This window comes from Nelumbo lutea, chromosome 7 (assembly GCF_056320005.1).
Source record: "Nelumbo lutea isolate HS-2025 chromosome 7, American lotus-T2T, whole genome shotgun sequence".
Classification (NCBI taxonomy): Eukaryota; Viridiplantae; Streptophyta; class Magnoliopsida; order Proteales; family Nelumbonaceae; genus Nelumbo; species Nelumbo lutea.
The window spans coordinates 33,297,290-33,441,468 of record NC_142690.1 but is presented as its reverse complement, the minus strand read 5'-3'; the positions used below and the strand labels follow the sequence as shown (position 1 = coordinate 33,441,468).

Below are 144,179 nucleotides of genomic sequence, written 5' to 3'. Positions count from 1 at the left end.
GTCAGTTTTGTATACCCTTAGGTTCAATCAAAATGATGTATTTTTTGAGTTTATTGTAAATGAATAAAAGTACATATTTGATTCGTATTCCCTTGGTATGTTTCTGTGTAATACCCTTAAACTGGACACTTAATGAGACTCGTGTTAGTTTAGAATGTTCACAGCCAGTGGGTCGGTCTGGGAAGACCTATCCTGATAAGGCTGACACTGTGGTGCCACCAAGTCGGTTGGGGTGGCCTGTCTCAGCTGCCAGGGTGAGACCCTAGGCACATACAGTGTAGGATTAATTGAATCTATGAACTCGACCAGATTTCCAGTATTGCCATGGACCTTGGAGATTGATGGGCAAAACCTAGAAAGTTACACCCGACCCTTATACTCGATTATGATACTGCACTAGGTGTCGGATTGGGCTGTCTTTGATGTTCCAATCAGTGAGATCCTTAGTAGGGGTCAAAACTTGGGTATGTTGGGACAGTCTGAGAATTCATCTGAGTGGGTGATCATAGTGACAGGATTAGCCCCTTTGTCGGACAAAGGTAATGATCGGGGATCTCACTGATGGAAACCAAGACTGCTGGCAGCTGATTTCAATCGCTGAGATTTTTTTTGCAAAGCATATTTTATATGAGATATAAAAGTATATATGTTATGGTTTCTAAAATGTTTGCAAGAAGGTTTTAATTCTCGGGATCCATACAAGTAGAGAGTGCAACGCTGTTCCTTGTCGGGCAGTGTATGATCATTATGGGCTGAGTGGTTATGTGTAAGACCATTGAGGGTAATGCCTGATGGGCTAATCTTGCATTTGCCAACAGTCCCTGGATGTTACAAGGTGGCTTGGCCCAGGGACCATTTAGGGTAAGTGTTGGGTCCATAGAGCCCATTTGATGGGTTTCAGGGGGTGCACTGTCCATAACAGTGTATTCGGCTGGGATTGTAACTAATGCTAGGCCAAACCCATGTGGCTAATGTGTAGATCAATGCTTTGGTCCCACGCCATACAAGGAAGCCCAACTGGGCAGTAGTTAGGAATGTTAAGTGAGCATATAAGCTTAATGGGCCTAAAGCATATTTCGAACTAGCCTATTTAATTAGTTAATTATGGGGCGAATTCTGAGATGGATTAGTAGATAGGATAGGGTCTTGACCCTATCCACTCAGATAGTCCAAATCTGAATGTGATTCAGATCTACAAACCTCCTAATGAGATTAGGAGAAAGCTAATCTAATCTGCAGATAAGATAAGGGTTTATCCTTATCACGTAAAGAGAGGGCTGATCGAAATATGATTTGGATAAGCAGCTCCTAATTGGATTAGGAGATGATCCTTTAGGTTTACAAAAGAAGGAGAGGGCGATAGCCTTTAGAAGACACACTTAATCAGATCCTCTTGAGAGCTGAAATCACAGAAGAAAGAATTAAGCAACCCTGTTGAATTCATTCTTGTCGCCTCCTTGTTCTTGTCGCCCTGTTTGCCAGTTCGATCTCCAGTTGTGGGAGAAGTCAATATTTGATCTTGACATCTGTTCTTTGAGAAAGAATTGATAGGAAGTTGTGCTCATGTGCCATCCTACTGTTTCTTGCAAAGGACAGAGTTCTTGGATAAGAACACTGCTGATTTTGCTCCATCCCACACTGCACCATCTTCAGTGGGAGCAGTCTTTGGATCCTTGTTTGGGCATGAACACTTTCGTTGGGGGATACTGTTTCTCCATATTAGGTATAATTCTCTCCTACTCCTTTTGGTTTAGATCTGGTTCAGTTTATGGTTCAAGAATGATCATTGAAAATATGATTTTCTAAATAGGGAATGTGATTCCCAGTTGGAGGAAGAGAAACATTTGTGCAATTCGCCCCTTTATTCCGCAAGATTTGGGCTTCTATACAATGGATCTCTCAACCCTTCAGTGGTGTCAGAGCCAGGTTCAAATCTTGAACCAATTCGTTTTAGATCTGAACCTGTGCAAATGGACAGAAGGTGTTCTACCCGATTTGCGCAAATATGGGTTTTGGGAAATTTGTTCCCAAAATTAATGGGTGAATAATCTGAAATTAATTTTATATAAATCTGATTATTATTTAGAATTGTTCTTTATGATTTTCTTGATTTATGGGTTGTTCGTACAAGAAGAGATCGAAATCTTGATTTGCGCAGGGAACCTGCGATTTTGTAGTTTTTGGATTGCTTTTGGTCTGTAAAATAATTTTTTTATTTTATTTTTGGCTGAATGTATATGTATTCAATTTGATGTAATTATTAATAGAAATTAGGATTTCTATTTATTTTATTTTTGGATCGAAGATGGCGACGTAGAAAAGAAGATTTCATAGAGAAGGAGATTTCGAGATGGAAGAATTGCAATCTGCGATTTGTAGTTTATGAAACTGCAAACTGTGATCTAACCTCTGTTTTACAGGATGGATTGTGCGAACAGCCCTGTTTGACTGATTCTTGATTTTCTTTTATCAGTATTTAATTTCATATTATTTTCTTGAATTAAAAATTTAATTAAAGATCAAACCCTAGACCCATTCGAACCAAGATTGGTTCAAATTGTTTAGACTGAATCTAGGGTTTAATCAAGACTAAAAGTCAGCCCTAATTTTCCCTCTAATGGGCCTGAGGATTGATGTTTAATTAAATGGTTAATTCGGCCCAACCTGTAAAGGCCCAGTTTTAAATAGTTAAAACTGCTAAAAACCCACTTAACACATAAAGCTATATGGGTTGAACCATTTGGCCCATATACCTAGATAATATTAATGGTTAATATTATGGATTTCAAAATGGGCTTCAAATGGGCTTTATAGATAATTAATTGATAGGATCAATTTATCCTTACATGTGATGTTTGGATGTGTGATGTGCTACGTACATGGGCAATAAATGCATGGCCCATGCTCAATCGACAGTGGCTCTTGCGCACACCATGGCTGAATGCACATCATTGCCATGGTGTCCCTTTTGGTCATTGGATGACCTCCCTCAATGGTGGAACCCACACCTCATGGAGAGGTTACGTGTGGGACCCTAGCCCATTTGAGCCCACCGAAATCTGGCTTTATGAAAATCAGTGGGAGCCACTTTGGTTTGACCTAAATCAAACTAGGGCGTAATTTACTATTCCCTCCAGCTAATATGAGTGCATGTGATAGGGAGATTCATATGATGAACTCTCTAAAGGCCTCCCATCATTAGCATGAGGATGAGTCCTTCAGTAATGAGGAAACGCACCAAAAACTGGGCTATCCATTTGTTGTTGGGCTTGTGTGAGTGTTTCATGAGATGATAGGGGTGCCATAGACTGATGTGGGAGGGGCTTCACCAGAAAATGGAAACTCTCTCACGGTACTTTGGTGTTCACGAATATGATGGGTGAGCACTCACTGGATAGAAAGGTTTACCTAAAAACAGCTTTGAACCTTGTCTGACAGAGGCCAAAGGGAAAACTCATATGATGAGTGGATATGATCTTTCACAGAAAGGTGGTGGGATTATGCAGCTGAAACATTTGGCTCCATGCACCCTATGTGATTTCCCACATTTCCAGAGACAACCCGTAGTCTCCGTCACTGAGAAATGAGGGAAATCTCAAAGATGAATAAATGGAAATGGAACGTATACTAAAATCCATATCTATGAAATGAACATGAATCAAATTAGGCTGTGGACTGATGTTTTCTCTTTTATCAGAAAATGGCAAACGGATCATTTGCAAAATTGCTTGATGACAACAAGTTGAAGGGCCCAAACTATGCCGGCTGGTAAAGGAACCTTATGCTGGTCCTAACTTCTGAAAAGTTAGATAAAGTGGCAAAGAATCTTGTCTCGGAGCGTCCGGGTGATAGGGCTTCTGAGGCCCAAAGGAGAGACTATCAGGAATGGGAGGAGAAAAACCCCCTTGCATAGTGTTACATCATTGCCTCCTTGGACAACCCAATACAGAGGCAGTTCGATCAGATCGAACTTGCCAATGACATATTGGACAGTCTCAGGATGATGTATGAATAGCAGAATCGTTCTACTCAACAAAAGGTCTTGAAACAGTTCATGGCCGCACAAATGTCCAAGGGCCAACAAGTTCATGACCATTGTCTTCGGATGATGGGATACATCAACGAACTAGAGGCTCTTGGATCTGGGCTGGACCTTGCAACCTAGATGGATTCCATCACTAATTCTTTGCCTCCTTCCTTTAATCCGTTTATCATGAACTATAACATGAACAAGCTGAATGTTAGCCTGCAAGAGCTCAGCAATATGTTGCAAAGAGCTGAAGAACTGATTAAAAAGGATGAGCTCATAGCTATGCTTGTTGAAGCTAGCAAGATGGGTAAGAGAAAGACGAAGGCAAAGAAGCCTCAGAAGAAAGCCGCTAAGGCCAAGAAGCAGAAGAAAGACAAAGCATTGGATGCCTGTCACTTCTGCAAGAAGACCGGCCACTGGAAAAGAAACTGTCCTGCCTACCTGGAATCCAAGAAAGGTAATTTCAAAACTTGTGTTATAGAAACCAATCTGTTGGTAGCTTCTGCGTCTTGGTGTATTGACTCCAGGGCTTCAACTCATGCGTATAATTCACTGCAGGGGTTCAAGGTAAGCATAAGGCTAAGTGAAGAAGAAGTCACACTCTACTTGGGGACTTATACAACTGTTGCAGGTGGGGCCATAGGAACCGTGGAGTTATTTTTTAGAGAATGAACGATTGTACTGAAAGATTGTTTTTATGTACAAAAATTAAGGAAAAATTTGATTTCTATCTCGAAACTATGTGCAGATGGTTATTTTGTCTTCTTTAGTAATACGATTACTATTAAAAGAAACAACAGATTCATCGCATACTGGGAACTGGAGAACGGTCTCTATGTTCTACATCCTTCTCTAGAAACTAACATAACTGAAACTATGTCGGCTGAAATCCCCAAGAAGAGAGCTTGTGATACAGTTAATCCCACGTGTCTGTGGCATTACCAACTTGGCCACAACGGTGTTGACCGAATCACATGGTTGGTAAAGGATGGTCCTTTAGATTTTCTAACTGTAGAAGATCTTCCCGCCTATGAGCCTTGCCTACAAGGCAAGATGACGAAACGCCATTTAACGGTAAGCTTGAAAGATGTACAGGCACACTTGACCTAATACATACTGATGTATGTGGTCCCCTGAGTGTTAGGACATGGAATCAACATGTGAATTTCATCACCTTCACAGATGATTTTTCACGATATGGTTATGTGTACCTAATGAGACACAAGTCTAAATCCTTTGAAAAGTTCAAAGAGTTTAGACAAGAGGTCGAAAAACAGTTAGGGAGAGAAATTAAAGCCTTTCGATCAGATCGAGGTGATGAGTATCTCTTTGACGAATTCAGGGACTACTTAAAAAATGGGATAGTATCACAATTAGCTCCTCCTGCTACACCACAACTTAATGGTGTTTCAGAGAGGAGGAATAGGACCTTATTGGATATGGTCCGATCACTTCTCATACACTCAGAGTTACCCACATCCTTTTGGGGTTACGCATTACAAATTGCGATTTACGTGTTGAATCGGGTTCCAACAAAATCGATTTCGAATGCTCCATATGAACTTTGGACCGGAAAGAAATGAAGTGTCAGACACTTGAAAATTTGGGGTTGTCCAGCACACATTAAAAGAATGAGTGCAGACAAGTTGGAATCCAAGACCATCCATTGCCTATTTGTAGACTACCCAAAAGGCTCTATAGGTTACCTATTCTATGACCCAAGTGAACAGAAAGTGTTCTACAGTCAAAATGCGCAATTCTTGGAAACCAACAATATCCTGGACACCCATCGTCAAGAAGTTGTTCTTGATGAGGAGAGCTCAGGAGCAGTGGGAGATGTCCCACAAGTTCCAGGTAGTGACCAACCTAGAAGATGCACTCGGGTATCCAGGCCACTAGTCCGTTATGGTTATGACCAGGATAGTTACCTGGTGGAAACCTTGACTAGTGAGGAGAACCCCGTGACTTACGTGGAATCTATGTTGGACATAGATTCCCAGAAGTGGGTGGAGGCCATGAGAGCAGAGATGGACTCAATGGAGACCAATGGAGTCTGGATTCTAGTAGATTCACCCTCCAGGGTAGAAGCAATCGGTTGCAAATGGATTTACAAGAGGAAGAAGGGCCCCGATGGTAGGATTGAGACCTTCAAAACTCGTCTGGTGGCAAAAGGGTACACTTAGAAAGAGGGCATTGATTATGAGGAAACTTTTTCGCCTGTGGCCATGCTTAAATCCATTAGGATCCTACTACCTGTAGCAGCATACCATGATAATGAGATTTGGCAGATGGATGTCAAAACTGCATTCCTGAATGGAGATCTTACTGAAGATATCTATATGCAGCAGTCGCAAGGCTTCATTGCTGCAGGTCAAGCAAACATGGTATGTAAACTTAATAGATCCATTTATGGACTTAAGCAAGCTTATAGAAGTTGGAACATCCATTTTGACTTTGCTGTCAAATCGTTAGACTTCGAGCAGAATTCGGATGAACCCTCTGTCTATAGGAAGTACAGTGGAGATAAGGTTACCTTCTTGGTTCTGTATGTAGATGACATTCTACTCATTGGAAATGATGTAGGAATGTTAACTACAGTAAAAGTATGGCTTTCACAGCAACTCTCCATTAAAGATCTTGGAGAAGCCTCCTATATACTGGGTCTTCGACTCTATAGAGATAGATCGAAGCGGATAATAGGATTATCCCAATCTGCTTACATTGACAAAATAGTCAAAAGATACAGCATGGAAAACTCCAAGAAAGGAAATGTTCTTTTCAGGCACGGAGTCACTCTTTCCAAGAAGATGTCTCCCAAGACTTCTAAGGAGATTTATGGCATGAAAGGCGTTCCCTATGCCTCTGCCGTAGGGAGCATCATGTATGCCATGCTGTGCACTCGTCCTGACATTGCTCAGGCAGTGAGTGTAATAAGCAGATTTTATGCCAACCCAGGGCAGGAGCACTGGACTGCTGTGAAAAATATACTTAAGTACTTTCGAATGACAAAAGAGTTTTGTCTAGTTTTCGACGATAGCTCACTACAGATCCAAGGGTATACAGATGTCAATTTCCAATTGGATCTAGATGATAGAAAGTTTACATCAAGCAGCAAATAGGGGTCCACTACAGACTCCACGGCCGAGGCCAAGTACATTGCCGCAAGTGAGGCTGCCAAGGAAGCCGTGTGGATGAAGAAGTTCATTCACAAGTTGGGAGTAGTTTCATCCAGCACATCACCCATCCCATTGTTGTGTGACAACATTGGAGCCATTACTCAGGCTAAGGAGCCATGAGCCCACTCGAAGTTGAAGCACATCGAGAGGAAGTACCACGTACTACAGGAGATTGTTGGTAAAGGGGACGTCCTGATTCAGAAGGTAGCATCAGCAGAAGATGTAGTAGACCTATTGACAAAGCCACTATCACAAAAAGTGTTTTAGAAGCACGTGAAAAGCATGACACTCCAGCTTGTACCTGATTGGACCTAAGTGCGAGTGGGAGCTGTTAGACAGTTTTGTATGCCCTTAGCTTCAATCAAAATGATGTACTTTATGAGTTTATTGTAAATGAATAAAAGTGCAAATTTGATTCATATTCCCTTGGTATGTTTCTGTGTAATACCCTTAAACTGGACATTTAATGAGACTTGTGTTAGTTTAGAATGTTCACAGCCAGTGGGTTGGTCTGGGGAGATCTATTCTGATAAGGCTGACACTGTATGCCACCAAGTCAGTTGGGGTGGCCTGTCTCAGCTGCCAGGGTGAGACCTTAAGCACATACAGTGTAGGACTAATTGAATCTATGAACTGGACCAGATTTCCAGTATTGCCCTAGACCTTGGAGATTGATGGGCAAAACTGGAAAGTTATACCCGACCCCTAGACTCGATTATGATACTGCACTAGGTGTCGGATTAGGCTGTCTTTGATGTACCAATCGGTGAGATCCTTAGCGGGGGTCAAAACCTGGGTATGTTGGGACAGTCTAAGAATTCATCTGAGTGGGTGATCATAGTGACAGGATCAGCCCCTTTGTTGGACAAAGGTAATGATCGGGGATGTACTCTCACTGATGGAAACCAAAACTGTCGGTAGCCGATTTCAATCATTGAGATTTGTTTTGCAAAGTATATTTTATATGAGATATAAAAGTATATATATTATGGATTCTAAAATGTTTGCAAGAAGGTTTTAATTCTTGGGATCCATACAAGTAGAGAGTGCAACGCTGTTCCTTGCAACCAAGGGAGAGGTCTTTTCTTGTCAGGCAGTGTATGATCATTATGGGCTGAGAGTTTATGTGTAAGACCATTGAGGGTAATGCCTAATGGGCTAATCTTGCATTTGCCCACTGTCCATAACAGTGTATTTGGCCAGGCCTTGTAACAAATGTTGGGCCGAACCCATGTGGTTGATGTGTAGATCAATGCTTAGGTCCCACGCCATATAAGGAAGCCCAACTGGACAGCAGTTAGGAAGGTTAAGTGAGCACATAAGTTTAATGGGCCTAAAGCCCTTTTCAAACTAGGCTATTTAATTAGTTAATTATGGGGCAAATTTTGAGATGGATTAGCAGATAGGATAGGGTCTTGACCCTATCAACTCAGATAGTCCAAATCTGAATGTGATTCAGATCTAAAACCTTCTAATGAGATTATGAGAAAGCTAATCTAATCTATAGATATGATAAGGGTTTATCCTTATCACCTAAAGAGAGGGCTGATCGAAATATGATTTGGATAAGCAGCTCCTAATTGCATTAGGAGCTGATCCTTTAGGTTTACAAAAGAAGGAGAGGGCAACAGCCTTTAGAAGACACACATAATCAGATCTTCTTGATAGCTAAAATCACAAAAGAAAGAATTAAGCAACCCTACTGAATTCTTTCTTGCCGCCTCCTTGTTTTTGCCGCCTCCTTGTTTTTGCCGCCTCCTTGTTCTTGCCGTCCTGTTTGCCAGTTCGATCTCCAATTGTGGGAGAAGTCAAGATTCGATCTTGACATCAGTTCTTTGAGAAAGAATTGATAGGAAGTTGTGCTCACATGCCATCTTGTTGTTTCTTACAAAGGACAGAGTTCTTGGAGAAGAACACTATTGATTCTACTCCATCCTGCACCGCTCCATCTTCAGTGGGAGCAGTCTTTGGATCCTTCCTTGGGCGTGAACACCTTCGTTGGGGGATACTATTTCTTCGTATCAGGTATAATCTTCTCCTGCTCCTTTTGGTTCAGATCTGGTTCAGTTTATGGTTCAAGAATGATCCTTGAAAATATGATTTTATAAATAGGGAATGTGATTCCCAGTTGAAGGGAGTGAAAAAATTTTGAAATTCGCCCCTTTATTCCGCAAGATTTTGATGTCCTTATGATGGATCTCTCATCCCTTCAGTCACCTCCTTCCTGCCACCGCCTCACCTGCCAGTTCGATCTCCAGTTCAGTAGGAGAAATCAAGATTGGATCTTGATATTAGTTCCTTCTGGAGGGACTAATAGGAAGTTGTGCTCATGTGCTGTCCTACTAATTTTTGCGAAGGATTAGGTTCTTGGGAAGAACACTATTGATTCTGCTCCATCTTGCACTGCGCCATCTTCAGTGGGAGCAGTCTTTAGATTATTCCTTGGACGTGAGCACCTTCATTGGGAGATATTATTTCTCTGTATCAGGTATATCCCTCTCTTACTGCTTTTGTTCAGATCTGGTTCGGTTTATGGTTCAAGATTGAACATTGAAAAATATGATTTTTCTAAAATAGGGAATACGATTCCCAATAGGATGGAAAAATTTTTTTTGAAATTCGCCCATTCTATTCCGCAAGATTCGGGTGTCCATACGATGGATATCTCATCCCTTCATCCTCTACAAAGATGACCCCTTCGTGGCTCTCGTGGGAGTTGGCGGCCAATCAAACTACATGGACACCCTTGCTGGTCAAGCCTTCCAAGGCTCCCGTATGTGCTGGCGACCTAAAGTTAGTAGTGCTGCCCCCGAAGGTCGAGGTCCTAATAGCTTCTTGTAGGAATGAGTGACCGGCATTACGAGGCTGATGCAGTGCAATCATAGCTTTTAGGTGCCCACCCGACGACTTGCACGCGGCCTGGCGGCCTGGCGGCTTGCCAGCCTGCACATGTTTCGACTTGGCTCGGGCACCAACCTGGCGGCCTGGCCCAGGCGCGAACTAACGAATTGATAAAAGACTTCCTCATCACTTAAGACCCAGTTGCCTCTTCGGCATGGGTGAGCTAGTCCCAGTCGCCTCCTTGGCATGGGCACTTAAGATCCAATTGCCTCTTCGGCATGGGTGAGCTAGTTCTCGTTGCCTACTTGGCATGGGCACTTAAGATCCAATCACCTCTTCGACATGGGCAAGCAAGTCCCAGACGTGATGAGGGCGGATTTGGTCCTCCAATAATATCGTGATACATGGCACCTCATGACAACTAAATGTAGCTCGACACCTTACAGACAGCTCGGCACTTCACAGGCAACTCGCCATCATGTAGCCTGGCACCTTACAAATAGCTCGACACTTCACAGGCAGCTCGCCACCATGCAACACTTACAGGTAGTTCGCCACTAGGCAGCTCACCACCATGTAGCACTTACAGACAGCTCAGCACTTCACAAGCAGCTCACCAATAGGCAGCTCACCATCATGTAGCCTGGCACCTTACAGACTACTCGGCACTTCACAAGCAGCTCACCACCATGCAGCACTTAAAGGTAGCTCGCCACTAGGCAGCTCGCCACCATGCAGTACTTATAGACAGCTCGCAACCATGCAGCTTGGTACCTTACGGGCAACTCGCTTCCTAGTTAGGCCGACCACCGCATGACAAACCCGTGGATCTCACCACCGTACCCCGCATCAGGACCATACTTTGTAACGACTACATTAGCTCACCCACTCCCCGATTCAGGCGGAGGTGGGCAACCTTACTGGTTGGTGGCATTTTACCCATCTAACACGCAATGGATCCCATCACAGCGAGGATCCAGGAACCACACCACCAAACCCGCACGGACTTTTGTATATAAGGACCTCACCCCCTAGGTGGGAAGGTATGGAATGCATAATCTTTGCTCTCTAGCTCTCTAACTCTCTGATATCATCTACAAGCTCTCTACTACTAAGTGCTAACTTAGCCATCGAAGTATCCCCGCCGGGATTTTTGACTCCTTTCTTGCAGGAACCTCAGTTCTCGCCGTTGCTGGCAGCCAGATCGTCTCTAGCGGGGAGCAGCCGGGTTACGCCATATCAGATTTGAAATGAGAATGAAAAGGTAACTAATGGGCTTTGGCTCACTAGCAAGCATCGCAAAGAGAGCCAAAATCATTATTAGGAGGTAAATGCAAGGAGGAAAGAACACGACAAACAATCTCAAGGGATGGATGACCCAACTGAGCATGCCATTGTGAAGTACTATTACAAGCAGTGAGAACCTGAGAATTGCAGCAAGGGGTACCATTTGAGGATGATGGAAACTGATAGAGCCCAATAACATTAGGCCCGTGAATAACCTCCTTCCCCGTGATAGGATCCACAGTTAAATTATTGTCACGGGTAAACTAGGATACAGAGACTAAACTTTTCGAAATGGAAGGAACATGCAGAATGTTAGTAAAGAGAAAAGACTGATTATCAAAGGTGAGAGTGAACCGTCCAACATGATTATTGGCCAAACCTGACCCATTTCCGACTTGTACTTTCTCACTACCAGTGTATTCTTGTGATGTTTGGAGATTGCTGAAATCCGGTGTCATGTGATTGGTCGCCCCAAAATCCGGATACCAGTTTGGATCAAACACAGAGGAGAACTTAGATGCAGGTGAGGTAACCACCTGATATGCCTATGTTGGAGTGCTCTGCTCGCCGTGGTAGGAGATATCAAATCGCCGCCGACAAGTGAGAACAGCATGCTCGGGGCAGTTGCATAGCTAACAAACGACTCCATTGTTGTTGGATTGACTACACCCGCGGCCACCACCACTGTTGCCGCGACCACGTCCATTGCTAGAACCGCATCCCCCACTGTTGGAACCATTGGAACCACGACCACCATTGTGAGAAGGATTGTGACTTCCGGTGTGCGCAAGATTAGCATTAGAAGCAGTCGTGTCCAGAGGAGAGTGATGCTGTTGAAGCCAAATTTCGTGACTGATGAGGAGCCCATGGAGATCCTCAAGAGTAAGGTAGTCAGCATCCATGCGAGTGGTAAGAGAGGTGACAAACGACTCGTATTCCAGTCCAAGACCAGCCAAGATGTAAAGAATCATATCCTGTTCGTGAACAAGTTCATCTACAGCGGCAAGGCTATCTACAAGTTGCTTAGCCTTCTGGAAATAATCATGGATGGATCCGGCTCCTTTTTTCATAGTCTGTAACTGAAGACGAAGCTGTAGAATATGAGCTCGTGAAGGAGAGCCATATGTGCGAGCAAGTGCACGCCAAACTGCAACAGAAGTAGGGAGGCCAACTACCTAGGCGATGACTCCTTCAGTCAATGAGGAGATGATCCAGTTGAGAACTAGCTGATCAAATCGATGCCATGTCACGGCTAGGGAGGCCAACTACCTGGGCGATGACTCCTTCAATCAATGAGGAGATGATCCAGTTGAGAACTAGCTGATCCTATAAGGTCATGAGCATTGAAAATTGGAGAGAATTGGGCTTTCCAGATATTGTCATTATCAGTTGAGAGTTTGATGGGTAGGTAATGGGTTACGTTGGGCATGGCAGCAATGGAGGTTGTAAGGAAGGCAGGAAGATTAGTGGTTGTAGAATCCTCAGTGCTGGGTTTAGTAGACTCAAAGTTGGAGGTGGAGTTGACTTGGCCGATTGAAGCCATTTGAGGCTCTGATACCATGAACAAACTGAAGAAGGAATATGAGGTAAAGGGTTCCATACAATGAGAATTGGATGCCCATGAGATCAATTATGTAGTGAACATATGGGTAAGTACAACAGAGAGGTAAGCATGATACAGAGATAAAAATAACAGGCAGTGATATGAAAACACAAAAGATGTATGAAGAAAATAATAATTCTCCGTATATAATTCAATGGATTACAACCTATTTATAATGGAGTCTAGGAATACAATGAGGTCGGCGACCTAAATTAGAAGCCAACCTTTATAGGGAACTATACAAAGAAAAAAGAAAAGATAAGATAGGAAAAGATATATGTACAGCTAATTAGATAGAATACTAATTGTGGTAAATTAGAATACAAAAAGGATATAGACAACTAGTTTCACTAGGACTCTCTCTCCTAGAATAAAGGAGATAATGATAGGATACTAATTTCGATAGGACTATCTCTCCTTAATTCTAAGATACTAATGTTGATAGAATATGCTAACATCCCCCCTCAAACTCAAGATGGCAATGTATCAGTCATCTGGAGGTTGCCAATTAGAGCACGAAAGTGAAGAGGAGAGTGGGCTTTAGTAAATATATCTACAGACTGATCCTAGGAAGAGACAGGAATAAGACGAACAATACCCTCAAGCACATGATGACTAATAAAGTGACAATCAGTCGCAATATGCTTAATGCGCTCATGAAAAACATCATTGTGAGCAATCTGTATGGCGCTACGGTTGTCACAGTAAAGAGGAGTAGTAGATGAATGAGTAATTCCCATGTCATGGAGTAACCATAACAGCTCAGAGATAGTGTCAGCAAGAGCTCGATATTCAGCTTCAGTACTGGAATGCAAGACAACCGTTTGCTTTTTACTATGCCAAGAGATAAGAGAATCTCCAAGAAAGAAGCAATAACCAGTAATGGAGCATCTATCAGTAGGATCACCGGCCCAATCAGCATCAGAATATGCAATCAACTGGAGTAGTGAAGCCCGTGAAACAAAGTGCCCTTGACATAATGGATGATACGAAGCACAACAGCATAATGAGTAGTATGAGGGGCAGACATGAACTGACTCACAATATGGACAGCATACGCAATATCAGGACAAGTAACAGTTACATATACAAGACTGCCAACTAGTTGCCGATATAAGGTGCAATCACTAAGAGGAGTACCATCAGTGGCTGAAAAATGGGCATTAGGCTCAATCGGAGTGTTAACAGTCTTAGTATCAGTGAGTCCTATACGAGAAACAAGATCAGTGGCATACTTGGCCTGAGATAGATAATATCTGGATTGGTCGGAGGAAACCTCAATGCCTTAAAAAATAATTCAGTTCACCAAGATCTTTCATGTCAAACTGTTTGCTAAGAAAAGACTTAAGAACTGAAATGCCCTGCAAATCATCGCCAGTGATGATCATGTCATCCACATAAAGGAGAAGAAGTACACAACCCTGAGAGGTCTTGTGAATGAACAAGGCATGATCATAAGTGCTAGATTGAAAACCAAATTGACAAACAGTAGAGCTGAATTTGGAGAACCATGCTCTAGGCGCCTGCTTAAAACCATATAGAGCCTTACGGAGACGACAAAACTGATTAGAGAGATGATCATAATCAGGAGGGAGCTGCATATAAATCTCTTTAGAAAGATCGCCATTGAGAAAGGCATTCTTAACATCCATCTGAAATAGCTTCCAGTGCTCGGCAGCAGCAATCGCAATAAGACTACGAACAGAAATGAGACGAGCTACTGGGGCAAAAGTCTCCTCATAATCAATGCCATACTCCTATGTGAATCCTTTAGCTACCAATCTAGCTTTATACCTTTCAACTGAACCATCTGTTTGAGTCTTGATTTTGTAGACCCATTTACAACCAATCACAGATTTATCTAGAGGTAGGTCAACTAAATTCCAAGTATGAGTGCTTGTAAGAGCTTGAATTTCTTCTGCCAATGCTTTCTGCCATAGAGAGTCAGTAATAGCCTCACGATAACTACAAGGCTCGTATAAAGAGACAATGGTAGAATAATAGTGAAAATCACGAAGAAGAATGGAAGGTTTAGTGACCCTACCAAAATGACGTAGCGAAGTATCAAAATGATCAGGGTCAGATTCATCAAAAGGAATCAAGGGCTCAGAAGAAGGCAGAGCTGGAGAATCCATAGACAAGGTAGATGCATTAGGGGAGGTTGTAGGTTGTGCAGTACTATGAGAGCTATCAGATGAAGGAGTAGTAGGACCTATAGGTAAATCATCAAGAAAAAATGAAATAGTAGGATTAGTAAAAAATTGTGAAGATGTCGTGGTAACTCGAAATGGGGAGAGACTTGAGAACATTTTGTGTTCCCAAAAGGTAACATGACGAGGTATGCGGAGTCGTTGGGAAAGAGAATCCCAACACCGATATCCTTTATGTTCAATACCATACCCGAGAAAATAGCATAAACGTGCTTTTGGTTCCAATTTGGTATGTTCATGAAGTTATAATAGAATAAAACAAGCACAACCAAAAACACGAAGAGACTGGTAATCAAGACAATGGCCATACAATTGTTCATACGGAGAAATGTTACCAATAATAGGAGAAGGAATGCTATTGATGGTATAAACAGCTGTGAGAGCTGCTTCCTCCAAGAAACGTTCAGGACAAGAGGAAGAGATTAAGAGAGCTCGAACAGTATCAAGAATATGCCTATGTTTTCATTCTACACGCCCATTTTGTTGAGAGGTACCGGGACAAGATATATAAATAATAGTTCCATTTTGTGAAAGAAATTGAGTAAGGATAGAATCTCTATATTCCATGGCATTACCAGTGTGAAAAATTTTGATGGTAGAGGAAAACTGAGTTTTGATCATGGTGGCAAATTGAATATAAAGTGTAGATAATTCTAATTTATTACGCATAAGATAAATCCATGTATATCGAGAGAAATCATCAACGAATATCACAGAATAACGTGAACCACCCATGGTATTATGAGGTGAAGGCCCCCAAATATCAGAGTGGATAAGATCAAGAAGAAACAAAATCACTTCTATGAAAAGGCAAAGCATGATGTTTTGAAAAGGGACATGAAACACAATCAAAGTGTGTTGTTTTAATAGGACCCAAACATCCATTAGAAATTAAAGACCCTAATCTAGAGGTAGAAATGTGACCAAGGCGAGAATGCCAGACACTAGAGGTGACAGCAGCAGCAAGGGATGGTAATTGAGGAGATGATAGCTCAAACAGTCTCCCAACCTTACGGCCTGTCCCAATGATCTTCCCTGTTTGTGGATCCTACACAGTACAACCACGACTTGAAAAATGTATTTCAAAACCAAGTTCACATAATTATCGAACAAATATAAGATTTAGAGATAATTTAGTTACTAGAAAAGTATTAGGTAGTGACAAGTGAGGTGTTGAAATAGTTCCTATACTTTTAACAGTTAAGGTTGAACTATCGGCAGTATAAACAATTGGTGCAATAGAAGGATGTGACTTGGAAATAAGCAGAGATGAATTGGAGGTCATATTATTGCAACAGGCAGAATCAAGATACCATGATGAGGAAGTACCTAAAGTAATGGACAAGACTAGATTAGAAGAAATACCAGAATCAGGTTGGAGCTGGTGAAAAAGAGCTTGGAGTTCTCTAAGGGAGAATTTTGGAGAGGTGTTGTCAAAAGAATCCTTTGTGGCAACAGTTGTAGTAGAGTTTGATGCCTGGGAACCCACGGATGAGGACTTCTGTCCAAATGCCTTTTTGGCTTGCAAGTGGCGGCACTCAGAAATAGTATGACCAGTCTTCTTGCAGTAATTGCAGAAACTCATTTTTAAAGATTTAGAGGAAGTTGAAGAAGTAACAGACATAACCGGGGTGACTGGAGTAGCAAGAACAACATCAGTAGATAATAAGGATCGCTCATCTCGAAGTGTTTTTAGACGAGTTTCTTCAGAAAACAAATCTTTGATCATGACTTCAAGAGAAGGCAATGGGCTACAATGAAGTAGAGTACCACTAACAGGTTCATACTCATCCCTGAGAGTCATCAGAAGATGCCAAACACGTTGGCAATTGCGAAGCTTGGAATAAGTAGTAGGTATAGAAGTACTATCCCATTCAGGTTCACACTGTGCTAACTGATCCCAAAGAACTTGTAATTTAGAAACATAACTGTAAATGGTCTATTCAGGTCGCTGCTTCATATGGTGAAGATGCCTATAGAGCTGAAACTGACGCACATCATCAGAAATAGAATAACAGGCTTGTAAGAAATCCCATACCTCTTTAGGAGAGTCATATCTACAAAATTCCAACTTGATGCTTGCAATACAAGTATTACAAAACCAAGTCAGAATTTGATGATTTTTTCCATCCTATTTTTTTGTTCGTTCAGCAAATTTATCTTCTATTTCATCAGTAATTTTAGTAGGTTTGGGAATCTCACCAATCACATATCGCCTTAGAAGGTGTGCCTTGAGAAAATTGCACATCTCTTGGGACCATAAATCATAATTTGAGCCATTGAAGGTAACAGTGATGGGATGAGAGATATGTTGAGCAGCTTCAGATGAATCCATGAGGAGAAACATAGATCTTTGGAGCAACACGAATCACGGGAAAACTCTAACCTTAAAAAAAAAACTTCGCAGAATCCCTAATGTCTTCTTCGTCGGGGCAGCCTCAGTTCTGGCACACGCAGACGCCATTGAAGGTTCTGCACCTATGCAACCTTCCTTGGGAATTCGTAGACCACAAGATGTAAACCAGGTTGATCGGGGTCTCTGAAGGGGCAACCATCGGTGTCAAGAAGCTTCACCAGATGCAAGCCACTAGAACTTTGCTCTTTCCTACTATCAACATTGACAGCTCTGATACCATGATACGAAAACACAAAAGATGTATGAAGAAATTAATAATTCTCTGTATATAATTCAATGGGTTACAACCTATTTATAATGGAGTCTAGGAATACAGTGAGGTCGGTGACCTAAATTAGAAGCCAAACCTTATAGGTAACTATACAAAGAAAAAGGAAAAGATAAGATAGGAAAAGATATATGTACAACTAATTAGATAGAATACTAATTGTGGTAAAGTACGAATTGTGCTAACAGAGAGATAATAGGAGCGGTTACACAATGAATCTAATCCTAATTTCCAGATGATGCTGATCTCTTGATCTCAACCTTTGGATAACTACGTTATCCATTACAAGTGGCTCGATCAGAATCTCAAAGTAAGAAACCAATTAGATCTTACATGCATGAATTCAACTCAAACCAATTGAGTGGTGTCTATTCCATGTCCATTAACATAAGGCAACTGTTCTTCCTTGACATTGTAGAAATTCCAACTCTCCGGGAACCAAGAGAATCAACAAGAAAACACCAACCAACAGAAATCAACAAACAACATTTTCAATGGCTTTGACACAGAAACACTGGCTGAGGCTTTCGATGTAAGCACAAAAATGGTGGAAAAGTTACAGGGCCATGACGACGACAGAGGGGAGATTGTGCTAGCTAATGATGGACTTCAAGTAATAAGACCACCAAGATCACAAGAGTAGAGAGAAGAGGAAGAAGAACAACAACAACAAAAACAAAAATCGAGGGACAGGGACAATTGCTTGGAGGGAGGCCCTTTGCAACACGAAGCTAAGGGAAAACATAGAAGACCCCTACCACGTAGATGTTTACTCGTTCAAAGGATGCCGGCTAAGCAGTGTCAACAGTCAGAATCTTCCCATCCTCCACCATCTTCAACTGAGTGCTGAGATGGGAGTACTCAACAAGGTAAGAGTGAGACATTATCTGCATTAATCTTAGTTGTTTTGAAATCTCAGGGACTCGTCTCTACAATATCCTGAAATGTAATTGGATTTTGGACAGAATTCTATCCTTACACCACACTAGAATTTGAATGCACACGATGTGGTCTATGTTACAAGAGGAAATGCTCATTCTCAAATTGTTGGAGAGAACGGTAGCCTAGTGTTCGATGGCGAGCTAAGTGAAGGTCAACTTCTGGTAGTGCCACAAAACTTTGCAGTATTGACACAAGCTGTAAATGAAGAGTTCAGGTGGATCTCTTTCAAGACCAGTGACAATGCATGGAGGAGCGCGCTTGCTGGAAGGAACTCAATTATGCGGGCAATGCTAGAGGAGGTGTTGATGAACTCATATCAGATCTCAAGAGAAGAGGCAAGAAATTTGAAGTACAACCAAGAGCAGATGTGTTGGGAAAAGAACAGAAATTTTATTTTGAAAACAAAGCCACTTCAAATTCAATTAACTTCACTAAAAACAAGTTAGAAGTCCAAATAAATAGACTTACAACAAAACTAACCTTTGCTAAAAATAAGCAATTAAACTAGAAAGTGGATAAACATGGTTCACTAACTCAAAATAGTGTCTAACAACTAGGAAGTAACTCACCCACTAAGTCCACTAAGTTTGAAACACTATTCAATGTAATGCCCAACAATTAGGAAGTAAATCACCCACTAAGTCCACTTAATTTGAAGCACTATCATAGTGCCTAACATTTAGGAAGTAAATCACCCACTAAGTCCACTTAGTTTGAAGCATTATCAACACTCCCCTTGCTTCAATACTTGTTACTCCCATCTGCGGTCTGAAGTACTCATGTTTGGCACGTGGTAGTGACTTGGTAAGAACATCAACTACTTGTTCATTGGTCCCACAATGCTTTATTGCTATTGTTTCTTCAGTAACCAAATTTTGGATGAAATGATAGTGGATGTCAATGTGCTTTGTTCTGCTATGGAAAGTTGGATTTTTCTCCATAGCGATGGTTATCTTGTTGTCACAAAACACTTGAGTTGCACCTTCTTGAACTTGGCAAAAATCAGCTAACAATCTCCTTAGCCAAACTGCTTGAGAAACTGATGTCGTTGCAGCAACATATTCTGCTTTTGATGATGACAAGGCCACGATCTCTTGCTTCTTTGAACTCCATGAAATAGCACCCAAACCAAGGGAGAAAACATAGCCGGAGGTGCTTTTTCTATCATCCAAGCAACTTGCCCAGTCACTGTCAGTAAAACCCAAAAGTTTGAAATATGATATTTTTGAGTACCAAGTTCCAAAATCAACAGTTCCAGCAACATAACAAAGGATCCTCTTTGCTGCCCAGAGGTGATGCATTGTTGGACTATGCATAAACCAAGAGACAATGCTAATAGGGAATGCTATATCAAGCCTTGTGTGAAACAAGTAGTTCAAACCACCAACCATATTTCTGAAATACCTCGCACTCGCCATTCCAGTGCCATCATTAGCTATGAGTGTCTCATTCACATTCATGGGAGTTGGAGCTGCTTTGCAGTTTAACATATTGAACATTTTCAACAAATCATTAGCATATTTTCTTTGGGGAATGAAAATCCCATTTGTACTTTGGTTGACCTCCAAACCAAGAAAATAATGCAACAAACCCAAATCTAACATCTTGAATTGTTTCATCATGCAAGACTTAAATTCCTCAACAAGAGACTCACAAGATCCCATATAAATTATGTCATCAACATAAAGACACACCACCAAAAAATCAGAGTTACCTCGCTTCTTCACATAAAGTGTTGGTTCATTTTTACTCCTTTCAAATCCATTTTCCTGTTAGTAGGAGTCTATCTTGCTATATCATGCTCGTGGGGCTTTCTTTAGGCCATATAAAGCCTTCTTTAGCCTATAAACTTTGCTGTCATCGCCACTAACAAAACCTTCAGGTTGAAAAACATACACCTCTTCATCAAGTTCTCCATTTAAAAAGGCGGATTTAACATCAAACTGGTACACAACCCAATTTAATTATGCAGTCAAGGCTAGAAAGGTTCTCACCGTTTTAAAGTGAGCAACCAAAGAAAAGGTTTCTTCGAAGTCAACACCTTGCTACTGAGAGTACTCTTTTGCCACCAACCAAGCTTTGTGCTTTTGTATAGTACCATCAGCATGATACTTTGTTCTGTACACCCACTTGAGCCCAATAACATTCTTGCCTTACGGTAGGTTGATCAACTCCCAAGTTTCATTTCTTTCAATAACCGACATCTCTTCTCTCATTGTGTCCTGCCAAACTTGACTTTCCGGAACTTCCTCATAATAAGTGGGGTCAGAAACATACAAACCAAAGCTACATGAAGCATAAATATCCCTCAATGATCTAAATTTTCTTGGAGGTGTTTCACTAGAGGAACTTGAAGATGAAGGCTGTAAGCTTCTTGGAGTAGATGCGCTACTATTGCTAGGGGGAGATGAGTAAATGGTTGAGCTGCTGCTGCCAGCATATAGACTAGCTGCTTCTGGAGGTTCTGTCACAGGAGTTATACTAGCATCTTCTGTAACTTGTGGTGTTGTAGGTGTTGCATTGCTGTTGTTCCAGGCCCAAGTTTCTTCTTCATTGAACTTAACATCCCTGCTAATAATTACTTTGCCACTCACAGGGTTATACAACCTATATGCTTTGGATTGAGAGCTATAGCCAACAAAAATGCATTTTTCTATTTTTCATCAAGTTTGTTGCAACTTGGAGAAGTAACCAAGGCATAGGCTATACAACCAAAAATTTTTAAGTGGCTTACTCATGGCTTCTTGCCCTTCCAAGTTTCATATGGGGTCCGGTTCATGAAAGCCTTTGTAAGTGAGATATTAAGAAGATAAACTATTGTTGCCACTACTTTTGCCTAGAACTGATTTGTAACACCACTTGCTTTCATCATGCTTCTTGTCATTTCAACCACCATTCGATTCTTCCGCTCAGCCACACCATTTTGCTCTAGTGTGTATGGTGCCATCAACACCCTCTAAATGCCATTTTCCTCATAGAAAACATTAAATTCATCAGAGGTAAATTCATCACCCCTATCAGAATGAAGCACCTTTATACAACACCCACTTTGCTTCTCCGCTAATGCTTTGAATTTCTTAAAAGTTTCAAAAGCTTCTGATTTGAATTTCAAGAAATACACCCAACTCATGTGGTTGTAATCATTAATAAATAACAAAAAATATTTGCTTCCACCAAATGATTCAATACTCATTGGTCCACACACATCAGCATGTACCAATTCAAGACAATAAGAAGCCCTCCATGTCTTGTCTACTGGAAATGAATTTCTACTTTGTTTCCCATAGACAACCTTCACAAAAATCAAGATCATCAATTTTGGGCAACCCAACAACCATATTTTTTTTAGCCAACAATTTCAGCCCTTTCACATTTAAATGTCCATAATGCAAATGCCATATTTTTGCATCACTAGCTCTAGCAATCAAGGCACAATTTCTTACTTTAGAGACTCCTAACGGAAACATTTTATTTTGTACCATAGGAATGCTAACTATTTTGTACCCTATTTTCTTATCTTGGACAGAACAACAACCATCATCAAACAAAATAGAGTATCCACCATTCATCAATTTCCCAACACTCAATAAATTATGAGCTAAATTAGGAATATATTGCACATCATGGAGGAGTTTTATATTACCTTGTGAGATTTTGATGGCAATTGTACCTTTCCCTTCAACTTGCATTTGCTTGTTGTCTCCGAGTCGAACTTCACTTTTCTGTGACTAGTCAAGTTCTTTAAAAAGAGATTTTATTCCGAACATATGGTTGGAGCATCCACTGCTCAGAAACCAAACTCCATTGGAAGCATTAGCAATAGGAGAATGAGCCATGAATAGCTTTCTCTCCTCTTCAACTTTCTTTGTAAAATTGGTTTGTTTCTACTCATCTTTCTTCTTTGTCCAACAATCTACTTCTTTGTGACCCAATTTCTTGCAATATCGGCATTGGATGGTGCTTTTGTTTTGACGTTGATCACCAAATTGGCCTCTTCCTCTACCACCACTGCGACCATGACTGCGACCTCTTCTTGAATTTTCTGACCTTCCCTTGAAAGAAGACTCCCCCTTAATATGAAAAGCCTTCTCCTCAACCTTTTCATAGGATCTACTCAGTCTAGTTTCATGGGCTAACATAGAACTCATTAATTCATCAAAAGAATAAGTAGACAAGTCCTTAGACTCTTAAATTGCAGCAACTACATGATTGAATTTTGAGGTTAAGCTCCTCAAGACCTTACTCACAATAGTTTCATTACTAACACTTTCACCATATGACTTCATATGATTAACAATCCTAGACACCTTACTTGCACAGATTCTTTTTCTTTCATGGCCAATGTTTCAAAATCATGATGAAGAGTTTGTAATTTAACAGTAATTACCTTCTTGTCACCCAAGAATTCTTGCTTTAGAATCTCCCATGCTTGAGTTAAGGTGCTAGCTGCTGCAATTCTTGGAAGAATTTCTTCATCAAGGGCCTGTTGAATGAGAAACAAAGCCTTTGCATCCTTCTTTCAGGCTTCTCACAACCGTTGATCAGGCTCGATCAGATTTGTGTCTTCAAATCCCTTCTCCACCAAGTCCCATAGCTCTTGAGACTTGAACACGGTCTTCATTTTGAGGCTCCAGAAGTGATAATTTTCCCCTTTAAAGACTGGAATTAGGGGCAGAGCTGATGAATTGGCTCTATTGCTTCCCATGGCAGAACTCTTTGTCATCTCTTACTTTACCCTTTGCCCAGATAAAGACCCAATGCAGCTCTAATACCAAAGAAATTGTTGGGAAAAGAACATAAATTTTATTTTGAAAACAAAGCCAATTCAAATTCAATTCACTTCACTAAAAACATCATCATAGGTCAAATAAATAAACTTACAGCAAAACTAACATTTGCTAAAAATAAGCAATTAAACTAGAAAGTGGATAAACATGGTTCACTAACTCAAAATAGTGCCTAACAACTAGGAAGTAACTCACCCACTAAGTCTACTAAGTTTGAAACAATATTCAACATAATGCCTAACAATTAGGAAGTAAATCACCCACCAAGTCCACTTAGTTTGAAGCACTAACATAGTGCCTAACATTTAGGAAATAAATCACCCACTAAGTCCACTTAGTTTGAAGCACTATCAACAAGATGGAGGTGTTAAATCCAAGGTTGTCTTGGTCATGGGGGAAGTCTTCAGCTTAGGTTGTCTATTTTTTTGTTAGAGGAAAGAATTGGTTCAGCGGAGAAATTAAATCAAGTGAGAAATCAATTAACAACCTCTTGATCATAGACTTGGAAGGTTGACAATAATGCTTGTATGAGTTGTGTGAGTTTGGGTTCATATAGGAGCCTTTCTATCACTCACCACTATTCCAATTTGTCATCATGTCAACCGCATCCGTTGAAACTTCAAACTCTTCGGAGAGCGGATCTCTCTTATTATTTTTTTTTTTTTGGGGGGGGGGGGGTCCAACAACTTCTCAAAGTTGATCTCCGTGAAGTTGGATGATAGTAACCACATCATTTGGAGATGCCAAATAGAAAAAACCTTCGATGCACATGATCTACTGGGCTACGTTGATCGATCTTCTCCCTGTCCTCATTGCTTTTTGGAGTCAATCTCCTCAACGACTCCTTCAGCTCCAACAACCAAACATGTCGTAAACCCAACATGCATCTCGTGGGAGATATAAGATCAGATTCTCCTCAGCTGGAACTCCATCAGCATTAGCACATGTCATTGGAAGCAAGACAACCCATCAAGCCTAGGTTGCACCAAAGAAGTTATACTCTCCTCGTAGTCAAGCTTGAGTCGTTGATCTGCACAATCAACTTGAATCTCTTCCGAAAAACAACACCACCATGTCTCTCTATCTCCAACAAATCAAGACACTTGTTGATGAACTAACAAATATTAGAGAACCCCCTTCGAGCTCTCAGTTGATCTCCTATACATTGAATGGTCCTAATAGTGACTATGGCTACAACGGATGACATCTCCTTTGACGATCTTTGAGGTGTATTGTTTACACATGAACTTCCATTGTCCAGAACCAAACCTTCGGTTGACTTGTGTCTTATTGCCAACATCACAATCACAGCTCGGATCGATTTGACTCACATCAATCATCATCCACTAATAAGAATCCATCTAAATATAGCAAAAATCCATGCAACTTCTGCGGTGGGAAAAACCATTCTGTCAAGTTTGTCGTTGTTGGATTTCAATCTCATAAGAGATTAAATCCAATGAGTTTGATTGGTTAATTACATGAGAAATTGCACCTACACACTTGATTGAAAAGTTAGCTTTTCTCTTACAAAACTCAGTTTTGAACTTGTCCCACATTGGAAAATTATAAGCTTTGTTTTTACTATTTTAATAGGAGCTGATTTACACTCCTTAGAAATAGTAAAGTAGAGTATGGGGGTTTGATACCGCGCAATGTGCGTGCACACGTATGTGTAGTGCAATGAGGCGCTTTAGAGGCGCACTTTGCTCACACCCGTGTGGCTCACGAAGGGCGACTTTGGTTTTGGTGCGATGCTAACCATTGATCACCATTGATGAGATCAATGGTCACGATTCAATCGGGTGTGATCAATAGGCACAATTCAAAGTTAATAGTCATTAACTGTTAACTACTTTTTAAACAGTCACTCAAGGTGCCTTCTGTAAACCAGCACCTACCTTTTCTTCATACCTCGTCATAAACTATTTAAGGAGAATGAATCAAACTTCAAACGCACACAATTTTGAAATCCATTTTCTCTCTCTCTTTTAGTCTGGTCTGCTACAATCTCACAGAAGCTTTCTCCAGAGATTCTTCAACTTTGTTGGTTGTAGATTCCCACCCAAGGCTCTGTTGTATCTTGGGAACAGATTTGCCTGTAACCCAATAGCAAACTTAGTAAAACTGAGTGGGGGCAAATAACGTTCTAAAGACAATGTCTTCAGACGTGCCTCAGAGCTTCTCCTCCAAAGTTACAATGACCCCATTTTCCAACAGTCATAAACTCCACTCTGACATCGAATATCTATGCACTCAAAAGATGTTGTTGCATCCAGTTCTACTAATCACTTGTTAGATTCTTGGTTCCCAGACTCTAGAGTAACTGATCACCTAACTAAGATCTATGCAATCTTCATATTCACTCGAAATACATTGGAAATGATCAAATCAAAGTCAGTAATGGTCAAGGTTTGGGAATTCATCATATTGGTTCCTCCACTATTCTTACCTCTTCGAAAAATCTTTCTTTGAACAATGTTTTGCATGTTGCAAAAATTAAGTTGAATCTTCTATCTGTCTCTCGAATTACCAGAGATAATGATGTTGTTATTGAGTTTCACCCCTCTCACTTTTTTGTGAAGGATCAATACATAGGAACAACTCTACTGCAAGGGGAGAATAGCAATGGCATCTACAAGTTCTCACCATCCTTATCTCGTTCTATGACATTCCACTGCATTCATGCTAATCAAGTGAAAAGAATAAAAACCTATCAGGGGGACACAAAAACCTTACCCATTTATACATCAAGATTCACCTCTCTATTAAGTAAATGCAAATGTGAAAATGAAATAACTATTTGATTCTAATGAAAGGAATCCCTTAACCATCAATTCATGCAAGTCTTTGAGCCTCTTGAGGGAGATCTTCCATGCAGTTGATGTGTTTAGATAGCCAATCAGCCACTTGGTTAGATTCTCTTAAAATGTGAGCTGCGATCACTTCCACCCTTTCCAAATAACCATCCAGTAGCACAACCTCCATGGAAGGGAAACTCTTCTATTCACAATATCATAAATAATTTGAGAACTAGCTTCCACCATTAACCTCTGAATTCCCAAGGATTTAGCAAGCTCTAAGCCATCCAGTAACTCAAATAAATCCCTAGCCATGATGTTCGTTTTTGATCCATATGAATTTTGGAAGGACAACATGAAACAATTACAAGTTTACAACCATCCCAGATCAAACCACCTCCTACACTTGGGCCCGGGTTACCCCTAGCTGATCCATCGACATTCAACTTAAAGAAATTAACCTACTGGAACCAGATTCATATAGATTATTTTACATCTTTTTTGGAGCAGGCTGAATGGATTGCAGTCCCCAACTATATAACACCTGAATTTTCCATGAATTAGGATGCAATTGAACCTTTATATAAGAGCATATCTCTTGCAGTCAATGTTTCACTTTAAGGCCCTGTTTGCTTTTTGGTAAGTAATTTATTTGGGTAAATGCACTTAACATGAATCAAATATGTATTTTATTCATTTACAATAAATGTCATAATGTACATCATTCTGATTGGAGGTAAGGGCATATACTGTCTAATAGCTCCCACTTGCACTTAGGTCCAATCTGCTACAAGCCGGAATCCCAAACTTTTCACGTGTTTCTCAAACACTTTCTGTGTCAGTGGCCTAGTCAATGGGTCTGCCACATTCTCCATTGATGCTACCTTTTAACATCAACCTATCGTAAATCCAGTGTTGTCACACAACAGTGGAATGGGTGATGTGTTGAATTCCAAATTCAGGAATGAACACCTTCATTCATAAGGCAGTCTCACTTACGGCAATGTGTTCGGCTTGGCTTGTGGACTGTTATTTTTGCTACTTAGGACCCCTATTTGCTAACATTCAGGAAATAGTACATGATTCCATCGTGAAGATATAACCAGATGTAGACATTCTATCATTTGTATCTGACTAGAAAATGGCATTAGTATACCCCTGTATCTGATCTGTAGTGAACTACCATCGAATACCAGATAAAACTCTTTTGTCCTTCGAAGGTATTTAAGTATATTTTTCACATCGGTCCAATGCTCCTACCCTGGGTTAGCCTGGAATCTGCTTACTACACTCACTGCCTAAGCAATGTCAGGATGAGTGCACAGCATGGCATACATGATGCTCCCTACGGCTGAGGCATAGGGAATGTCCTTCATGCCCTCAATCTCCTCAGAAGTCTTGGGAGACATCTTTTTGGAGAGAGTGACTCCGTGCCTAAAAGGAACATTTCTTGTCTTGGAGTTCTCCATGCTGTATCTTTTGACTATTTTGTCAATGTAGGCAGATTGGGATAATCATATTATCCGCTTTGATCTATCTCTATAGAGTCAAAGACTTAGTATATAGGAGGCTTCTCCAAGATCTTTCATAGAGAACTGCTGTGAAAGTCATACTTCCATCATAGTCAACATTCCTACATCATTCTCAATGAGTAGAATGTCATCTACATACAGAACCAAGAACATAACCTTATCCCCACTGGACTTCCTATAAACACAGGGCTCATCCGGATTCTACTCAAAGTCAAACTTTGGATAGTAGAGTCAAACCGGATGTTCCAACTCCTAGAAGTTTGCTTAAGTCCATATATGGATCTATTTAATTTACAAACCATGTGTCCCTGACCCACAACTATGAAACCTTGTGGTTGCTGCATATAGATATCTTCAGTACGATCTCCATTCAGAAACGCAGTTTTGATATCCATTTACCAAATCTCGTAGTCATGGTATGCTGTTACAGCTAGCAGGATTTGAATGGATTTAAGCATGGCCATGGGCGAAAAGGTTTTCTCATAATCGATGCCCTCTTTCTGAGTATACTCTTTTGCCACTAGACGAGCCTTGTAGGTCTCAACCTTACCATCGGGGCCCTTCTTCCTCTTATAGATCCATTTGCAACCAATTGCTTTTACCCTAGGGGGCGGATCTACTAGAGTCCAGACTCCATTGGTCTCCATTGAGTCCATCTCAACTCTCATGGCATTTACCCACTTCAAGGAATCTATGTCCAACATTACTTTCGTATAAGTTACGGGATTCTCCTAACAAGTCATAACTTCCAACAAATAACTATCCTGGTCATAGTTGAAATGGACTGGTGGCCTGGAAACCCAGGTAGATCTTCTAGGTTGCTCATTACCTAGAACTTGTGGGACACCTCCCACTACTCCTAAGCTCTCCTCATCAAGAACAGTTTCCTGACGTTGATTGTTCAGGGTGTAATCATCTTCCAAGAAATGGGCATTTCGGCTACAGAACATCCTCTATTCTTCTGGGTCATAGAATAGGTAACCCATAGAGCCCTTGGGGTAGCCTACGAATATGCAACAACTAGTATTGGATTCCAATTTGTTTTCTCTCGTTCTTTTAACATGTTTCAAACAACCCCAAATCTTCAAGTGTCTGACACTTGGTTTCTTTTCGGTCCAAAGTTTCATAAGGAGTATTCGGAACCGATTTGGTCGGAATCCGGTTTAGCACGTATATCACAGTCTCCAATGCATAACCCCAAAAGGATGTGGGTAACTCTAAGTGCACAAGAAGTGACCGGACCATATCTAATAAGGTCTTATTCCTCCTCTCTGAATTACCGTTAAGTTATGGTGTAGCAGGAGGAGCTAACTGTGACACTATCCCGTTGACCTTCAAGCAGTCCCTGAATTCGTCAGAGAGATACTCGCCAGCTCAATCCGATCGAAAGGTCTTAATTTCTCTCCCTAATTGTTTCTTAACCTATTGTCTGAACTCGTTGAACTTTTCAAAGGACTCAGACTTATGTTTCATTAGGTACATGTAACCATACCAAGAATAATAACGATGAATGTTATATAAAGTAAACGTGCTGGTTATGTGTCCTAACATTCAAGGGACCACATACATCAGTATGTATAAGGTCAAGCATGCCTGTACATCTTTTAGGCTTACTGTTAAATGGTCATTTCGTCATCTTACCCCGAAGGCAAGGTTCACAAGTGGAAAGATCTTCTATAGTTAGAAAATCCAAAGGACAATCCTTTACCAGCCTTGTGATATGATCTTTATTAATATGGCCAAGTCGGTAATGCCACAGGCACATGGAACTAACTGTATCACGGGTTCTTTTCTTGAGGATATCAACCGACGTAGTTTTGGTTATGTTAGTTTCTAGAGAATGATGCAGAACATAGAGACCATTCTCAAGTTCTTCGTATGCGATGAATTTGTTATTTCTCTTAATAGTAATCGTATTACTAAAGAAAATAGAATATCCATCTGCACACAGTTTTGAAATAGAAATCAAATTTCTTCTCAAATTTTGTACATAAAGACAATCTTTCAGTACAATTGATCATTCACTAAAAAATAACTCTACGGTTCCTATGGCCGCAGCTGCAACACTTGTAGAAGTCCCCAAGTAAAGAGTTACTTCTCCATCACTCAGTCTTCCACTTACCTTGAACCCCTATAGTGAGTTACACGTTGAAGCCTCGGAGTCAATACACCAGGATGCAGAAGTTACCAACAGATTGGTTTCTATGACACAAGATTTGAAATTACCTTTCTTGGATTTCAGGTATTGAGGACAATTCCTCTTCCAGTGGACGCTCTATTTGTAGAAATGGCATGCATCAGATGCTCTGTCCTTCTTCTGCTTCTTGGACTTGGTGGCTTTCTTCTGGGGCCTTTTCTTTGCCTTCCTCTTATTCTTACCTAACTTGCTAGTTTCAACAAGCATGGCTAGAGGCTCATCCTTCTTTATCAGTTCTTTGGCCCTCTGCAACATGTTGTTGAGTTCCTGAAATTGACATTCAACTTATTCATGTTGTAATTCATGATGAACGGATTGAAGGAAGGAGGAAAAGAATTTAGGATGGCATCTATCTGGGTCACATGGTTCAACCCAGATCCAAGAACCACAAGTTCATTTATGTAGCCCATTATCCGAAGACAATGGTCATGAACTTGTTGGCCCTTGGACATTTGCGCGGTCATGAACTGCTTCAAGACCTTCTGGCGAGTAGAATGATTCTGCTCTTCATACATTGTCTTTAAGCTATCCAATATGTCCTTGGCGAGCTCGATCTGATCGAACTACCTCTGTATCAGATTGTCCAAAGAGGCAATGATGTAACACCGAACTAGGGAGTTTTTCCCCTCCCATTCTTGATAGTCCCTCCTACGGGCCTTAGAAGTCCTATCTCTCGGACGCTCTGGGGTAGGGTTTTTAGCCACCTTGTCCAACTTCTCAGAAGTTAGGACCAGCATAAGGTTATGATACCAGTCGGCATAGTTTGGGCCTTTAAGTTTGTTGTCATCCAACATCTTTGCAAACTGTCCATTTGCCATTACTGGTAAAAAGCAAACATTAGTCCACAACCTGATTTGATTCATGTTATCCACATAGATATGACTTTTAATCTATGTTCCATTTCCATTTTTTCATCTCCGAGATTTTCCTCTCATCTCAGTGACGGAGATTGCGAATTGTCTCTGGAAATGTGGGAAACCACATAGGGTGCATGGATCCAACTATTTTAGCTGCATAACCCCACCACCTTTCTATAAAGGATCATATCCACTCATTGTATGAGCTTTACCTTTGGCCTCTGCCAGACAAGGTTCATTGCCATTTTAAATTAAACCTTTCTATCCAGTTAGTGCTCACCCATCATATTCGTGAACGCCAAGGTACCATGAGAAAGTCTTCCATTTTAGGATAGGCCCCTCCCACATCGGTCTATGATGCCCCTATCATCTTATGAAACATTCCAACAGATCCAGTAGCAAAAGGGATAGCCCAATTTTATGGTGCGCCCCCCCATCACTTGAAGGACCCATCTTCATGCTAATGATGGAAGGCCTTTAGAGAGTTTATCATATGAATCTCTCTATTACATGCACTCATATTTCCAGAGGGAACAAAAGTTATGCCCTAGTTTAATTTAGGTCAAACCAAAGTGGCTCCCACTGACTTTCATAAAGCTAGATTCTGGTGGGCCCTAAATGGCTAGGGTTCCACATGGTTCCTTTTTAGTGGTGTGGGGCCCACCACTGAGGGAGGTCATCCAATGACCCAAAGGGACACCATGGCGATGATGTGCATTCATCCATGGTGTGCGCAAGAGCCACTATCGTATCTACATGGGCCAAGCACTTATGACCCATGAACATTGCACATCACACATCCATACATCACATGCAAGGATAGAATTGATTGAATCAATTAATATCTGTAAAGCCCATTATTAAAGCCCATAATTATCCATAATATTACTGATTAATATTATCTAGGTATATGGGCTGAATAGCAGCTAGCAGTTCGGTCCATATAGCTTTCCTACAGTTAGTGGTCTTTAAAGTTTTAACTCTTTAAAACTGGGCCTTATAGGTGTGGCCCGAATTAGATCTTTCAATTAAACATCAATCCTTGACCCACGAGTGGGAGAAATAGGGCTGAGAACAGCCCCCATCGAACCACAGATTCGCTTCAACCAATTTGGTCCAATCTGGATCAAATGGGTCTAGGATTCGATTTTTAATTCAAGATTTAATTCAAGAAAATGATCTGAAATTAATTTTACTGACTAAAGACAATCAAGATTTAGTAATAGGGCTATTTGCACATCTCCTAACCTGCAAAACAGATGTCAGATCACAGTTTGCAATTTCATAAACTGCAAATCGTAGATAGTGATTTCCCCATCTGTGAATTCTCCTTCTCTTGCGCATCCAGCTTCGTTCTTGATATAAAATAAATAGAAAATCCTAGTTTTTCTATTAATATTACATCAGATCGAATTCCTATACATTCAATCTAGAAATTAAAAAAGAAATAATTACAGACCAGAATGTAAAAATTTGCAAATCGCAGATATCCTGCACCAATAAAGATTTCGATCTCCTTTGCACAAACAACACATAAATCAAGAAAATCATAAAGAACAATTCTAAATATATTCTAGATTTATAAATAATTAATTTTAGATCATTCACCCTTGATCTGGGAAACAATTTCCCAGAAAAAACCATAATCTACGCAAATCGAGTAGAATGCCTTCTGCCCATTTGCACAGGTTCAGATCTAGTTTATTTTGGTTCAAGATTTGAACTAGCTCTGATACCACTGAAGGGATGAGAGATCCATCAAATGAATAGCTGAACCTTCTAGGTAGGTAGGGCGAAATTTCAAAAATTTCTCTCTCTCCCATCTAGGAATCACATTCCCTATTTAAAAAAAAAAAATTGTTTTTCAATGATCAATCTTGAACCAAGAACCGAACCAGATCTGAAACCAAAAGGTAGGAGAGGGTGATACCTGATATGAAGAAATAGTATCCTCCAATGAAGGTTTTCACACCCAAGGAAAGGTCCAAAGACTGCTCCCACTGAAGATGACACAGTGCATGATGGAGCAGAATCAACAGCGTTCTTCCCAAGAACCGAATCCTTCAGCAATAATTCAATGGAGGGTATGTGAGCACGACTTCCAATCAGTTTTTCTCCAAAAACAGATATCAAGAACGCTTCTTGGTCGCTCCTACAAGAATGGAGATCAAACTGGCAATGGCGGCAACTAGAGGATAATGCAAGGAGAAGATAGCGCAGTCACATTGTTCATCCCCTCCTCCTTTTATAGCCTTAAAGATATCAACTCCTAATCCCATTAGGAGTTTCCTGATTCAAATCCTTATTTGAATTTGGACTCTCTTTAATAGATAAGGATAGATCCTTATCTTATCTGCAAATTAGATCATCCCCTCCTAATCTTATTAGGAGTTTCCAAATCCAAATCATTATTTGGATCTGGACCCTCTGAGTGGATAAGGATAAGGCCCTATCCTATTTGCTTATCCAAATCCCAGATCCGCCCCCTCTTTAAATAATCTAATTATACCAATTCGAATTGGGCTTTAGGCCCATTAACTCCATGTATTCACTTACCTTCCAAATTGCTGCCCAGTTGGGTTTCCTTGTATGGCATGGGACCCAAACATTGATCTACACATCAGCCACATAGGTTCAGCCTAGCCTCTGTTACAAGGCCTGGCCGAATTCACTGAAAAGACAGTGAACCCCATGATCCCATCACATGGGCTCCTAATGGGTCCAACATTTACACTAAGTGGTCTCTGGGCCAAGCCACCTTCTAAAAACCCAGGGATTGTGGGCAAATGCAAGATTAGCCCATCAGGTATAACCCTCAATGGTCTTACACTTAACCTCTCAGCCCATAATGATCAAACAAGCCTGACAAGGAACAAAGTTGCACTCTCTACTCACATGGATCCCGGGAATTAAAACATTTTGAAACCATAATATATATATATATATATATATATATATATGTATGTATATCCGTATATAAAAATATATTGAAAAACAAATTTCAACGATTGAAATCGGCTGTCGATAGCTTTGGTTTCCATCAGAGAGAATGCATCCCCGATCATTACCTTTGTCCAAAAAAGGGGCTGATCCTATCACTATGATCACTCACTCAGATGAATTCTTGGATTGTCTCAACATACTCAGGTATTGACCCCCTCTAAAGATCTCAATGCTTGGCATATCAAAGACAGCCCAATCCGATACCTAGTGTAGTATCATAATCGAGTCTAGGGGTCAGGTGTAACATTTCAGTTTTGCTCACTAATCACCAAGGTCTAGGGCAATACTGGAATTCTGGTTTCAAGTTAAACCTACACTGAATGTACCTCGGGTCTCACCGTGGTAGTTGAGATAGGCCACCCCAACCAACTTGGCAGCACATCAGTGTTAGCCTTATCAGGATAGATCTCCCCAGATCAATCCACTGGTTGTGAACATTCTAAACTAACACGAGTCTCATATGTGTCCAGTTTAAGGGTATTATACAGAAACACACCACAATAACATGAATCAAATATGTACTTTATTCATTTACAATAAATGTCATAATGTATATTATTCTAATTGAAGCTAAAGGGCATATGAAAAAGCATCTTTCCTTCAAATACTTCACACACTATAAAACATGCTACAGCTTTAACACACCAACCCCATTGACTTTGAGAATTTGAAGCTACTGCAAGCCACCTTATTAGAACCACCCGAATGGGCTTGTGCTGGAAAAAACCTATTCCCATTATACTTCCAAAGTAGGACCAAACTTTCTATTCTGCTCAATACCGACTTTGGAGTAGCCACTGCTGTCAATATATATATATATATGGGGGAATACTTGCTAACACATGTCTTATCAAAATCAATTTTCCACCTGTGGCTAGACATTTACTCTTCCGTCCTGCAAGTTTGGATTTGCAATCGGAACCCCTACATAAGTGAATGGGAAACCTTTATGAGAAAATCCCGTAATTCTTGTAATAATTTGAATTCGGGCTGGAGTTGCTTTGACTGAGGTGAATAAACAACTTTTTTGCTTATTGATCAACTGTCCCAAGGTTCTTTCATATTTATGGAGAACTGTCAAAAATATGAAATATGCAACAAAAGCTAGTCAAAGACAATCTCGTGGCACCAAATTAGCAAAAATATGAAACCATGCACCAAGCCAAGTGAGGTCTAGTAGTAGAGGACCTCATAGGAAAAGGGGATCTTGCAAGAGAAAAACATGTATGTGCATACCCCATGAGTGTAATATGATAAGGTGAGGCTGATAATGAGGCAATCTCCCTAAATGATTGTACTTTTTAGAGGTCTAAATCTGAAAATGCTACTTTTTATACCTTACTTCTTGTTTGGTTGTACCTCTTAAATTGGGTTTGAAACTGATTTTCAGATTTGAAAATCATAGACCTTGGGCTGGCCCTTAACACGCTCAGACATGTTTCAGAGCCGACCCAATGTCCAAAATATGCTTACAATTTTTCATAAATGACTCGAGTTACCCCTGATACCCCAAACCCAAAAAAACTAAACATTCAACCTCTCTTTCTCTCTGGCTCTCTCTCTGCCTTGTCTTCCTGCTACCGCCGCTGCAAGTTGCAGTGGCAACTCTCTCTCTCTCTCTCTCTCTCTCTCTCTCTCTCTCTCTCTCTCTCTCTCTCTCTCTCTTTCTCTCTCTCTCTCTCTTTGCCTTGTCTTCCCGCCACCAATGTTGAAACTTGCAGCGGTGGCTCTCTCTCCCCATCTTCTCTTGCTCTCTCTCTCTCTCACTCGCTCGCTCGCTCTCTCTCTTTCTCTCTTCACCCTGTATTCTCGTCGCTACAACTTGCAGCGATGACTCACTCACCTTGTCTTCTCTCGCTCCCGCTCTCTCTCTCTCTCTCTTTGCCCTGTCTTCCCGCCATCATCGTTGCAACTTGCAGTGGCGGCTCTCTCCCCCATCTTCTCTTGCTCTCTCTCTCTCTCTGCCCTGTATTCCCGTCGCTACAACTTGCAGCGACAACTCTCTCTCCCCCAGTCTTCTCACGCTCCCGCTCTCTCTCTCTCTCTTTGCCCTGTATTCCCACCACCGCCGTTGCAACTTGCAATGGTGACTCTCTCTCTCTCTCTCTCTCTCTCTCTCTCTCTCCCTCCCTCCCCTGTCTTCTCACCACCACCACCGCCGTTGTCTTCTCTCTCCCCCCAGCAATAGCTTTCTCTCTTTCCCCTATCCTCTATCTCTTTCTCTCTCTCTTTCTCTCCCATGTCTTCCCACTACCGCCACTGCCTCTGCAACAAGTAGTAGTGATGGCTCAGTACTTCGGTGAATAATAATAATGCTTTTATTAATTATTAATTATAAATTATTTTTATATTTTTTATTAAACATTAATTATTTTTTATTAAATTTACTTGTGTTATTTATTATTTATTAATTATTTTCATTAACTAGTACTTTTTAATTATTTCATTAATTTTTAACAATTATTTTAATTTTTATTTGTGTAAATTATTAATTAATTCTTATGAATTATTTTAATATTTTATAATCATTAATTATTTTTTAAATTTTAATCATTTCACTTATTAATTAGTAATTTTTTATTATTTATTATTTGTATTATTTCAATATTATTTTGAGGTTGAAAATTATTTTTTATGAGATAATGCAAATTGAATTCAATATTTCCAAATTGTATGTTTTAGGGGTAAAATAGTAAAATCAGTAAATTTCAAATGGTAAAGGGTTGATCTAGCACAAACAAACTTATAGATTCAAACCCTTTAAAAAGTAAAAAAGCAACTATGCCTCTTTTCAGATTTTAGACACGTTTAATATCCTTTTAACTTTTCAAATCTGAATTTTCAGATTTATCAAATGCCACCTTACTACCTTTCTAATCACCTAAAACCTAGCTCTTCATATCCATAGGCTACCTTTCCAACTTCAAGATCAACATACCATCCTCATCTGATAGGATTACACATACAAGTCAGTTTTATGTCTCAGAAAATAATTGATCTCAAACTAAATTGAAATTTATTTTCAGAAGATTTATGTATTCATCTAAGAAAACATCTTTAAAGTATTTACTCTACAAATGGGCCCAATATTTATTACATTTTATGTTTAAACTCTGCCACCCCTCAAATCTCAAAACCTTTGGTCTTAAGAGAGATGTGTCCATTAGGCTATTGGGCATAATAAACATTTGCAACATAATCTCCTTGGCATTAATACCCAACGTGAGAACAAAGGAAGGACTTATTCCCTACTATTGCAAAAGTTAGTTTTGAGTTTCCAACCATGCCGAACTCCAAGAAATCATTGATCTCAAACTAATTTGAAATATATTATGAGTAAATTTAAGTATTCATCAGAAAAAACATCTCCGAAGTATTCACTCTGTTTGACAATAATAGATCCTATCACAATGATCATTAACCAAAACCCCTTATTTATTATTATAATATACCTAAGTATAACCCCAAAAGGATTTCACTAGTTAACATATCAAGAGTAGATAGCCCTATGATCTAATAGAGTACCATTATCCAGTTTAAGGTTTTATGTAATAATCTAGAGATTCCACCAACCATAAAGTCGAGGAATCATCCGAAATGGTCCAATTCAACATTTTATAAATACCTACACTGATTCTATGGGTTTGACCCTAGCAATTGAGATAAAATGCTCCTTCTCATGGGGCAATCTTAGTGTGTCAACCTTGTCGGGATAAATTTCCCAAGTCTATCCTTTGTTTGAGAACATTTTGATGACATACTGATTACAATGACAATACACAAAAGCATACCTAGTGAAACATGCAAATGTATAAGAAACTAAACTTTCGTTCATAATAAATGTAGCTTACAAACATATTGGACTTTAAGGACATACACTGACCAATAATAACAATGAATTTCTAGGTTCACAGATTTATCAAAATCAAGTTAGCTGGTAGAAGAAAAGATTCAAATTCTTTTTGATTGATGCAACCATGGGATTCAGATGTATCACAAAATACCAAAAAAGAAGAATCATGAAAAACCTTTTACTTGCCTTGCTTCAACTGTTTTTTCTGAGAGATGTCAGGAATTACTTGTATCTCATTCCTAGTAGCAGGACATAACAGTCTTATTTATCTCATTAAAATAAAAATAAACACCCAAATCACCTATTTTCTTTAAAGTAGTGATAAATAAAAAGCATTAAAATTTGAAATATAAGTGAAACTCGTTTCATTAACTCTTAAAACGGAGATAGTTGTTTTGGGGATGTTGATCAAAAACATATTGTCCTTGATGGTGCTCTCAGATGCTGATTGATGGTGGCCTGGCAACGGCCAGGTGGTTCAAAAATTCTATGGCTATACGGCCATGTTTGAAGCAACAAATCTAGGAACAATGATAAGAGAATAGAAAACAGTCATGGGAGAATGAGATGAAATAACAATAAATCTTTGTAGCAAGATAGGAAAGTAGAAAAGACAAAAAAAAAAAAAAAAAGAAAAAACACCAAAATTATCATTCTTACTGATGATCAGTGACTGTTTTCTGAGATATAGTCGAAAAATGCTGACTTGCGGTATTATACAAGAAAAACTGCTTCAATTTGTAGCAATCTATAGAGAAGCAATGGGAGGCGATGGTTAGCAACAGGGAAAAAGAGGGTTTGAAGAAGAAATCTTTTAATTTCTAAGAAAATTACTATATTAAACCTCTCACGTGTTCAACCAAGCACACGTATCCAAAATTTTAAAACATCAAAACCCATGTTTATCTTAGAAGTGAAAACTTTTCACTTTTGAGAATTAAGCCGTTGGACCACATTTTCTATTTAGAATAGAATGACTTTCACTGTAAATGGCTATCCAAACATCATAGTCATTGCACCATTGCCATAGCTGATAATGATATGTACTCAATCTGAGAAGTGGGGTTCAATTAGGGCAAAACTTATGGCAGCCTTGGTGAATTTAAAGCTATGGAAATGAATATAGTGAAACTAATCATTGAAGGGAACTCCAAGGTTTTGTTAAGTTGGTTGAGAATGAACAGAATACCTTGTAGAAGTATAGAAACGAGCTAAAATGAATTAAATGATTTTTAAGCAACACTCTGGCAACGATCCAATGGGTGCAAAAATTGGCTAATAGCTTGGCTGGTAAGGGGTCACTTGAACTAAGTTGTTTTGGGCTCAATTGTATTTGAAACTATTATGGGGAGAATAAATCACCCGCGAAATGTAAAAGTATTGTAATAGATGTTGGTATCACCACCAGAAAAATGATCTAACCGGCGGTCTTAAGGACCACCGCTATAGATATAGCTGAGCTGGCGTTCCTCCAAAGACCGCCGCCTAGAAAAATAAAAATCTGGGCGGCGGTTTTTGATAACAAACACAACGCTTTTTCATTTGAACCGGACTTAAGCCGGTCTAAATAGTTGGCCTCTTGCATTTGAGAGAGGGAGGGAGAAAGAAAGCAAAATGCCAAAAACACTCCCACCTCTTTCTACTTCGTGCATTCATTCGATTGAGAAAAACTCTGACGAAGAAGGAAAAGGTAAGGATTCTTCTTCTTCTTTCTCCCATTCTAGGGCATCAATCAATGAAATTGAAAATTGTTTTCTTTAGGGCTTGATCGAAGGTGGCATTCATGCAATCTCTGAACCATTTATTGCCGCTGAAGGGTTCAACCTTCTCCCTCTAGCTAGGATGTCCACAAGGAACTTGTCGATTGAGAAACCCAACTGAATGAGTTGTTCATCTGTGTGGTCTAGGATCTAGCCTCCCTTATCTAGTTCCTGAACTGCCTTGAATCATCGAAAGATTTGAGCATCTGCCCTATGACCATATAAGAGTCTCCCTCAACCTTGATTCTTTTTGCCAGTAACCCTTTGGTTTTCTATTTTGAGGAAACCAGTTTTTTGGTCTTTAATCTTTGGCTCTAAGCATTGAAGGTTATTCTGTTTTTCTCTATTTACCTCGCTTGCATAAAAAATGCATGAGTAAATCAATCAATTGAACGGCGAAATTATACTGCAACATAATCTGGTGTTGAACCATTAGATTATGTACAACTTGCAAAACATGTTAAGCTTGGTTGCCCAAATCTCGAATTTTCAGGCCTAATGATAATAGGAATGCCGGACTACACATCAACACCAGAAAACTTTAAGGTAATAATTTTGGAATATGCATTTTACTCAATTTTAATGCTTTATTGTTATTTTAATTTCGTTTGTCTAATTGCTTGTTTATGTCACGGTGAGACAGACATTGTCAAACTACAGGATTGAGGTATGCAAAGTACTTGGAATAGCAGAGGAGCAATGCGAGTTATCAATGGGGATGTCTGGTGACTTCGAGCAAATAGTAAGGAATATAACTTTTAATTTTGAAACTTAAATACCAACCAGTGGCTATAACTTCTGATTTTCAGCCACTTTGTCAAACTTAAAGGAAGATATTAATTAAAACATGAAATTGAAAGTAGATACTATCCTTACAGATTAGTTGCAATAGGTCTTGCCTTTTCAATATTATCATAAGGTGATATTTTGCTTACAAAGAGAAAGCATCAAAAGTATGAAATCCGAGATGTATAAAAAGAGTATATGGATAAATTGTTAGTTAGTCTCTGTCAGTCTCTCTCTACCATTTAATTTCCCATGGACTACATGCTTGTATCATGAACATTGTCCTCGATATTAGAGTAGTATAACATATTTTACTAGCTTCCTGAGGATTTTGATCCTCACTGAGTTAGATTGTTTTAGTGAAAGCACATTTGTCAATTGTACCTGAAGAAACAACAATAAGATTAACTTTTGTCGAGCACTTGTAAAAATACAACGTATTTGAACAAGAGCTCTCAGCCATTAAATACGTTCGAGATTGGGGTTTGGTGTTAGCTGGTCTGCACTGATGGTATATGGAAGGTGGGTCTGGGTGCTATTAGAATTGAAAATTGTTGAGTCTTCTAGTGTGTATCATGGACATGTGGTTTATGCTGATGCCATTTTAACTGTATGGTTGTCTCAATGAGTTTCAGTCAGGGGCTAAGGATTAGAACTTTTTATCTCTTTTGCAAATTGAAATGGGAAGTACCAATGTGATAATATGATCAACCATAGTTGGACCATGGGAGTAACCAATGAAACAGGCAAACTAAGCATGTTAGAAGTCTGATGCTCATCCCCAAAGAGTGATTTTGTACCTATTTAGAAGTCTAAGCTTGGTGATTTTGCACCTAATTTATTTTAGACAAACTGGTGGAAAATGATTTTAACACAGGGTCCCTTTCATGTAGCTAACAATGGGTACGATATTAAACAAATTGGAATGGCGAAGTGGGATTCATGAAGCTGACTCATATAGTTGGGACAAGGCTTAGATGATAATAATAAACTAATGGAAAATATTTCTAATCTGAACATTGTACATTTGTAGGTCTGATGTAGGATCTATTGGACCAAAATCCAACTTGATTAATTGGATCACTTCTAACCATCAAATTGATGGATGATTTTACAAAGAATTTCATCCTAGTTTTTTAACCATTTAGAAAAGATTCAATAACATTATTATTTAATCTAATTGACTTTTTTGTTGTAAAATTGTCTAATATATAATCTAAACACTAAATGTTTAATATTAGTAAAAACCTAAGATCGCCACCCATTCACCTTACACATAAGGCAAGGAAAAGACTTAAAAAGATTTTATAAACATATGAACAAGGAAAGGTTACAACATTGTGATTTGTTTTGTGTTCTACATCTATCTATATCTATTTTATATTCTACATTTATCATTCTAATTTTATTTTCTTTATTTTTTTTGCTAGGGGAAACAGGATAATTTCTTTTATTGATAAACAACAAAGTGTTTGAATAGGGACAAGTTTACAATTTTAGCCATTCTATATTCTTCTATACTCATTTATATTTACTCTAGCAATACAAACCATTCAACTTTTCACTGCTAATTTTATCAATCTATTAATTAAACAGTTTTCATTTTTACCCCAAAAATCCATCAAGTGAAATATATTTTTAAAAGTAGGATATTACACTAAGAATAGTCTATGATCTATACCTATATTCCTTGTGCTTGGTGAGTTTGTGTATACCAATCATATATTTTTCCCTTCTATTATTTGATATTTTGCTTTTGTAATTATTTGAAATTTTATTTTATTTAGATACCATTGGTATATAATACAAATCAACACATGAACAAAAGTTTCCTTTTAGAATAGCTTTTTGCATGAATATTCTCAAAACTGTGTTTATGATCTAAAGAAATGTTAGTTATAATAGCACAAAGAAATATTTATAATCAACACATCCCACTTTATAGTGGCTTATGGAGTCCAGTTCAAAATCTATAGTGTTGCTGGTAAGTAATGCTTCCATGACTAAAATACAATCACCATTGTATCTTGGTTCTTGGGAGAGAGGTCATTTGTTTAGGGTCCCTTTCATCCAAACCCAAAGGATTCCTCATTTCGAGGCTCCAAAGATGTGAGTAAAAAAAGGAACTAATCTATTTCTTTATCAGAATTATAGAATAAACAAACATGTTTAAGATGGTTTTGTAGTTTTAATGTATTTTTATATTTAGTCATTACTAGATGTTATTATGTTCTTAGATTTTGACTTCCAAACTTAGTAGAGACACTTAGCTAGACTCTATAGAGAGTTAAAATAGAATTATATAATATATTTATACCTACATCCATCTGTTTGTGAAATGGCTGCTTTGCTAGTTTAACCATTTCAGTGAATGGGCCACCTTTCGTTGTTACACCTCCGGTTTTATTCAGAGACATATATTAGTTGTCATGGTCCCCAATCCACTAATAAAATAATAGAAAAATGTGAATGAAAAGGACTAGGACATTGTGGAACCATGCATTAATAATTTATTTTACTTCATTTGTTCGTTTGGTTGGTCTTAGTTGATATGTTTGATGTTTGTTCATTTTTACCAATTTTCTTCTTTACTTTATCTCTTCGTTTTAGCTTGCAGGTCTGTGTCTGAGTGATTGCTTGATCCCAGATGGATTAAATAATCCCAGGTAACATGAAATAGTTCTATTGAGTGGACTTTGCCTAGAATTAAACTTTGATATTTATTTCTTCTATGTCTGAGTCTCCTAAGGGAGGAGGATAACCTAGGCCTAAGATCCATCTTTTGACAAGAATTGTGGCCATCTGGTCCTGAATGGGCATTTTCGGCATTTTCATCAATGCAACTATGATAAGGACAACAAATTAGAGAAACTTCTAGGGGTATTTGCCAATGTGCATGTTGCCACGTCAACAAACCAACCACTTATTTTCAAACAAAATCATGCATATTGGTGAATATCCCCATAGTTAATAGAAGTGGCTCTAATGTGCCACATCAGCAAAGATATTTTCTAGTTGTCATTTTCTAAACCATTGCCTAAGCCATGATTTTCATTTCTTTTGCTCTTATCTAACATATATGGTAGTTCTTCTCTAAAGTTGTAAAAGAATGTGCTATTGTATTTGATGATTCTAAAGGCTTATTGTCTTTGTTTTTTCTTTATAGAAGAGTTGGTATCTAGGATAGTCCTTTTACATTTTAGTCATAACTTCTAGTTTTTCTTTTTCTTCTATATAGAGACTCTTTCTACTAAGATCACATCCCCAACAAAAACTATAACGGAAGGCTACAGTTGTCAAATGCATGCATACTATGGCTATTTTGTTACCTTTACCACCTATCTTGTTTTCTTCCTTACAATGGTTGTATTTAGGATTATTTGTTAATACTAATCAAGTAATTATAGAGTATACACTGTCAAATGTGCACCATGGTGATTCTTTGCGTTTACAAGAATTTTGGGAAATCAATTTAGTGACCTCATCCATTAAAACTAGTGTTGTGTATCTCAAAGATAACAATTCTTTTATAAAGTATTATGATTTGCAGGTTTAACCATTATGTTAAGGTGGATTTGCATCGGAAGATGTGCTGCAATATTCAACAATGATTTGCATTAGAAGATGTGTTGCATTATTCAACAAATTGATTTTTTAAAGTCCTTGTACTTTTTATATGTCAATTGGCTATATTTGAACATTTGTTTTGGATATTATAACAATTAATAGATTTTGTTTTAAATTACATTTTTTACTTAAGTTGTTTTTATGTATCAATTGTCATCAGATTTTTATTAAGCAGGTATTAAAGTGTAGTTGCAAAAAAATGTTGGAATTAACTTGGTATAAAATAAAATATAAAAAGATATAAACCGGTGGTCATTCAATTGTAGGTTTACTAAGGCGGTAGTCATATGGGACCTAAGTAAGCGGTTCAGATTACCGCCTAAAAGTGCAAGCGACATTTGATACAACCTAAGGCGGTAGTCATATGAAAATTAACCTGGCAGTTCAGACTGCCACCTTAAAGTACAAGTATCATTTGACATAGCCTTAAGGCAGCAGTTCAAACCACCACCTAAAATCATAAGTGACGTATGGCACAGCGTAAGGTAGCGGTTACATGGGACCTAAGTTGGTGATTCTGACTGCCACCTAAAAGTGTCAGTAGTTTGGCACAACCTAAGACAGCAGTCGAAAGGCACCGCCTTTATTCATGCTAAGCCGGCAGTTCTGACTGACCACCACTTTAGCGCAATTAACTATCTCAGACCAACCATCAAAGGTGGCAGAACCGGCAGTCTTGATCTAGGCCAACAGTGGATTAGGGGCTAGGTGCCTAACTGTCGCCTTAGATCTATGGCGGGGCAGTCTGAAGGCCTAAGCTGGCGGTCATGCGACCACCGGTTTTGACCGTTTTTCTTGTAGTGCATGTTGCTGTAAATTGTTTGCTTATACTTTTAATAAAATATCTTCAATTAGAGAAAAAGAGTTGCAACCAAGCTCATCCCATATATGCCTTAATGGTGAATAATAATTTGTTAAAGATGTCTCCTTTTTCTATGACAGAAAATCTTTTAATTTAATTAATAAATCTAAGCAAAGCTTTTCACTTGGGAAAATGTCTCTTGCACCCCACTGCCTTGACAATCTTCAGAAACAATAAGCCACTGATGATAGAGTTCACATCTCCGCCCCACAAAGAGCCGCCCCACAGCACATCTCCACCGTGTATTAGAAATATCTCCCGATGATTACATCATCATAACTAGTATTATCATCGGGAGATGTTCCCAATACATGGCGGGATGTGCTGTGGAACATTGTGGGCGGCTCCTTGTGGGGCCGAGATGTGATCTCCTGTTGATACTAGGTCGTATTGAATTAAAGAGAATAATCATCAAAATTTCAGTGTCCCAGATATCATGAGTTGGATCATCCTCATCAGACTCAACAATCTTCCCTATATGAGATATCCAAGCTCCTCTTTTCCACCTATAAAACAGACAAGATACCATTGAAGATATTTTATTCCATCAATCTTTACAATAATATAATTTAAATTCCAATGTTCTCCAATGAAAGGATGCCAACGTTCAAGAGACATACTCTTGGAGGATACAACTATGGAACTTCTACTTCCGGTCATCATAAAGGTATTAGCAAACTGAAAATGATGACAAAATGATCAAAGAAACCAAATACCAAGTCCGACACACCCATATACAAAACTAATCAATAGCACGAATTTTACGACTAACCAACAAAGACTTGCACCGGACCTATATGACTAGAAAGGGTTATACCAAATCAAAAAAATAAATCACCAAAACCTTCCCCAAGGTAAGACAGCATTCAACTCTCGTCCAATCAATCCTTGGACTGAGAAACCAATTCAAAAGAGGAAAAAAGGGCTGGGTGGCAAAACAGAGAAAAAATAGTTACTGAAAATTCCTAGTAACTCAAAATTGCCAAATCAAATCCACCCTGCAGACACGCAAGGGGACAAACAAAACAATCTCCATGAAAAAATTCCACTCAAATCGAGACATAGGAGTGATTGACAGAAATAACTAGTTTCTGCCATTTTCTCAGGAAAATCCTTAAAAAAGTACTGACTCATACATCGTGTATGAGACTTGCATAAAGGGAACTTTACAAAACTTGCATCTCATATATGTCAGGTACACCTGATAATGTCCTAAATCTGTACATATGACACCAGAGAACCATCTTATGAAAATAATGCTTCAGATCGTAAAGATGATGTTCCCATAACAAGTTGATTTATTTGGATAGATTTACTTACTAATTTAGGGTTAGAAGAGTAGAATATGAAGAAGGAAAAAAAGAAAAGAAACAGAAGATAAGGGTTGGGCATGAATGAATGAATCCCTTGCCCGTTTCTCAGTATTTTTAAAACGAGAAAAATAGCATGTAATGACAAAACAGATCCTGCAAAAAATATAATGACCTAGAAATCTAACACAATAGAGTTACCCAAAATATCCTCCATACACATGCAACCATGTGAATAGTTTACACTTACCTTGTATATATGGGAAACTTCTTTTGAGAGCTATAAGGGATTTTTTTTTTTTTTTTTTGAAATGTTAAAACTGAGTAATCGATATAGAAACAAGTTTCTAATGCTAATATTCCTGACTGCAAATCTTCTTCAAGTGTGCTACGGTTTGCTAAGAATGCTTGTAATAAGTTGTCCAAGCTCTTCACCACTGTCCTCCTGGACATGATGCCCTGCCTGCATGAACCAATAAGTTAACTGAATTAATTTCATATCATACTTTACTTAAAAAATAAAGATTTCAATTTCTAAGCAGTTCATGCACTGTCTAAATGTACACAACTTGAAATCACAGCTCAGTCATTGAATGTGGAGGTTTTATTGTTGGTCCAATATGGCAGAGCTACAGATCTAACCCCGGTCAATAAACTCAGTGTGCCTAAAACAACAACAAATTGAATGGAGTTAAATATATAAATTGAGCATTAATTCTCCAATTCTCTCCTTGTCATCCCTTTATTTTTCTCCACTCCAGTTCTCACTTCCAACTCCACCATCACCATCACCATCTCCTCTAATCTTATATCTTGTATCCATGGTCTATAAAATCCAACCAAGAACACGAACAGAAACCTAAGGAAACACTTGGAAAGGAGAAGAAAAGCCTTCTTGCCAAAGAGCAACGTAGCTTCTTTCTTGAGTTTTGGCTCTGCACAAAGCATGCCCTACAGCACATCACACCCATGCATTGGGAACATCTCCCGTACTTTTAATGGGGAGATGTTTCCAGTGCACAGGTGCGACGTGCAGTGGGGTGCACTCTGGGGAGCCCATGCACTTTCGCCAAAGGTTTGGGTGATGTTAGCACTGCTAGACATGGCCTAAAATGTTGAACTCAAGGAAAATCCCTTCATGTCCAAACAAACTGAATCCTAAGTGGGTTGTGTGCATTTCTTTGGTGGTTCATTGTGTGAGAGTGAATAGGTATCTGGCAATAGCAGCCTAGCAGGATCGTGATACCCCATGGAATAGTAGAGATCTTGATGAGTTTAGCTGGATAATTTTAAGGATCTTGCACAGTCATCAAGGATCATGATGAGTTGTCAATAAGACAGAAGAAATGCAATCTCGCTAAACCTAGCAAGATCCCACAGTAAGGAATCCACTACTTCTAAGTAACATGTGATCTCATCACACAAGGGAAACTTCGCCCAGATCACTCAATATAATGGCAACATGGGATCTTGCACAGGACAAGTATACGCTTCGAGAGAGTCTATTTAACACAAGATCTATATTGAAAGGCAATTGCAAGAGGTGTCCAGAATGAGAGCAGGTCTGCTACAGAAGCTTTGGTTCAAGCTTTTATTCAAGTTCAGAACACTGATATTCAAGCTTCCTAATCCTACTGTTGAAGACCACATAAAGGACTGTTTGAAGGCTCTTCTGCTCAGTACAATTACAGCACCTTTTTTCTGATTTTTCACCTTTCAGGTTGGATTTCTTCGTGTGCTCCTAGATTCTGAGTCACCCTAGGCCCTAGAACTTGTCCATTCTTTTGGACAGGAGTTCATACATGATTTAAAGGGTTTTGATACCTTTTTTATCTTTGACAGACCAGCAACTTGTCTTTTTCTTGGACTGTTATATTCTGGAACTATTTCAGACTTGTTCGAATCCGTATTTTCATCTCGGGACAGCTGTTCCGTTTTCTACAATATTGGGGGTCATTTTCTTGTGACAACTGCTCTCTTTGGTGCTGAGTCCCCCCATCCCTTTGTTATTTACATCTTGAAGTCTGATTTAGGTTGGATTACAGCAAGGGCTTTCTTTATTACTTGCCTTAAGATCATATTTTCCTGCTGTGGAGTGTGATCTCTTGGTGTTTTTCTTGCTGAAATGGCTACTAATAGAGCTCTGGCCCATTCATCTTTGGTGGATAGAAGCCCAATTGATCAAATCCAGGAGCCAAGGGTACAGCACCTCTAGTGCCCATAAAATATCTTTACACCAGAAAACCATGTTCAAAGCCCTCCTAGAAGCACGCCCCTTTTTGCATGATTTGTAATGATGCCTATATATATGGCACTTTTATCAATGAAATGGCATGAGAATTAGGTCATTTCTTCCGTTCCCTTCCCCTCTCTTCCCCTTTTTCATTCTAGGAGGTCGGGCCTCTCTCGAAGGGATCACTGAGGTGAGAAGTAACTCACCAACCAGTATCAGAGCTTTAGTAAAGGAATTGGCGGCCCAGCATGCCATCTACCAATTCATCTTCCATCGAGGAGTGCATGGATAAGCTCGAGACAGATATGCACAAGGTGCTGGGAGATCTCAAAGAGATGTGTAAACAGACAGATATGCACAAGAAGAAGAAGAAGAGAAAGAGGATAAGGGTTCGGCCAAAAGAGAAAAAGTCACTCTACCCAGCCGACCCAGTTTGTATTTATAATGAATAAGTTGAATTACAAAAGACAGTATTGTCCCTTACTAGAGATGGGACACATAACTTAAACTTGAATAAAGCAGACCATTCACTTCTAATTAGATAGACAAAAGACCAAAGTACCTCTGTATTGTCGACTCTAACACTCCCCCTCAAGCTGTAGAATATGTCATATAGTCCCAACTTGTCACATATGTAATCTACTCTGCCCCGAGTGAGCCCCTTTGTAAATAGATCTGCCCATTGGTTTCCTGAACTCACATGAGATGTAGTTATCACTCCACTAATCACTTTTTCTCTTACAAAGTGGCAATCGATTTCAATATGCTTTGTTCTCTCATAGAAGATTGGATTAGAAGAGATGTGTACAACAGCTTAATTTTCATAGTATAACCTCATGTGTCTATCAATTGAAAATCCCATCTCTTGTAACAAATTCTTCAACCATACTATTTCACATGTAGTATGAGCGAGAGCTCTATACTCAACTTCTGCACTGCTCCTTGCCACTACTATTTGTTTATTGCTCTTCCAACTTACCAGATTGCCACCAAGGATGGTACAATATCGTGTAGTTGACCTTCTGTCTGACACAGAACCAGCCCAATCAACATCTATATACCCTTCTATCTCAAGAGTTCCTCCACTTTTGTATAACAAAGCATGACCTAGAGCAACCTTCAGATGCCTAACCGTTCTTAGAACTACTTCCCTATGAGGGAACCGAGGGTGTTGCATAAACTGACTCACCATACTTACAGCAAATGATATATCTAGCTGTGTGATAGTTAGATAGTTCAATTTTCCCACCGACCTCTTGTACCTTTCAAGATCATCAAACTCTTCATCTGCATCAATACTCAACTTAGCATTTGGTTCTATAGGTGTCTCGGCTGATTTGACACCTAACAAAGCAGGTCAAGAACATATTTCCTTTGACATAAGTTAAGTCCATACATTGACCTTGCAACTTCTATTCCCAAGAAGTACTTCAGCTTACCCAAATCTTTCGTGTTGAAGTGATCCTGTAGGAAGTTCTTCAATCCATCAATCCCATTGCTATCACTGTCAGTTATGACAATAACGTCCACATGCACCACTAGTAAGATATTCCCATCTTTTGAGTCATGGCTGAACACGGAATGATCTACCTGACACTGTTTCATACCAAAGTTCTTCACTACTTCACTGAATCAACCAAACCACGCACGTGGAGATTGTTTCAGCCCATAAATTGCCTTTTTAAGTCTACAAACTTTACCATCCTTCCTCTGAGCAACATACCCTGGTGGTTGCTCCATATATACCTCCAAAATTAGATCACCATGCAGGAAGGCATTCTTGATGTCAAGTTGCAAAAGAGGCCAGTCATACATTGCTGCTAATGAAATCAATACCCGAACTGAACCAATTTTAGCCACAGGAGAAAATGTCTCCATATAGTCAATACCATACAACTGAGAATAGCCCTTGGCCACTGTTATGGACGCCTTCCTCGGGAAGACGTACCATCGCCGCCGGCAGCAACAAGCCTCGGGCCCATCGCCAACAGCAGCATGGATTCAGTGATGCTCATCCTACCCAGTTCGGCAACAACAACCTTATCTAGATTAGGTTAGCTCATTTTGCTTCTTCTTATCTCTTATCTTATCCTGTTAATAGCTTATCAGATTAGGATTAGCTTAGCTTATCTTATCTTGTTAGTAGCTTATCAGATTAGGATTAGCTTATCTTATCCTTAGCAAGATAGAACTGGAAGTCTCCCTATTCAGCAAGGAGACTCCCCTTGATTAGGACTCTTGTAATCTCCTACTTAAGGAGACCCCATTATTGAATGAGATATCAAATTATTCAGTCAAGAGTGAGTTAGGAGAGTTGGTGATCTCTTGGACAAATCACCAAAGGTGCCAAGATAGGTTCATCACGAGCAGGAAGGAACAAGGGAAAATAGGAGGTTTTCCCCGTGGATTGACCCGTGACAAGATCCTATTCCCGGGCCCTCAACAACTTGGTATCAGAGCAAGGCGTCATGGGAGATCTGGAGCAGCTACCTTCCAGGGTCCACGACCTCGAGCACCAACTCGTGGAGACCAACTCCGAAGTTTGTGAGATCAAAGGTGAAGTGCGAGAACTACGACGACTAATGGAGATGTTTCTTTCCAGCAAGGAAAAGAACTCTGACGGAGGGACACCAGCTAATGACCGTCAGCCAGATCTGCCGAAGTCTTCCGACGAACAGCAGTCCGTCGGCCATGGAGCAGCCATCATCCCCAAGAACAACAGGCTGGAGTTCCCATCGTACAATGGCAACGGAGACCCCCTAGGCTGGTTGTATCACTGCAAGTAGTTCTTCCGGAGATCTCTCTCCGAATCTCTCTCCATGCAATCACCGGTATTAAAACCTCTCAGACCATGCAGTTACAAGCACAGATCACAGGTCAGCCAGTGCGCATTCTCGTCGATTCAGGGAGCACACACAACTTCATAAGTGAACATGCAGCCCTGCAGTTAAAACTACCAATGGAACTCCGGCCGCGACTACAGTTAGCCGTGGCAAAGGGTGAAAAAGTTCACAGTCCAGGTATTTGTAAGGACGTCCCAGTACAGGTCAATTCTGAACTAATTCTTGTTGATTTATTTGTACTCTCATTGGATGGGTTCGATATTGTTCTTGGGGTCAAATGGCTAATTACCCTAGGCCCAATTTTGTGGGACTTCAGCGCACTCACCTAAAAGGATGAGAGATCCATCCTATGGACGCCCAAAGATTGCGGAATAAGGGGCGAATTTCAAAAATTTTTCCTCTCCCTTCAACTGGGAATCACATTCTCTATTTAGAAAATCATATTTTCAAAGATAAATCTTGAACCTTAAACTGAACCAGATCTGAACCAAAAGGAATGGGAGAGAATAATACCTGATACGGAGAAGTAATATCTCCCAACGAAGGTGTTCACGCCCAAGGAAGGATCCAAAGACTACTCCCACTGAAGATGGCGCAGTGCAGGATGGAGCAGAATCGGTAGTGTTCTTCCCCAAGAACTCTGTCCTTCGCAAGAATCAGTAGAATGGTACGTGAGCACAGCTTCCTTTTCAATCCTTTCTCAAAAAACTGATGTCAAGATCCAATCTTGACTTCTCCCACAGCCGGAGATCGAACTGCCAAACCGGGCGAAAAGAGAAGGGAGGCGGCAAGAGAGGATCTGATGTGTTTCTTGGTCTCTCTTCTTCTTTAGGCTGCCGCCCCCTCCTTTTTTGTTAAAATAAAAGATCAGCTCCTAATCCCATTAGGAGGTGCTTATCCAAATCATATTTGGATCAGCCTTCTCTTCTAGTGATAAGGATAAACCCTGCAGATTAGATTAGCTTTATCCTAATCCCATTAGGAGGTTTCTAGATCTGAATCACATTCAGATCTGGACTCTCTGAGTGGATAGGATTAAGACCCTATCCTATCTGCTAATCCATCTCAGAATTCGCCCCTTTAATTAACTAAATAAATAGCCCAGTTCGAAATGGGCTTTAGGCCCATCAAGCTTATGTGCTCACTTAACCTTCCCAACTGCTACCCAGTTGGGCTTCCTTGTATGGCGTGGGACCCAAGCATTGATCTACACATCAGCCACATGGGTTCGGCCCAGCCTTGTTACAAGGCCTGGTCGAATACACTGTTAAAAACAGTGCACCCCCTGAAACCCATCGAATGGGATCTATGGGCCCAACACTTACCCTAAGTGGTCCTTGGGCCAAGCCACCTTGTAACACCCAGGGACTGTGGGCAGATGCAAGATTAGCCCATCAGGTATTATCCTCAATGGTCTTACACTTAACCTCTCAGCCCATAATGATCATACACTGCCCGACAAGAGAGGACCTCTCCCTTGGCTGCAAGGAACAGTGTTGCACTCTCCACTTATATGGATCCCGGGAATTAAAACCTTTTGCAAACATTTTAGAAACCATAATATATATACTTTTATATCTCATAAAAAATATACTTTGCAAAACAAATCTCAACGGCTGAAATCGACTGCCGGCAGTTTTGGTTTCCAACAGTGAGAGTGCATCCCCGATCATTACCTTTGTCCGACAAAGGGGCTGATCCTGTCACTATGATCACCCACTCAGATGAATTCTCGGATTGTCCCAACATACCCAGGTTTTGACCCCCGCTAAGGATCTCACTGACTGGTACATCAAAGACAACCCGATCCGACACCAAGTGCAGTATCATAATCGAGTCTAGGGCTCGGGTGTAACTTTCCAGTTTTGCCCATCAATCTCCAAGGTCCAGGGCAATACTGGAAATCTGCTCCAGTTCAAAGATTCAATTAATCACACACTGTATGTGCCTAGGGTCTCACCCCGGTAGCTGAGACAAGCCACCCCAACCGACTTGGTGGCACCAAAGTGTCAGCCTTGTCAGGATAGGTATCCCCAGATCGACCCACTGGCTGTGAACTTTCTAAACTAACACAAGTCTCAATAAGTGTCCAGTTTAAGGGTATTACACAGAAACATACCAAGGGAACATGAATCAAATATGCACTTTTATTCATTTACAATAAACTCATAAAGTACATCAATTTTGATTGAAGCTAAGGGCATACAAAACTGTCTAACAGCTCCCACTTGCACTTAGGTCCAATCAGGTACTAGCCGGAGTCCCATGCTTTCCACGTGTTTCTCAAACACTTTCTGTGATAGTGGCTTTGTCAATGGGTCTGCTACATTTTCCGCTGACGCTACCTTCTGAATCAGGACGTCCCCTCTACCAACAATCTCCCGCAGTACGTGGTACTTCCTCTCGATGTGCTTCGACTTCGAGTGGGCTCGTGGCTCCATAGCCTGAGCAATGGCTCCATTGTTGTCACACAACAATGGAATGGGTGATGTGTCGGACGGAACTACTCCCAACTCATGAATGAACTTCTTCATCCATACGGCTTCTTTGGCAGCCTCACTTACGGCAATGTACTCGGCCTCGGTCGTGGAATCTGTAGTGGACCGCTGTTTGCTGCTTTTCCAGCAAACAGCACACGATCCTATCGTGAAAACATATCCAGATGTAGACTTTCTATCATCTGGGTCTGACTGAAAATCGGCATCTGTATACCCTTGGATCTGTAGTGAGCTACCGTCGAATACTAGACAAAACTCTTTTGTCCCTCGAAAGTACTTAAGTATGTTTCTCACAGCAGTTCAATGCTCCTGCCCTGGGTTGGCCTGAAATCTGCTTACTACACTCACTGCCTGAGCTATGTCAAGACGAGTGCACAGCATGGCATACATGATGCTCCCCACGGCAGAGGAATAGGGAACGTCTTTCATGCCATCAATCTCCTCAGAAGTCTTGGGAGACATCTTCTTGGAGAGAGTGACTCCGTGCCTGAAAGGAACATTTCCTTTCTTGGAGTTTTCCATGCTGTATCTCTTGACTATTTTGTCAATATAAGCAGATTGGGATAATCCTATTATCCGCTTCGATCTATCTCTATAGAGCCGAAGACCCAGTATATAGGAGGCTTCTCCAAGATCTTTCATGGAGAATTGCTGTGACAACCATAATTGCTGTGACAACCATACTTTCACCGTAGTCAACATACCTACATCATTCCCAATGAGTAGAATGTCATCTACATACAAAACCAAGAAGGTAACCTTATCTCCACTGTACTTCCTGTAAACACAGGGTTCATCTGGATTCTACTCGAAGTCAAACGATTTGACGGTAGAGTCAAAACGGATGTTCCAACATCTAGAAGCTTGCTTAAGTCCATAAATGGATTTATTAAGTTTACATACCATGTTTTCCTGACCTGCAGCAGTGAAGCCTTGCGACTACTGCATATAGATATCTTCAGTAAGATCTCCATTCAGGAATGCAGTTTTGACATCCATTTGCCAAATCTCATAATCATGGTATGCTGCTACAGCTAGTAGGATCCTAATGGATTTAAGCATGGCCATAGGCGAAAAGGTTTCCTCATAATCAATGGCCTCTTTCTGAGTGTACCCTTTTGCCACCAGACGAGCCTTGAATGTCTCAACCTTACCATCGGGGCCCTTTTTCCTCTTGTAAATCCATTTGCAACCGATTGCTTTTACCCCGGAGGGCGGATCTACTAGAGTCCAGACTCCATTGGTCTCCATTAAGTCCATCTCTGCTCTCATGGCCTCCACCCACTTCTGGGAATCTATGTCCAACATAGCTTCCGTGTAAGTCATGGGATCCTACTCACTAGTCAAGGTTTCCACCAGGTAACTATCCTGGTCATAACCATAACGGACTGGTGGCCTGGATACCCGAGTGGATCTTCTAGGTTGGTCACTACCTGGAACTTGTGGGACATCTCCCACTGCTCCTGAGCTCTCCTCATCAAGAACAACTTCCTGACGATGGGTGTCCAGGATATAGTCGGTTTCCAAGAATTGCGCGTTACGACTGCAGAACACTTTCTGCTCACTTGGGTCATAGAATAGGTAACCTACAGAGCTTTTTGGGTAGCCTAAAAATAGGCAACGGCTGGTCTTGGATTCCAACTTGTCTGCACTCGTTCTTTTAACGTGTGCTGGACAACCCCAAATCTTCAAGTGTCTGACACTTGGTTTCTTTCCGGTCCAAAGTTCATATGGAGTATTCAGAACCGATTTGGTTGGAACCCGATTCAGCACATAAATCGCAGTTTCTAATGTGTAACCCCAAAAGGATGTGGGTAACTCTGAGTGTATGAGAAGCGACCGGACCATATCCAATAAGGTCCTATTCCTCCTCTCCGAAACACCGTTAAGTTGTGGTGTAGCAAGAGGAGCTAATTGTGATATTATCCCATTGTCCTTTAAGTAGTCCCTGAATTCGTCAGAGAGATACTTGCCACCTCGATCTGATCGAAGGGCCTTAATTTCTCTCCCTAACTGTTTCTCGACCTCTTGTCTAAACTCTTTGAACTTTTCAAAGGATTCAGACTTGTGTCTCATTAGGTATACGTAACCGTAACGTGAAAAATCACCTGTGAAGGTGATGAAATACATGTGTTGATTTCGTGTCCTAACACTCAAGGGACCACATATATCATTATGTATTAGGTCAAGTGTGCCCGTACATCTTTCAGGCTTACCGTTAAATGGCCGTTTCGTCATCTTGCCTTGTAGGCAAGGCTCACAAGTGGGAAGATCTTCTACAGTTAGAAAATCCAAAGGACCATCCTTTACTAACCTTGTGATTCGGTCAACACCGATGTGGCCAAGTCGATAATGCCATAGACATGTGGGATTAACTGTATCACGAGCTCTCTTCTTAGGGATTTCAACCGACGTAGTTTCGGTTATGTTAGTTTCTAGAGAAGGATGTAGAACATAGAGACCGTTCTCCAGTTCCCCGTATGCGATGAATCTGTTGTTTCTTTTAATAGTAATCGTATTACTAAAGAAGACAGAATAACCATCTGCACACAGTTTTGAGATAGAAATCAAATTTCTTCTTAAATTTTGCACATAAAGACAGTCTTTCAGTACAATTGTTCATTCTCTAAAAATTAATTCCACGGTTCCTATGGCCGCGGCTACAACAGTTGCAGTAGTCCCCAAGAAGAGTGTGACTTCTCCTTCACTCAGCCTTCTGCTTACCTTGAACCCCTGCAGTGAATTACAAGCATGAGTTGAAACCCCAGAGTCAATATACCAGGATGCAGAAGCTACCAACAAATTGGTTTCTATAACACAAGTTTCGAAGTTACCTTTCTTAGATTCCAAGTAGGCAGGACAGTTCCTTTTCCAGTGGCCGGTCTTCTTGCAGAAGTGACAGGCATCCGATGCTTTGTCTTTCTCCTGCTTCTTGCTCTTAGCGGCTTTCTTCTGAGCCTTCTTTGCCTTCCTCTTTCTTTTGCCTGTCTTGCCAGCTTCAACAAGCATGGCTACAGGCTCATCCTTTCTAATCAGTTCTTCAGCTCTTTGCAACATATTGCTGAGCTCTTGTAAGCTGACATTCAGCTTGTTCATGTTATAGTTCATGACGAACGGATTAAAGGAAGGAGGCAAAGAGTTAAGGATAGCACCTATCTAGGTTGCAAGGTCCAGCCCGGATCCAAGAGCCTCAAGTTCGTTGATGTATCCCATCATCCGAAGACAATGGTCGTAAACTTGTTGACCCTTGGACATTTGTGCGGTCATGAACGACCTTTTGTCGAGTAGAACGATTCAGCTCTTCATACATTGTCTTGAGACTTTCCAATATGTCTTTGGCAAGTTCGTTCTGATCGAACTGTCTCTGTATCGGGTTGTCCAAGGAGGAAATGATGTAACACCGGGCAAGGGAGTTTTTCTCCTCCCATTCTTGATAGTCTCTCCTTCGGGCCTCAGAAGCCCTATCACCCGGACGCTCCGGGGCAGGATTCTTTACCACTTTGTCCAGCTTTTCAGAAGCTAGGACCAGCATAAGGTTCTTGTACCAGTCAGCATAGTTTGGGCCCTTCAACTTGTTGTCATCAAGCAGTTTTGCAAAAGATCCGTTTGCCATTTTCTGATAAAAGAGCAAACATCAGTCCACAACCTAATTTGATTCATGTTCATTTCATAGATATGGATTTTAATCTACGATCCATTTCCATTTATTCGTCTCTGAGATTTCCCTCATCTCTCAGTGATGGAGACTACGGGTTGTCTCTGGAAATGTGGGAAATCACATAGGGTGCATGGAGCCAACTGTTTCAGCTGCATAACCCCACCACCTTTCTGTGAAGGATCACATCCACTCATCATATGAGTTTTCCCTTTGGCCTTTGTCAGACAAGGTTCAGAGCCGTTTTCAGGTAAACCTTTCTATCCAGTGAGGGCTTACCCATCATATTCATGAACGCCAAGGTACCGTGAGAGAGTTTCCATTTTCTGGTGAAGCCCCTCCCACATCGGTCTATGACGCCCCTATCATCTTATGAAACACTCAGACAAGCCCAACATCAAATGGATAGCCCATTTTCTGGTGCGTTTCCTCATTACTGAAGGACCCATCCTCATTCTAATGATGGAAGGCCTTTAGAGAGTTCATCATATGAATCTCCCTATCACATGCACTCATATTAGCTGGAGGGAACAAAATTACGCCCTAGTTTGATTTAGGTCAAACCAAAGTGGCTCCCACTGACTTTCATAAAGCCAGATTTCGGTGGGCCTTGAATCGGCTAGGGTTCCGCACGTAACCTCTTGATGAGGTGCGGGGCCCACCACTGAGGGAAGTCATCCAATGACCAAAAGGGACATCATGGCAATGATGTGCATTCAGCCATGGTGTGCGCAAGAGCCACTGTCGAATGAGCATGGGCCAAGTACTTAAAGCCCATGTACGCAGCACATCACACATCCATACATCACATGCAGGGATAAATTGATCCAATCAATTAATTATCTGCAAGGCCCGTTGGAAGCCCGTTAAAATTCCATAATATTAACCATTAATATTATCTAGGTATATGGGCTGAATTAGGGTTACCCAGTTCGGCCCATATAGCTTTATCCTTTAAATGGGCTTTTGCAATTTTAACTATTTAAAATTGGGCCTTTATAGGCTGGGCCGAATTAACCATTTAATTAAATATCAATCCTTAGGCCCATTAGTGGGATATTAGGGCTGACTTTCAGCCTTGATTAAACCCTAGAATTGGTCCAAACAGTTTTGAACCAATCTTGGTTCGAATGGGTCTAGGGTTTGATTTTTAATTATCCTTAATTCAAGAAAATAATCTGAAATTAAATACTGATAAAAGGAAAAACAAGAATCAGTCAAACAGGGTTGTTCGCACAATCCTTCATGCAAAACAGAGGTTAGATCACAGAATGCAGTTTCACAAACTGCAAATCGCAGATAGCATTTCTCTCATCTGCGAAATCTCCTTTTCTGCGCCACCAACTTCGATCCAAAATAAAAATAAATAGAAATTCTATTTCTATTAATAATTACATCAGATCGAATACCTATACACTAAGTCTAGAAAATAAAAAAAATTATTTACAGACCCAAAATAAATCAAGAACTGCAAAATCGCAGGTTCCCTGCGCAAACCAAGAATTCGATCTCCTCTTGTACGAACAACCCATAAATCAAGAAAATTATAAAGAACAATTATAAATAACAATCATATTTATTTAAAATTAATTTCAGATTATTTGCCCATTTGTTTTGGGAACAAATTTCCCAAAAACCAAATCTGCGCAAATTGGGTAGAACGCCTTCTCCCTAATTGTGCAGGTTCAGATCTGAAACAGAATGGTTTAAGATTTGAACCTGGGGCTCTGATACCACTGAAAGGATGAGAGATCCATCCTATGGACGCCCAAAGATTGCGGAATAAGGGGCGAATTTCAAAAATTTTTCCTCTCCCTTCAACTGGGAATCACATTCCTTATTTAGAAAATCATATTTTCAAGGATAAATCTTGAACCTTAAACTGAACCAGATCTGAACCAAAAGGAATGGGAGAGAATAATACCTGATACGGAGAAGTAATATCTCCCAACGAAGGTGTTCACGCCCAAGGAAGGATCCAAAGACTGCTTCCACTGAACATGGCGCAGTGCAGGATGGAGCAGAATCAGCAGTGTTCTTCCCCAAGAGCTCTGTCCTTTGCAAGAATCAGTAGAATGGTACGTGAGCACAACTTCCTTTTCAATCCTTTCTCAAAGAACTGATGTCAAGATCCAATCTTGACTTCAACCACAGCTGGAGATCGAACTAGCAAACAGGGCGACAAGAGCAGGGAGGCGGCAAGAGAGTATTCGCAGGGTGCAAAATTCTCTCTTCTTGATTTCAGCACTAAAGAGGATCTGATGTGTTTCTTGGTCTCTCTTCTTCTTTAGGCTGCCGCCCCCTCCTTTTTTGTTAAAATAAAAGATCAGCTCCTAATCCCATTAGGAGGTGCTTATCCAAATCATATTTGGATCAGCCTTCTCTTCTAGTGATAAGGATAAACCCTTATCTTATCTGCAGATTAGATTAGCTTTATCCTAATCCCATTAGGAGGTTTCTAGATCTGAATCATATTCAGATCTGAACTCTCTGAGTGGATAGGATTAAGACCCTATCCTATCTGCTAATCCATCTAAGAATTCGCCCCTTTAATTAACTAAATAAATAGCCCAGTTCGAAATGGGCTTTAGGCCCATCAAGCTTATGTGCTCACTTAACCTTCCTAACTGCTGCCCAGTTGGGCTTCCTTGTATGGCGTGGGACCCAAGCATTGATCTACACATCAGCCACATGGGTTCGGCCCAGCCTTTGTTACAAGGCCTGGTCGAATACACTGTTAAAAACAGTGCACCCCCTGAAACCCATCGAATGGGATCTATGGGCCCAACACTTACCCTAAGTGGTCCCTGGGCCAAGCCACCTTGTAACACCCAGGGACTGTGGGCAGATGCAAGATTAGCCCATCAGGTATTATCCTCAATGGTCTTACACTTAACCTCTCAGCCCATAATGATCATACACTGCCCGACAAGAGAGGACCTCTCCCTTGGCTGCAAGGAACAGTGTTGCACTCTCCACTTACATGGATCCCGGGAATTAAAAACTTTTGCAAACATTTTAGAAACCATAATATATATACTTTTATATCTCATATAAAATATACTTTGCAAAACAAATCTCAACGGTTGAAATCGGTTGCCGGCAGTCTTGGTTTCCAACAGTGAGAGCGCATCCCCGATCATTACCTTTGTCCGACAAAGGGGCTGATCCTGTCACTATGATCACCCACTCAGATGAATTCTCGGATTGTCCCAACATACCCAGGTTTTGACCCCCGCTAAGGATCTCACTGACTGGTACATCAAAGACAACCCGATCCGACACCAAGTGCAGTATCATAATCGAGTCTAGGGGTCGGGTGTAACTTTCCAGTTTTGCCCATCAATCTCCAAGGTCCAGGGCAATACTGGAAATCTGCTCCAGTTCAAAGATTCAATTAATCCCACACTGTATGTGCCTAGGGTCTCATCCCGGTAGCTGAGACAAGCCACCCCAACCGACTTGGTGGCACCAAAGTGTCAGCCTTGTCAGGATAGGTCTCCCCAGACTGACCCACTGGCTGTGAACATTCTAAACTAACACAAGTCTCAATAAGTGTCCAGTTTAAGGGTATTACACAGAAACATACCAAGGGAACATGAATCAAATATGCACTTTTATTCATTCACAATAAACTCATAAAGTACATCAATTTTGATTGAAGCTAAGGGCATACAAAACTGTCTAACATCACCATGACCTTCCACCTGAAAGGCAAGCATGTTTCATGGCACGGTTGCAGGGTTAAAGAAAAGACATTGCAGGTTCATGCACTCCAGACAGAACCGACAGCCATGGAAAAACTTCTCGTTGAGTTTTCAGATCAGTTCCAGGAACCGAAGGGCCTTCACCCTTCCTGAGCTTGCGACCATCGTATTCCTTTGGTGGCGGGTTCAGCACCAGTCGTTGTCAGGCCTTATCGCTACCCTCAGGCCTTATCGCTCCCGGTGACGTGAAGAAGACTGCTTTTCGCACCCACCATGGCCACTTCGAATTTCTAGTCATGCCATTCAGACTCTCTAATGCACCATCTACATTTCAAGCACTAATGAACGAGGTATTCCAGCCCCATTTGCGCAAATTTGTTTTAGTTTTCTTTGATGATATCCTTGTTTACAGCAAATCATTGGTAGAGCATGTCCACCATCTGAGGACCATTTTCGTACTCCTATACCTACACAACTTATTCCTAAAACGGTCCAAGTGCTCCTTCAGGGAACGACAGGTTCTTTACCTCGGCCACATCATCCATGGGCAGGGTGTCACAGTTGATAGTTCCAAGATTCAGGCTATAACAAAATGGCCCAAACCTCAATCCGCCAAGGCCTTACGCGAGTTCCTCGGTTTAATGGGTTACTACCGCAAATTTGTACAGAACTATGGAGTGTTGGCAGCCCCGTTAACCAACCTGTTGAAGAGAAACTCCTTCCGGTGGGACGACGCAGCTGATGAAGCTTTTCTGTCACTGCAAAATGCACTGTTTTCAACTCCTGTCCTACAATTACCTAATTTCGCCCTCGAATTTACAGTCGAGTGCGATGCTTCCGGAGTGGGTATCGGGGCCATACTACAGCAGCAAGGGCACCCGATCGCTTTCTTCAGCCGCGGATTGGCCGACCGACATCTGAAGCTTCCAGCCTATGAGTGCGAACTAATCGGCCTTGCCCGAGCCATCCAGCACTGGAGGCCGTATTTGTGGGGACGGTCGTTCATCGTCAAAACTGATCATTACAGCCTCAAATACCTATTAGAGCAGCATCTCACCACTTCCCCTCAGCAGCATTGGGTTAGCAAATTGCTCAGGTTTGACTTCTGGGTGGAATATAAGGCGGGATCCTCTAATCACGCAGTTGATGCCTTGTCTAGGCGAGAAGAAGATGTGATGGTTCTATGTAGAATTTCCCAACCTTGGATCTCTCTGTTTGACGACATTAAGAAGGCAGCACCACAGTCCCCGGAATGGTCGCTCTTGCTGCAGAAGATCCAGACCGGCACGGCCGTCCCCGATTGGTCACTTCACGACGGGTTGGTACTATATAAGGGACGAGTCCATCTTCCAGTAGACTACCCGTTGATTCCCACCATCATCACCAGCATCCATAACTCCACCCATGAGGGCATTCAAAAAACACTACACCGCGTCCGGACTGATTTCCATTGGCAAGGTATGAAGACTTCTATTCGAGATTTTGTCCAGAATTTCTCCACTTGCCAACAGCACAAATGGGAAAACCTACACCCGGCAGGCCTCCTTCAGCCCCTTTCCATCTCATCGCAGATCTGGGCCGACATCTCCATGGACTTCATTGAGGGACTTCCCAAGGTAGAGGGCAAATCAGTTCTCTTTGTGGTAGTCGACCGCTTCTCTAAATACGCGCACTTCATTCCTCTACCACACCCGTACAGTGCCACTTTGGTTGCCCTCGCCTTCTTTACACATATCTTTCGCTTACATGGGTTGTCGGAATCCATCGTCAGCGATAGAGACCCGGTCTTCACTAGTGCCTTCTGGAAAGAGTTATTTCGACTACACGACACCACCCTAGCCTACTCATCAGCTTACCGGCCACAAACCGACGGTCAGACGGAAGTGGTTAACCGCACTATCGAGATGTATCTCCGTTGTTTCGTAGGCGATCAACCTCGACGGTGGTCGGAATGGCTTCCTTGGGCTGAGTACTGCTACAACACAACCTACCATTCCTCCCTCGGCATGACTCCCTTTTGCATCGTTTACGGCAGGGATCCTCCCCGCTTGATGTCCTACGAGCCCGGATCTACTTGCTTGGACATAGTCGATCACTCCTTACAGGACCGCAACGCCCTCCTCGCCAACGTCCGCATTCGCTTATAGCAGGCCCAGCTCCGCATGAAGCTCCACTATGATAAGCACCATCGGGAACTGTCGTTCGATCCAGGACAATTTGTTTGGTTGAAGCTCCAGCCCTACCGGCAGCGCTCCTTGCGCCACAAGGCTGCCCCGAAGCTGGCCCCTAAGTTCTATGGGCCCTACAAGGTTCTGCGACGGATTGGCAGTGTGGCCTACCAGTTGGAATTGCCAGAGACTAGCCGAATTCATGATGTCTTCCACATCTCCTTGCTGAAACCATTTACGGGTGTTCCCCCGGACCAAGTTCCCTCCCTGCCACCCTTGAAAGATGGCAAACTGGTCCCCCAGCCTAAAACTGTCACCCGCTCTCGTTTCAATCGTGGAATCCTTGAAGTCTTGGTGGAATGGTGTGATCTACCACCAACAGTAGCCACATGGATCCCATTGGCAGAGTTCCAAACCACATATCCAGCTTTCGAGCTTGAGGACAAGCTCGTAGTCCAGGAGGGGAGTAATGTTATGGGCGCCTTCCTCAGGAAGACATACCATCACCGCCGGCAGCAACAGGCCCCGGGCCCACCGCCAGTAGCAGCAAGGATTCAGTGATGCTCATCCTACCCAATTCGGCAACAACAGCCTTATCTAGATTAGATTAGCTCATTTTGCTTGTTCTTATCTTATTGTTCTTATCTCTTATCTTATCTTGTTAATAGCTTATTAGATCAGGATTAGCTTAGCTTATCTTATCTTGTTAGTAGCTTATCATATTAGGATTAGCTTATCTTATCCTTAGCAAGATAGAACTGGAAGTCTCCCTATTCAGCAAGGAGACTCCCCTTGATTAGGACTCTTGTAATCTCCTATTTAAGGAGACCCCATTATTGAATGAGATATCAAATTATTCAGTCAAGAGTGAGTTAGGAGAGTTGGTGATCTTTTGGACAAATCACCAAAGGCGCCAAGATAGGTTCATCACGAGCAGGAAGGAACAAGGGAAAACAGGAGGTTTTCCCCGTGGACCGACCTGTGACGAGATCCTATTCCCGGCACTAACCTGGCCTTTAATCGTTCCATACTGCCATCTGGAAGATTCTTCACTGTGTAAACCCACTTACACCCAACAACATGCTTACCAAGAGAGATAGTAGTAAGTTCCCACATGTGATTGTGTTGTAAAGCAAACAACTCTTCTTCCATTGCTTGTCACCACTGGAAACAAAAGATAGTAAGGATAATAAATGGCGATGAATAGTAGAAAGGTGAGCAACTGAAACATAATGAGAAATAGGATGAGATGTACAACTACGTTTATCTTTCCGCAATGCAATAGGAAGATCAAGGTCTGAAGGAGGAGGTGCAACCACAGAATCTGTCACGAGGACTGAATTGGAGGGGTCAGTGCTCTTCTGTGAGTATACACTTGTCGGATTGGTGGCCTCTTAGTAGTAACCTACATAGGAGGAGGGGATGGAACAGGAACCATGGGAAGGGGATCCTCAACCAGAACAGGAACCACGACAAGGGGGTCCTCAACTGGAACAAGAAGTGGAACCACAGGGAAGGAGAAGGTACCTCAGGACTCGAGAAAAATGGAACTGACTCAAAGAAAGTGACATCTGAACACACAAATGACTTATGAGAGTTAGGGTTATAGAACTTATACCCTTTTTGGGTTCTGGAGTATCCAAGGAAGATGCATTTAGTAGCACATGCATCTAACTTGTCTAAACTAGGCCCTAAATTTTGAACAAAACAAACACACCCAAAGACTCTAGGGGTAAGAGGAAACGGAAACAGAGTGGGAAACAATACTGAGAAAGGGGATTGACTTCCAAGGATGGACATGGGCATCTAGATGATGAGGAAACATGATGTTAGGACAGCATCACTGCAAAACCGCTTTGGGGCATTCATATTAAGCATAATGAACAGAGTAGTTTCAAAGTAAGTGTCGATTTTTCCATTCAGCTACATCGTTCTAATGTGGGGTGTAGGAACAAGAAGTTTAATGAATTATCCCATGGTGCTCTAAGTATTGCTGAAATGGTGTTGAGGTGTGCTCTTTTGCATTATCGGAGCAAAGAATTTTAATATGAACTCCAAATTGGGTATATATTTCAGCATAAATTTTTGAAAAATAGAGAACAATTCACTTCGATCTTTCATAGTCATCCTTGAAAAGTCATCAACAAAAATTACAAAATACTTGTAACCATTGTATGACACCACTTTATTTGGACCTCAAACATCTGAATGAACTAAAGAAAAAAGGCTCAAGACACGATTATCAACTCTTAGTCTAAAAGAGACTCTATGGTGTTTCCCAAGCTGACACGACTCACAATCCAATGGTGGAAGATGACTTAAGGACAGAACCAGCAACTTCAGAGTCTTTAGAGATGGATGAACAAGTCTACAATGCCATTGGATAGGAGTAAGAGATGACTGAAATGCTATTGGCAGGCCACCACCATCATGGTAATACAATCCACCTGCTTAATGACCTCCACCAATATTCATTCCCGTCTTGAGATCCTGAAACACACAACAAGAGGGATAAAAGGTTATAGAACAATTAAGTGAATTGATTAATCTACTAACAGACATGAGTTTAAAAGGGAATTTGGGAACATAAAAAACAAAGGATAAAGATAAGGAGGTAAGATCAACATCACCAACACCACAAATGGGAAAGGAAGAACCATTAGCAAGGGTAACTGTTTGGGATGTAGAGACTGAGAAAGTGAAGAAAACACATTTGAAATCCCAGACATATGATCCGATGCTCCAAAGTCAATGATCCCATGTGAAGGTTTGGAAGCCAAGCAAGCCATACCTGAATGGGCAAGAGTAGTTGTTTTCTACTGAGAGGATGTCTGAAGGAACTTATCATATACCTCACACGGTACACTCACAATCTCCTTCCCATAATTATAGACTATAATTATGACCACACTACTGCTGTCCTGAATTCAGCATTCAGAAACCCTACTTTCAACTACATATCTAGGTACAAACAGAAGGAAAAGAGGCTTATATGCATACCTATCAATTCACACTGTCACATAAATTAAATCCAGACCAAAAGAAAGCAATCACAGTCCACTACTAGTCGAATAGATATTTCTGCTCACACCTGTCCACAACTAGCCCTCTTCATACCAGTGAATAGAGGGTATCTAGTACACCACCACAACAATCACCATCACAGCAACCGGAGGCATATTTTCCTCCAAGAACAAAAAATAACCACTCCTTTTTGGCCCCTTATTGAACTTCCAATCTGTCTAGGAGATACTAAGTAAAACTCATATGGCTGGCAGCAATCCCAGGAAGACGAAGGGCGATGAGAAAAGAAAAAAATAGAACCAGTTTCTTATTGCTCTAGTACCATGTAAATAGGTAGATTAATCCTATTCAGTTCTAGGTTCGAAGTATGAGAAGAAGAATGGTTCAACCAGAAGAGAAAAAGCCACTCTACCCAACCGACCCACTTTGTATTTATAATGAATAAGTTGAATTACAAAAGACAGTATCGTCCCTTACTAGAGATGGGACACATAACTTAAACTTGAAGAAAATAGGCCATTCGCTTCTAATTAGATAGACAAAAAAACAAAATACCCTTGTATTGTTGACTCTAACAAGATGAAAGAGGCAATCTCTATGATGACAACTAATAACCTCAAGAAGGCGGTGCCAACCAACCAGAAGGGCGGAGAAGCTGAGAGCTGACACCAGGGCAGCGCACGCAAGTCATAGTTCGGGTCGAGCAAGCCTCCCAATGTGAACTTTCCCTTCTTCTCAAGTGACGACCCTATCTCTTTGTGTTTTAGAGTTGAGCGATACTTTGAGATTCACAATGTCCCTGGACATCAGAGAGTAGCATTGGCGTCTGTTTATTTGGAAAGGGACGCTATACTATGGTACCAGTGGTGCCAGCGTTCACACCCCAGATAGGATGGACAGACTTCACCGAGGCCATCAACTCTCACTTCGGACTTTCCAACTATATGAGGATTTTGATGAGAGTTTAGCCAAGCTTAAACAAACCAGCACAATAAAAGAATACCATAATGAATTTGAGAAACTTGCTTCTCGTGTGTATGGGTGGCTAGAAAAAGCTTTAGTACGGAGTTTTATAGGGGGGCTACAGGAAGACAGAATCAAAGTTAAGGCCATCCAATCGGCCACTGTTTTATCTGCCGCCAGCTCTACTTGCTCCACAAAGAGAGATTGAACTGGCTTCGCCGATTCAACCGACCCACCGGCCCACTTTTAAAGAACCCCACCCGACCTGAACCACTGGCTAAACCTCCTGAACCAAGGCCTCTTCTCCTCAAGAAATTATCATGGTCCAAGATGCAGGCCCAAAGGGAACAGGGCCTATGTTATAATTGCAACGACAAAGTTGGCCTAGGTCATTGTTGTAAGAGCCCCTGGCTCTATCTCTTGCAGTCAGATGAACCGAAGGATGAAACAGAGACACCCAACCAAAGACTGACAATCCAGAAATACTGGTAGAAGAATTATCAGAAATCTCCCTTCAGGCTCTCACCGGATCTAATTCACCCCAAACCATGAGGCTTAATCAGTTAGTACATGGGCGCCCATCTCTATTCTGGTGGACAACAGAAGTTCCCTGAACTTTATAACTAGGACCCAAGCCAAACAATTGAGCCTACCTATCCAACCCTTAGAGGCTTTCTCAGTTCACGTAGCGAACGGACACCAATTGACTTGTGATACCATCTGTCGAGGGGTTGAGCTACAGATACAGCGATCGAAGTTGTAGGTTGATTTACATCCCTTAAGCTTTAGGGGGGCTGATGTTGTTCTGGGAATGCAGTGGTTGAGACAACTGGGCCATCAGGTGGTGTTTGACCAAATGGCAGGAAACCAGACCAGGAATCTTGACTGGTGACGGTTTGAACGGTTCAACCAGTAGGGTCAACAGAAAGTTGAAAACACTGCCTTAAATAGAAGTGTGTTGTCTAGTCTTGCTAAACTTGGCATTGTTGATAAGGAACTCACGAGTATCAATGAGGCATTCTAACCTCAATTTTGGTCTCACCAAGATCAGCCTCACCAATGCGGATCTCGCATCCATTAATGAGGTGTTTTGGCTCTAGCCTCATCGAAGAGACAAAGCCCCTTAAGCCTACATGCCTAACTTCTTCCCTAAGAAAGTAAACCCTAGACTTTGGCATGTAGCAACAGGCATGAACACTAAGATCACGACACATGGTGAGGTTAGAAGAGTAGTGACAAGGAAAGCTTGCACAGGCCAGTATTTGGTCCCCTACTCTAAATGCCCTCTTTGCCAAAGCAACCTGGGATCTGCCACCCCAACCAAGGAACCCAACACTCCTTCCACATACAGTCTTCATTACCAAGTCTGGCATCTGGATCCCAATCTTCAAAGCTCACAGGCCATTTCATACTCATCGACTTACAGACTAATTTATGCCTTGACTTTTGTCTCCAACAAACTTCCTCCCTGAACTAAAGATCATCATATGTTGTTTCTTCTCAATAAAAATCTTCCGTTACTAAAGATCCTTTTGTGCTTGTTCATAGTTCATGCCATAATTATATATTTATATATATATATATGTATATATATATATATATATATGTATATGTTTCTTGAGTAGCTAAAAAACTAGACACAACACCATAATATTCAATCTCATATTTAGTTTCTTCTCAATCTCCACTCTTAGAGCAGTTTGTTTCAATTATACAGTTTACGTTTTTTTCCCCTGTTGTGGAATATCAACTGAACTAGATAACATTCCTCTCAAGATTAGTTCTTAAGCAGGTTAAAACCTGGTTCTGAAATGAAACATAAAATCTTATTATGGATACCCATTGAAATTCATCACTGGAGCCAAAAATCATGGTGAAAGCTCAAGTTTCAATCATCTCCTTATGAGTTTCTTCTATCCAAATGAACTTAATTTTCTATGCAGCATCCAAAGGTTATCCTGTTGGCTTCAAGAATTGGATTATTACAAAAGAAAAAAATGTACCACTGCGAGTTCCACCACTTTATGACTTGAATGCTTGCGGAAATCATCAACTCCATCATAGCCTAACCAGTTGTCTCTCTGACCCCAACATACAGTTGTGTGTACTTTCCAATTCTCATTGGATAGTATCATCCGCATTTCTTTGGTGTAGGTCTACAAGTAACCAAACTTAATATTATAACACAATAACAACCTCTTTGATTTTTAGTGTGCAGATATGGTAGTCAATTTTCTTGCAAATAAATAATATAGAACATTCATTGAGAGAAGCTATTATGTTGTACCTATCAATATATTCAAATAGCATAGGTTGGAATCATGTCATTGAACACAAATCTATAAAGCATGGAAACAATAAAGTAGCTGAATAACTGGCCATTAGCTTTGATAACCAATTATATAGAACCAAACAGCTATAGCACCAAATTAATGCAGAATGGTTATGACCCAAGGATGTAACTGTGATAGTAAGGGCAGGTTAACAAAGACTTTGGGATGATTTTAGAACTAAAGGTAAGAATTGATGGTCATATTCTGGACCAAATTGCTAAGAATTACATATTCTCATTGCAATCACAGAAATTCAAAAACTTAAGTGTGGGACTAGAATTTTATAGTGAAATTTGTGAATATTTTTAGCACGATAAACTAAATGAAGCAGTTTAATTCAAATTTTGTGAATATTTTTATAATGAAATTTGGATAGTTTGTTCTACAATGCTTGGACAATTGGCACACTTCACTAAATAGACTCTCAATTGACACTCTTGACAAAATAGTCAAGAGATACAACATGGAGAACTCCAAGAAAGGAAATGTTCCTTTCAGGCACGGAGTCACTCTCTCCAAGGGAATGTCTTCCAAAACTCCCGAGGAGATTGAGAGCATGAAGGACGTTCCCTATGCCTCAGCCGTAGGGAGCATCATATATGCCATGTTGTGCGCTCATCCTGACATTTCTCAGGCAGTGAGTGTGGTAAGCAGATTCTAGGCCAACCCAGGGCAGGAGCACTGGACTGCTGTGAAAAATATACTTAAGTACCTTCGAAGGACAAAAGAGTTTTGTCTGATATTCGATGGTAACTCACTACAAATCCAGGGGTATACTGATGCCGACTTCCAATCAGATCTAGATGATAGAAAGTCTACATCCGGGTATGTTTTCACGATAGGATCGTGTGCTATTTGCTGGAAAAGCAGCAAACAAGGGTCCACGGCAAATTCCACAACCGAAGCCGAATACATTGCCGCAAGTAAAGCTACCACAGAATTCGTATGGATGAAGAAGTTCATTCATGAATTGGGAGTAGTTCCATCCAGCACATCACCCATTCCATTGTTGTGTGACAACAATGGAGCTATCGCTCAAGCTAAGGAGCCACGAGCCCACTCATAGTCGAAGCACATCGAGAGGAAGTACCATGTACTACGGAAGATAGTTGGAAGAGGGGATGTCCTGATTCAAAAGGTAGCATCAACGGAAAATGTAGCAGACCCATTGACTAAGCCACTGACACAGAAAGTGTTGGAGAAACACGTGGAAAGTATGGAACTCCGACTTATACCAGATTGGACCTAAGTGCAAGTGGGAGTTGTTAGACAGTGTATGCCCTTAGCTCCAATCAAAATGATGTACCTTATGACATTTAATGTAAATGAATAAAGTACATATTTGATTCATGTTATTATGGTGTGTTTCTGCGTAGTACCCTTAAACTGAACACATATGATACTCGTGTTAGTTTAGAATCTTCATAGCCATTGGATAGATCTAGGGAGATTTATCCTGCCAAGGCTGACACTGATGTGCCGCCAAGTTGGTTGGGGTGGCTTGTCTCAGCTGCCAGGGTGAGACCTGAGGTACATGAAGTGTGGGTTTTCTTGAAACCCTGAACCGGACCAAAATTCCAGTATTGCCCTAGACTTTGGAGATTGATGGGCAAAACTGGAATGTTACACCTGACCCCTAGACCCGATTATGATACTGCACTAGGTGTCAGATCGGGATGTCTTATGCCAATTAGTGAGATCCTTAGAGGGGGTCAAAACCTGGGTATGTTGGGACAGTCCGAGAATTCATCTGAGTGGGTGATCATAGTGATAGGATCAGCCCCTTTGTCGGACAAAGGTAATGATTGGAGATGCACTCTCTCTGATGGAAATCAAAGCTACCGGCAGCCGATTTCAATCGTTGAAATTTGTTTTTGTAAAATATATTTATATAAAGATATACATATATTATGGTTTCAAAATGTTGGCAAAAGGTTTTAATTGTCGGGATCCATGTGAGTAGAGAGTGCAGCACTGTTCCTTGCAGCCGAGGGAGAGGCCCTCTCTTGTTGGACAGCGTTTGATCATTAAGGGTCGAGAGGTTAAGTGTAAGACCATTGAGGGTAATACCCGATGGGCTAATCTTGCATCTGCCCATAGTCCTTGGTTTTTTATAAGGTGGCTTGATCCAAGGGCCACTTAGTGTAAGTGTTGGACCCAATAAGAGCCCATGGTGATGGGCTCAGGGGTTCACTGTCTTTTACAGTGAACCCATGTGGCTGATGTGTAGATCAATGTTTGGGTTCCACACCATACAAGGATACCCAACTGGGCAGCAGTTTGGAGGTTGAATGAGCACATGGACTTAATGGGCCTAAAGCCCAAATCAAACTGGTTTAATTTGATTAATTAAAGAGGGGCAGTTCTGGGATTTAGACCACCAGATAGGATAGGGAGTTATCCCTATCCACTCAGAGAGTCCAAATCCAAACAAATAATGATTTGGATTAGGAAACTCCTAATAAGATTAGGAGGGCTGATCTTTATCTGCAGATAAGATAAGGGTTTATCCTTATCTCTTAAAGAGAATCCAGATCCAAATACAGATTTGGATTAGGAAACTCCTAATGGGATTAGGAGGAGCTCTCTTTAAGGCTATAAATAGAGGAGGAGGGTGAACCTTACTTCACCCAAGATAATTACAGATTCAAGAGAGAAGACAGCTCTAGTAAGACTAATGCCATCTTCTGCTCTTGCCTCCCTCTATTGCTGCCACCATTGCTAGTTCAATCTCCACTAGTAGGAGCGATCAAGAAACGTTCTTGATATCAGTTTTTGGTGAAAAACTGATCTGAAGTCGTGCTCACTCCCCCTCCATCAAATTCTTGCTGAAGAGTTCGGTTCTTGCTGAAGAACCACCTGTTGATTCTGCTCCACCCTACGCCGTGTCATATTCAGTGGGAGCAGTCTTTGGCGTTTTCCTTGGGCATGAACACCTTCGTTGGGAGTTACTGCTACTCTGTATCAGGTATATCCCTATCCTATCTTTTGGTTTCAGATCTGGTCCGGTTTAGGTTCAAGATTGATAGTTGAAAATGCAGTTTTCTAAAACAGGGAATATGATTCCCACATGGGAGAGAGATAAATTTTTGAAATTTCACCCTACCTACCTGCAGGGTTCGGCTATCCATATGATGGATCTCTCATCCTTTCAGAATATCCCCTTTTCCATGAATAATTGAAAGAGAATAGTCTTGCCCAGAACCAAGATGGTATGTTAAAAAATAGGAAGAATTATTGGTCATGTGTTCGGAGGCCCCTAAGTAAATGACTCATGAGCCATAGGAATGAGATTGAATAGTGCTAAAGGCAGAAGATATACCAATCTTGGCAAAAGAGGAGGAAACAATAGTGGATTGTTTCAATCGAGTCATAGCTCAATTGATGATGTCTACCTCTTCGATTGTGAACTCAAGGAAGCTGTTAGCCAAAGTAATGGTCTGTCCAACACAACAAGCACTAGGTGTTGTATATTTTTGCACTCCATCAACCATATTCAAACTTGCTACATGCCCATAAGCTCCTCGGCCTTTATTTGACTTTTTATCCTTTCTTAGAGCTGCTGCTTTGACAGAGCAATGCAAAATCCAGCAGGTATCTTTGGTATATTTCTCTCCTTCACAATGAGAGCACTTCAAATTTTTCTATATCCCCCATTCCCTCATTTTTGAGTGCTTGAAGCAAGGGCTAAATGTCCACTGGTTGTGTAGGGACTTCATTTCCTTCCACCAAATTTCCTCATTTCTAGTCAAATAGAATACATGCTGAAAAGTTGGAAGTTTATCTCTCCTCAAATCTAAGATCTAATACTATCATAGGAAGAGTTAAGTCTGGAAAAAAAAAACAAAAAAAAAAATTATCAATAACTGAAACTTTTCATTAAAAAGAAATAAAAAAAAGGTACATTAAGTTGAGTACATTAAATGAACTATGAGAAATAATCCCTCTTATCTCTCCCCAAACACAATTACTCTCAAAAATCTTCAATTACAGCTGAGCCCAAAAGAGTTAAGTTCTAATCACCCACTATACTCTCACCTCCAGATTCTATGTTAACCACTTATCTTTTTTCCTTTTCATTATTATACAACCAATTATTTGGTTCTTCATTTTGAAACCAGTTCACCACCAGTTTTGAGGCTCCCTCAATTATCAGCTTCTCAATATTGATAGAGATTACTCTTACTCCTTCCACCACTGCCAATATCTCAGCCCATAAAGAATCTCCTTCCCCAATTGGTCCCAAGTATAAAGCTACCACTTTTGCAGATTCATCTCTGAAAACTCCTATTCCAGAAGTACCTGGGTTACCCAAACAACTCCCGTCAAAATTTAATTTGATAAAACTCTCCTAAGGGGTCCAACTCCCATCGGCCACCACTTTCCAATTGAGCATGATATCATCTACTAAAAATGAAGAAAAAAATCCCTGATCTTCACCCAATGATCTAGCTTGATCATGATATTGTCTATAATATCAGTTTGCTTCTTACTTTCTCTGAAAAATTATGAGATTCCTTTCCTCCCATAATACCCAGCACTTAACAACTCATGTGCATCTCCATAGCATCCTACCCTCTTATTTGGTAAACTGATAAAGGTAGAAGCAACTAGTCCTTGCACATTAGCCGGGGGAATCAACCTGCACCCAAACAAGGAAGAACCAAACCCAAATGCAAGAAGAAAAAGGGAAGGAAATTAATAAGTGAAGCCAAGTTTCACTGTTGGCTTTGCATAACACACCATCGTGAGAGGCATAGATTGGGTCTCTTTCTTTGAAGCAAGTCACAGGTATTGATTTTCTCCAAAAAAGCTTCCCAACAGAAAGCCCCAATTCTAGGACGAATAGGTTGGCACTAGTCCTCTTTGACCTGAAAAGGACATGCAACAGGATGGGGTCAGAGTAAGGCCTTAAAGAAGGAAGAAACAATGAAGGAGCCAGAAGTGGAGAAAGTCCAAATCCTATGATCAACACTCAATGGGTCCACAAAAAACCCAGAAATAATATAGATAAGGTCAACCACCCTATTCAAATCGTTTTCCCCAACCTCCCTTCTAAATCCCAAATCCTAGTCCAGCCATAAAGGCAAGCTAGAATGGATACAAAAAGAAGGAACATGCTGGACTTTGAAGTGAAAAAGGACATAAAGTGAAGGAAATTGGTCTTTCAAAGGGGAGTTCCCTACCCAAGTGTGTTCACAAAATTTGATAAAACTCCCCATTGCATTCCTCATGCCTGATAACTGGAAGGAAGGAAAGCAATATTGCATTGATATCTTTCCAAGGAGAATCCCAAGAGGCCCTAACCAACTTTCAAGAATCCCATCCATTTACTGAGAACCCATGAATACTCTTCACCACCTTCACCCACAACTTTTCTTTTTCAATAGGAAGCCTCCATAACCACTTTCCCATTAAGGCCATATTCCTGCTCCCAATATTCCCAATTCCAAAACAATCCCAAAGCTTTGCTTTTGCTGACCTATTCCCAATCAATAAATAATGAACAAGAATATTTACAATGGCAGATCTGACTAAAGTAATCCTTCCACCTAAAGAAATGTAATTCTTCTTGCTAGCAAATCTCTTAGCAAATTCTTCCACCACCGGGTCCCAAAAGCTTTCACTCCTAGGTTATGAACTAGGGGGAATCCTAGATATTTAAGTGGCCACTGTAATACTTCACACCCCAACACAGTTGTAAACTCCTCCAACTCCCTCTCCATCAAATTAACCCTTACAAAGCAACTCTTATCAAACTTTACCTTAAGATTTGACACTCATTCAAAGAGTTGAATTGCTAATTTCAGATTTCTAATCCAATTCAATTTGTCCCTTTCGCAAAAGATCATGGTGTCATCCACAAACTGGAAGTGAGTGACTCACACCTTCTCCCAACCTATTCTCCATCCTCTCACCAGATTCCTTGAATCAGCCCTACAGATTACTCTACTAAAAGCTTCAGCAATGAGTGTAAACAGAAATGGTAACAAGGGGTCCCATTGCCTAATCCCTCTGAAGGCCTAAAAGAAGTCCACCACTCATCCATTGACTAAAATAGATTAATGACAAGTCACTAAGCACCCAGACACCCAATTATGCCATCTCTCCCCAAACTCACAGCTGTTCAAAACCTCCAACAAGGACCAAACCACTAAATCATATGCCTTCTCCAAATCTAATTTGCAAACTATCCCTTTCTTTCCCTCCCTTCTCATTTCTTCCACACATTGATTGGCAATTGGAATCTGATCAATTATCTGTCTATTCTGCACAAATGCACTAAAACAATCCCTTTTTTGCCCTCCTCTATAAATCTAATGACGTTGAATCTCCTCCAAAACACCAAGGTCCCACCCATAATCCTCTAATGTCAAATAGTTCTTCCCAAAACTCATTTCTCTCCCTTTATCCATTCGGTCCATCAACATTAGTTAAGATCCACTCAAAACATCTTCCAACAATCTAAACATAATAGACAAAGTGACTTACCCATTAGTTCTCAATTCTTTCCAAGGTATCATTTCTCCAAATAGTCACTAAACCCCTAGAAGCACCCTAAGGACAGCAAGCCCAACTAATTTCTGTAGCCCTCCACACACTTTTGGCCTACCTAACATCAAGTTCTACTAACTCGGATTCTTGCAAAATCACAATGCCTAGTTTCTCCTTCCTCAAAACATCCTTAATTAAGTCTCTTTTCTTAACATTACCCAAACCCCTCAAATTCCAACTTACAATTTTCATTCCAATTACTTCTTTGTGGCCCTCAAAAAGGTGAATCCTTTACTTTCCTCCCCTTCTTCTCCCCCTTCTCTCACTAAACTCCTAGTCACCCCCCCCACATCTCTTCCCAATCGTTCAACCTCATTGAGCTTTCTTTTCCTAATTGCGCCTTTTTCCCACACCTTCCTCCTATAAACCTCCATCTTCTAGAGTTGTCCTACTTTCAGCCCGTTTTATCCACCAACTCGGCTAACAGATTTTTGAAGTCTTCCATCCTCCTTAAACTCTCTCTCTCTCTCTCCCTACTAACGCATTCAATTGCATGAATATTCTTAAATCATTTTCCTATTTGCTCCTCTTCTTTAGACGTTTGAATCTCATCTTCCCCTTCCAATTATTTGTTTTTCAGATCATCAAACATTACTTCAATTATCTCACAAATCCTTTCCCCCGGCTCCTTGTCCTCCTGATGATTCTCTTCCCTTCTTTGCTTCTATCTTCCTTCTTCTCCCCACCCCTATCCTCACAAGCTCTCAGCTTTGAAACTAGAGGGAGACCATGTTAGAATTATATTATGAAAATTTGGAGGAAAACCTTTGAGGTGTATTTAAGGATACTGACTTTAGAATGTTATTTTCCCCACTCAGGTGATTGAGTTTGTAGTTGGGTTGTAGGAAAATTCGTTCCCAAGATACAATAGAGCCTTAGATGAGAAACTGCAACCAACAAATTTGAACAAAAAATAGCTTTTAGTTTTATTAATGCCAATCATATTAGGATGAGAAACTGCAACCAACAAAGCTGAACAACAAATACCTTTTAACTCCATTAATGCCAATCATATTAGTACCAACTATAAGCATGTCATCAACATAAAGACACACAATCACACCATAGATTTCAATAAATTTTGATAAATGCATCTATCAACACTATTGTGATTAAAACCAAAAGCCAAAATGTTAGAATCAAATTTCTCATGCCATTGTTTAGGTATTTATTTCAAACCATACAAAGATAACTAATTTACAAACTTCTTCATTTCTAGAAAGGACAAATCCCTCTTATTGTTCCATAAAAACTTCATTTAAATCATCACTTAAGAAAGTTGTTTTAACATCCATTTGATGAACAAACAAAAAATAAATGGATGGTAGTGCTAAGAGAGTTTTAATGAAAGTGATTCTAGCCACTAGTGCAAAAGTGTCAAAATCATCAATACCCTCCTTTTGACTGAACCCTTTGGCTACCAATCTAGCTTTAAATGTTTGTACAAATCTATCAATGTTATATTTCCTTCTAAATACCCATTTACACTTGATTGGTCTTAATTCTAAAGGCAAATCTATTAATACCCATGTGTTATTAAAAATTAGTGAATCCACCTCGTCATTTATACCTTCCTTTCAAAAGGAAAAATCTCTAGAGGTTATCGCCTCATTATATGTTTTAGGATCACTTTCAAAATTTAATATGATTGGTATCTTGCTTAACACCTTTTCTCTATCAACCACTACTAAGAATACTATTGATTGGGTAGATAAAGTCAGAACCTAAGTGTTTCTCTTTTCTTTATCTCTGACTTCTTCTGGGTTCTATTGTTGGAGTTATAGAAATTTCATTTTCTTTCTCAATTTCAATGTTGGTGACCAGCATCTCGAGTCTCTATCATTTTCTGTGAATTCAGAACATATTTATTTTCAAAGAATTCAACATCTCGAGTCTCAATAATTATATTAATTCCAAATTAAGAAGCCTATAGGCCTTATTATGTTCTGCATATCTAACGTAATTTTCTTTGCTCTAAATCCCAATTTAGTTCTTTTAGGATCTAAAATTCAATAATATGCTAACACCCCCATACATTTAAATATACTAGATTGGGTTTTCTTCCTTTTCATAATTCATATGGACATTTATTATTTACTAAAGAAACAAATCTATTATGTAAATGACAAACAATAAGGAGTGCTTCCCCCCACAGGTTCAATAGTGCATTAACATTCATTAACATGCAATTAATCACTTCTATAAGTGTTTTATTTTCCCTTTCAGCTAGGTCATTCTATTAAGGGGTATAAGGTTTCTTGGCCATTTTCTATTTTACATAGATTTCACGTTTATCATCAATTTCATTGGTACAAGTAATCAAACCAAATTTATTCGTGTTTCTTAAGGATTTAAAATTCAAGTATGCTAACCCACTATGCAATAAAGAAAAAGAATCAACAATATAGGCAAAATTTTTATTTCAATTAATACTTAATTTGAGCATCCCATTAAAGCCATATCCCTATCCAATAAACATCCCATTCTTGGATAGAATCAACTTGTCGAGTTCAAAGACTACATTGAATCGCTTCTTGCAAACAAGATTCACTGAGACCAAATTCTTTCTTACATCCGAAACATAAAGGACATTCAAGAGAGCCAATGTCTTTGCAAATATAAAGTTCAATTCCACGTTGCCTTTTCCAGCAACCTTAACACAAGTTTGGTTTCCTATTTACACCTCCTGGCCATTAGTTACTTCCTCGTATGTTTTGAACAGGAACTTGTTCTTGATGACATGGATTGTGGCACCTAAATCAAACCACTATCCAAAAGACGATTCTGCCATGTTTACTGCAATGACCATGGCCACTCGTTGGTCTTCTACCATATTTACAGACTTGTTTCCACCCTTCCGATGTCAACAGATTCGAGCATAATGTCCCTTGTTTCCACAAACATAACAAGATCCCTTCTTGTTGTTACTCTTGTTGAAGTTCTCGTCTTTCATCACTTGTAACACAGGGATAGATTTCTTCAATCCAGATTCCACAAAATTAACCTTCGAGTTCAGCATGCTAGCCAAGGTACTTTTCAATTTTCTTAATTTTAATTTTTTACATTTTTATTTGAATGAATAAAAAAAAATGAACCAAATGGTCAATATCCAATCCATGACCCATTCACCAATACAGTTCTTGTAGAGAACACTGATGTGGGCCCCACTGCAGTGGTCCCCACTGTGTTCATAGGACAGCAATGTAGTTATTTGTTTCAGTTATAGTAGTGTCAGTTTGAGTCAGTTTGTCAATTCAGTTGTTATTTATTTCAGTTTTTATTTACTTTATTTATTATGTAAGTACCAAGGGTAGATGTGTCCTTTCCATTATGTACTAAACATAACCTATAAATATTAAGAGAGTGGTGGCAGCAGATCTGTTAGAATCTGTCCCTCCTTTCAACAACTTGTGTTCTCTTACTTCTCTTCTATTCTCTCTCCTTTCTCTCACCTTCTCTTCGGTTTTGCAAACCTAAAACCTTTTAGGATTCACGACTGATTACAGTCTTGATCTTCTACTTGGTATCAGAGCCTATCTAGGGCTTCTCATGTGTCTCTAGTCCAACCGACCACATGAGGACTAGCTAGGGCTGGAAGCTTTGAAGAAGTTTTTCGGTGGCTGAATCTTGGAGATTACCAGGAGAGGTTCGCAGCAGTTGAAGACTTGTCGCGGCTTGCAGAGAGTTGGTAATCAGGAAGAGGCAGCAAAGGTTAGGCTTCAGGTAACCCTAGAAGACAGTAAACCAAAGACAGGTAATCAGTAAGTTTTTTTTTTACTGATTTCATATATTGCAACCAGCCGAGATAGGTTGGACCTATCTAGAAAGAGGGGCCGAACTGTGTTCAAGTTTGTTCAAGGGTTTGGCTTGCCGAACTGTGGTTAAGTTTGTTTCTAGGGTTTGACTGTTGAGCCGAACCCTCCTCTTCAAATGTGACTAGTTTTTAGGGTTTCATATTTCCCTATGACAAGTCCCACTTGTGCGGACTGCTTGGAGAGTGCAGCTGAGCACTTACTTCAAACCTACAGTTGAAACCCTATTTTTGCTCTCACAGCAGTGGGCCCCACAGTAGTGATTTCAGAAAATAGCATCTCAGATTGATAGGCTGCTTGGTAATGTGCATGCCGATTGATTTCAGATCAGATTTGAGTTGAGTTCTTGCATATACTATGATAGGCGATTGATTTCAGATCAGATTTGGGTTGGTTTCAGATCGGATCAGATTAGATCAGATTCGTGTTGGTTTCGGATCAGATTTCAGACTTACTTGCTTGACTCTGTTTTTTGGTATAATTGCTTTAACAGTTTGTAGCCACTGAATCTTGATCAAAGATGGAGTTTAAGGGTCAGGGAGAAAGTAGTTTTGGAAACCACAGTTATGGTAATGTGAAAGAACCTTCCAAGGAGGACCCAACATACACCAAGTGGGTTCAAGAGAACTATTTAGTGATGGCATGGCTATGTAATTCTATGCAGCCACATATCAGCCGAAATTACTTGTGGGCAAAGACAGCCAAAGAGATATGGGATGTTGTGAAAGAAACCTATTCCCAACCCATTAATGTTGCCAGAGCCTATGAAATGAAGTGTGAGGTGAACAACCTTAAACAAGGAGAGAAGCCAGTTTCTGTCCACTTCTCTACCTTGAAATCCTTGTGGCATGAGATTGACCATCTGGAGACCCTTGAGTGGGAGAGTCCCAAAAATGCACAGACTCACAGAAAGCAAGTCGAGACGAATAGGGTATTTGAGTTTCTGGCTGGTTTGAATTCAGAATATGACATTGTGCGACAACAGATATTTACAAGAGATAGTGTGACCCTTTCTGAAGCATACTCCCTGGTGCATAGTGAAGAGACCAGGAGGAAAGTTATGATGCAGCCTCAGCCCTCTTTCCCAGCCTTGACAGCTATTAAACCCAAGCGAAGGGGTGACTCAAAAAGGGACCGGAGAAGGAAGATAAACAGGGTCTGGTATGTGAACATTGCAAGAAACCCAAGCACACAAAAGATACTTGTTGGAAGCTACATCCTCACTTGGTCCCAGCAAAACTAAGAAATAAGAAGGGTAATGCTCATATGGCAGTGAACACTGATTCAACATCCTCATCAGGTACACCCCTGGAGACTTTAGCTGCTGTTCGGGCTGCCCTCATACAGTTGGAAAAGGAAGTTGGGAGTTCAGATCAGCCGTCTCAGTCACCATCAGCTCCTACCATATATGCATTTGCACATTCAGGTACTTGAGCCTCAGCTTACCATGCTTCATCTCCAGGTAATACTGATTACTACTGGGTAATAGATTCAGGTGCATCTAACCATATGACTAGCTTGCCATCTTTGTTCACTTCTTATCACTTGTCCTCTGGCCGAGATAGAGTATCCATTGCTGATGGCTCTCTTGTTCCCATTTCAGGCAAGGGGGACATCAAGCTATCGAATACTATCTCTTTATCTTCTGTCTTGCATGTTCCTAAGCTTGATACTAACCTGCTTTCAGTTAGTAGTATTACCAAACACATAAACTGTTCAGTAACCTTTTTTCCTGACCGATGTGTTTTTCAGGATTTGGAGACGAGGAAGGTGATTGGGACTGGCCGTGAGACGAACGGGATCTATCTGCTTGGAGAGAGTTCTCGTCGGGAGGAGTCAGTGGATAAGAAGTCTTTTGTTTCTCAGTTTGTGAGTTCGGTTATGCTTTGGCATAACCAATTAGGTCATTTTTATTTTAAGTATTTGAAGAGTCTGTTTCCTGCTTTATTTGAGTCTGTTGAGTTATCAAAGTTGAGGTGTGAGAGTTGTGAGTTTGCCAAACAATGTAGAACCTCTTATTCTTTAAGTAATAAAAGGAGTAATTCCTCTTTTGATATTGTGCATACTGATGTTTGGGGGCCATATAATATCTCTTCTATGGGTGGGCACAGATATTTTCTACTGTTTGTTGATGACCATACCCGGTTTTCTTGGGTCTATCTTATGCGTTCTCGGGATGAGGTTCCTGCTCTGACCCAAAACTTCCATCAGATGGTTCTCACTCAGTTTGGGACCAAAATCAAAGTCCTTAGATCTAATAATGCAAAGGAATACTTTGCTTAGCCATTAACCTCCTACTTTCTTAGCCATGGAGTTATTCACCAGAGCACTTGCCCTTATACACTACAGCAGAACGGCGTTGCCGAAAGGAAGAATAGGCATATCTTGGAGGTGGCTAGAAGCAGTATGTTTACCTCCAATGTACCTATTTGCTTCTGGGGCGATGCTATCCTCACGGCAGTTTATCTCATTAATCGAGTTCCTTCCCGGGACCTTGATATGAGAACCCCCTTTTCCCTTCTATACCCAAACGAGGAGTTGTTCATTGTTCCCCTTAAAACCTTTGGTTGTACCTGTTCATCATTCCAAGTTTGAAACTAAGGCCTCCAAATGCATTTTCCTTGGTTATGCACAAACTCAAAAGGGTTATTGCTGCTATGATCCGGTTTCAAGGAAACGGTTTGTCTCCATGGATGTCACCTTCTTTGAGGAGACACCTATTATCCTAGGGTTTCTCCTCAGGGGGAGAGCAATGAGAGTGGGGCTGTTTTGAGTTTCTTTCCTCAGGAGGAGAGCAGTGAGAGTGGAAGTGGGGCTGGTAGAAGTGGGGCTGTTCCTTTACCTATTCCACTAGGTAATGAAGGTTGTAGTGGTGAGGGTGGTCAGAGGGAGCCGGAGTTGAGAGTCTATCACAGGCGATGCAGGAAGGTTGATCCTAGTCTTCGGCAGTCCCGGCCAGCTCCAGCTCCTTCTACGCCTCTAGATCCAGAGTCTACTGAGATACCTCTCACTGTTGCCACTTCCCCTCCTGTGGATGACCTTGATCTCCCTATTGCCATTCGCAAAGGGAAACGACATTGCACCACTTCTACAGCTCACAGCATCTCACAGTTCTTATCCTGTGATTGTCTATCACCATCTTACCGGTCCTATCTCACTTCCATTGCCGATGTCCCTATTCCAAGAACAGTGCAAGAAGCCTTATCAGTTCCAGAATGGAAAGAAACTGGTGGGATGTAGATGGGTGTTCACTGTGAAGCATAATGCTGATGGCTCTATTGAAAGGTACAAAGCCTAGATGGTTGCAAAGGGGTTCACTCAAACTTATGGTATAGACTACTTGGAGACCTTTGCCCCAGTAGCCAAGATGACCACAATTCAAGTTTTGTTATCCCTTGCAGCAAATCATTCTTGGCCCCTATTTTAGATGGATGTTAAAAATGTCTTTCTGAATGGAGACTTACAAGAAGAGGTTTACATGCAGTTGCCTCCTGGATTCTATGAAACAGAAACAGGTAAGAAGGTTTGCCGACTGAACAAGGCATTGTATGGTTTGAAATAGTCACCTAGAGCCTGGTTTGATAGTTTCAGATTAGCCCTTGGAAGGTTTGGTTATGTACAGGCCCAGTCAAATCATACACCATTCATCAAGAGGGTGGAGTCCTCTCTGACACTACTAGCAGTATATGTTGATGATATTGTGGTGACAGGAAATGACAATCATGAGATTGAGTCCCTCAAACAGCTCCTTCATCAAGAGTTTGAGGTGAAAGATTTTGGTGCACTACGGTACTTTTTGGGTATTGAGGTTGCCAAATCCAAAGCAGGGGATTTTTATCTCTCAGAGAAAATATGTTCTAGATCTGTTGGCGGAAACTAGAAAGTTGGGTGTTAAGCCGGCCGATACACCCATCGAACAAAATCACAAGATTAATGCAGAGGGTGGGGAGCCTCTTGAAGACAAAGTTATGTTCCAACGGTTGGTTGGAAAGATTCTATATCTCTGCCTCACTCGGCCGGATATCAACTATGCTGTTAGTGTTGTTAGCCAGTACATGCACTCCCCTAGAACTTCTCATCTTCTTGCGACAGAGAGAATATTAGCATACTTGAAGAGATGCCCAGGTAGAGGTATATTGCTCAAGAACAACAATCACATGAGGGTGGAAGTCTATACAGATGCCGATTGGGCTGGAAGTGTTGATGACAGAAGGTCTACCTCTGGATATTGTGCCCTGGTGGGAGGTAACCTTGTCTCTTGGAGGAGTAAGAAGCAGAGTGTTGTTTCCCGCTCCAGTGCTGAAGCGGAATACAGGTCAATGGCTAATGGAGTGACTGAAATCTTATGGCTGAGGTCACTACTTGAAGAATTGGGTATTGACTATGAAAAGCCCTTAATGTTGTTATGTGATAATTAGGCAGCTATTAATATAGCCCACAACCCAGTGCAGCATGACAGAACTAAACATATCGAAGTTGATCGACATTTTGTGCGAGAAAGGGTCACATCACAAGAAGTGTGTCTTCCGTACATCACATCTAATATGCAGCTCGCGGATATCCTCACCAAGGTTGTACCAAGGAAGAAGTTAGAGATAGACCTATCCAAGTTGGGCATGATAGATATCTACTCCCAACTTGAGGGGGAGTGTAGAGAACACTGATGTGGGCCCCATTGCAGTGGTCCCCACTGTGTTCGTAGGACAGCAGTATAGTTATTTGTTTCAGTTATAGTAGTGTCAGTTTGAGTCAATTTGTTAATTCAGTTGTTATTTATTTCAGTTTTTATTTACTTTATTTATTATGTAAGTACCAAGGGCAGATGTGTCCTTTCCATTATGTACTAAACATAACCTATAAATATTAAGAGAGTGGCGGCGGCAGATCTGTTTGGATCTGTCCCTCCTTTCAACAACTTGTGTTCTCTTGCTTCTCTTCTATTCTCTCTCATTTCTCTCACTTTCTCTTCTGTTTTGCAAACCTAAAACCTTTTTAGGATTCAAGACTGATTACAGTCTTGATCTTCTACTGTTCTCTATCTGGTCTAAGTTTAATAATAATTTTATTTACCAATATGACAAGATAAGGGTAATTTGATCTATTAACATCTAAATTTGCAATAGGTGGGTGTTTTTGGATTCATAAAAATTTGTAAAAGTCATGTGATGACAATCAATCAACTCATGTGGCATATATCCAAGGAAGTTAGTGTTAAGAAAAATATGTTTTGAGGGATGTTTCAGCCTATTTCTGAAGTTTCGACCCATTTCAAAAAGTATAGAAGTAATTTTTCCATTACGTTGATTTCACACAAATTTTTAGATATTTTATTGGGTAAAATACTTAAACTACCCCTATGTTTTAGCAAATGGAATAAAACTTACCCTACTGTTTGAAAAAATATTTAAGTACCCCTAATTTTTCTGACAAATGACAAATGACAATCATTAGCATCAGTTAACAGAAAGATGGAAAAGACTATTTTACCCTTGATTCTTTAAATTTTCAAAATTTTTCCATTTGGATGTCAGGGCTTTCTTTGACTGATTTTTAACAAAATGCAATCAAAGACCATCATACCAGCCCAAAACGGTGTGAGGAGAGAGAAGAGGGAGTTCCCTAGCAAATACCATGGGTCATATGCACAATCGCAGTAAGGATATCTCCTCATTGGTTCTGCCATAGAAGAGGACTCTGCCTTCTTGGTTGAAGATCTCTCCTCAGGATGTTCAGGAGAACATCTGTAAATTCGCAAAGAAGGGTTTGATGTTGTCTCAGATTGGTGTTATTCTTCATGATTCTCACAGTATTGTTGATCAAGTAAAGAGTGTGACGGGTAGCAAGACCTTGTGTATCCTTAAGGCTCATGTGCTTGCTCCTAAAATTCCCGAGGATCTGTACCACCTCATTAAGAGGTTGTTGCAATACAAAAGGAATAACAGAAAGGACAAGGAAGCTTCCTCCCATCTGAAACTGCATATTCTTTGTCAAAGACTAATGACACTGAGAGGATTAATAATGACCAGTTACCCTTGGAGTGAAAGGCCTGATGAATCTTCTATGACAATTGAGGTTGTTGGCCAACATCCTCTAGTGGATAGCAGAAATACTAGTGATTTGGAGAAGGTTGTTGATACGTAGCCTATACCTGGCAGCCAGATTGACTGAGAAAATCGGAGATAGTCACTTGGATATAATGGCAGGGCTAAAAAGGTGTAGCAAGCGCTTCAAGCTCCCAATGCCAAAGTGAGAAGGACAACACATCAAATAAGAAGACAGTAATAGTGTTGCCATTGATCAAAAGTGGTTGTAGCAGATGAACAGATCAAACAAGAATGGCCAGCTCAGTAACGAAGGTGAACTGGTAACTAAGGCAATGAGATTTTCAAGGGCTATATTGACTTGTGTATCTGGATCTTCTTCAGGTAAGCACTGAATTGTGTGATTCTTCAAGGAAGAATCGAGGGATCCAATTTTCCAACATTCCTGGATGCTTTCTATGCATTCAGGCAATTCTAAAAGTAACATTTCAAAATTGTGCTTCGGCTAGTTGTGAAGCTGATTGATGGTTTACTCTCCCTGTACACCATTGTCATCAAATACATATTCTCATTATGTACGTATATTAAGTGTTAACATCAAATGGGTCATAAGACAGTGGCCACAGAAATTTTCTTAAAAAAGGCACAGATGGTGCCGATTCTATGGATGTGAAACTTGGCAACCTTTTTCTCATTTTTGATAGATTTGCTGTTTAAAGAGAGAACACTAGTTAAAAAACTAGAGACTTGATTGTGGTAAACTCCTTAGGATGAAACTTTTTATTTCCGGGACTAATTGCTACTTTGAATTTGTTATTTTTGTCTGCTAGATAAAGTATATTTGAATTTTTTGAACAAAAAAAAATAAGAAAAAAAGAAGCAATGAGGGCTTGAAGCTGATTCACACAGCAGATCCGCAGCTGCTGTGTGAAGTGCCTTATTTCCAGATCTCCTTCCTGAAACTAATAACCACTCAAGAAACGATAAGAGATTGAAACCCATCGCAGATTCACAGCTGCTGTGTGAAGTGCATTGTTTCCAGATCTCCTACCAAGAGAAAGCAACATCCCATCTCTAGGTAGATGAAAACTATCTTTCAAAACAAACCAAACGCCACTTGAGCAGTTGGGCTATCCTACCATGATCTTTGATTGCCATCAATTGTTATAGCTTTCCCACCATGAATTTTAAATTGGTTGCAGCAACGGAAAGGTGGGGGACATAAAAAAAGAGGAACTGCCATTGGGTTTTATTTTGAAAATTAGAAGAATAATGAAAGGCAAAATTGACTACAAAAGGGTAATTTTGGAATCAAGAAAATTTATATAAGTCACATGACATCACATGCGAATGGATTGTAATGGCACAGTAATGGCTAGGGAGGATTTTGTCCATAGTCAGAAAACCTAGGGGTACTTCAAGTAATTTTTGAAACAGTAGGGTAAGTTTTAGTTGATTTGCTAAACCATAGGGGCACTTTAAGTATTTAACCCTTCAGGTCCATTTGGATGCACATAAAAGGAAGGAAAACAAACAACTTCCTAAAATTGTTTATATATAGTGCTTGGCCACTTGTGAAATGACTGTAGAAAAATGAACATTTTTCAGAAAATGAGTAATAAGGGTCCATTTGGTTCCCTGAGATAGGTTACTAGAATTGGAATTGGAATGGGCCATTCCAATAACAACCGTTTCTGTGGTTGGAATGGGATTCCAATTCCCATTCATGGCAGAATGAGATTCTCCCATATGAGGGAATGGCCATTCCAGGCTCCTCCTTTGGGAATCAATCCCATTCTAGAGCCTATCAAGAAGTAAAAAATTCCTAACAATAAAACCCTCCAAACCCTAATATTACTAAAATATTAGTAAAGCAATAAAATATTATTAAATTAATATTAAGCCAATAATAACATATTAATAATTAAATAATAATAAAATAATAAATTATTAGTAAAACAGTAAAAAATAATAGTACTATAATAAAATATTAATAAATTAATAATAAAAAACAAAGATATTAATTATTAAATAACAAAATAATAATAATAAAGTACAAAAAAAATATTAATATAATATAATTACAGTAATAATACAATACTAATAAACTTTTCAACTAATAATAATAATATATTCATAATTAAATAATAATAAAATAATACAATATTAGATAAAAAGATGAGGAATTTTCTTTGCACAAGCTGGAGATAAATTTTCAAAATTTATCGAGTAAATTGGAGTAAGGTCTGTTCTAAGAAATATGGTGGTCTGTCATCTATGGAGGCACGTGGTATCAGGAAAATATGGACCCAACAATAAAGGATGGAATTTGAGTCCAAGCTTCTCTCCTTTGGGATACAGAGTTCTCTTTTGGATAGATAAATGGTGTGCAGACAACACCCTGGCCTTTATGAAATTCCCAAGAGAGGAAAGCTATGCGCTGGATGATAATGGAGTTACCTGGAGACTGGCCTTTAGAAGGAACCTGAATGACAGGGAAATCAACCTCATTGCTGAACTACTGGGAATTCTTCACTCTGTATCTGCAAATGCTTCAGAAGTTGACAAAATGAAATGGGGCTGGGACAAATCCAAAAAATTCTCTGTCCATTCTTTTTATAACAACAAGCTTACTCAGCGGTAAAATGCCTCCTTCCCCTGGACAAAAATTTGGTGCTCTCGTATCCCCATGCTTAACCACAGATCTGCTGATTAGAAGAGGCATGAATGGGACTAATGACAGGTGTTGTCTGTGTAGTATGTTTAATCATCAAACCATATTTTTATTCACAGCAAGTTTACTTTTCAGTTGTGGAGGATGGCCCTGCTTGTTTTGGTGTTCAAGGATGCATGCCTGAGTCCCTTCTAGATTTATTCCAAGGATGGAGGTTGAAAGACTTAAGCCATAGGGGGAAGTTCTGTCTGGACAGTGTGGAAGGAGAGAAACCATAGAGTTTTTAAAAATAGATGTAATGACATAACAGTAGTAAAGAAGAATGTCACAGACCTTTTGTATTCATGACTAAGTATACAACAGAAATACTGGTGTCTCTGACCACAATATTTCTTTTGATACTAGAACCCTCTTCTCTTAGTTTGATGTTGTGAAGTCCTATGTACAGTCACTCATTGTACACAGGCAGTTGTACGTGCTGATAGTTTTATAGTTCTTCAATACAAAACTTCACCATTTCAGAAAAAAAAAAAAGATTTAAATGTTCATATACAAGAAAAAAATCCTGGCTCTGCCACTGTGCATGAGCAATTCAAGCAGTTTGTAGAAAACACTGATGTGGGCCCCACAGCTATGGTCCCACTGTGTTCGTAGGGTAGAATGTGTTCTAGTCATCCTAGGGTTAGCTGGTGGTCAGTTGGTTATTTCAGTTGTTATTTATTTCTGTTGTATTTTGTTCTATTTGTTATGTAAATACTAAGGGCAGATCTGTCATTTCCATGTAATGAGCATAACCTATAAATACTAAATAAAAGTGGCGGCAGCAAAACATTAAGATTCTGTCCTTCCTTTCAACCCTTGTGTTCTACTTCTCTCTCGTCTCTTTCTCCTCTCTTCTCTATACTTTTTCTTCTATTTTCGAACCTGAAATCTATTAGGGTTCAAGGCTGATAGCAGTCTTGAACGTCTACTTGGTATCAGAGCTAGGGTTTCTCATGTGAGTCTAGTCCAGCCGACCACATGAGAACCATCTAGGGCTGAAAGCTGAGAAAGTAGAGTTCGTTGACTGATTCTTGGAGATCGCCAGAGGGTTTAGCAGCTGTTGAAGACTTGCCACGGTTGCAAAGTGTTGGTGATCAGGAAAAATCAGAGAAGGCTAGGGTTCGGGTAACCTTGGAAGGCAGCGAACAGCATTCTCTTGTAAGTTTTTTATTTTCTGAGCGTAGTATCAGAGAAGATAGGTTGGACCTATCTAGAAAGGGCGGCCGAACCACTCTAGGGTTTTCTTCTTTCTATTCTCTAGGGTTTTGTCTTAACCCTGCGGCAAACCCTAATGATGGGCCGAGCCTTGTGATCTACCTGTGAAGCTCTTCTTAAGTTTTCTCCTCAACATTGATCAGTTTTAGGGTTTCATATAAACCCTACTACAAGTCTTATCTGTACGGTACTGCTTGGAATGTGCGGCTGAGAATTTTTTTTAAGGACTGATTAAAACCCTAATTCTGCTTCAGCATATCAGATTATTCTCCAAGCTGTTTTCAGATTTTTTTGGGTTTTGAACTCTTCTAAGGGGTGAAAACTATACGGACTGTTGCTGTTGTGTTTGTTAATTGGTTTCAGATCAGACTTATACCTATTTCATGCACATATACCGTGAATACAGATTGGTTCTATACTGATTTTTTATTGTGATTGATAGTCCAAGTGCTGTTCTTTGACTGTAGTAACCCTAATTTTTTAGACTACTGGTTCTTGACCGAAATGGAGTTTAAGAATCAGGTAGAAGGCAGTTTTGGGAACAACAGTTATGGTGGTGTTTCTGAGACAGGTTTTCAGATTACAACCGTAAGATTTGATGGATCAAACTATTTGGAATGGGCTCAATCAGCCATGATAGCTATAGGGGGAAGGGGTAAAGTAGGGTGTCTCTTGGGAGATGTGAAAGAACCCTCCAAGGGAGACCCCATGTATACCAAGTGGGTCCAAGAAAACTACTTGGTTATGACATGGCTGTGTAATTCTATGCAGCCTCATATAAGCCGAAATTGCTTGTGGGCAAAGACAGCCAAGGAGATATGGGATGTTATGAAAGAAACTTGTTCCCAACCCCTTAATGTTGCCAGAGCATATGAATTGAAATGTGAAGACCGGTTTCGGTCTACTTCTCTACCTTGAAGTCCCTATGGCATGAGATTGATCACTTAGAGACTCTTGAGTGAGAGAGTCCCAAAGATGCACAGACACATAGAAAGCACGTCGAGACAAACAGGGTGTTTGAGTTTCTAGCAGGCCTGAATTCAGAGTATGATATTGTGCGGCAACAGATTTTGACCAGAGATAGTGTGACCGTCTCTCAGGCATACTCCTTAGCGCATAGTAAAGAAACCTGAAGGAAAGTCATGATGCAACCTCAGCCTCTTACACCAGCCCTTGTAGTTGTTAAACCCAAATTAGGGGGTGATTCAGAAAGGGACAGAAAGAAGGAAGATAAAAGGGATGTGGTATGTGAGCATTGTAAGAAACCCAAACACACAAAAGAAACATGTTGGAAGTTGCATCCTCATTTGGTCCCGGCAAAGTTGAGAAGCAAAAAGGGTAATGCTCATATGGCCGTGACTACTGATTCAGCATCCTCGTCTGGCACAAGAGGCACACTCTTAGATACCTTAGCTGCAGTCCGGGCAACTATAATAAAGTTGGAAAAGGAAATTGCGAACTCAGCTCAGCCACCACAGTCACCATCAACCCCTGCCACATCTGCTTTCACACATTCAGGTACTCGAGCCTCAGCCTACCATGCCTCAGCTCCAGGTACTACTGAACCCTGTTGGGTAATAGATTCAGGTGCATCCGACCAAATGACTAGCTTACCTTCATTGTTTACCACTTATTGGTAGGGATAAAGTATCTATTGCTGATGGCTCTCTTGTCCCCATTTCTGGAAAGGGTGACATCAAACCATCGGATACTATCTCCTTGTCTTCTGTCTTGCATGTTCCTAAATTTGATACTAACCTTCTTTCAGTTAGTAGTATTACCAAACATATGAACTGCTCAGTAACTTTCTTCCCTGACCGATGTGTTTTTCAGGACCTAGAGACGAAGATGGTGATTGGGACTGGCCGTGAGACGAATGGGATCTATCTGCTCAGGGAGAGTTCTTGTCGGGAAGAGTTAGTGGATAAGAAAGTCACTTGTTTCTCAGATTGTGAGTCCAGTTAAGCTTTGGCATAACCGATTGGGTCATTTGTCTTTTCGATCCTTAAAGATTTTGTTTCTGACTTTGTTTCAGTCTGTTGAGTTGTCCCAGTTGAAATGTGAAAGTTGTGAGTTTGCTAAACATTGTAGAAACTCTTATTCATTGAGTAATAAAAGGAATAATAGTTCTTTTGATATTGTGCATACTGATGTTTGGGGGCCATATCACATCCCTTCTATGGGTGGGTACAGATATTTTTTGTTATTTGTTGATGACCACACTCGGTTTTCTTGGGTTTATTTTATGCGTTCACGAGATGAGGTCCCCGCCCTGACCCAAAACTTCCACAAAATGATCCTAACCCAATTTGATGCCAAGGTCAAAGTTCTTAGATCTGATAAAGCAAAGGAATACTTTGTTAAGCCATTGGCATCTTACCTTCTTAATCATGGGGTTATCCACCAAAGCATTGCCCTCATACACCTCAGCAGAATGGGGTTGTAGAAAGGAAGAATAGGCACATCTTGGAGGTGGCTAGAAGTATTATGTTTACCTCCAATGTCCCTATTCGCTTATGGGGTGATGTTATCCTCACAGCGGTATATCTTATTAATCGGGTTTCTTCCCGGGTTCTTGATATGAAACCTCAATTTTCCCTTCTATACCCAAATGAGGAGTTGTTTACTGTTCCCCTTTAAACATTTGGTTGTACCTGTTTTGTTCAGCTTCTCGGACCCCATCACTCCAAGTTCGAACCAAAGACCTCCAAATGCATCTTTCTATGTTTATGCACAAACTCAAAAGGGTTATTGCTGCTATGATCCTGTCTCAGGGAAGAAGTTTGTCTCGATGGATGTCACTTTCTTTGAGGAGACACCTTATTATTCTCGGGTTTCTCCTCAGGGGAAGAGCAGTGAGAGTGGGGATTTGGGTCCTTTTCTTCAAGGGGAGCGCAGTGAGGGTAGGGTAATTACTTTTGGGGCTGTTCCTTTACCTATTCCATTGGGTGATGAGGGCTGCAATAGTGAGGGTGGTCAGAGGGATTAGGAGTTGAGAGTCTATCACAGGCGATGCAAGCAAGTTGATCCCGGTCATCAGCAGTCCAGGCCAGCTCCAACCTCTTCTACGGCTCCAAGTCCAGGTATTACAGTCCCAGGGCCCACAGAGACTCCTTCCACTGTTGCCACTTCACCTCCTGCAGACGACCTTGACCTTCCCATTGCCGTCCGTAAAGGGAAACGGCATTGCACCACATCTACAGCCCACTACATTTCCCAGTTTTTATCCTATGATCGCCTATCTCCCTCCTACAGGTCCTATCTTACTTCCATTGCTAATGTCCCTATTCCAAGAATAGTGCAAGAAGCCCTATCAGTCCCGGAGTGGAGAGGTGCAACGCAAGTTGAAATGGATGCCCTGTTGAAAAATAATACCTGGGAGCTAGTTGATCTGCCCAAAGGAAAGAAACCAGTTGAATGTAGATGGGTATTTACTGTGAAGCACAATGCGGATGGCTCCATTGAGAGGTACAAAGCTCAGCTAGTTGCAAAAGGGTTCACCCAGACTTATGGTATAGATTACTTGGAGACCTTTGCCCCGGTAGCCAAGATGACCACCAATCGAGTTTTATTATCTCTTGCAGCAAGCCACACTTGGCCTTTGTACCAAATGGACGTTAAAAATGCTTTTCTAAATGGAGACCTGCAGGAAGAAGTTTACATGCAGTTGCTTGCTGGATTCTATGATACAGAGACAGGTAAGAAGGTTTATTGGCTCAATAAGGCATTGTATGGTTTGAAACAGTCACCTAGAGCTTGGTTCGATAGATTCAGACTAGCCCTTGGGAAGTTCAGTTATGTACAGGCCCAATCAGATCATACACTGTTCATCAAGAGGATGGAGCCCTCTCTGACATTACTTGCAGTATATGTTGATGATATTGTAGTGACAGGAAATGATAGCCATGAGATTGAGTCCCTCAAACAGTTCCTTCATCAAGAGTTTGAGGTGAAAGATCTTGGTGCACTACGGTATGTTTCGGGTATTGAGGTTGTTAGATCTAAATAGGGGATCTTTGCCTCTCAGAGAAAATATGTTCTAGATCTCTTGGCGGAAACTGGAAAGGTGTCAAGCCTGCGGATACACCCATTGAACAGAACCACAGGATTAGTGCAGAGAATGGGGAGACTCTTGAAGACAAAGTTATGTTCCAGCGATTAGTGGGAAAGCTCCTATATCTCTACCTCACTCGGCCAGATATCAGTTATGCAGTTAGTGTTGTCAGCCAGTACATGCATTCTCCTAGAACCACGCATCTTCTTGCAGCAGAAAGAATATTAGCATACTTAAAGAGATGCCCGAGTAGAGGTCTATACGGGTTCTGATTGGGCTGAGAGTGTTGATGACAGAAGGTCTACCTCTGGATATTGTGCCCTTGTGGGAGATAACCTTGTCTCTTGGAGGAGTAAAAAACAAAGTGTTGTCTCCCGATCTAGTGCTGAAGCTGAATACAGGTCAATGGTTAACGGAGTGGCTGAAATTCTATGGCTGAGATCACTACTTGAGGAGTTGGGTATTGAGTATGAGAAGCCCCTGATGTTGTATTGTGATAATCAAGCGGCTATTAATATAGCACACAATCCGGTGCAGCACGACAGAACTAAACATATTGAAGTTGATCGACATTTTGTACGAGAGAGGGTCTCATCACAAGAAGTGTGTCTCCCGTACATCACATCCAACATGCAGTTAGTAGATATCCTCACCAAAGCTGTACCAAGGAAGAAACTAGAGGCGGATCTCTCCAAGTTGGGAACATTTATTCCCAACTTGAAGGGGAGTGTAGAGAACACTGATGTGGGCCCCACAGCTATGGTCCCACTGTGTTCGTAGGGTAGAATGTGTTCTAGTCATCCTAGGGTTAACTGGTGGTTAGTTGGTTATTTCAGTTATTATTTATTTCAGTTTTATTTTGTTCTATTTGTTATGTAAATACTAAGGGCAGATCTGTCTTTTCCATGTAATGAGAATAACCTATAAATACTAAATAAAAATGGCGGCGGCAGAACATTAAGATTCTGTCCCTCCTTTCAACCCTTGTGTTCTACTGCTCTCTCATCTCTTTCTCCTCTCTTCTCTATACTTTTTCTTCTATTTTCGAACCTAAAATCTATTCAGGTTCAAGACTGATAGCAGTCTTGAACGTCTACTCAGTTCATTAGATGGTTGAGCCTCTGGATAAGCCACATATTCATTGCTGCTATTCACATATGATCAATACTATTAGGTTCATATCAAAAAAGAAAAAAAACTACAGGGTTATTACTCACAAAATCCAGTCACTAAAATGTCATATTTTCAATTATAATGTCCAAAAAAAAGAGGCTTTCTTCCAGCATCACAAACACATTAAACCCTTCTATCCCAGGTATGTCAAGGATACAGCTGGATACAGTATTGGATACAATAATGTTACACTAAAAGTAAAAGTGTCTGACACAATACAGCACTTGTAAAGGTATCATAGCAGCACTTACGCTACCACCTTGAAGATGCCTAGATATATTTATCATCTTACTAGATGACACATCTAAAAGACATTGCCCAGTACACCAATTTAGCAAGAAATGAAATAATTGGCTTCACAATGTGGACCTAAAATATATTGTCAATAAAGGATAGCTTTTATTTTTTATTGGAATTTGAGGAAAGCATCAAATCAAAGGTATGCACCTTAATTTTTTGTTGAAATTATGTAAAAAACAGTACAAATAATAACTAGTTGTGAAAAACAAAAATAGAAGAGTTCAAGAAACAATACGAGGAAATGTTCACCTTCAGTTCCTTTCTCATGGCCCTAGTTATTGCTGTTAATGCAAAACCTGAAGAACCTGATGTGAGATAGGGTCTTCTATAAACCATTGCATCTACCTCTTTCATTTTGTAAGGCCCACAACTGGTCAATGGTTTATCACTGGCCCTGAGAGGATCCTGAATGTAAGCAGGAGGTCAAAATTTACAAGTAAGCTGAACAGAATTAGTAGGATTACAGTTCATAATCAATTAGTAGGTGTTCTAACCTGTGAGAAGATTTCACCCAATAAAAAGTTGCTGAATATGGACAAGGTTGATGGAAGTTCAGCATGATTTTCAACTAGCTTTGATGCAACAGAAGGAAAAGACAAGTGCAAGAAAAATGTCAGCTTTCCTCAAAAGATTCAAGAATGCTGCTTGAAATTATTCAGGTCCAGCTGGCTTAGAAGATTCAGTTAAGGCAGAAATCTTGGCACTTCTACAAGGTTTGAGATTCAGACTGGTCTCGGAAATCTAGAAGTTGAAGGTGACTCACAACTACTAATTCATCGGGCAAAGCAACTCAAAGTAGCATCTTAGAAATACAGACATGTGTTTAGGGAAATTGATGTTATTGCAAAGAGTAGAAATCCAAACTTCAACACAAAGCAATTAAATTCAAACTTCATCTGGGTGAGAACTGCAAATGGAGTAGCAGATGTATTAGATAAACAGGGAGTAGACAGACCAAATTTTTTCTGGGCAAACTTGTAAACTTTGTCACTGAAGGGTGTTGGAATCTTCCAACAGTTGTAATAAGTTTTAATCCTCAATATTTAATAAAATCCTTTGCTGATAAAAAAAAAAAAAAAAAACAATCAATATAACAAAATTAGGAAGTGATAGAAATACATATAAGCATCTGTTGTTGGTTCAAATAATGCTTACAGGAGGATTAAGAAGTATGAGATCATTCAACTTCTCTTGATGGTTGCTAGCATATTTGACAACAATTGGAGCAAAATATCCCTGTAATATAATTTACAGATTAGCATTCTTCCACATTACAAGTCACATGTAAGAAATTTGGGTCTGGAGCTTCTACCTCTTGGCATTTGTGGTAGTGACATACCTGAACAACAAGGGAAACTTTATCTCTGACAAGTTGACCAATAAGAGATTCCAAGGCCAACACATATTCTGTATCATGACAAAAAATATAGATGGAATAAAACTTTTTAATTTTTTGAAATGGTGAAAAAAGGTGTATGCATCCCTTTCATTTTATTTTGGTTCCATCACTGAAGCTTCGCAAGTTACCATCCAATGTGTAGTCAAAACCATATCCTGGCTGAGGCTTATCTGAAAATCCAAAACCTGAAAAAGGAAATGCTTTTCCTTGTAAGCTTCTAATCAACATAAACGGATAAACCCAAAAAATATGGATGCAGTCATGAAACCCAGTCTTTATTAAGTCTTATTTTCAGCAAACCTAAGCAACCAGAAGTACTGAATCTTCAAGTGAAACTTGACTCAGTCCACCACAAACAACCCAAGCCCCATACAGGTTCTAAACTTCTAACAATATGATTCTATACACTCTGAATAAATCAAATTAGTCCGATCAACCAGTCATTGAAGTGAAGGTCATCCCACCACCCTTGAGTAAAAAGTTCCACCATATCATTATTCATGGAAACATTCAATGCATCACCATATAATGATTCTTTAAATTCCATTCTAGTTAGAATTATTCAAGTAATCAGACCCACCGTCTCTATATCTATGATCATTTTCTCCTAGGGTTGACATATACTGGATAGGATTAACCTCATCTTGAAATTGGCTAGGAACCTAAGCTGCATGGCCAGTTACAAGCAAGCCCAGCTCATGACCTTTTAAACCTCTGGGTATGTGTATTCCTGCCAGTGAATATAAGAACAGACACGAAAGTCACATAGCCAATCCCTACCCATCTGGCTAGGTTCTATACCAAGAATTTGTCCAATTTGATTTGAGCTTAAATCAAACACAAGCAACGTTACTTGCAAAACACTTTACCTAAAAGACACAAGAACTTCTCCTCTTAGGGACCAAGTTAAAACATTTGTAATGAAGGATTTGGAGTATGTTTGGAAAATAAGTACTTGTTAGTGCTTGGGAGATCTTTTCTCAAACCACTTATACTTATTTTAAGTACTTACTTTTTTACAGTGTTTGGTGAGTCACTTATCCCATAACTGATCCTGTTTCCACATTCACTGCAACAGTAGTGTGAAGAAGAAAGGAGGGAAAGAGAGAAAGAGAGGAGGAAAGAAAGAAGAGAGAGAGAGAAGAAGAACAAGAATAAGAACAAAAGGAAGAGAAAATTAAATAAATAAATAAAAAGGAGAGAAAGGTCGCGGTGGTTAGGGAAAGACTCAGTTAAAACAGTGGAGGAAGGAATAGGAGAGAGAAGACGTGGTTGTATTTGGGCTTTTGGAGGTTACACTGTTACATGTATAAATTTGTAATGCTATTGGTTGTATAGGATTAGGATTGAGTGAGAGTGGAGAGGCACTCGTCTGAATAACGAGATTGAAGAGATGGAGACAACGATGTGGAAGAGATCTTTATAGATTGAAGCAAAAAACCTGACCCTAGAAAATTGTAGATGTAAGGATCGAAGATTTCTGAAGTTAAAAAAGGAGAGGAAAGCTACAATTTATCTAAGCAAAGAAGCAATACAGTGGTTGAAGGGCTTTGTGGATGGTGTGCAGTTCTCTGTTAAAACGAGAGGTTGGAGAAGCACCCTGAAATCAGCAGATAGAAGATTTGAGGCAGTGTTGCGGTGGAATAGGGAAGGATGGTATGTAACAGTAACTGAATTCTTTGAAGTAGATTGCTGGCAGATGGTCTGTCTGCTGGAAGGAAAAGGAAGCAGGGTTTCGAAGGTGATCTCTGAGGAATTGCAGAAGTTTCTCTATTTCACCTTTCCAGAATCTCAAAGAGAGAAGTTGTTGGGAAAAGTGTGCGAAAGATGATCAACTGGCTGAAACAGTGGAGTTTTTAGAATCTAACAGGAATGCAACGAGTAGGGACGATGATCAACATAACTTGCAGGGGACTCGTATAATTGCTAGCTCGTTTAATGTACCTAAATTGTCGATGGAGGTGGAAAATGGCGAATGGGAGAAGAGCTATGTTATTTTGGCAAAGGAGGAAGTGAGAGATTGGAATCCAGTCCTGAAATCGATGATGGAAGAATTGAAGATTAAGAATAGTATTGTTTGTTTACCTTTTAGCTATAATAAGGCTATTGTCAACACAGGAGATGAAATATTGGAAGCTTCATCAGTTAAAACTGATGCAGGGTTGGTGTTGATTGAAAAATGGAAGGTGTCCTGCAATGAGAGAGATTTTACAGAGGATTGTGTTACTGTTAATAAACTGATACGACTGCCGTTTAATCTGTGGAAAGGGGATTCAATTAAGAAATTTGCATGTGCAATAGGTGGATCGCTGAAGGATTATTGCTTTGATGATTTGTATGCTGTGAAGATTATGTTGACTGGAGTGAAATTGGAGTGTATCCCTTGCTCCCGTGACCTGTGGATTGAAGGACAATGGAGGAAGGTTTGGGTTGTTGCAGAAGTTGAAGAGGCACTGTGGAACGGCTACTCCAAGGTTAAAGATGATGAGCTGGCTAAGGTCTCAAGTGGCAGAAAGAAAATGAGAGGAAAAAGAAGCGGAATGGAAGCGTCTGTCTCAGGAGATGGAAAACAAGTTGATGGTTTTTAAAGAGACAAACAATGGGGCGCTTGGTTAAAAAAGGGACGAAGTTTAAAAAGGTGTTTTTTTGGTGAAAAAAAATGGTCCAAATGGGCTCGTAGCCCAAAGAGCCAGTTAGAGCTGGATGGGCAAGACAGCTTAAAAGGTACTGGGCTTATGGGCCTCTCGGTCACGTGTTGCTAAAGAATAGGGAGATTATGGACAGGAACTTACATCTATCTTCGTATCTGGTTGGTTTTAAACAAGTTCCTTTCACGATTCGTCCAAGACAACAAAGAAGCTTGGCTGGAGCTGGTTCGGGTAAAAGAAGTTGGTGAAGGGTTAATATGTTCAAATGATTGAAGGCAAAGAAATCAGCAAGCTTTAAAAATCAAGTTTCAAAACTTCCCTGGAGTGTTGGAAAGATGAAGAAAGAGGTTTGGGAGTGGGTGACTACAAGGTTTATCTGTTCTGATGAGACGAGTTCACCAATATGTATGAGAAGCTCGAAGTCTGAATTAGGATCAGATAAGTGTTTGGGTGAGTTTCAAGTGCCTCTTTTGGATCCGCCAAAAAGTTTTGTAAAGTGTGGTCTCGAAACAGGGGAGAATCACAGGGACTCTATGGCATTTAAGACCTCAGATCTAGCAGAGTTTGAAGGGGATGGTGCAAATGTTCTAGACAGTGTGGCGAAGAGTAATGCAAGCCCAAAAATGTTTGACAGTAAGGAGTTAGATCAGATGCCCGGGAGAGAAACAATTGTAGTGGAATTGGATCAGATGTATGAGGAGGAAGACAGGAGAAAATCGGTGGTAGTTGGGTAAATTAGGGGTGGACCTGGGTAGGAGAAGGAATGGAGGAGCCTCATAGAATCCTGTTAATGACACACTTAAGACAGGGGAGCTCAGAAAATCAGAAGGGCCCGGAAACATGCAGCTGGTTCATGTGACCAAAGTTTTTCACGGGCTTAAGGAAGGGCTTGTAGGGGACGGCCCCTGTGATTAGGGACGGCCCCTCGTGGAATCTAGACTTGAGCTTTTAGAGTTCATGTCGTTTTTATATGAGAAACAAGATCAAAGGGACATTTGGTAAGGAAATCTGATCTGGTTGGTATATTAGGGCATCTTCCAGTCCTTATTTTTAACGCTATTAAAGCTTTATTTGGATTTTTCTCTTTTGTTGGCTCTTTGGAAGGATTCCCTCTATGGAAGGAATTATATTTTCCCTCCTCGCCTTGTGGGTTATGCTCCCTAGCATCTGAACTAGTTCCTATCTTCAAGCAAATTCCGGTTTCTATGTTGCATATCAACTGTTCGATTTATTGTCTAAAAGGTTGGTTGTGGGTCATTTAGCCAAGTTTGGTGTTTTCTTTCGGATCTCTAATTTTTCGAAGAAGTATTATAGAAGCTGTACAACTTCTCTGACCTATTTATGATTATCAATATCAGCATGTGATACTAGAGCTCAAGGTGACTATTTGGTGTTCGAGAAAATCTCTCACTGGTGCAAATTTCTACAATGGTTCTCCATTGTTATGATCGGTTCTGATCTAGTCTTGTTTATGTCTTGGTTTAATATTTGGAGTTTTGGACTATTTTGGTGAATGATGCATCTATTATCATCAGTCGATATCTATTATCATCAGTTTCAGCAATGATCTCTAATTTTTCGAAGAAGTATTATAGAAGCTCTGCAACTTCTCTGGCCTATTTATGATTATCAATATCAGCATGTGATACTAGAGCTCAAGGTGACTATTTGGTGTTCAAGAAAATGTCTCACTGGTGCAAATTTCTACAATGGTTCTCCATTGTTATGATCGGTTCTGATCTAATCTTGTTTATGTCTTGGTTAAATATTTGGAGTTTTGGACTATTTTGGTGAATGATGCATCTATTATCATCGGTCGATATCTGCTTTGTTTACCTCATACATGTTTTGCATGGAAGATGTTTGATGAAATGTTTCAGCAATGATCCTTTATTACGCTCATTAGTTCTGAGTTATTGTTGAATAAATCCTTGGAGTTTTGATCTCCTTCGGTTGCATGGGATTTTGATTCACTTTATCTAATTAGCTTTCCAATTGGAAAACTCCAATTCCTCAATTTGGTTTACGAAGTTCAATATAGTTGGTTTTCCGCTAGCCAACTCTATTTTGGCAATTCTGTTGGCATTTCTAATGATCTATTTGTTTGACATGGTTGGTTCTTCAGTTTGGAGATTGTGATCAGTCTTTTGAGGGTTAAATTTGATTCTTTGCATGATATGCGTTGGTTTTCTGATGGCCAACTTTAGTTTGGTGATTACTAGATTATGACTTGGCTCTACTCTGGCTTTCCAGCACAAGTTCATTCAACTTTCTAACATCCAACTTTGGTTTCTAAGAGGCCCCTTCAACATCTCAAGTTCCATGGTTGTTGCTTCAACAATACACATATTTTCATGGTGGTTGCTTCAACGTCCTTCTTGCAAACTCAAGTTGGTTTCTCCACCTTGAGTTTGAGGGAGGGTGTCAAGAGATATATTGTATTTGGCTGTATTTGGAGGTTACAGGTGTATATTTGTAATGCTGATAAATTTTGGGGACTTCTATGTATTTATGGGAGGAAAAGGGGCCTGTGTGAAATTCTGGTAATAACTTGGCATTTTTATTATTTAAGCCATTGGTTGTGTAGGATTAGGGTTGAGTGAGAGAGAGGTCAGCTATGTATCTCTTGTTATCATAGTGGATATTTTTCCCTTTTTCCCGTGGATATAGGCTACTGAGCCGAACCATGTCAAATTTTGGTGTTTTCTCTATTTCCTCTTCTTATTTTCTTCTTGATTTGTTATTCTATTTTATATTAGTTGGCAAGCAGTTTCTAGAAAATGAAAACACTGGGGACACTCTTGTCCCAATAAAAAAAGAAATAAGGACTTATTGAATAAGCACTTCAAAAAAGTCACCCAATTCTGGCTTAGTTTTTAAGTTCTTATTTTCAAAATGAACACTTTTTTTGAAGATAAAAAAATATATATATATATACAAGGAAGGTGATAAGCAATCACCAAGAAGAAAGACCAACCCAAAAAGAAACTCTGAGGAGTCATAAACAAACCCAATCAACCAGAACCAGTACCAAACTAAATGAAGACCCAACTAAAGAAAACCCCTTAAAACGTGACAATAGAAAAGAACAAAAAAGGACAAAAGGAACACAGAACATCCTAACCAGCCCAATGCCCAAGCAAGATACCAATAACCCCAAAGCACAGCTTCAAACACCTTAATTCTTCTTCTCAGTTTTTTTAGTACAATCTTCTTGTCGTTTTTTACTATTCTTTTGGGTTTTTTGACAAGCTTGTTAGGCCCCACAGCAAAATAACACCTTTTAACCTCATGAAAACAATATAGACTGGGATCTACTGTTGTGTTCTTTTATTCTTTCGAGTTTCTAAATCTTCTTATTGCGTTTGGAGTTCCCACATCTTCTTCAGACTCCCCCTCTGATTTCTGACTCCAATCTGCAACCCCCACCCCCTCGACCTCTTCTTCTGGCTTCTCCGTGATATCTCTACAACCTCCAGCGATCAATTCCATCTCTTGCCTTGTTGAGTTATCACAATTACAGTTATCCACTGGAGCTACTATACCTTCATTCTTCCTGACTGTATCCTCCACAGACCTGAATGCTTCTTTTGTGAATCCCTCCCCTCCTAGGAAAAACAGACCCAAAATTTTTCTAACTTCCACTCCCCTATTTACCTCTTCCTCAATGTCACAAGTTTGTTCTACCATATGGGTCTCATCAATTATCAGTTCAGGCTCCTTTTCCTCCCCTAATTCCGTCCATCCCCTCCTCTCCACTATCCTCTAATGGGAATGTTTTATACTTTTTCCTTTTATATGTTTTAACCTCCCCCCCCCCCCCAGTCTTACCTTCTCCACCTTTGCTTCCCTCTCCCCCAAACCCTAATTCTTTCTCCCCTCCTTTCTCCTCTTCTACACCTCTATCCCCTTCTCCTTTGTTCCCCCACATCTCTTGTTTCCTTTGCCCCTTCAGTCCCATCACCCTCACCTCCCTGTCTGCTCTCCCCCTCTTCAGTGATTTTTCTTCTGTTACTTCCCAACAAAGCTAGAAGAGTCACTCCCCCATTTTCTTCTTCCACTATCACTTCTTTCTCTTCCCAAACTACTCCCTTTATCATTTCCAAACCTTCTCCCTTACCATCATTCGTGACCAAAAAGTCTTCCCCATCCTCCTCTTTTTCCTGTTGAAAAAAAAAAACTAACTTCAGATTCCGCCTAAACATCTTCCTTCTCTTCCACCCGCCTTTTTTCACCCCAATCGACCTTCTCTAAAGTTGTTGAACTATTCTTATCTTTAACAAAAAATCTCGTAGTTATCCAAACAAAACCTTCGGCATCACCAATTGCCTCTTTTGTAACCTTCTCTATCAGTTCATCTTCAACCGCTGTACAATATGGTTGATCAACGACACATTCACCATCCTTTGCCATCGCTCACCTCAAAGTTGAACTCTTTGACTCACAATATTTGTAACTACCAAATGGCTCAACCCTGGTAGACCTAACATTTTGAGCAAATCCGTCTTCATTATTGTTTGGCCCAAAACTAAAAAGACTTGAACCTCCTGGGCTCATCATTACAACCCTGCCCAAAGCCCATCTCTTACCCACCCACCTCATCTCCCACTTTTTCGCCCATGTGCTCCCCAAGAGAATCACGTTTTGGGCAGCTAAGGCCATTCCAAACCAATTGTGAAATATCCTCCCTCTCTCGAGAAGTCTGTTCACCTTCTTTTCCCCCTTTCCCAAACTCCCCCAACTCGACATTAGCACCACCACAATCTTTTTTTGAATATTGAATATGCAATTTATTCAGCATCAAGCTTTTAATATCAAAAAACCTTTCAACTTCTCCCTTTTCTCCCTCTCCTTCCACTCTATGCCACGTGGATTGCACCAGCCCCAATCAACATCATCTTCAACCTCTCTCCCTCCTTACCACAGAACCAATTCAGCTTCCACTATCACCCAGAGTTTCCACCATTTTCCTTCAGCAAAGAGATCAATCATAAGGGGGATCCCATCCGGCTTAGCACCAGCAACTTGAATATTCATTGTGTGAAGATCATTCATACAAGTTTCTTCCAAAACTCCTCCACACACCATTTCTTATTTTGTTTTTTGATAAGTAAAAATAAAAATATTATTGAAGAGAAAAAGAAGTTACATCAGGAGGTGACAAGACATCACCCGATTACAGACCAAAATTCAAACTAGAGAACATTTTCCACAGTACATATCTGAAAATCAAAGAGTTCTCCTAATCTAAAACCAAAGTCTTCTTTCTCTGCTTGGCTGAATTCTGGAAGAATCAGCAGCCAATCTACCACTGATCTGCCCATAGCAGCAACCATCTTGTCCATGCTGCAAGCTTTATCTTCGAATATCCTTCTGTTCCTTACCTTCCAAATGTTCCAACAGATTGCAAATGGGATGCACCTCCATAGCTGATTTACCTTCATATTCCCATTCAGCCTAGGCCAAGTAGAAAAGATTTCTGTTGTCCCCCCACCCTCTCCTTGCCTCTTCCAGCTCCTCCCACATCTCTCCTCTCTCCCCTTTCGTGTTTGGCCCGTACACACATGGCTTGTCGAGGGAGATGGAAATACAAAATACTTCCATTCTCTAGCTAGTGGGAGCAAGAAAAAGAATCAACTAGCAAGCATTGAAGTGGATAGTCAGAAGGTAACAAGGGAGGAGGAAATAGTTAAAATTTTTGTGGACCATTTTAAAGGCTTCTTTGCCACCTAAGGGGAGAGAAGATCAAATTTCCCAGAATTGGCTTGAGGCAAAGTGTCAGGGACATTATTGCAAATATGGATAATATGTTTACACTTGAGGAGATCAAAGAGGCAATGTTTTCGATGGAAATATCCAAGGCCCCGAGGACAGATGGATTTTCCATGGCTTTTGTCAAGAATGTTGGGAGATCATAAAAGATTATCTAATGGAAGTTTTCAATGAGTTTTTTCATGAAGGGAAATGCTCTTGAGGAGCAAACTCAACTTTCAATAGTATCCCCAAGAAGAACGTAGCTAAAGAACCCAAAGATTTTAGATCCATAAGTCTAGTGGAAAGTCTTTACAAGATAATAGCAAAGGTCCTAGCCGGAAGATTTAAGAAAATATTCCCTCTGGTAATCTCACAATTTCAAGGAGCCTTCATTGAAGGGAGACAGATCATCGATCAAATATTGGTAGAAAATGAGTAGTAGAAATCTGTTGAATTAAAAAATATGAAAGAAAGTAGCTTCTTGAGGAGAGAAGGAAGAGAGAAGGAGAAAAAGAGAAGAAGAGAAGTTGAAAGAAAAGAGAGCAATAATCTGGCCGCCCCCTTCACTTATTATATATACTAAAATAATAGAACAGTACAAAGACAACTATGCCCTTATAGGGCGGCAAAACATAAGACAGCTTATATAACACTCAAAAAACATAATAAAATTTAGACTCACATAACTACTATGGACCCCACCTCCTATCTAACAACTATCATCTACTCAGAAAAAAATCATAAAACTAATTAATCTTCAACACTCCCCCTCAAGTTGGGAGTAAATGTCACACATTCCCAACTTGCGTAGATCATGTTCAAGCTTGTTCATTGCCACCCCTTTAGTAAGAACATCAGCCAGTTGCAACTCTGAAGAAACATAAGGCAAACAAACTTCTCCGGTTGTTACCCTTTCTCTTATAAAGTGTCTATCAACTTCAATGTGTTTTGTCATATCATGCTGAATTGGATTGTGGGCAATATTGATTGCAGCCTGATTATCACAATATAATGTCATAGGTTCCTCTGCTTTCACCCCAATCTCATTCAAAAGAAATCTAACCCAAAAAAGTTCTGAGACACCATGAGCCATGGATCTATACTCAGCCTCTGCACTTGACCTTGCCACAACCACTTGTTTCTTACTCTTCCAGAAGATCAAGTTTCCACCTACAAAGGTACACACTCCTAATGTAGTCCTCCTATCATCTAAGCATCCTGCCCAGTCTGCATTTGTATAGGATTCTAGCTTCAAATTCTCATGATTTGAGAAAAGAATGCCTCTGCCAAGGTGCTTTTTCAGATATGCAAGTATTCTCTCAATATCTTCCCAGTGTTGAACCTGAAATGCATGCATGTACTGACTCACAACACTAACAGCGTAAGAAATATTTGGTCGTGTCCTACACAAATACAGCAGTCGGCCCACCATTCTTTGATATCTCCCACATCCTTTACCAATTCACCATCCACACCATTAATTCTGTGATTTGGATCAATAGGAGTGTTTGCTGGTTTGGTCCCCAGCTTCCCAGTCTCTCGCAGTAGGTCAAGTACATACTTTCTCTGTGAAATGAAGATCCCATGCTTGGATCTTGCAACATTAATCCCTAAAACGTATTTGAGCTCACCAAGATCTTTGATCTCAAATTCTTGCTGCAATGATTTTTTGAGATCATCAATCTCCTCTAGATCATTTACTGTCATCACTATATATCATCCACATACACAATCAAAATTGACACCAAAGCATCTCTCCTCTTCACAAAGAGGGTGTGATCAGACTGTGTCTATGTGTATCCAAAATGGATGAGTGCCCCTCTGAACCTGTCAAACCAAGCCCTAGGTGATTGTTTCAGCCCATGCAGATATTTTGTGAGTCTACACACCTTTCCTTTACCAGCATTTTCATAAAAGCCTGTTGGAATGTCCATATATACCTCCTCCTGTAAGTCACCATTGAGAAAAGCATTTTTGACATCAAGCTGGAACAAGGGCCATGAATAGGTGGCTGTTAGAGATAAAAGAATACAAATTGAACTCATCTTAGCTACTGGTGCAAAGGTTTCCAGATAATCAACACCATAGGTCTAAGTATACCCTTTTGCTACCAACATTGCCTTGTACCTCTCTATCTTGCCATCGGCCTTATACTTCACTGTGAATACCCATCGGCATCCGACTGTCTCCTTGTCTGGGGGGAGATCAACTATTTCCCAAGTTTGGCTTTTGACCAAAGCATCCATCTCATCTTGCATGGATGTTTTCCACTCAGGTTTGGAGAGAGCCTCAATAGCATTCCTGGGAATAGACACAGAATCCAGGGAAGAAAGAAAAGCACGGTAGGAGGGTGATAAGGCACTGTAGGAAAGGTGGTGTGAAATATAGTGGGTTGTACACTTTCTCTTCCCCTTACGAAGTGCAATGGAAAGATCAAGGTCAGTGGGATCAACTACAACAATGGTGTTAGGGACAGAAACATTATCATCATAACAGGCTCAAAAGTAATACCTAGAATTGTATCTGCCGAATCTGGAGTTTCAGAAGGACTGACAGAGAGTGGTGCGGGTCGAGGATGTGTGGAGTCAACCATCATCTGTTGGCGCTAATATTGTTGTGAGGTTGCCCATAGTGGCTCAGATAATGAAACTGGAGGTGCAGGTGGTGGCTGAACTGATGGTGTAGGTGGTGGATGAACTGATTGAGGCACCACAGAAACAGGAAGAGGAATAGATTGTAAGTTCTCCCCAAAACTCTCCCCCTGAGGAGAACCACTCGAGAAGAAGAATGTGGATTCAAAAAAGGTAACATCCATAGTGACAAATCTGCTCCTCGACACTAGATCATAACAGCAATACCCCTTTTGGTTCTGAGCATACCCAAGAAAAACACATTTCTTGGCCTTAGGATCCAATTTCTTGCGATGAGGGCCAAGAATGTGAACAAAAGAAACACAACCAAAAACCCTCAGAGGTATATGAAATATCTCTCCATCTGGAAAAAGGAGGCTAAATGGTACCTTAAACCCCAAAGTCCGTGAAGGAACACAGTTAATCACATGTACGGCTGTAAGAACTGCATCTCCCCAGAACTGCACAGGAACTGAAGCACACACCATAAGACTCCTTGCCACCTCCACAATGTGTCTATTTTTCCTCTCAGCAACTCTATTCTGTTGCGTTGTATATGCACAACTGCTCTGATGAACTACACCATGTTCTAAGAGATACGTGGTTAGGTCCTTCTCAAAGTACTCTTTGACATTATCTGATCTAAAAACCTTAGTTCTCACTCCAATTTGTGTGAGAGCCATTTAGTGGAATTGTCTGTTAGACAGTCTTGTATGCCTTTAGCTTCAATCAGATTTGATGTACTTTTGTTATTTAGTGGAAATAAATTAAAGTGCATGTTTGATTCATGTTGTTTGGTATAATTCTATGTAAGACCCTAAAACTTGACACTTATGGAAACTTGTGTTAGTTTTAAATGTTCACAGCCATTGGATAAGTCTGGGGAGATTTATCCTGCCAAGGCTGATACTGATGTGCCACCAAGTGTTGGGATGGCTTGTTTCGGCCATCAGGGTAAGACCCAAGGCACATGCAGTATGGGATTGCTTGAACCCTTGAATCGGACCAGATTTCAAGTATTGCCCTAGACCTTGGAGACAAATGGGCAAAATTGGAAAGTTACACCTGACCCCTAGACTCGATTATGACACATCACTAGGTGTCAGATCAGGTTGTCTTTGATGTGTCAATCAGTGAGATCCTTAGTGGGGGTCAAAACCTGGACATGTTGGGGCAGTCTAAGAATTCATCTAAGTGAGTGGTCATAGTGACAGGATCAGCCCCTTTGTCGGACAATGGTAATGATCGGGAATGCATTCTCTCTGATGGAAACCAAACTGCCGACAGTTGATTTCAATCGTTGGAATTTTGTTTTGCAAAATTAATATATATATATATATGTACGGTTTCAAAAGATTTGCAAAAGGTTTTAATTCCCGGGATCCATGTGAATGGAGAGTGCGGTATTGTTCCTTGCAGCCGAGAGAGAGGTCTTCTCTTGTCGGACAGTGCTTGATCATTAAGGGCTGAGAGGTTAAGTGTAAAAACATTTAGGATAATGCCTGATGGGCTAATCTTGCACCTGCCCACAGTCCCTGGGTTTTTATAAGATGGCTTGGCCCAGGGACCACTTAATGTAAGTGTAGGCCCATAGGGTCCATGTGATGGGCTCAAGGGGGTCATTGAGTCTTTTAGTGAATTCGGTTGGGCCTTGTAATAAAGGCTGGGTCGAACCCATGTGGCTAGTGTGTAGATCAATGCTTGGGTCCCACGCCATACAAAGAAGCCCAACTGGGCAGCAGATTGGAAACTGGTTAAACACTGAACACTTAATAGGCCAAAAGTCCATTTCGAACTGGGCTGATATGATCACCTGTTCATGGGGCGAATCTGAGATTGATGTTAGTAAAAGGATTGGGTTTTTAACCTTATCCACTCTAAGAGACCAAATTCAAATTAGATTTGAATCTGGTAACCTCTTGATAAGATCAGGAGTTAACTAACTTAATCTGCAGATAGGATTAAGATTATCCCCTATCCAAATACTGATTTGGATTGGGATAACTCCCAAAATATTGGGAGGTTTCTTAATCAAGAAAAAAAAGGAGAAAACCCTAACAGAAATCAGATTTCGAACTAGGGTTTTCTAAGGCAAGAGACACCTCCTACGAATTGAGATTTTATCTCTCAGAGACTCCAGAAAGAAGAGACAGTTCTGCCCTCTTCGTCCCTGGATTTCTCCTCCTCCAGCAGCCACCATTCCTTGTTGCAAGATTGGATCTTTGCAGCAACAGGAAGTCAAGAAATCTATTCTTGACAACAGTCTTGCAAGAAAGACCAAAAAGATTCGGTGTTCAAGGTTTCCAGAGGATTCTTGCAAAGAATCCAATGTGTAGGACGCACCCTGCTGGTTTCGTTCCATCAACAGTTGTGTCATCTTCAGCTGGAGCGGATCTTGGTTTCTTCTTTGGGCGTGAACACCAACTTTGGGAGATATTGTTTCTCCGGATCAGGTATAATCTTCCTACTTCCTTTTGGTTCAGATCTGGTTTGATTATGGCTCAAGTAGAATCCTTGAATAATGTATTCTAAATTTAGGGAATATGATTCTCAGTTAGAAGAAGGTAGGAAATTTTTGAAATTCGCCCACCCATTCTGCTCCATTCATGGCGTCCATTAGATGGGTCCTACCATTCTTTCATTGTCGTACTAAGTTAGGAACCTCATCACGTGATCTCATCAAATATATCTAAGAATATCGTGTATAATCATCCACAAACAAGAGAAAGTAACGGAATCCTCCCATGTAAGGGATTTGATATGGTCCCCATACATCAGTGTGAACAATATTAAAAGCAAAAGTACTTCTTTTATTACTTAGTTTAAAATATTGTCTACAATGCTTTCCTAACTAACAACTCTCACACTCCAAAGTAGATAATTGAACAGACTCAAACAATTTTGGGAAAAGACATTTCAAAGAACTAAAAGAAATATGTCCCAAGCGATTGTGCCAAAGCATAATCTGGTTTATCGACGCTGACCCACTACTACTGTTGTTGCTAACATGATGGCCCTGATGTCTCGGAATCTCATCTAGAAGGTAGACTCCATTCACCTCATGACAACTCTCAATCATCTTCTTTAACTCCAGATCCTGCAAAACACAATTACCAGGAAGAACAGAACAATTCAATTTTTTTATCAAAGAACTAACACAGTAGGTTGGTATGAAGTCTAGGGACATGTAAAACAGAGGACAGAGTTATATCATTGGTCACTCTAACCGTCCCCTTCCCAGCAATGGGCATATGTGAACCATCTGCTGTAGAGACCAGAACACAACTGATAGGAACTAAAACTGGTAGGGGCATTAGTCATATGCTCAGATGCTCCTGAGTCTATAATCCAAGGAGGTCCCTCCTTACCTAAAGTGGATGCAAGATTCGCAGTTGCATATGAACTACCTATATGAGCAAAGGAAGTGGTATAGTTGGCTCCTGCATTCTATTGTCCATCTGGAAGGCTAGAGCTGGGTGAATCTTTTACTCATAAGCTGTCCATACCTCTCCAATTCTGTTCTCACTGTTGCTACTGCAAAGGATTCCCAATCAGTTTGGGAGAGAAGGGCTGAAGAGTCTCCTGTAGTGGCTACATTTGCATTTCCCTTCTTGTTTCTTATTCGAGCAGGCATAAGATTTGGATGAAGCTTCCAACAAATGTCCCTGGAATGCTTAGGCTTCTTGCAATAATCACACACCAAGTCCTTATCTTCCCTTCTAGTCTCACTACTCCCCCTGTCTCCATTCGGCTTAGGTTTTGTTGTACCAACCATAGCCGACTAGTCAATCCCAGGTTGTCTCAGCATTACACTCCTACTCTATTCTCCAGAGACAAAAGCATAGGCCTGAGAGAGTGTCACACCCTCCCTAGAAAGAATCTGCTGCCTAGCAATGTCAAATTCAGGGTTTAGCCCTGCCAAGAACTCAAAAACCCTATTCCTCTCTACTAGTTTGTGATAAGTTGTTGCATCATTTACACTTTCCCATACCACAGTTTCTAAGTGATCTATTTCCTGCCATAGGGTTTTCAGAATGGATAAATACACAGCAAGAGGTTTTTCTCCCTGTTTCATACTTATCACCTGATTTCTTAACTGATAGGCTCTGGCTTCATTTTGCTTCTGAGAGTAGGTTTCAGTCACTCCATCCCAAATCTCCTTAGCAATATTAGCCCATAGGAAATCTTTTGCAATATGAGGTAACATAGAATTACACAGCCAAGACATTACCATGTAATTCTCTTGCACCCATCGGGAAGAGTTTATATCAGGTTTCTTCTCCTCCCCAGTGAGATACCCTAATTTTCCACGGGCACCAATAGCCATCTTAGCTGATTGTGCCCACTCCAAATAATTTGTACTATCAAGTTTTACTGTAGTAATGATCCCAAACCCAAAAATATCACTACTACCTCCAACACCTAGTCCCACAGTATCAGTAGTTTTCATCTCGGTATTCCAACTCTCCATTTTACTTCAAACAGTTCAATAGTAAGAAAAAAAAAATAGATTGGAGACCTTCAAAAAATAATTTAATACCACACACAGAAATCAACCCTTCCAGAAGAAGAAAACCCTAGTTGGAGGGAAATCTCTCTTCCCCATGCCTCCCAACAGAGAGAAGTGAATCTATCACTCCAGGAGGCCTAGAAAATTTCAGAAACCAAACCTCCCTCTTTAGAAAATCAAAAGAAAACTAACAATACTTGGGCACCCAAGTTAAGATCAAAAACAAAGAGTCCAACTTTTCTGGGACTCTTCCCCGTACTCCAATTCTTCCTGATTTTAATGTCGAACAGTAGATCACCTTCCTGATGTCTAGATCCCACCAAAAACTCCAAGAACTGGGCAATCTATAGCAGATCGATCATCTCTTTACTACTTCATGCAGTCGGTTGATCTAGGGCTGCATGAGAATGCTTCAAGAAACCCTAGTCGTTGCTCTGATACCAAGTAGAAATCTGCTGAATTAAAAAATATGAAAGAAAGTAGTTTCTTGATGAGAGAAGGAAGAGAGAAGGAGAAGAGAAGTTGAAAGAAAAGAGAGCAATAATCTGGTCGTCCCCTTCACTTATTATTTATGCTAAAATAATAGAACAGTACAAAGACAACTATGCCCTTATAGGGTGGCAAAACATAAGACGACATATATAACACTCAAAAAACATAATAAAATTTGGACTCACATAACTACTGTGGTCCCCACCTCCTATCTAACAACTAACACAAAACATCTACTCAGAAAAACATCATAAAACTAATTAATCTTCAACAAGTGTATAGCAAAGAAGAAGTAGAGGAGGGGAAAAGGTTTAATTTGCAAACTGGATTTCTAGAAGGCCTATGATCTAGTGGGTTGGTCTTTCCTCCTGGAAATCTTAGAAAGGATTTGATTAGGGGACAGGTGGAGGATGTGGATTAAAGGGTTTTTTAAGTTAAGTACACTATTCAATTTTGATAAATGGAGTGGCCAAAGGCTTTTTTCCAGATAAACGAGGGTTAAGACAAGGAGATCCTTATCCCTTTCCTCTTCACTTTAGTACCAGATGCCTTAAGTAGGATAATTGTCAATGCTAATCAGGATAAGGTATTTAGAGGCTAAAGACAGTCTCACACTTGCAGTTTGTAGATGATATAATCTTGCCATGTGAAGGAGGTAATCAAAATGACCTGATGAATTTAAAGGAACTCATAGCTACCTTTGAGCCTATATCCAATATGAGGGTGGACTTGGGAAAGGGTTGTGCAGCAAGGGTTGATATTGGAGGAGGAAGAAGTAAGAGTGTTGTTTTTCTCTCTAATCCTGCCCCCAATCTTTGAAACTTCTCCTCCTTTGTTTTCTTCTTTTGGTCTTTGTTGTGTGCCTTGAATTTTACTGACTGCATCAGCTTCTAAATCATTTGCAGCATTGCTTTTGATCAGACAATTTTGACATCTAGAGTTTGCCGCAAGGACCATTCCCAATCAACCCTTCCTTGAGACGATGAAAAACCTTGGTTACATGAGCAAGCTGTCTGTTACTGTAACCTCCCGTTTTCCACACATCCTCTGCCTTTTGGTTCTCTAAATTAGTATGTCCAAGGTCGGTTACGACTCTTCTCCTACCTAGCTCCATCCCCAACTTTCCGATCAAAATCGAAGTCCACACTCCTTCTTCTTTGTCCACCCCTTCAACTTTTCCAACACAATTACCTTCCAAGTTACCCACACCATCTCCCTGCTATTGGCTCCACATTAAAACACCTTTCTCTTTGATAAATTTCCTTCCTTCTCACAGTTTTCTTCCACTTCAGCTTTTTCCACCACTCTATCACCCTCCTCAATCCCATCTGAAAATTTAAGAATCTCTTTCTCAGAGTTAACAGCTAGATCCTTAGCACTGACTTTTTCTTGTGATGCCATCGACCCTGGTTCTCCAAGATCACACCCAACCTCAAGGGGTGTCAGCTCTATAACCCCGGGATTGGAAGAACCAAGAATCCCTTCGGGATCCCTAAATTCCTGAAAAGGATGTCCTACATCGCCATTCATGGGAGGAGTGTGTTTGTTGCAAACCCCTTGAGTTCCACCTACAATCCTCTACTTACCATTTTTGTCATACCTAGCGACCACCCAGACCCATCTTTCTCTGACCCTAGTCAAAATCCTCCTTCCTATTGTTCCACTCCTTTTAAACTTTGGTCTGATAAGCCCATGAAACTTTATCTTGCCAACTACCTTTCTGCTGAACTGAATCTCCTTCCCGCCATCAAGGTCTTTGGCATTGCAACATTGATCTTCCTTTGACATTTCTTTTTGGCAATAACAAGGTCTCTAGTCAAGAACCCAATTCAAAGGTAGCCGATGGTGATCGTACGCCATGCTCCTTAGCCACTCGCACGATTTCTAGAGATGAATCATCTAATCCCGCATGCACTGAGCCCTTGTAGGTCCTATCTTGTAAGCATGGGGAAGAGGACCCAGGAGAGATGACAAATGTATTTGAGCAGACCCCACTGCTCGAGTTTATCAAAGGCCCAAGCAACAGATGATTACTAGTATGGTCACGTGAGTTTCTAGACCCCGACAAGTGACTCTTTTGAACCGCTGGCAAACCATCCGGTTCAGCTAACTTCTGTTCAAATCTCTTCTCTTTAAGCAATGGACCCCACCCACTGACCGATTTAGCCCCTGTTTGATTTCACTTATAAGAAGTACTTCTTTTAACAAGTACTTCTTTTAAGAGTTGGGACCACACATTAAGTGGTTATTAAGTGGTTTTATGTGTTTGGTAAAAAAGTGGAGAAGTTAAAAGTATTTCTTAAAAAAGTGGCCTGAAGTTGGCTTTTTTTTTTCAACACTTTTTGAAGAAGTACTCCAATAAAATGGAATGAACGAGTCCGTAGTATTTTCTTATAATACCTAAAATACCCCTACGCGAGGGTTATACCTCTATCTCTCATTCGAACCAGGTGGCGGCACACCCAGTTATAGGTCCACCGGCGACAATCGGCAGTGAGGAAAAGTGGCGAGTGGACCTGTCATTTTTCCACTTCTATTTTTTTAAGATATTCTTCTCATTTAGGTGAGGGATAAAATTGTCATTTTTGTCAATATAAGCACTTATGGGGAAAGTAGCTTACCAAACATTCTCACCCCAATAAGTGCTTAAAAACATAATAAGTGATTTAGCAAATGGGTTACCAAACAACCTTAAGTGGTGGTTAAAATAAGTACTTCTAAGAAGTATTTGTGCAACAAGCACTTCTTTTAACAACCACTTAATCATCAAACAAGGCCTTAGCCCCTTTCGACGTAACTTCCCCATGTGAGCCTCTTTCCCCATGCAAATTTCTTTCCTCATTAACCGCTTTTATTCCCCATTCTCTTCCTGCAATCAAGTCTGGAATTTGAAGCGTGTCACCCAAAATCCTCTCTGCACCCTTTCCTGCTTCCACATCAGTTTCCACTTCACTGTACTCATTCACCCATGCCTCGCCATTTGTAACCCATCCGGCCAAGTCATCATTCTCCTTCGTCTTCCCTAACCAAAGCATCGCCTCCACTTCCGAGGCCTCCCAAACTCTGTTCCATAGACCTACGGCATGCAGTATGAAGGATCTCGGAATCAACTCTGGCTTGACTCCAGCAATTTTCAGGCATACCGCTCTCAGATCATGTTTGTTAAACAAAAGCAGTGTACCTCCCATCGCCATCACTATCTGCTCAAGTATGCTCCACTGCCAAAGGTTGAAAGGCAAGCCCAACATGTTCAACTGAAAACAGTTGCCATTTATCTCTAGAGAGTTGCAAGATGGCAACTCTCATCTATATGTTTGTACTAATCTCATCTATAACTAATTTAATAAAATAATTTTTCCTACTGGTTAAAAAAACACACCCAGACCTTATCCCAAATACTTAAAGGTTAGCTACAATAGTCCTATTTCTTCATTCCACTCTATCAAGGGCCTTATCTTAAAAATGTTCTGTTATCAAATAATATATTGCTTTCATTATTGACAATAATTTCTTATCTACTAGTCCTATTTCTTATCTACAATAGTCCTATTTCTTCACTCATTTGCAATTTTTTACATCCATTTTTTTCATTGCTTTCATTATTGACAATAATTTCTTATCTACCAGGCAAAAGCGGCTGAAACGAAAACAGAATACAGTGCAACTGATTGATAAAATTCTTCATAAAAGAAGTACACCCAAAAGAAAAACAAAAAAATATATATAGTAGTATAAGAACTTGTAGAGCTAACTAGTCAGATGAACTATAATTTGGACCTACCTAGCCAATCAAAAGCAATGGCATGGTATTCTTTTGAGAGTATAGGAAGAGCTTTGCGATATGAATATGCCTGTAAGTATCAGAAAGACATAATATATATTTATGCAACTTATTCCCTCCATCAAGCCCAATTCAATCAAAACTTCATATTTGCCTTAATAAAATTGATTTAAATAGTTCAAATGTGAAGTTAAAAATAGGATTAACAATTGAAGTTGAAAACATAATGAGAAAAAATAAAATAAAACGTTACTGTGGTTTGAGAACAATGAAAAACCAGTAGGAATAACTATGTCAAGTGTGTACCCAATGTGGAAATAACTAGAGCTAAACTTAGTTTATAGAATAACCCATGAGCAAATGTGAAGCACAATTAATATCTGTATTTCATAATGTTCAGAACATTTTGAATTTTCACAGTTGATCAAATGAAATGCATACTGGTGGAGACATCCAACCACTCATAAAAAGCAATAATTATAGTTCTTATTTCCTTTTTGTCGTCTTCTTTTATTTGGGGCGGGGGGATGGGATGCATTAATAAATCATGACATGATTTGCTAGGTTATTTTAGAAAATTTAAAGTATAAAGAATGAGGAAAGTTGGATGCATATGCAGTCTTTCCTACAAGGACTAATACATCAACATTATGCTTCTCGATAGCTGAAAATGGATAAATCAGAGACATTGTGCAAATACGGAAGAACCATCTATAATAAAATAAAGGAAAAAAATATCCTCTTGAATTCATAAGGAACCAAGGACAACCCCAAAAAGATTCTCACCTGTGATGGAAAACCATGAATAAGTATAACTGAAGGATTATCAGCATTTCCACTTTCAACGCAAAACCATCTATTGCACAAAATCAAGTATATAGAGGATTTTCAATCAATAATCTACAAGACATCCATTTTCAATTTATGCATATTATGAAGACCTAAATCTCGAATTTCCCAAATATAACTCTAAATAATTCAGTAGTTTCCTAATGCATAGGATTCTAAATTCACCTAAAAACATCTGACGAAGCCTGAGAACCAGCACCCATTGTAAGTCCAAAAATTGGATCCTTCGCCTTCTTATCAATGCCATTAACAGGGTGAGCTTTCACCTAGAAAAGCATTTTCAGGATCAAATAATATTTTTCCCAGAAAAAGAAGTAACTAGGAATAAGAGCTTTTTGTTGGATAAGCAGTATCTAATTAATATGTTAATAAATGAATCAAATAAGTAGATATGGTGAAAGACAGGAGACAAAAAAAAAGCAGCTTTTTCATCCTGCACAGAAAACACTTAGCATGAGCTGCATCGCACAAATAGTTTCAACAATGTTTAAGTCATGTAAAGTGGAATAGAACACAAGATAATACTGGACAACATCCTTTTTTCTGCTGGCACCTGGCAAATAATGCAGCATATAGATCATTCAGTAACTACTATCATAAGCTTTATAATCAGGCATAAAGGCTTTTTATTGGCACCTTATGTAAGAGCTTTTTGTTGTCATTAGCCAAGTAAGATAATAAAAGTGAACCCAACTACCCAAGTAATGTACACATCTGGTTATTGTTTAGGCACACCTTTTAAACAAAAGTAAATGCAACACATGAGCAGCTTTGGTATCTAAGTGACCCTTCTTCTAAATTCAATGGATTCCAACATGCATCTAAAATTCTAAATCAATATCTGAATAGAAGCCTTGGTAAGAGATTAAAATAAAGGCCATTAAAAAACTCCATTTATATCTATGTGACAGATCTAATTTGACTGGTACTCTTGAATCCTTTTGAAGTGTTATGAAGCACAGGGGTGTTTATGTCATTTCAGATATGCCATTATGTTTAAATTCTGTCCCACATTTAGTAAGTGCAGAATAGTAGTTGTATTGAGTTTAAGAAGCCTATATATATCAGCCGACTGGTGAGAGTGTTGGACAACGTATGCCCTCAAGATCAAATAGGGACATGTAAGCTGCCTTTATTATGAATTAAAGAACTGTTTCAAATACAATCACGTGTCAATTGGAATATGTTTCTGTGAATAGACCTTGATCTGCATTCTAGGATTAAACCTACAAGTCTTTATTTGGTTTAAAGCAATCACCTTGAATTTGGTTAGGTTTAGGAGTGCATTAACTGTATTTGGTTGTACTCAAACTCAATATGATCATACTCTGTTTGTGAAGAGAAGGAGATCACTAGTCTCAATGTTGATAATGTATGTGGATGATGTTGTAGTCACAAGAAATGATTTGAGTGAGATTAGTACCTTGAAGAGGAACCTACACCAGGAGTTTGAGACTAAGGACCTTGGGACATTGAAGTATTTCTAGGCATTGAGGTGGCAAGGTCCAAACATGAGATTTTCATTTCACAAAGTATGTTTTGGACCTATTACAGAAAATAGAAAAAACTTGGGGCAAAGCCAATTGATACACCTATTGATCAAAACCACAAGATGAATGCTTGAGATGGTGAGCTAGTGAAGGATGTTGGGAGGTATCATAGATTGGTGAGCCTATTGTTATATTTGTGCATGACACGGCCAAATATCTCTTATGCAATTAGTGTGGTAAGTCAGAACATGCATGCCCCACAGGTTCAGCACTTCGAGGCTATTAACAGAATATTTACCTATTTGAAGGGACACCCAGGTAGAGGCATATTGTTTGATGACCATGGCCATTTGAAGTTAGAAGCTTACATGGATGTTGATTGCACAAGGTGCCTAGATGATAGATCTACATCAGGAGTTTTCCCCTTGTTAGAAGGAATTCAGTTTCATGGAAGAATAAGAAACAATCAGGTGTAGCAAGGTCAAGTGTAGAAGTTGAATACAAAGCTATGGCACATGGTGTTTCAAAGATCCTTCGAGTCTGGTCCATGTTAGGAGCGATTGGAATTGAAACAGAATAACCTATAATGCTATGGTGTGATAATCAAGCAACAATTAACATTGACCATAACCCAATTCAACATGATAGAATGAAGCATACAGAAGTGGATAAACATTTTATAAGGGAAAGGGTGACATCTGGAGAAGTGTGCCTACCATATCTTACATCTAACTTACAAATAGTTGATGTTCTCACAAAAAGAATTGCAAGAAACAAGCTTGAACATGATCCACAAGTTGGGAATGTGGACATCTATTCCCAACTTGAGGGGGTGTGTTGAGATTGGGCTGATATCACTTGTTCTTTTGTTTATAATGTTAGAGTCATTGGGCCCAAGGCCCATTAGTTTATGTTTTGTTAAGAGTGGTTCTTACGTTCTGTGGTAGTAGCTAACTTAATAAGGGTATACTTGTCATTGTATTCATATTTTTTTATGAGTATATAAGATAGTAAAAGTGATGTAGGACTAGCTCAGTTCTAGTGCTTAGAGAATGTTGAATGGTCTTCTTGATCAGAATTTTATGGCTGTTAATGGCTGTAATGGCTTCTTAAAGGAATAAGAGAGAAAATAGGGAGAGAAAGAAGAGGGAAAATACCTAGAATCACTCAAAGGGTGCCTAGAATCACTCTAGGGCATGGGAATCACTCACCATAGCTAGCATAAGCTGAAGAAAACTCAATATAATTCATTGCCTTCGTGTAAAAAGTCCATACATATATATAGACTCTAAACTCATAATGATCCTAGGAGTCAAACTGTTAGACTCAATAATCCTAGTAGGATTCAAACCAAGCTGCCATATCCTATTTCAATTCAAAGAAGACTCAATAACTCTAATCCTGCATTCCTACTTATGCAATGACTCTGAAATTTTAAACATAAACAACTACAACTAGAAAATTTAAACCCTATCATTGGACCCCCACAGATAATTGAAAAAAATGACAAAAATGCCCTTGGTATTCAATTCAGTCCAAATCCCAAATACCATCACTATGCCATATCAGGACCTGTTGTAAGGCCTTCTTCTTTCTAGAGTAAGTCTTCAAGGGTGCTGATTGATTCCTATCAGAAAGGGACAGCCAGATCTGATTTTTGGCTTCCTCCCACAATTTCTCTCTTCTTCTCTTCTCTTCTCTACAAAATCTTCTTTTCTTTTTCTTTTCTATAACAGGTTTCAAATCAGATTGGTGTTTCGCACTTTCTACTCTTCCAACCAGATAGCCCACAAAACTGCAGATGGGATGACAGGCCACACTTGTTTCCCTTCTTTAGGCATGCCAGGCACTCTCCACCCAAATAGCACAGAAGAGACTGACTCCAGCCAGAACCAACTCCGATTAATTGCCCTGAGAAAATGCTGCCAAACTACTGCTGAGAAATTACAGTGAATAAACAGGTAACCTGATAACTCAGTTTGCTGATTGCACAATGGACAAAATAAGTCCGGTAAGGTAAAGCCTCTTCTCATCAGCATTTCCTGGTAAGGCACTTCTCCTTAGCATCCACCCAAGTGCAAAACTTGACTTTAGAGGAGAAGCTACTCTGTTCTCTGATTTGACTGAGAAAACAAGGCCAGATCGAACTGAACTAGGAGCATCCTATTCTGACTGGGACACTTCCCCCTAAGGCCCCGTTTGCTTTTCGGTAAATTATTTACCCGGGTAAATGCAGTTACCTAGGTAAGTGAATTTACTCATGTTCTTTTATTTCTCATGTAAATAAGGCAATGACCATTTTAGCCATAAAAATCCATTATTAAAAAGGGCGTTTTTGTCCCATTCAAGTGTTGGCAACTTTCCCCTAGGTGGGAAAGTTATTTACCCATCATAAACTTTCCTTGGTCCCCACATAAATCTGAAAAAAGAACATGGGGTTCTTGGTCAAAGGGAACCAAAATCCCATTGACCAACTTTCCCCCCTCTCAAAATCCGAAAAAAAGAACACCCCCTAAGAGGGAAATTCCACATGGCAAAAAATTGGTAGGTGGTGAAGAGAAATTCCCAAGTTGACCAGATTAGGTAACCTTCTATATATTGCTCTTTTCATGTTTACAAGAATGTTGATTCCTCTGGTTTCTTCTTGTAATAAACAAACATCAGTATTGCTGAGATCCTAGCCTATGAGTCCAGATCTGGTCCCAACAGCCATTGCAGCCATACATTGGGAACATCAGTACGACTACAATGGCCGTTGGACTGTGTTGGGACCAGATCTGAACTTTTAGCCTGTACATTCTTTTCTTGCTACAAAGTTCTCTGAATCTTCTCCAAAAACATGGTCAGAGTACAATTCTTTGTTTTAGTATAATTCTGACGTAGGCAAACTATACTTTTTTCTTTTTCAATTTTCACTTGTTTATGTGGGAGAATAACCAGCTCCTTCACCCATCTGTTGCATAATATATTCTTTCTTTCCCCTCATAAGACCCACTTTAGGGAGATGCTATAAGGTATATTGTCAAATACTTAAAACTAGCAAAATCCACTAGGAGAATACGGAGACCATCATACCAAAGGATTTCAAATTCAGTTTTGAGCAGTGTTTGATCTGTCTCAAAGAAGAATTTTCTACTAAAATTTAGGTCAGACTTTAGTACCAAGTTGAAATTTCAGGAAGATATTACATGTTTTAAAATACCCATCTTTATTTCATTACTCCTTTTCTCCGCTTTCCCATGTCTAGTTTATCTTTTTCCCAGTTGACTTTGTCTAACTATCCAAACCATCTCTATCTTTTCCTTCTAACCACCAAATTGTAGGATACTATATTCTTTATAGATTTTGTTTCCATCGTCCTATAAACTGGAATTAAATGGCAGAATTTCAAAAGTTCTGATGAAATTTTAATCCATGTAATACCTTCTAATCACATGGTAAGGAGAACGGATAGTGTATGATGTACTCGACTACCAACTTCAAGTTACCATATTGGAGAAATGTGGGAATAACGAAAAAATAAACAATAAGCAAAAAATGGAAAAAAAAAATGATTGCAAAGATTCTAAACTTCCCATAACCATGTTTTCCCCTATGCAGTAAGGGAGTGTTACTGATCCATAAAGCAATACTCAATTGGGAGAGTATATGATAAACCGAAAATGAGAACGAACGAAAGACACTCACCATCTTCCCTTTCTTGAACCATTCATCCGATGGGCTCGGCTCATCTGAATATTTACCTGCGAAAGTAATCAAAATATCAGTCAATAATTCTAAGCGAAAATGAGAAAACAAATTTACAATAAAAGTATGCACGCATATATAAAGAATACCTCCACTGAATGAAAATCCATCACCAACAGAAACAGGAGCATCCAAGAGATATTCCTGTTAAAGTGACACAGTTCTCATACACATTATTAAGTAGGCCGAAATTTGGACTCGTAGATATCAATCAAATAAGCACTAATACCCCCTCTTGTTCGCGGCTCGATCTGCAACTGAATCTAAGTTTTCTCCTCTCAGCTTTTCCAGCGGAGAAGTTGAGCAACTGTCGAAGAGATGGATGTGAGGAAGGAGAATTGAGGACGAAAGGAGATGACTGCAGCGAAGAAATATTGGCTTGAACCATTATGACAAAATGTGAGACGCACAGTACGAGAGAGAGAGAGAGAGAAAGAGAGAGAGATGATAGCGGTTCTCTGGTTCTCGCTTCACAGCAGTTTTTATGGCACAGAACAACAAGGAAAAAAACAACGAAAATCAAAGAATGTCTCTCCATTTTTTTTCCTTTCATCAAATGACTTAAACGTAACTTGAATTTTTTAAACATACTTTATCGGCTTACTCCTTTCGGTTCTCTTTTAAATTTGGGTAAATAGCCGACACCTCACCTGAAATTTGATAATTTAATCATCTCCACTCAACTTTCTAACATTGTTGCAAAGTAGACTCCTTTTATATAATCTCTATTACTAATAAAAGAGTGAATAACTCCATTTTTTTTTTGGACTTTTCATTAGACATTTTTATCTCTTATCTGAGCAACATACAACAGACATAAAAAGTGCATATATGTCCTTTATTCTCACTCCAAAAACTACCCACTTATAATAATTAAGAAACTGTCCACTCATAAATGTTCAAAAACTGCCCACTTATAACAATTAAGAAACTGTCCACTTATAACTGTTCAAAAACAGCCCATGAATTGTAAATAGTTTTATCTTGGAGATACATGTAAGGTGCAAATGGATCGGCCATCCAAGATTCGATCCTATTTGGTTGAATTGGGATCACCTTTGGTTGGATCTTTGGATTGGATACTATGATTTGATCAGAAATCGAATCGGATTCAGATCCCCCCCCCTCCCTTTTCGATCCGAGATGATCTGATCTGATGTATATATTTATAAATATAATATATATATATATATATATATATATGTTATTTATTTACTTATAAATATATTATTTATATTGTATTTTTTGTAAATTTATTATATTATTTATTTTTATAAAAAACATGTATATATATGATGAAAATAATTAAAAATACTTGTACTTTTTTTCCTTTATTTAAATTGATATATTTTATTTTTTTCTTTTAGTAAGTTAATAATTTTCAAAGAAAACAAGTCAGATCAAATTAGATTCTAAGATTCGATAGGATTCGACTTCAGATCGAGTCCTATCAGATCCGACCAGATCTTCAGATTGGATTGAATCCAACATAAACAGTGTTGGATCGGATTTGAATATACACTGATTCAAATCAAATCTGATCGGATTTGGACAAAAATGTCTATTGTCCAAATTTTATATTCATATGAATCACTACCCCAAACCCTTCCAATCTCTTTTCTAAAATTGATTTATTTTCTAATTTTATCTTTCACATCAATCACTCAAAGGAAAAGTTGCAACTTTTAAATTCTCTTTGTTTCCATAAAGTTGATATTTCTTTTTCATGGAAACCAACCTCAATAGTAATTTCGTGGGTATTTTGGATGTTTTCATGCCGTTTTTTAGAAAATCCTACCCAAGGGGGCCTACTTGCAACTGTATCAAAAAAAATTTAGGGAAGTGATTGCAATTACTAAACTTCAGGGGTAGTTTCAGTAACAATAAAAAACTTCATGGAAGGTTTTCACCCTTAAAATTTTTTAAATCCTATTTTGCCCTTCTATGTACATAAGAGACGTAATATTCACATGGCTTCTCACAATGGCTTATGATTTTGGTCTTAATCTCATTGAACATGGTCTTAATCTTATTGAGCAGTGTAGGGAGATGGGTAGCAATCCAGGTTTAAATTTGAACCTTATCCTCCTCTACACAAAGTCCTCGTCCTCCCATCACCAAATACAATAATTCTATTACCGCCAAATCTGTGTTCAAACTTATTATTGTATCATCCATCATGGTGGACAATACAATAATCATGTTACTCTTATTACTTTCATCTTCCTCTATGCCAGTCGCTAGATATAGTAATCTTGTTCTCTCCATGACAGTAGGGATGACATGAAAAGTTGCAGGAATCGATGGTTGATGAGAGTAAGTAGTAACAATATTATTGTATCTAGTGTAGAGGAGGATGGGGGCTTTGTAGTTGATGATATAGTAATATGGTTATGCATGGTCTTAGTCTTGTTATGCACCACATACAAACTACCTTGATCCACCTATATGCATGCAAAGCCCCCACCTCCCATCTACTTTCCCTTGGATGGCATAGCGAGTTCAAATTAAAACAGCCCCCCACAAGACTGAGCCCCACAACGTCCCACAGTATATCTCCGCCGTGTATTGGAAACATCTACAGATGATGACATCATCATTTCTGGTATTATCATCAGGAGATATTCCCAATACACGACAGGACTGTGCTGTGGGACGTTGTGGGGCACAGTCTTGTGGGGGGGCTGATTTGATCTCTGGCATAGGTTGCTCAAAGACTTTGATGATCCCATGATGGAGAGGGCTGAATAAATTTACAAGAATTAGAATCATAAATTTTTACTATTTATTACTCTTCCAATTCAAAGTCTATTACAATAATAAACGACGGCAATATAATATGCTTGCTTTCATTAATCCATTGATTCTTCGATTATCAACTTACATGTTTTGTGTATATATATATATATATATATATATATATATATATATATATATAGATATATATTTTGAATGTAGTAATTACAATTCTCCTTAATTAATTTGAACCCTCCATATCAAAGTAGAGAAGAAAGTAGGGTAGGGAGCAGAGATCCAAGGAAAGTGATATGTATGATAGTGGAGAAACTCAAATCTGATATGTTGGTCATGGGAAACCATAGCTATGGGTTCTAAAAGAGGTGGATGGACTCATGAACCATAGTAGCATTTAACTTCTATTTAGATTTAATTTGCATTTATTCATGTATTTCTTTTTGAAAATTTGAAAGAAAATGAAGGGTAAAAGAGTCACAAGGTATAAGATCAAAGACATAGGATGGAAGTTTATAGTTTGTAGTAAGGGTGCAAGTTGGGTTGGCCCGACCTAACACTTTACACTGTTTTGGGCTCAGGCTTTGGGTTAGGCCCATTGAAATTTTGACAAAATCCCAACCCTAACCTGCAAAAGTTGCATCCCCTAATTTGTAGTTTGTAAATTGCATTTATTTATGTACTTCTCGTAGTTTGTAGCAAAGACTTAGGATCAAATCAACAAATCCCGCTACCATGAGGGTTGAGGGTTAAGGGGGATATAAATATAAAATTGTCATAAACAAAATATTAAAGAAAAAGGTAAAATTAAAGAATTACATATACACATATAAATGTGTTATAGATAAGTATAGATATATGGATGCATGCATACATTCTAATGTTATAGATATTACTGATGGATGTATAGTTGTAAAAGTGTATGGATATATGTAATATATGTTATATATTACATATAATTAATATTATATCATAATATATATATATATATATATATATATATATATGAATGTGATGTCTATTATGTATATATTCCTATAATAATTATATACATATACATTAATGCTTGTGGCCTAAATAAAATAATATTTATAATTATAGAACTATAACCATATAGTTATAATTTAAAGTAACAAATTATAGTTATGCTATATATCTCTTACATATAACTATAAAAAATAACATATATAAATATGATATAAGAAATAAATATAAATATAAATATAAATTTGATGACATCAAAGATTGTAGCAAGGGTAATTCGGGGCTACGAAGTTATATAGCCATAGGTCCCACATATCCCACATATTAACGATGCTCTATTTTGGTGTTTGTTTTATTCTTCATGAATATGCAATATTTAATTTGGAATAAAACTTATTTGTTGCTTCAATAATGTCCTACAATCTTGTTTAGAGGTGTAAAGTGGGCCGTGTCATGATAAAGGCGGGATGTGCTGTACTGGCCCGCGGGCTGCCAAAGGTCGTGCCGTCCTCCTTGGTGGAAATTTAGGGAGTCGGCCCATGTCGTGTCGTACTGGCACGTGGACTTAAGCCAGGCCGGACTATAGGTCGTGTCGGGTCACAAGTGACCAATTTGCCGCGCCATCAAGTGCCTTCACCATGTCCACAACATACCATCCGAGTGTCTAAGTGTGTGTCTTGGGTGGGGCATTGCATGTATTTTGTATGAGGGGTTTCTAATGGCATTACTATAATTCTATAGTATGATTTTCCACCTTTTTTATGTTTCTTATTGTCACTCCCCCAAAAGCTTAATGTACTCTTTGAGGGGAGGTAGGTAGTCGAGTGAATCAAGAACATGTAAAGATTAAGCATGAGATCCCCTCAATACTGAATTGTGTGTTTATACTTGCCATCCATTATTGCAATACAAATAGCCTTTTGACTAATCTGTGTGACATCTTTGTTGCCTTTTCTTATGTTGTTGCTTGTTGCTTAGGCTTACTCGTCACATTCAAGTGCCGCACAGGGCCCCATTGACTAGCCCCGTGACAATTGGTATCAGAGCAGGAGCTCCTACACGCACATTGGACCCTGTCAACCGCCCCTAATTCAGCCCAATGAAGATCAACCGCGATGTTGCCGATGACACACTACATGAGTAGCACCAAGCCCACGACACCAATGAAGCTCCACTCGACGAACCCACCAAGACACAAGCCCTGAAGGGCTGCACAACTAAAACTAGCAAGCGTGACAAATCAATTGACCAACTAGCTAGCATGGACATGCACATCCTACGTTGCAAGGCAACAGTAGGTGAGACTCGAGATCGGGTCGATGAACTCCATTTCAAAATGGAGACTGTAGAGAATGCTATTGTGGAGTTGGAGAGCCGCTTCAACAGAGCCTTCTGAAACATCCATAACACCTTGCAGTAGTCACAAGCCAGCTCTTCCCAAAGCAGCCTTCAAGGCATGATGGAAAGCTTCCAAGAGCAATTGGATGGAATGAGGGCTAAGCTGACAATCATGAAAAGATCTATGGCCAATTCCACCAGCCCTTCATGTGCTCCATCCACCCACATCAAGGTGCGCCAACCAACTCCATACTCTGATGTTCATGATGTTCGAGAGCTTGAAAACTTCTTGTCGCAAATTGATCAATACTTCTCTACGATTGGCATCCATGATGATCAAACTCAGGTACACACAACCGCCATGTATTTAAATGATATTGCAATGTTATGGTGGCGTAGATGTTGCCAAGACATTGAATGTGGCACTCAGATCAGGGCCGATTTCAACAAAGAGATCAACCGACAGTTCTTCCCTGAAAATGTTGAGTACATGACCCGAAAAAAGTTGAAGAACTTGAAACACTAAGACTCATTGCATGATTATGTCCACTCAGCCCTAACTTTTGAGATCTCTAACATGTCTGACAATGACCTTTTGTTCAACTTCATGGATGGTCTCAAACCATGGGCGGAGTTCAAACTACAAAAGTGTGGGGTGAAGGACTTAGCAACAGCCATGGCGGTGGCCAAGCAACTAGTTGATCTAAGGAAGTTAGAGGAAGAAGACCACCAACCACATAGCCCACGTACCAATAGCTTGAGTGGGGGAGATAAAAAATCAACTTCTACATAGGAGAAACCAGTGCCCAGTAACATGCCCAACAATTACCAACAAGGGAAGAAGCCACAAGGAGCCCAAAAATATCAGGGCCACCGGTACACTAGGAACCTGCTACTCCTCCTATGCCTTGTTACATTTGCAATGGGAAGCATTGGACGAGTGACTACCCAACACGAAAGAAAATCAATGCCCTCATCACCAAAGTCAGTGACAGTGAAGAAAGTGATGAGGAGAAACCCACAACGGCGCCAAGAGTAAGCGCCCTTCAACTCATCAATGCTATAGTTAAAAAAGAGACCACATCAAAGTGGCCCACCAAATCCCACAAGGGGCTGAAATATGTAAACATCACCCTCGGCGGGAGGCCAACCCAAGCCTTGGTGGACATGGGGCCACCCACAACTTCATCTCGCTTGTGGAGGAAAAGTGACTCGACTTGACCACCACCAAACAGATAGGGTGGATCAAGGTTATCAACTCAAGGTCCAAAGTAGTAGAAGACATGGCTCATGGAGTAGAGCTCAAATTTGGGCCATGGAAAGGACCCATCAATCTATCTGTAGTACCTTTGGATGATTTTCAGGTTTTCTTGGGAATGGAGTTTCTCACACAGGCGAAAGATGCACTCATACCACACATTGACAGTCTACTTATCTTAGACGAGTGTTCTCTTTGCATGGTTCTAGTGACAATAGCCCTGAAGGTACATGGGAAGAAACGTTCGGCCCTTCAATACTATCAAGAAGCAGACACCCATGAAAACAACGTCGTGCCAATAAGGAAGACCCCCTCTCAGTCATCTCACATCAGCATTGGAATGGGTTGGGAAGTCGTCACCGGGAAGAAGTCTCCCCCAAATCTATTCCATTTCCAACACCAACCCCAACACCAACACCAACGCCCACGCCAACACCAACATCAGCATCAGCATTAGCCTCAACATCAGCAACAACATCATCAAAAGCCGACTTCACAGTAGAAGCCGCATGCACCCACAATTGATGGGCCCAAGAGAAGACCCAAGGCCAACTCCAACACCTAGTTTACCTACCATAATGGGAAGGGAGTGCCGCCCCAATTTGATAGGAACCATTCCAACACTTGGCCTTCATCCTACCCATATAGTAGCCCTATGAGGAGAGAACCTTGGGAAACACCCCTCCACATCCAACCCCCTCTTAATCCAAATTCACCTTTTGCACTAATCTTTCCCTTGACACTGAACCTTGTGTTTATGCTTGCCATCCATTATTGGCCCTGTGAGGAGAGAACCTTGGGAAACACCCCTCCACATCCAACCCCCTCTTAATCCAGATTCACCTTTTGCACTAATCTTTCCCTTGACACTGAACAATGTGCTTATGCTTGCCATCCATTATTGCAATACAAATAGACTTTTGACTAATCCGTGTGCCATCTTTGTTGCCTTTTCTTGTGTTGTTGCTTGTTGCTTAGGCTTACTCATCACATTCGAGTGCCGCATAGGGCGGGCCTTAGGTCTGGGCGGAATCGGGCTACACTGTTTTTTTTTTTTGAAAATTTTGATTTCTTTTCTAAGTAAAATTGTAAAACTGAAATATTTAACTTTCCTATGAACTTTGGGAATTGGGAACTATTTAAAAAATTAAGAAATGAGAAATCTAAGTTATTTAACACATAAATGAAAAAAAAAACTTAACCAAATTGAAATAAGAATAATGGAATAACAAATTAAAAGAAAAATAGGAATTTTATTTCATTTAAATTTGAATGGTGCAAATTAGTGAATTACAAATACACTGATTAGATCATTGCATACTTGGATGAATGAAATATAAAAATTGAATAAATTAATAAAGTATAAAAAATACAATACGATTACAAATTGAAAATACAAAATTACATTGTTAAAAAATTAAAAATATATATCAAATAAATTAAATAAAATTAAAAAAATTACAATAATTTGAAAAATGAAAAATTCTATACAAGTAGTCAAATTCAAGAATCATCATTCATGACTTTCATCATTTGCTTCGGGTGAAATATCTGGTGTTGTATCATGCCCTCCCTTGTCTTGTAATCTATCTTCTACATCTAGCCAATCCTTGAAGCAGATGCACATCTTTATGCTCTCATCGTTTATGCAACTTCTTTTGTCATCCAACGTCCTGGTACCTGCACTAAAACAAGACTCTGACAGAACTATAGACACTGGAGGGGTTAGTAGATCATGTGCCATGGCGGCGAGAACTTGATAATTTTCGAGTGTTCATACCACCAAGCTAAAATATCAAAATTATTTGATGCATCACCTAAATTAGAAAAATTTGCTTGTAAATAAAAATTAAGTTCAGTAAATGAACTTATTGTAGAACTAGCAGATTTCTGCCTTCTACTTATTAAATAAAAAAGTTTTTCTCTTCTACTACTGGACTCAAAGTCAGAAGTAGAAGAAGAATTTCCTACAACTTCAGATTCATACAAACTGTACATTTCAAATAATAAATTATTAATTTCTTCTTTTTTTATTTCCTATATCAATATTCATATTTTCACAATATATTTCAAGTAAAATATCTAAACCATCTTTCCTAATCCTAGGATCTAATATTTTAGCTAAACAATAAAGGGGAGAAATGTTCTCTCAATATTTTTTAAATTTATTTTCCAAAATTTCAACAATACATTGAAATTATGGATTATTTCTTATTTAGCAAAACAATCACTAGTTACCATTAATTGATATGGTAAATTACAACTAGTTGGATAATAAATTCCAAATAATTCATTTGTTGCATCATAAAAATATTTTAAAAAATCTCTTATACAGAATGCCATTTCCCAGTCTTCCTCAAATATCATATCATTAGGCATTTTTGAATTATAAAATTCAGAAAGAATTTGTTTATAAGATATACAACTTTCTAACATAGCATAAGGTAGAATTCCACCTATGCTTTACATCTAATATAAAATATTTATATTTTAAACCATAATTTTGGCATAAATATTTAAATTCTTGTTTTCTTGCCCCTAAACTTTTTATATATATAATACAATTTCTAATTTTTGAAATATGATTTGAAATAATATTCAAGGCATCTTGAATACATAAATTTAAGATGTGGCATGCACATCTAATATGAAACAATTTACCATTTAAGCATGGTCTTAATTGAGAATTTAAAACTAATAGAAAATAATTTACCATTTAAGCAGAGTCATTATTGCTGGCATTATCAAAGCTAATAGAAATTAATTTATTTTATATACCATAAGCATGCAAAGTATTTAAAATACTTGCAGCAATAGCCGGGCACTATGTGGTTGTTCAATCCTAGAAAAACTTAAAATTCTTTTATTCAAAAGCTAATTTTCATCAATGAAATGGTCGGTAACACAAATATAACTAATATTAAATTTGGATGCCCAAACATCCGAAATAATTGCAACTTTAGAATTAAGATTTGCTAACAAACAAATTAAATTTTGTTTATGCGAATAAAAAAATTTTAAAGCATCAATTCTTATAGTATTTCTAGAAACTTTTTTAAATTGTGGGTTTATAGAGCTACGCAACCATTTTTCTAGCTTTGGATCTTCAGCTAATATAAATGGTTGTTCTGCATATACAATATATTTAGCAAGTTCTTGTCTCATTTTTTCTTGTGAATATTTAAAATTACCAAAACTAGTCCCCCTCTCAATCTGTGTTTGGGTTGTTTCTCTCCCTTCATCTTCCTCTCACTCGTGTGAGCATATGTTTGCTAAAATGACCCGTATCGCCCTTGCTACAATAACTAAAGTCTTTCCTATATTTTTGGCAAACGACCCTTTTCCCCTTCACATCAATATCCTCTACTTTGAAAACTTTCCAAATCGGGCTACTCAACTTAGAAACCTTCCTTTTTCCCCTAGTATCACTACTACCAGGGGTGAAAGTTCCACTTCCATTGACATCAATCGCATTAGTGCTAACACTATCGTGATGCCATTGAATGTCACCCATGGTGAACATGTTGGGGAATCGGTTTTCAGAAGAGCCGGCCTTTTTTTTTAATTCTAAAAAGATAAAAATTAATCTAATTCAACTTATCCAGATTGTCGGTTCAAAATCCCAACTTGATTTCAAAGGTTGAAGCCTTTCAACGTCCAAGCCTTTCAACGTCCAAGCCTCCCAAATTGAGATACTTGAGCTGGTTGAGCAAGCCTTCTTCTTGTTGAAAGTCAAAATTTTGATAAAGTTGAGACTTGAGAATTGGGGAATGTAGAATCATACAATCAGCTAAACAGAATTTCTTAGATTGCAGATAATTGAGAATGTATGAGTATGAGAGAGAGAGAGAGAGAGAAGAGATTAAGAGAATTGTTGAATTGGTGTGATGAGAATTGTGGAGGATAGGGCTATTTATAGGAAATGAACATAATTAAATTGTCCAAAATACCTAAAAAACTATATATTATTTAGTTGTTGGGAGGGAAATTTTGGTCATTATAAAGTTACTTATAACTTTACCCAAAATGCCCCCCTAAACTAGTTGCTATATAGCTGTTGGGGGGCATTTGTGTCATTCTTTCAACCCCTCATAAGAAAAAGCAAAATACACCAATACCCCCTTAATATGGCTCTTTATAATTGTTGGAGGGTATTTTTGTAAACCCCCCCCAAAGTTGAAACTAGACATTGGGCCCCTTTGGGGGGGCAACGACTATATTCCCGGGCGGGCCTGGTGGGTTGTGGCATGACCCGTGCCATGCCAGCCTATGGGCCTCAACCCCCCGGCCCAACACGACATGGACCTCCATGTTGGACCTGGCATGGCCCGTGGACCTTCGTGCCATTTCGGGCCGTGTCGGGCCTTGAGCGGACCGACTCGATTTACACCTCTAATCTTTTTGTGTTCACTCAAAATACTAAAAGCATCTATATCTATTAAATTTGGAGTTGATCTAGCACTCCATTCTGACCTAAGATTGAGCCTCACTCTAAGGCTTTGAACCTTGAGTGCAAGTCAATAGACACTTGTCCGCACAAGAAAGTTTACATAATATATTGGCCAAGGGGTTTTCTCACCCTGGTCATTGCCAGCAATATCTCCCTTTTTACCAAATCCGAATTCAAATAGGAGTTGTGATGACCATATGGAACTATCACCCAGTTGCAAAAGTGTAGAAATATCAGCTAAGTCTACCCACTACATGCTAGAATAATGAAAAATATCCATGAGCAAGATCCTTTTGTACTATTTGATATGATTCGTCTTTTCTTTAACCGCAATTCCATGGATTATTCCACCAAGTTTTTTAACTAGATTGAGGACAAAAATACTGAGGTAGGATTCAAATCCATGTCTAATATATCAAATAAGTTACATAATATTATACAAAATATTGATTTTGTATTTTCTCATGCCCTTATTATTTATAGATTATATCCATAAAATTTTACTTTTTATGTTAAAGGTTTAGGCCTCAAAACACCTTGAGGCTTAGGCCTCACCCCTACCACACCTAATCATCTCACCTCTGCCTTTAGCCTTTTAAAACCTTGAGTTAGAGCATAAGAGAGTTACCTATGGCTCCTAGCCCTTATTTATAGGCAAGGTTTGCGAGCTTCTTATAATGACTCCACACATTAGAATATAATAAAGGCTACGGCCATTAAGATGGTGACCACATTGTCAATTGTTACTATTGGCATTAATGAACCTGATAGCTCAAAAAAGGTCATAACAACTCCAAGAGTCACTTGCCATTAAGGTTGATGCAAAATACTGGGATGTCCTCTGTGGCCAACTATTAGCACCCAATTTTGTTCAGTCTGCCACTTTAACCCCAAATCCACAAAATCCACTATTGTACCCACTAAATACACTTAAAGCCTAAAAATATTCCTTAAGCCAACCCACCAAAATACCCTCCTTCCTAGTCACAAAAACTACCCTCTTATACCAATTGGCCAAAATACCCTTCATTCCACAAATTATCAATATACCTCACATATTCCATTTTTCACAAGTACCCCCATTCCCTAAAATTCCCAAAATACCCCTTAACCAAAATTATCAAAATCCCCCTCATTTTCCAAATCATTAGAACACCCTTCCCCATTCCAAATGACCAAAATACACTTCAAAACAAATCGTCAAAATATCCATCACACCAAATTACCAAAATACCCTCCCCTCCAAATCCTTAGAATACCCTTCACACCAAATTGCTAAAATACCCTTCAAAAAATATTTCTAAAATATCCTTCACACCAAATTACCAAAGTACCCTTCAAAAATACCCAAAATATCACACACCAAATTACCAAAATACACTCCCTTCCAAATCTCAAGAATAGCCTTCACACTAAATTACCAAAATACCCTTCAAATCAAATCTCCAAAATACCCTTAATACCAAAATACCATTTGTTTCCCAAATCCCTAAAATACCATTCCCTCTCTAAATGATCAAAATGCCATTCTAGACCTTAACCATCCAATTACCTCCTTCCAAAACTCCAAAATACCCCCTTCTTACTAAATGATCAAAATACCCTTCGCCTCAAATTCCCAAAATGTCATTTAGGTTAAATTACCAAAATACCCCCTTCCAAATTACCAAAATACCTTTTTCCTTCCAAATTGAATTTCTAAACCCCCAATTCTAAAAGCTTCCCCTTGGAACCCTTGAATTATCCAAGCATATTGGAACCCCTCCCCGCCAAAAGATACTAGAGTGACATTATCCCCCTCCAACTCTAAGAATTCTTAAAGGCACCCTTCCTAGAAAACCATCCTCACACTTGGACCCATGTAAACCCTTTCAAAACCCCAAGTCAATCTAAACCAAAGGATTCCCGTCACTCCAAACCCCACCCTTTAGATGAGTATCTCCAAGATCGTTGTGCTTCCCTTTCACCATTATAAAGAGTGGAAGCATTGTTCCCAAGAGTAGGAGGTTTTTTAAATGAAAGCGAGGGAGGTGGGGAGGGGGTATTCTTTTAGAATGAAAGGTGGGAGAGAATGGCTTCTTCAAAGAGAAGGGAAGAAAAGATGTGTTGAGACTAGTTCAAACAAGAAGAGGACTCTGCTCAAGGATTTGGTTGTATTTTCTCATCAAACTCAGAGGAGTGCCCTAGTGATTGAATCATTCAATAAAAGGAGTTCTCTTCTGCTTCGCTTGTCTTCCCTGCGATACATCCTACCATCAACGCTTCGATCCTCACTAATTTCTTATTTGAAGTCAAGCTAAAACACTACTATATGAAAGCCACTTCCCAAAGATATTGAAACCCCATGACATTTGCAGCATCATTGATCCTTTCAAAGGCCACAAGAGGTAAAATCGATTACCTCATATCCCATGCTTTTGTTTGCATATGATTTAATGGATTAGTTGTAGTTCGTGTTTCCTTATTTATTTAGTTTTTGCTTCATTTCCTTTTTTGCGATCTCTTTTTATAATTCAATCTTGCGTTTCTGCTTTGAATTTAAATTTGAACATGAGAACCATGGCGTTCTCCAACGTTTGAGAGGCTAGTGCTTCTTCTCTTTTCAGATCAGCCAGTTGAGTCTGAAGGTAGGAATTCTGATAGAAAAGGGGTGAGGAAGCTATCTCTCATCCTTTTGCTCAGACCCCTACATCCAAAAGGGGGGTGGTCTAGAAGTGAAGGTAGAGGCATTTCTATTCATTTCAAGTTGTTGTAGGACCCAGATTTTTTTATTCAAATGCAAAGTATGGAAGGGAATCTAGTATCCACACTAACCAAAGAGATGGGTGCCTAACCCCTCCCCTCTCTCCCTCTTGACTCACCTAGATTAGCCTTGTCCATGTCAGAAAGCATGGAGTCACCAATATCCAGCTAATTTTGAAAAATGAAACTCTGAGAGGCCCATCACTCCCTATTAAGCATGTTGATGAGGTGGCAACTCCATCTGCTCGACCTTGATGTGAACAACCGCTTTTTCGACATTCACACCAGCATAATGATGAAGTTGCCCCTGGGCATGCCACGTGTATCATGAAGGATTAAATGGATAATTATGGCTATATCACATTCCCCCACTTATGAGGATGAGGCCAAAGTGAAGGCAGTTGGTTTGGCTTGAGTTCAGCTTCAGGCGAATGAAGTAGTTGAGGTTCATCTAAGTGGGCCACATTGCTGTAATGCAAAGCTATATGTTGTTTGTCAGTCAATACAGATGGCGATATGATCAATGAATGTAGCGGTTTGAGATCGTCGAGTCTAGATGGAGTATCGGCTCAAGAACTATGGTGTTTGGCGAGGTGTCATTTTGTCTTCTGAGGCATGCACCACGTGGTGTTCGTTGGTGCGAGAAGCCGAAAGGGTGTGATCATAACTATTGGGTATGAAATCGATCTTGGCCATTAAATTTTATATATGAGAGGCAAAAAGGCCGAAAGTCTTTCCATTTTCTACTGTGCATTACTTAACTACTTGTCTAACTCACCTTGGCTCACTCTTAGCACTCACTTTTCGAATTCTCTATTTTCTTCAATCTTAAGTAAGTCATTGACCTTGCCTTATGTCTTCATATTTAGACTAAGTGGTGTACAAACTCCTAGACTGGGATACCCCCAACTTACTTAGTCCACCTGTCATGAGATTAAGTTAGATACTAAGAGCTCAACTCAGGCTTTAAAGGCTGAGATCTTGAAAAGTAGGTCTACGACAGCTCAAGCTAAGCAAAATGAGGCTTTTAGCTCATCCAAGGTTGTAAAGGTAGGCAAGGAAATGACGGCCAAGTGTGATGAGGTTTTTAGTTCAATTTTTGAAGTAGAGGTGGTGTGAGCTCCAAGAAGCTCATGGTTGGTTCATAAAAATGTAGTCACCACCAATTTTTTAGAGGAAATGGGCCTTCATTTTTAGATTCAGAAATCGATTTACTTGCTTTGATAGTGACTTTGTTCTTCGTCGAGAAAGGCAACTAAGTGGGAGATTTTTGGATCCTAAGGATTGGGAGAGAGAAAGTGTTAGACACCCCTCTCTCCAAGTTGTTGTAGCAGCCCAATACGAAAATTTTCTAGGTTTTATTTCATACAAAAATAATAGAAATGGTTATTGGAGTTTCTGAAATCTAGAGAAACATGCTCTCAACTTCTCCTAAGACCGATTTTAAGGTGATGTTTACAAGTCTTATGTATTGATTTCCTTAAGACCCTTGCCTCTTTGCCTTTATTCTCAATCTCAAATAAGTCAAGAATAATGGTTCTCCAAGGTCTCAAAACTTTCAAACAACCCAGAAAAGACAAACTCGAACTACAAATGTGGTGAGAGGCTTACCTCTCGTATGTTGCCTTGTTACTGAGATTCTTGCAGTTGAACAGAATAGAGTGAAGGCTTGAATGAGCTGGGAAGAACTTTAAGAAAGTTGGAAGTTTGAATATGTTGTGCAAGTTTTAGATAAAAAATGTGGTGAGTGGATTCGGAATTTCAAGTTCAAAGGTTTAGGGTTTTTCTTGCAAATAGAGCATCTATAGGAGTTGGGAATGCTCCTTTAGTTCTTTCTTTTTGTCTTTCCTCTCTCTAGATCCCCTCTTATTTGAGTTTGAATTGGATCAATATTTATAGAGAAGGGAAGGGGGAGAGTTCTGAAATTCATCCACTTAAAAGACCTGGACTTGAAAATAGTTTTTTTCACAAAAATGGGTAAAGATTTCTCAAAGAAAATGTTGCTCGGTAAGCCTTTATCTTTGGTGAAAGGATTTCTTTGATTTCAGGGTAGTTTTTACAGGTTTTGTGCAACCACTGGGAGCTTGGGGCATGCCTTTCTTGGTAGTTTCGTATTTGGGACTATTGGTGGTAAAAATGTAAATTTAATGAATTTTTAAAAGTGGTTTTGTCTTTTCTTAGTTTTAAGTGGGAGTATCTTTGGATTTTTTGGTTTTTTGGGTCTATTAGGCTCAATTTAATTGGTCCAAGTGTTTGAACGGGTCAAGAATGGGTTTGACATCATCCATCACACTTTTGAGGTTTCAGATTGGGACAGATGACATGGCGATTCAATCTGGCGTGTCGAAATGGCATTTTCCTAATTTAACTGTCAAACGGGTGAATCTGATTATGAAATTTGATGTGCTAGGTTTTTAGGGTCTTTAAACATAGTGGCGAGGTTTGATTGGCCAAATAGGGTCAGGATGAGGGAGATCTATGGGTGACAAGTTTGGATAAATGATATTTGCTGAAGTAAAATCTTTATTTAACGAATGGTCAAATTAAGGGGGATTTTGGGATGAAATTTAGTGGGTAATCATTTTTTAACATTCCAAATCTAATGGAAGTGATGAATCTTTGATCAGAAGTGTGGATTGACAGATTTGGTTTGGGTCAATGGTCTATCAGCTAACAAGATGATCCAAAATAGAATCTCACTTTTTTAACGGTCAAATGGATGAATTTGGTATTGAAATTTGACACACTTGGGTTTTTAGGGTTTTTGAACATAGTGGTGAGGTTTGAACATAACAGTTAATGAGATTTGCTGAAGTTAGGATTTGGCCTGACGATGAGTCAAATTGGGGAATTTTAAGCTAAAATTTGGTGGGTAGGCACAAATTAAGGTGAGAAATCAATTGGATTGTTCTAATATAAAAAAGAAACGGTTAATCTAGGTTTTCTTAATCTAGTTGTGCAAGGCCTTTAGAATGGAATTTGGGTGCTATTGAGGTTGATTGTTGTAGACTTGCAATGGGATTGTATCCTTGTGATCTTGAGGCGATGGATGTATTGGATCAGGGCCATTAGAAAGGAATTTGATGTGATGAATGATGGATGTGTGACTAATTTATAATTTCCTTAGTCTCTAGGCCATATTTGATAGGATGTCAATGTTGATCTCAAGGTTTTCATTTGCATTATGTATTGTGTCAAAAGAGGAATTTTTGGCTTTGTAAAGTCTTAATTTGATCTAGTTGTGATTCCAAAGAGGTACGGTGAAAGGATCGATAAAAAATTGGGTACTGACAAGTGGTTAAGGAGCTAAGGGTCATTCCTTCAAAAGCTACACCCATTTCGCTGAAGGAGACAAGGTCCAAATTATAATGAATCGCCAGTCTTGTTGATGTAGAGAGGTTATAGGAGTATTTCATTATAGATCACTATGTAACTAGGGTTCTTGAGGATGACAAGAGGCCATGGACTATCGATAAGGGGGAGATCTATATACGTGAACATCTAGTCTCTATTTTCCTTTATATCTACTAATTCCCACAATTTTGAACTACTATGGGATTACCATCAGCTAGTTAATTCCCAGTGATGTTAAGCTTATGGTTGGAGCACCAACAAGGTGTTTAATTCACTCTAAACGTATTTAGGAGATTGTTTTTTCTTAGAACCCACGTGTCAAGTGAAGGGTGGTGATATTTCATGGCCCATACTAGGAGGAAGATTTTGGATGGGTCCTCATCTTTTGTACACCACTAGAAAAGCAAGTACTTTTATATTTTATGCTATGGGTCGGCCCCTAAGGATGAGGTAAGGGAAACCCGACCTCACTTATAAAAATCTTGGCCTAACACTTAATGTCAAGAAGAAGTGTCTATTGACCCACATCCAATGTTGGAGGACTTCAATCAATGATTTCCTTAGAGGAAAGTTTTCGTGGAAGGTTTAGTCCAACTAACCATAGTAGAGCCACATTCCTAGTGAGCTTTTTATTAGTACTAACTTTAACCTATTTACTTATGTTGATATAAATCCTATTGATAGGGAAAGAATAGCCAAGACTACTCAAAAGAAAGCTGAAGTTGAGGTCGCAACAAAAGGGTCGAGGTAGAGGCTACATAGAAAAGTGCAAGAGGGTTACCATCGAGGTGACAAAGAATAATGGATTCAAGGCCATGGTCAACCAAAAGAAAAATAAGGTCATCTCAGGCAAAAGGCCTTTATGTATGACTGTAGGAGAGATGCCTCAGAAGAACTAAGCAATGAGGCCTAACACTTAGAGAGCTATCAGTGGAGGTGAGGGATCATCGGTCGTCACAACCCAATGCACGTCCTGTTGTGATCTTCCTCCCATTCCTCCCTTGGGTTCTCTTGAAGATCAAGATAATGAGCCTCTCAGGAGTTAACTGTTGTATTACTTGAAATGGTCGTTTAAGGAGGTGGGCTTTATTCTCTATAAGAAGACGGCCTGGGAGATGATTGACGGTTGTGTCCCACTCGGGGATAGGAAGTCTTTGGCTACTATGCCGAATGGCCCCCTAATCAACATGTTAATGGAGTAGGGATCTGAGGTAAGAGTGATTCTATCTTGTGCTTTTAGTTTCATTTCATTGTAGCTTTATAATTAACATGCTTCCTTTACAAATCCTCTTATTAGTAGTTACTCTCTATGACTAAGTTTGATCTTTGGAGGAGGTGTTGGATAAGGGGAAGGCTAAGGTCTAACAACTATCAGAGGAGAGAGAACATGCAACAGCCCAACAAGTTGAGTTGTAGGACAAGGTCTATTGACTAAAGGAATAGTTGGTCAATGTCAAAGAGGAGATTTGTCACTCTCAGGTCACTTGCAAGGGTTAGGAGACAAGGGCGTTAAAAGCTAAGGTTGACCACATCGCAAATGAGGAGCTAATGGAGCAGCAAAAGGAATACACAAAGTTGGTGGATGAGGACCTAGTCAATACTCAAGCTGTACTTGTTTCCAAATACTCATCGTCCAAATAATGTAAGAATGACTTAGCCAATTATGCTAGCGGCTTATATGTTGAAGGGTTTCATCTCTTCCGAGAACAAGTGATGGCCATCGTTCCAAACTTTGACGTTAACAAGCTCGACATGACACCAGGGATGATGATTAAGGGTAGATTGAGGCCGTGGTGGAAAGAAATTCTAGAGAGGTTAAGGGGCAAGATGATGAAGAAGGAGATGGTCATGCTTGTGGCTTTGGCAATGGAACTCTTGGGACGTCATGGTTGTAGATTAGGCAGTTTGTGGTGGAAGCTGAGAGGAGGGTCGATGCTCAACCTTAGTTTTTTTTTCTTGTTCATTGTGAGCTCTAGAAAGCTCATGGTTGACTCAAAGATGGATATGCCACCCATTTATTTAGAGGAAATGGGCTCTCATTTTTAGATTTGAAAAGTTCATTTATTTGCTTTGATAGTGACTTCATTTTTCGCTAGGGAAGGCACCTAACTGAGAGATTTAGATCCTAAGAATTGGGAGAGGGAAGGTATTAGGCACTACTTTCTCCAAGCTACTACAACAACCCCATGTGGGAGTTGCTCAGGCTCTATTTCTTATGAGAAACTAATGAAAATGTTGCTAGAATTTCTGAAATTTAGAGAACATGTTCCCAACTTCACTCAAAATTGATTTGAGATGATGTTATTGGGTCTTAGGTAATAATTTCCCTAAGTTTCCCATAGTTTGAAGACTTCAAGCAACCTAAAACAAATCAACTCTAGCTAGAGATGGGGTGAGAGGCTTACCTCTCGTGTATAACCTTCTCAATGGTAATCCAACAGTCAAACTGAATAAAAGAGTGGTTGGTTTAACTCAAAAGAGGTTTGAAACTATTGAATGCTTAGAGTTTCCATGCAAATTTCAAGTTTGAAACATTGTAGAACGAATTTGGAATTTCGGGTGCAAATGCTTGAGGGTTTTCTCGCGAACAAGGCACCTATGAAAGTTGGGAATACTTCTTGGATCTCTCCTTTGCCTTTTCTCTCTTTCTTTATCCCCCTTCTTGAGCTCGAATTGGATCAGTATTTAGAGAAAAAGGGAAGGGAGACAGGTCTGAATTTGTTCAACTATAGTGCTTGGATCAGTTATGGATCTTTGATCAGAGGTGTGGATTGAAAGATTTGGTTTGGGTCAATGGTTTATCTGTTAAAAAAATAATCCAAAATGGAATCTCACTTTTTTAATAGGCAAATAGAGGAGTTTGATCATGAAATTTGATGTGTTGGGGTTTTGAACATAGTGGTGATGTTTGATTAGTCAAATGAAGCTAGAATGATGAATGATAAGCTTTAATCAATGATATTTGTTGAAGTTAGGATCTGGCTTGATAATGTGTCAAATAGGGGAATTTTGAGTTGAAATTTGGTGGATAGGAATAGATTAAGGTGAAAAATCAATTGGATGGTTCTAATATAAAAAGGAAATGTTTAATCTAGGTTTTCTAAATCTAGTTGTGTACGGCCATTAAAATGTAATTTGGGCACTTTTGAGGTTGGTCGTTGTAGATTTGTAGTGGGATTTTTTAGTTGATTGTGTATTAATGATCTTGAGGTAATGGATGCATTGGATCAAGCCCATTAGAAAGGAAGTTACTATGATGAATGATGGATGTTTGACTAATTTATAGTTTCCTAAGTCTGTAGGCTATATTTGATTGGACGTCGGTGTTGATTTCTAGGTTTTCATTTGTTCTGTGGTTTGTGTCAGAAGAGGAATTTTTGGTTTTATGAAGTCTTAATTTGATGTAGTTGTGATTTTAAGTTTTGTGGTCTAAAAGGAGGGTACGAAGAGGTAAGGTGAAGGACCAAGCAAAAATTGGGTGTTGACATTCATTGTTACTTGTAGGCCTACATGCCCATAATCTTGTATTGCTTTATGTGTTGAGGGTCCTTTTTTTGGGACTTATTTTACTTCCCTTTTTACCTTTTCTTTGTTATTAAGTCCATGGTGCCCCCAAACATACAAATGATAATATTTTGGTTAGGTAATGAAAATAACTTTTTGAAAACATTGTATTTTAAATCACAAATCCGACCTCGTTACTTAGTTTGTAGTGAGTTAAAAACACAAGGCACTTAGACTCGGTGATGCGTAAGGAGGTTAAGGCCTTGGTTAAACGAGATCTATTCCTTTTACAATCAATACTTTTGCATAGTAGGCGTTACTAACCTAGGTGACCAAGGATCCATAAGTCATTTAAGTTATTTATTTAGAGGGTATAACTGGCATAGTGTTGATGTCTTTGTCTATTCAACCCGACCTATTGAGAATGTAACCAATGAGGTTGTAAGCCTAAGGTCTTAGTTGTACCTAACTGAGATTGGGGCTTTAAGTTGTCGAAGTGGTATCAATAGGCTACCTTGGTGAATACTTGTTGGACCTTGTATGCCCTTAGCTCCAATCATATTAATGTACATAAACATTTACGAATGAATAGCACAGGTACATTACTGGTTTATCTTCAAATTGGTATTTTTCTATGAAATACTCCTTAAATTAGACACTTATGAGACCTCATGTTATTTTAGAATGTTCTCAACCATTAGATAGACTTGAAAAATTTATCTTGATAAGGCTAACACTACCAGTTATGCCCTAGACCTTTGAGATAGATAGATGGCTAAAACTAGAAAAGTTGCACATAACCATAAACTTGATTATATGCCAACCAGTGTGATCCATCAAGAGTTAAATATCGGAGAATAAGGAGGAAATTTAGGATATCACTTGAGTAGGTGATCATAGTAATAAGAATGACCCCTTTGTTAGACCGTGAATATCGGGGTTTACAGTCTCTCTAATGGAAACCTAAACTACCAGTAGTGAATTTTAATTATATTTGAAATTTTGTTTGAAAAATGTATTTGTATGTTATATTAATACTTTATGAAAAATGTTTGCAAAA

At 39.7% G+C, this 144,179-nt stretch overlaps 1 protein-coding gene across 3 annotated transcripts; it reads right to left on the bottom strand.

Annotated features, from left to right (window-relative positions):
- Positions 1-46,216: 46,216 nt before the first annotated feature.
- Positions 46,217-123,377, bottom strand: LOC148846024 (alpha/beta-Hydrolases superfamily protein). Of its 3 annotated transcripts, none has more exons than XM_088955650.1 (13): positions 122,968-123,365; positions 122,828-122,882; positions 122,679-122,734; positions 117,667-117,767; positions 117,439-117,508; positions 116,653-116,722; positions 96,966-97,022; positions 96,778-96,845; positions 96,594-96,674; positions 95,933-96,006; positions 95,688-95,832; positions 69,243-69,395; positions 46,217-46,611 (listed from the first exon to the last, which is right to left on the bottom strand). In XM_088955650.1, exons 1-13 carry the CDS (start codon positions 123,325-123,327, stop codon positions 46,537-46,539), a joined length of 1,365 nt encoding a protein of 454 aa, XP_088811776.1. In that variant the 5' UTR covers positions 123,328-123,365; the 3' UTR covers positions 46,217-46,536. The 3 variants fall into 3 exon arrangements, with proteins under 3 accessions (XP_088811776.1, XP_088811775.1, XP_088811777.1); XM_088955649.1 differs by having other exon boundaries at positions 95,688-95,843; positions 95,933-96,010; positions 122,968-123,353; XM_088955651.1 differs by lacking the exon at positions 69,243-69,395 and having other exon boundaries at positions 95,688-95,843; positions 95,933-96,010; positions 122,968-123,377.
- Between the last annotated feature and the right edge of the window lie 20,802 nt (positions 123,378-144,179).

What these genes read in the sequence shown, in the direction of transcription:
- LOC148846024 (XM_088955649.1), bottom strand. Translation starts at nt 123,327, where the DNA reads ATGTTTAAAAAATTCAAGTTACGTTTAAGTCATTTGATGAAAGGAAAA. An exon ending in TTCATGGTTTTCCATCACAG is followed by an intron (nt 116,723 to 117,438) that starts GTGAGAATCTTT and finishes TGATACTTACAG; the next exon opens with GCATATTCATATCGCAAAGC. An exon ending in AAGTTTCCCTTGTTGTTCAG is followed by an intron (nt 96,675 to 96,777) that starts GTATGTCACTAC and finishes ATTATATTACAG; the next exon opens with GGATATTTTGCTCCAATTGT.